General features: G+C 40.3%; 1 protein-coding gene across 3 annotated transcripts; it reads right to left on the bottom strand.

Annotated features, from left to right (window-relative positions):
• Positions 1-23,072: 23,072 nt before the first annotated feature.
• Positions 23,073-129,619, bottom strand: PAPSS1 (3'-phosphoadenosine 5'-phosphosulfate synthase 1). Of its 3 annotated transcripts, XM_082838055.1 has the most exons (12): positions 129,520-129,619; positions 118,756-118,870; positions 113,541-113,776; positions 106,586-106,724; positions 102,403-102,521; positions 76,466-76,579; positions 73,900-74,011; positions 71,303-71,508; positions 68,553-68,688; positions 56,184-56,452; positions 38,818-39,047; positions 23,073-23,735 (listed from the first exon to the last, which is right to left on the bottom strand). In XM_082838055.1, exons 1-12 carry the CDS (start codon positions 129,577-129,579, stop codon positions 23,597-23,599), a joined length of 1,875 nt encoding a protein of 624 aa, XP_082694181.1. In that variant the 5' UTR covers positions 129,580-129,619; the 3' UTR covers positions 23,073-23,596. The 3 variants fall into 3 exon arrangements, with proteins under 3 accessions (XP_082694181.1, XP_082694180.1, XP_082694182.1); XM_082838054.1 differs by lacking the exon at positions 129,520-129,619 and having other exon boundaries at positions 118,756-119,065; XM_082838056.1 differs by lacking the exons at positions 118,756-118,870; positions 129,520-129,619 and adding an exon at positions 118,108-118,198.
• Positions 129,620-144,179: the final 14,560 nt, after the last annotated feature.

Below are 144,179 nucleotides of genomic sequence, written 5' to 3'. Positions count from 1 at the left end.
TGCATGTCTGCAATAAAAAATGACTATCTCTACAGACCGCTCGATGACTGTAAACACCCAGACACCAGAATTGAATCCATTAATGACTGTGCAATTACAATAGAGTCTTGTACAGTCACACCACAAAGAGCATCTCCCTGGATAATGTTTTATGGCGGAATGTCTTTTGGTTTTCAATACCCAACCTTTATGGAACATATGTATCTTTCAGCACAACTTATTTTGGCTGACGTCTACATAAAAAGAATCTATATTTATATCCCTAAAACTCATTGTGTTAATAGGGTTCTCCAGAGAAATAGAATTAATAGGATACGTAATAAGGAAGAACAAATCTGACTCCATGTTGGATCTGTTTCTTTTACTTTAACCTTTGTGCTCTGTTGCCTGTGCTTAGTCATGTTGCCTCTGCACCTTTTGTAAAAGATTGTTGCCTATAGCCTGAAATATACAGGATAGTCCCATTCTCAAGGCTCTGACTTTTAAAGGTATAACACTCTTCCATTCAGATAGAGATAAAAAGCTGCAGAACAGAGAATAACATTTGTTACAGGAACATCATGACCTGACCTATGCTGGACAGCTGCAAGAACAAAGGATTCTGACACCAAGAAGTTTGCAGCAACCAACCACACCCCCTTCCCTTTTAGTATAAAAGCAGCCTGAATTCTAACTCAGGTAAGATCATTATCTAGGACAGGGGTCCCAAACCCCTGGGCCACAGACCAGTACCTGTCCACAGCCTGTTAGGAACCAGTCCACACAGCAGGAGGTGAGCAGTGGTCGAGCGAGCAAAGCTTCATCTGCCGCTCCCCTTCACTCACATTACCGCCTGCGCCATCCCCCCACCCCACCCCCGACCGTGGAAAAACTGTCTTCCACGAAACTGGTCCCTGGTGCTAAAACGTTTGGGGACCGCTGCTCTAGGACATTAGTCTGCCATCTTCTAGGTCTGCTGCCTTTCTTTGCCCCAACAACTCATCTCCCAATTTACTGGCCTGTTGTGTGGCGAGCAGAACAATTTTGGACTTGGTAGCTGATATATACAGATATATATAAGAGGAGATCTATTACAGGAATTAGCTCATGTGATTATGGAAACCAAGGAGTCCCATGATCTGCTATCTGCAAACTGGAGACCCAGGAAATCTGGTGGTGTTCAGTCTGAATATGAAGGCCTGATAACCAGGGAAGATGATGGTATAAGTCCAAGTCCAAAGGCACGAAAATTAGGGTGCTGAGGGTGTAAGCCCTGATATTAGTCCAAAGGCCAGAGAACCAGCAGTGCTGATGTCAGACGGCAGGAGAAGATGGATGTTTCAGCTCAAACAGCAAATTCACCTTTCCTCTGCCTTTTTGTTCTATCGAGGCCCTCAAGAGGTTAGATGATGTCCACTTGCATTGGTACAATGATCATCTTTACTCAGTCTAACAATTCAAATGCTAATCTCTTCCAAAAACATGCTCACAGACACACCCAGAAATCATGTTTTACCAGCCATCTGGGCATCCATTAGTCCACTGAAGTTGACAGATAAAATTAACCATCACACTCATTACAACATATTAAACAAAATGATGTATAGGAAAATTCTACAATTCCAAGTGCAATCACTAAAATGTCAGACTCTACAGACTTTTTTTAAAAGCTGAAGAGTGCTAACAGAGGGGAAGTGCAATGTTACTGTATGCAAAACAACTATTTATAACAACTATTTTTACTGTGTGGCAATCAGGAAGCAATATTGTAAGCATTTTACAATGATTACTTATGTATGTAAGTAATATACATAATAACTGTTTTAGTTCTATTTAAGGAAATTGGTGGTAAGGGAATGGTATATCATACTTATATTTACTACTTAAAGTAATGGGGAACGAGCTGAAAGTCAGCATTTGTTGCACAGAACATCTGAGTTTCAGAAATGAATTTCTGATATTAAGAAGGTTATGTGCAATTTTATTTCAATAACTTAGGTAGCAGCGAGGATCACCCTATCTTAAAAGAATACAAAGTATTCATTTCCTTTCTTACACCCTGGACATCAGGAAGCTTTCATTGCTACCTCATCCTGGGACTTGATTCCCTTGGAATCATGAACATCAATGGATTAACAAAGTCAGCAGATTGTTCGGTTTCCCTCTCCCTGTCAGCAAACACCGTGCACCGTGGTGGCGAGCAAGATTTTTGGTGGCAGGAAGGCCTTTGTGATGTTGCCAAACTCCTGTGGAAGATTGTGGAGCCTGAAACAACTGTTGTCTGCACAGATGCTGACTGCCAGGATTCAGCAGCCTAGAGTAACAACTTTTAAATATTTACTGAGTGATCACTGTACTGGGATTATGTTGATTGTTTAAATACAGGTAATACACAGAAAGTCCTGATTCCTCTTCCCTTGGAATCAAAAATGAACACAAAAAGGAGGACATGGACTGAGGCAGCTTTTCAGAAGTGGATGAAGTCCCTTGATGCAGCCTGCGAGAACTTTATATATTCACCACGTTGTGAATGAGTAAGTTCACTTTTGTGAAATCTGAGCATGGAAATGTGCTTAAAGTTGCTGGGACCTTGCCTGATGACACTCCTAGTTTAGACCTTGATGCTGTCAAAGATACAAAAAAATCCTTCCCCTTAGACAAAGAGAGAATGATGGGGGAGGTGCTACTATTTCTTAAAATCCATCCCATCTTCATTTGCAAACAGATGAGCTAAAGAACAGTCTAACTTTAAAAGAATCAGTACATGAAGATGAATCTGCTTAAGACATGTAGAGGATAAGGAAGGCTTCTGCTTCAAAATCTCTGTACTTTATAAACATGAAAGTTTTGTGTTTCTCTTTTCAAATCAAATATATATAATTTAATGGATTTTATTAAAAAATCTTACCTTCTATTATCTTTGCTCATGGGGAGGAAAGATTACAACTGTTAGTCTAAGTTGGTAACAATGCAAAGTAAACTCCTACTTGTCCTATCAAAACATTGAGATATCTTGGGCTTCCCTGGTGGCGCAGTGGTTGAGAGTCCGCCTGCCGATGCAGGGGACACGGGTTCGTGCCCCAGTCCGGGAAGATCCCACATGCCGCGGAGCGGCTAGGCCCACAAGCCATGGCCACTGAGCCTGCGCGTCCGGAGCCTGTGCTCCGCAACAGGAGAGGCCACAACAGTGAGAGGCCCGCGTACCGCAAAAAAAAAAATTAAGATATCTAAATATGGTAACATTCATCACACTTTAAAAAGGGGCTGACAATCTACTCTCCAAAAGAAATATTTTTTTCTTCCCATGGAAAAAAAAGAAGTTTTCATAGTTATGCAGGCAAACACACACACACACACACACACACGCACACACACATCTGCATGATCTTATATTTTCAAGCTAAGGAGCAACGACATAGAACGTAAATTATCTTCCATATGTTATTTCTCTTATCGAACACTCCACGTATAAAAACTGAAGCACATGCACATAACACACTCGCTTTCTTCTTCCAAAAACATTCAGATTTGTGGTGTCTAAACTAGATACTCTCCAATGTTTGTTTCTTTCCTTTCTTTATAAAGAAATATAAAAACATAAAACCCCTTCAGGTACTGTAATGTGATGAGGGTAGACCACAGCTCATAATTATTACCCAGATTGGGAGACTTTATGGCAAAGAAAATGAACAATTTACCAGTCACACGTAACAACAATAATGACTCTCACAAACATAAAACCAAACATTAGAATCCAGATGAAAGAATACATACTGTATGACGACGTATACATCAAGTTTTAAAGCAGGCAAAACCAAGCTCTGATATTTAGGGATGTACACTTCAATGATAAAACTATAAATAAAAGCAAAGAAACAAAATCCCCAAAAAAGACCGTGGTTTCCTTTGTGGAGACACTAAGAAATAATGACTGAGAGGGGCATGAAGGGTATTTCTGGACCAGTGACAATATAAGTCAACTAGTGTTTGCTTTGCAGTAAATAGGTGAGAAATAAACTGTGCTTATGAGTGTAGGCACTTTTCCATCAGTGTGTTTCACTGCATAATGTAAAGCTGGAAAAGACATAATTTGGGAATCCAATTATATTTCAAGAGTCTTAAGAAAAGGCTAATACTTTCTGGTCCTCAAATTCCACCTTTGGAAATCTACTTTATAGACATAATCTCTTTAAAATGTCTTATTCCTCATGATATTCACTGAAAAATTATTACTACTTTGGAAATTAATATAACCTAAAATCCAACAACAAAGAAAATGGCTTAAATTGTGTTTATAAATGATCTGATCTAACTATAAAGGTAGTATAATTATGACTATGTTTTTAAAAACATTCTATCCATGGAAACAAGACTTGAAAGATACAATAAAATGTTAAAAGTGAGTTTGAGTAGTAGGAGTACAGCTGATTTCTTCTTCATGTTTGATGTGATTTGTCTATTTTCCTCTAATTAGCACTTATGAATTTAAAATATTTAAAAAATAGACTGCTGTCCAGTTTGGGGAGACCTTTTATATGGTTATCACTTAACAAGACTTATTTATATATTTGACTGTGCAATATGCTGGAGTTTCAAGTGTCTTACTTCTTCAAAGCCTCCTGGGAATCTTATAGAGAAGGATTATCATTCTTTGGTCAGCTGAAGAAATAGAGGCACACGGAGCTTAAGTAACTTGGCCTAAGTCACACAATCAGGAAGTAGGAGAGCCAGAATTTGAACCCATTCTTCTTAATTCAAACTTCTGAAATTCATAAAATTATACCATACATACATGTAGGGTTACACATATATGATTAGTTACAAATAAGAATAACAGTAACTAATCCTCTCTAAAAAATAGAGTAGCAATGTCCAACAGTGAGATCCACACTTACCAGACAGATATCATATTAACAGTGATTCTCAACATTTTGGGGGAAGATACAGAGGCCTTTGAGAATCTGCTGAAAGCCAGAAAAAAAAACACACACACAGATAGCGTTTGTTTGTTTTTTTTAACATTTAATTCATAAAATCTATGAAGCCTACCCATATACCCCTGGTTTTAAATCCCTGCCTACATGAACATGAATTCTAGATAGCAACAGACTAGTACTGAGTAGCTAAATGGCTGGAAAAAATACAGCTTAATTATGCAGAAAGGAGTGTTTAGGACAAACATTTTTTTTCTCCTCAAGCTTCAGTAAAATCCCACAAAAAAGGACAAAGACAGTGGAAATAGCACTACTCGTTGTCCACTGTGAAGTTTTCAAGGATGGCAGATCTTATCCTTTCCTTCCCACACCCAGAAAACGTGCAAGGAACTCCTCAAGGTCAATGATAAATCCCTACTGCCTCTGTATATTGTATAAAAGAGAAGCCGAAGGTTTTCTTCACAATTATTCTTCCCCGTACGTAGTCCTGAACCCAGATGGATAAAAATGGAAATATAGCAATACAAAGCTGATGAGACAGCTCCAGGCATGAGACCAACCTTTCTTGCTCAGATCTTCCCTGGCAAGTGCATCTGAGATACTTGAAGGAGAGAACAAAGGAGACCCTCAGGGCCCTGACATGCTCCATGCTGTGCTTGCCAGGAAGCTCCCAGCACATCACACTGGGCCAGATCATCATTCATACGTGTTTAGCCATATTCTCTCATCCTAGCTCCAAATCCCAAAACAGACTCATTGGATTATGACTATGAGCCTATTTATGTTGCCTCCCCCCAGCCCATCATTCTTTCCCCTCCCAACCCCACAAGAATAAAAAACTGACTCAAAGCATGGTGATGTTTAAGGTTATAGATAGAAATATCTGGAATCTCATGTGTTACAGAACAAGCGGACTACCACGTGCTGTAGCACAGAGCTGGAGGACCAGGTTGTAGCACTTAAACTGATGTTTGTTCCCTCTGCAGCCATGGTCTATATCCTCCTTGCCTACCCCAGTGCCACATCAGATGGGGATGCAGGTGCTGACTAGAAAATATGGGACACCTACAATAAAGTTCAGAATGAACATTTATGAACCCCTTACTATGCGCCAGGAACTTTGAGTTAGCGGCTTTCAAATATTTTATCTTACCAAACCCCAAATCCCTGTGAGATCCTCATTTTATAGGCAAGAAAAAACCTAGAGGCTCAGAGAAGTCAAGTGACTTTCCCAGGGTCACACCTGCCCTTGACCCTTGCTCAGAGAAATGGAGCATTTGGCTCACAGTCCTACTGAAATCAGCTTTCTAACCGCAGCCAACCATGACACACAATTAATGACACTATCCGTTTCTAAGCTTCAATTCAGGACCCCTCAACAAAGCTTTACTAAGGGATCTCTCCCAGACCCAGCCTCCACCAACTGTCTTGGGGACGTAAGCATGACAACTGCTTGTCTTAGCTAAGGTTTCTATGCTTCTGTTTTTTATAAAATGGGGAAGGCAATATCAGACTGTTTTCTACTTCCTGAGCTCATATCAAGAGCAAAAGTAAGTTATGTGGATGTGGCTAATTAAACAGAATGTCCATGTAGATGTCTTGTTTGACCCAGGCACAGGGAAATTGTTTTGGAGTATGAATTCTGAGCTGGCACAATGAGAAAAGGAATAGCAACTATGGTTGTATCCTAAGAAAGAAAAGTGTTTCAAGCTCATAAAACATAAATGCTTAGTACAAAATATCTCACCTTCATTTTTTCATTGTCCTCATTCAATTATTATTGTATCATGTTTTCTCATTTGCATCCTCATAATATAGCTTATATCTTTCTGGAAAAAAAAATCAAGATTTTATTTTTTTAATTGTGACAGAGACTAGCTAAATGTTCAATAATTCCTTTAATGCTTCCTGAGAATTCAGGGAAACTACATTTCTCAGTATCCCACACAGTTAGTTTGGAGTTATGTGACCAATCCTGGTCAGTGGAATGAAGATAGGATGAGATAAAGACCACTTTCAAGGCCTGGCCCTAAACCCTTGCATGATTATTTCTGCTCTCTCTGTTCTTCCACAGTGATCAAGGAATCCACAGATTGAAAGTAATGATATCAAAAAATGGAATGATCTACACCTACCTGCAGACTGTGATAAGTGCAAGAAATAAACTGTTTTTGTATTAAACCATCGAGATTTAGATATTATTTTTATAGCAGTTAGCATTGCTTATCCTGATTATATAGTAAGAAAATTTATATTATTCTATCTTGTAAGACTGGGAAACAAAAGGTAGAAAAAAATAATTTTTGAAACCCTAGCAAATTATACAAACTTATAGGTCATTAAGCCCAAGGGAATGTTTCCAGTTCCAGGCAGAATTCCCAACATTGATGCACAATTATCTGAGACCCTGTTTTCAGTTCTTTTGGAGATATACCGAGAAGTTGAGTACTGGATCCTACGGTAATCCTAGGTTTAACTTTTTGAGGAACCACCATACTACTTTCCACAGCTGTTGCACCACTTTGCATTCCCAGGAACAGTGCACCAGGGTGGCAGTTTCTCTACATCCTCACCAACACCTGTTATTTTCTGTTTTTATAATAGCCAACGTAATGTAAGTGATATTTATTTTTATACATGTGTCCACTGTAATTAGTCTTTGTTAATTATGAAAGGTAAGAATAGATTAAATTTGAAAAAGATAATATCTATATTTTTAAATAAATTTCAATTTTTATTAATGTTTCTCAGAACACTGTTTTATACTAAAAATTTAACACTAACACTAATGATTTTAGTGAACACAAAGTGATTTAAGTATACTGTCACAGGCAAAGCCCATTAACAATTCCTGGGGAAAAAAAATAGAATCTGGGTAATAAAGTCTAACCTTTTTTTCCTTTGGCTTAGTCTAGTTTCACTTGCTCACAGGATGCCGCATACAGAGGCCTCGCACCCGACACTTCAGAGCAGAGTCCCTTGGGATAAACGGCGGCATCCACACTTCAGCTCCGCGGGCGTCCTGCAGAAACACTACCGCAAGACACGGCAATTCAAGATGGCGGCAGCAGGCCGTGCGCAGAGACGCTGCGCCTGGCACTTCCAAGCACCCCGCCCCTCCCCCCGCCCAGATTCCTGTAAAGCAGCCCCTCCCATGGCCGGTGCTCTAGAGCTCGGTCTCATACCTCTCCAGTTCTCTGATCAAAGAATAAAGCTTCCTTCCCTTTTCTCCTGAACCGAACTTGGTCTCATTCTATTGGCTCAGATGACACCAGGCAGGAGGACCCTTGTTGGGGACTGTCTGGGGAAGGTCGGTAACAATACTTTGTTATATGTTTAAACCTTAATTCAACATTTTGTGGTGTCACTGAGTTTTAATGGCTGTCATCTGCAAAAAGTTCCTTGCACCGATATTTAGAGCCACATGGGAAAAACTGTATCATTGGTTGTAAATCCTGGAGTTTAATTTTCAATTTCATCTACCAATTTTTCTGTTAAAATACCACTACTAGGGGTATTTTTTCATTTTTTCTGATACATCTGTTTTCTTGTAAATGAATCAGAAAGTATTAAATTTTTTAATTATTATCAAATAGTTTCAAAACTCACTAAAACTCTCAATTTGAAGGATGTTTTTTATCAGTTTAGATATGAGAAAATTTGTATGTGACACATTTATGTTGTTTTTGACAATAAAATAACAATGGAACATTTCCAAACATCCAGGTTCAAAATGCTTTGTTCATAGCAGGAGTTTCTTTTGAAAAGCAATTACTTTCTCTTTCATTGTTAAAACATCACTTTAAACTTGAAGGATAGATTGTGTTTATATTTTCAAAAAATGCCTGCTGTGTAGCATACTACTGACAGCCACTTGTCATCAGTGAAGATACCAAATTTGGAACACTTGCCTTTTTGTTTAAAAAAGGCAAAATACATTTTTAAGTTAAACAACCCTTTAGTACTTTGCCATGAGAAATGTGGTGAAACTGTTATAGTACAGAAGATTTCCACAGTCTCTTCCCATCTCATTACAAAATCCACTGTTTTATTTTGTTTCTGTAAAACTAAGTGCATCAGTACCTTCTGTATCGTGGAAAAGGCAATACTTCAGGATAGGATTGTAGTAAGTGAAAGAGGGAGCGATGTTGTCAAGCCCCGCTGCTTGGTGGGATTCCCATTGGTAACAAAGTACTAAAGTGACCACAAAATACTATCTCCCTCCTTCTGTCCTTTGCGATGTGACCTTGCAATTTGACTTTGCAGCTTCTTCCATTGAGAGATAAGACTATTTCCCCTCCCTTGAATCTGGGCAACCCTGTGACTTGTTTCAGCCAGTGGAATGTGGCAGGAACACCAGGATGCGAGTTTCAAATCTGGGCCTCTAGGCATCTCATGCTCCTACTCTTACACTTGAAATTCAGCCACCAGGTGATCAAGCAGGGGCTTCTTAGAAATACAGATCCTTGAGGCCCTTTCCCCAGAGATTCTGATTTATTGGGTCCGGAGGTCTATATTTTTATCAAGCATCAGAAGCAATTCTGACTCAGGAAATCTTCAGATAACACTTCAGAAACACTGTGAGTCTTGGTTATGAAGCAGCCTCAACTCTAAGCATATTATAAGAATCCGAAAATACGTAAGAACTAGTGTTCACTCATAGTCTAAAATGTGTGTCACCTTTGCAGAATTCCTGGGTTCGACTCTAGTCCCGACTTTGCATTTTACTAGATTTGTGATCTTAATTCCCCTAACCTCTCTGAGTTTCAGTTTACCTAGTTGTAAAATGGGAATTTTACCTAGCTCTTTAGTCTTCTGTAAAAATTAAATAAGTTGTATAAGCATTCAACACAGAACCTGGGTCACAGGAGATGTTCAACTGTTTATTATCCTTGATTCATTATTATATTGTCCTCTTTAAGTAACTACTCCTCCCAAAGGGCTAATGTGCATTTCTGGACAATGCCAAATCCCTCAACAAAAACCCTGTCTCACACCAAGTCAGGCTCTGGAATCAGTCACACTTTGGTTCTTGTCCCCAACTCTACCTCTTATTAGCATGTGACCTTGAGACTTAACATAAGTCTGTTTTTGCATCTGTAAAACAGGGACAAAGGTATTACCTTAGACCATAAGGTTGTGAAGATTAGAAGAGTTAATGTATGTAAAGCCCTTCGCCCAACGCCTGGCACATGGTAACCCACAGTAAGTATTATCTATTAGGATTATTTCCTCAGGGCTCTTTTTTATTTTAATGGCTGTGTCAGCCCTTAGTTGTGGCATGCAGAATCTTTGTTGAGGCATGTGGGATCTTTTGTTGTGGTGTGCGGGCTCTTTGTTGCAGCATGTGGTCTTCTCTCTAGTTGTGGCGTGCAGGCTCCAGAGCACGTGGGCTCTGTAGTTGCGGCACAAGGGCTCTCTAGTCGGGGCACATGGGCTCTGAATTTGTGGCGCACGGGCTCTGTAGTTGTGGCGTGTGGGCTTAGTTGCCCCTCAGCATGTGGGATCTTAGTTCCCCAACCAGGGATCGAACCCGTGTCCCCTGCATTGGAAGACGGATTCTTTACTACTGGACCACCAGGGAAGTCCCAGGGCTCTTTCTCATACATCCTGAAACTCCAGTTAGGAAAAGACACCTGCATTTTTACAAGAAACAATCTAGAAACTCAGTGGTAAGGTCGCATCATCACAGGTGTTCTTAGTATATACAGGGAGTATCCTGTAACATGACAATATTGCTGGAGCGATAAGAGGGAGGGCCACCCGAGAAGAGGGAGAGGCCACGAGAGGTTTTCCTGAGGCACAGAACCTAAAAGCAGACACATCTGGTATTTGCAGCTGCCACAACAGGAATAAATTTGAATGATACTGTCAAAAGCTCACCTGTGAGTGAACAGGTGATGTTAAAGCGTATGTGGCCACCAAAGAACAGGTCAGACAGAGCTGCGAGGCCCAGGAGTCATTTGGGAAGATGTAAAGGCGTCCTCTCTTCTCCACTGTTTCTTCCAACACAGGCCCTCCCAGCCCCTTGTCTGAAAAAACACAGCCCTTTTTAACCGATCCCTCTGCAGTTCCTCCTCTCCACTCAGCACACTGTGGCCAGAGTTATCTACTTGAAACTTGAAACCCTGCTTGCCTCATGTCACACTCCTGGGTAAAAACCTACAGTGGCTGATCCTGTTGGGTTCAACGGAAATGCTTCATTCTTACTGCAATCAGCTTCACCCCTCCACACGCGTGAAATTCTTCTCATTAAGAACATCAGTAATCCCCCAACTGGGGCCTAGTTACGTGGTTTGGAGTCGTCAAAATTCCCCCAGGCCCTCACACCTTATACCTCATTTCAGTGCATCCTAGCCAGGATAAAACAAGACGCTTTCGTTTGTTTTAGTTTGCATTAATAAGAAATCTAAGCAGGGGTATGAAATGTACAGTGTGGGAATACTGTTAGTAATTATGTAGTACCTTTGTATGGTGGCAGATGGAAACTAGACTTATCGTGCTGATCATTCTGAAATGTATAGAAATATCGAATTACTATGTTGTGTAACAGGGGCTAACACAGTGTTGTAGGGCAATTATACTTAAAAAGCAAACAAATTCATAGAAAAAGAGATCAGATTTATAGTTACCAGAGGCAGGGAATAGGGGGAAAGGGAACTAGATGGAGGTGGTCGAAATGTACAAACTTCCAGTTATAAGATGAAATAAGTTCTGGAGATATAATATACAACACGATAAATATAATTAACACTGTTGTATGTTATATATGAAAGTTGTTAAGAGTAAATCCTAAGAGTTCACATCACAAGGAAAAAAAATTATTTTTCTAGTTTTTTAATTTTGTATCTATATGAGATGACGTTCACTAAATTGTGGTAATCATTTCATTATGTATGTAAGTCAAATCATGATGTTGTACACCTTAAACTTACACAGTGCAGTATGTCAACTATATCTCAATAAAACTAGAAGGAACAACTTTTTAAAAAGAAAATCCTAGGGACTTCCTTGGCAGTTCAGTGGTTAGGACTCCACACTTCCACTGAAGGGGGCACGTATTCCATCCCTGGCTGGGGAACTAAGATCCCACATGCTGCGAGGCATGGCCAAAAACAAAACAAACTTCAGGAAGCAATTTAAAAAAATCTAGTATAGCTGAAGATTTTCCCATTTTTGTATTTTTCCACTGGTTATATTTTATTCTTATTTTTTTTTTTGGACAAGTTTTTCTCTAACACTTTTCAATTGATTTCATTTTTAAGTTCCTGGAACTGGAAGCCCTGGTTATCATAAAAAGTCACTTGCTTAGACACATTGTAGGAATCTCCTATAATCATGTCACATAGTAAGTCCTTTCATAAGCCTGTCCTGTGGCTTACTTCAGGACTGGAGGGTGGGAATCTTCCACAAGTGACTCTTGGCAGTTGAAGCAGTAGTGAGATGTCTCTCATGGGAAGGGGATGCCCAGACTGAGTGAGGTGTGAGAGAGTTGCCTTGTATTCCTCAGAGTATTAAGAAAACTTAAAAAACAAAACAAAACCTGTAAATATTAAAGAGCTTGCCTAGAGGACTTTGGTGCTAAGCATTTTTCTGAGACTGAAGTGTTCTTTCTTCTCATATTAAAAACCTTTCCAGTGTGGCAGGATTGTCATGAAGAAAGAGAGGTGGAAATGCTGAGAGACTGGGAGACTAGCTTGGCCCTGAAGAGAAAAAGGCCTGTATTGAGTTCCCGAAAGGGCAATGGGAAGCCTTACACCATGTGGGGCTACATCTGCTTATTTCCCTAGTGTTGGAGGCTCTTCTAAAGCAGGACTGATTTGGAGGAATCTGGAGATGTCTATAGGTACTCCGTATGCCTGTTAACTTTTCCTTCTTAAAAGTTAAAATCCGGGATTTCCTTGGTGGTCCAGTGGTAAAGAATCCTCCTTATAATGCAGGGGACGCGGGTTCCATCCCTGGTCAGGGAACTAAGATCTCACATGCCATGGGGCAACTAAGCCCACGCGTCACAACTACTGAGCTCGCACACCTCAGCTGGAGCCCACGTGTTGCAAACTACAGAGTCTATGCTCCCTGGAACCTGCACGCCACAACTGGGAAAGAGAGAACCTGCATGTCACAACTAGAGAGAAGCCCGCACCCCACAATGAAGAGCCCATGCACCGCGATGACAGATCCCGCATACCTCAACGAAGATCCAGCGTGCCACAACTAAGACCTGACGCAGCCAAAAATAAATAAATAAATAAAAAGTTAAAATTCCATTTAATTGATTATAAGTTTTTCAAGTAAGGACCCTGGGCTATCTAGGGAGTATTTTGTCATTTCCTGGATGGAGTCTTGTTTTTTGTGTGTGTGTGTTTTTTCATTTTTTGTTTTTTTCTTTATTAACTTTTTTTATTTTGAAGCAACCTAAATGTCCATCAACAGAGGAATGGATAAAGAAGATGTGGTACATATATACAATGGGATATTAGCCATTAGAAGGAACGAAATTGGGTCATTTGTAGAGACATGGATGGACCTAGAGACTGTCATACAGAGTGAAATAAGTCAGAAAGAGAAAAACAAATACTGTATATTAACGCATATATGTAGAATCTAAAAAAAATGGGCATAGGCGATCTTATTTACAAAGCAGAAGTAGAGAACAAATGTATGGATACCAAGGGGGAAGGGGGGATGAGATGAACTGGGAGATTGGGATTGACATATATACACTACTATATATAAAACAGATAACTAATGAGAACCTACTGTATAGCACAGGGAACTCTATTCAAGGCTCTGTGGTGACCTAAATGGGAAGGAAATCCGAAAAAGAGGGGATATATGTATACTTATAGCTGATTCACTTTGCTGTACAGTATAAACTAACACAATATTGTAAAGCAACTATACTCCAATAAAATTTTTTTTTAAATTATTCTGGGTGTACAGAAAAGTCGTCCAAATAATTTCCAAATACTCAGAGTCTCTACATGTTAACATTTTACTGCATTTGATTTCTCTGATTCCCCCTCCGCCTTTCCTGGATGGAGTCTTGAACCAAGCAAACCACAATCACCTGAAGAGGTAATCTAGGATCCGAGAAAAAAAGAAAATTTTTTAATGTTCTATTTTTAGCGGTGGTCTCGTTATATTCCTTAAAAAGATTATATGGACTTTTAGTATCAGGAATCCCTGAGAATTATTTATGGGAGAGCAAATAGGTTTTAACCTTTTAGCAAAGGGAAAAAGACTTATCAAAGCCATAGTCAGGTGAGGACCATCCTTGATCCACCTCTGTCTCTAGTTGCAAATTCTCAACATATTTCTCAAAATGTTCGAAGGACCAGGGCTTTACTAAGTGGTTCTCAACAATAACGTCTCCGTAAACCTCACTTTCTGGAGCTGATAGCCAAGACCGAAGCTTATTAAAATCTTTAATTGGAATGTATATGCAAATCAAAACATGTTATAACTTTTAAACAAACCGATTCAAAAGAACTACCTACCTGAGCTTTTATGCCACCAAATATCATACTTTAGGGTGCATAAGAATGACACAAAGCACATATTTAAATGTATATTCCTGGTTTCACCCAGCGATACCAACCCAGGTATCTTTAATAGATGGGTCAAGGCCACAATTTGAAAAACATTTCTTTAGACTTTTTCAAATACAGCAGAAATTGCTAAATACCATGCACCATATCTTGTTACCGAGTTCGCCAATGAAGCATTCTGAAGTCTGCCTACCAGACAGGAAGGAAGGAAATACCATGTGGCTAGCTGTGTCCTCTCTCTTTATAAGAAAAGCAAAGCCCCCACCCTAACAGAATTCCTCTTATGTCTTCTTGGCCCAAATTGGTCCCATGACCAATGATAGTTACGAGAGAGTCTGGAAAACACATAGTGTCTACTTCAAAAGGGGAAGAAACAAACATATGTTGAATACCTATTATATGGAAAGGTCTGGATCAAGTACTTTCACATTTTTTAAAAATCCCAGTTAACATAATACCCCAAAGTCCCTTGCTTTCACATCACCTCTGCTCTCTTTCAGAGTTATCACAGTAGACAGTGTCATCACCCCAGTCCCTTTTCTAAAAAGACGGCCTTTTAAAAGTTTCCATTTAATATATTTTAATCACTCAAAACTGAGTTTCCAAGTTTGTCTCTAAGCTGTATTACATTTTCTTTTCTTGATTGAGGTCCTTTGTTCTCTTTTGTTTATTTCTGGCAGTAAAAGAAAAATTTTTATGCAAGCTTTGAGGACAATACTTTTAATCCATTAGAGATATGAATAAAAGGAATCAAATCCCTTCCCAATGTTCCAAACCTAAGACTCTCGAAGCAGCTATTATGTGGTATATGGTGATTGTCCTGAGAGATTGGGATATTAAAATTTTTCTTTTGTTCTCATTTTTTAAAAGGAAACTAAATGCAAAGAAAAATGTTAATACAATGCACAGGATACAAATTAAAACATGGAAGTCAGGAAATGCAAAGGTGAATGTTCTCATAGGAACCTCAGCTTATATGCCCTGAACACACGCATGATGATCTGTCAGCACTACACATTTTGTGTTTCTGGTGATAAACCTGATGTTCCTGTCACCAATCATTGTGAATCTGTAATTGCCTGGACAGTCATTGTAAGTATAAAAGTGAAAGAACTACTATTGGAACCACTGCTTATTAAAATTTGCATTTATTTTTATTCTCTGCCTTGTATGTATTTTAAAAATAGACCTATTTGGATTCACAAATTTTTAGTTCCCATCACCAGAAGAAATACTGCTGGGGGACTTCCCTGGTGGTCCAGTGGTGAAGACTCTGCACTTCCACTGCAGGGAGCGAGGGTTCTAGTCGGGGAACTAAGACCCCACATGCTGCGCGGTGCGGCAAAAAAGTTAAAAAAAAAAAAAAAAGAAGAAAGAAGAAATGTTTTTGGATCAACATGATGCTAAAAACTCTGTTCTAGTAATCACAGGATTCCTATAAGAGGGAGGCAGGAGAATCAGAGTCAAAGAGAGAGAGAGATCAGAAGATGCTACGCCGCTGGCTTTGAAGAAGGAACAGGAGGCCACTAGCTGAGGAATGCCGGTGGCCTCCAGAAGGTGGAAAAAGCAAGGAAGCATATTCTCACCTAAAGTCTTCAGAAAAAATGCAGCCCTGCCGGATACCCTGATTTTAGCCCATGAGACTAATTTCGGACTTCCAACCTCCAAAACTGTAAGATAATAAATGTGTGTTGTTTTAAGCAAAAAACATATATACACTATTGATACTAGGTATAAAATAAGTAACTAATGAGAACCTACTGTATAGCCCAGGGAACTCTACTCAATGCTCTGTGGTGACCTAAATGGGAAGGAAATCCAAAAAAAGAGGAGATATATGTATACGTAGAGCTGATTCACTTTGCTGTACAGTAGAAACTAACACAACATGGTAAAGCAACTATACTCCAATAAAAATTAATTTTTAAAAGAAGAAATAAGTAAAATAAAATAAACACTGTTTTATTCAGTAAACAGTTCAATCAACATAGCTCCAAATCGAGTCAGACTGCAAGTCTGACACTTAGTTGAATTATTTGGACATGTTACTATCAGAAGCATCCAATCTCACTCCCATGATAGGAGGCAGTTGAGCATGTACCACTCTGATTTCTCTGACTTTGCAGGTTAAACCTGCTGAGGGTCTGGGTCTCTTCCCCGTTGCCATCTCACTCCCATCCAAGATGAAGAAGGGAATAGAAGGCTGAGCTATACAGACTAAATACTGAATGTATTGCTCCATTCCCCAAGTCTGTCCCCTTCTTTTAGTAGGAACCCTGCTGTAGAAGTAATTGTCAGCTTAGAGCAGGGGTCGGCAAACTCTTCCTGTGAAGGGCCAGATGAAAAGCATTTTTAGCTTTTCAGGCCATAGGGTGCCTGTCTCAACTACTCACCTCTGCTGCTGGAGCACAGAACAGCCTCAGACAATACTTAAACGTGGGTAGCTATGTTCCAACACAACTTTATTTACAAAAACGGACAGCAAGCCAGATCACTGTTTGCCAACTCCTGGTCTAGAGAACTCTGCTTCTCTGTTTTTTTCTTATTTTATCAAGGATATATTCTATTTTATAGCTCTGTAACGCAACACTTTTTTTTTATATAGTGTTGCCTAATTCTGTTTTATCTTGCCATTGCTGTTTTAATTGGTTCTACCATTTATCTTTCTAATCATAAAGCTTCTAGGGGCTACTCCAGTTTCCCTTCTTTTTTTTACCTTTACCACAACCCAAATTTCCCCAGCCATCATCAGCTGGTGAGTACAATTGATACATGGGCTGTAATGCCTGTATTAATTAGTTATTGCTATAACAAAGCACCCCAAAACTCAGTGGCTTAAAAACAACTACTATTATTTTTCCTGAGTCTTTGGGTCATATAATTATCTTGCCTTTTTAGTACTTGTTATTCCAAATGAATTGATAAAATTATTGTAATTCCCCCCTAAAAAAATTCATTGAGCTTTTAATTGACTCAAAATCATGAATTTAGGAAAACTGACATTTTTATGCTATTAAGCCTTTTCACCTGGGACCAAGGTATACTGTTCCACTTTTTTAGACCTTGCTTTTATGTCTTTTCATAAAATTTTATAGTTTTACTCAAGTAGACCGTTTCTTTTCTTCTTAATTCTGTTCCTAAGTATTTGACAGGTTGTGTGACTGTCATTGTTGGGACGTTGTTGGTTTACAAACTTAGGAATTTCCCCAGTGAAATCTGAAAACAGCTCCTGAACACAGAGGGCAGGGAGCAAAGAAAGAAGCAGCCACTCCAGATGCCTAGGCGGCAGTTTTAATAAGCAAGGGAAACTTACAAGGCTTGTCTCCTAAGGCTGCAAAATGAGTACATCTCCACACCCACCCGTCAGAATCTTGAGTGTGTATAGCAGCCTTAACAGGGTTCAGCCCCGCGTACCATCCAGATGGTCTCAACAACACATTATCTCTCAAGGCTGCATCCTTGAAATGGCTCTGGCTGTGGGAATGGTGAGCGGAATGTACATTCCAAGGATGGAGAGGGATGAGGAATCTCTGATTGCCTGCGTCCAGTTTGCAGGTCAACTGGCAGTCATGTCCTTTTGATGACCCCTGCAACAGACATTTTCACTTGTAGTCAGTGATTGTTAATACAGATTTTGACTTTGGCACATTTATGTGACTTTGGTTTTTTGCACGTTTCTCTTATACTCAACCTCTATCAAAGTTAACTTTTAATGTTAATTTATCTTCTAACAAAATTATAGTTAATTTCTACTGCAATTCTTTGAAAAAAATTTTTCTTCTCCTTTCTTAATATTTCTTACTATGCCGGTTACTGTTATAAGCATTAACCAAAATAATACATGTAAAGCACTTAGCACAGTGTCTGGCAAATAAAATAGTAAGCACTTAGCAAATGTTAGCTATTATGATGGTTTTGATTATTCAAGATAAATTTAAATTTTATGCTATTCTTTACTCATTATCCTACTCTTAGCTATGAGATCTTTTGACTATATAAACAGGAAAAAAAAAATCCCTGTGTGGAAAACTCTGGGAAACAGTATACTATTTTGTATTTCATATTCCTAATACCTTTAATTCCTGTTATGTCCATAGAAGATACAAATAATTTTCTAGTACATGAAACACCACTTACAGTTCAATTCTAAAAGTTAAATATATTTAAGATTTTATGCTTTGATCAGAGGTGTCAACAAGCTGAACTTTTAAATGAAAAGTGTAACACTTGTAAAATGCAGCCTTAATATAAGTAATGACCACATTAATTAAGGCAGGCCTTCTTCAGTAAACTTGATGTTGAGAATAAACTACCTTTCTAATCTTGATCTTCCTCTCCATGATGCTTTCCCAAAGGACTATCGTTTTTTCACAGGATTAGTCTATGCTTGCTTTAGGCAAATGTGTATATTTTTCTGCTTTTTCTCTTTGCAAAAATGTACTAGTTTTCTTAATCTAGAAAACACAGGAGAAGTTGGACACAGGGAAAAATTGAGGGGAAAGTATGGCTGAAACAGGGATACTGTGTCTGCCTTTAGATTTGTATCTAACATATACCTGTATTTAGTCACTTTGCTCAGTGGGCTAGAGAATGATTTTATGAAGCAAAGATTACGAGGTATAGTCTCATAAATATTGGTATCACTGTGTTTCCTGGCCAAAAGACTACATCTTTAAATAAAATAATAATAATAAAGGAGCAGTGCTTTACAAGCATTACCTCATATAATTCCTGACTATAACCTTTGGTCCACAGATAAGGAAATCAAGGCCTCATGAAGCTGAAGGTCACATAATCAACAAGGAATTGGTCAAGTTTGACTTCAGAGCCTGAATTCTTAACCACAAAACTATACTCTCTCTTTTACGCTTGTGCTTCTGTTTAAGTCTAAATGGCTCCTAAATAAACTTTTTTTATTCAAAACTCTCTGATTGCAAATGCCCACTAGAATTGCCCACAACGTATCAAAAGTCATATTGCTATAACTGCACCTATGTACGACATATAGATCACACAAAATAGCACTAGCCACACACTGAGGTTCAAAGTCATTCGGGGCAGGCTCTGGACAGCCAGGGGGTGAACCAGTCATGGGTCAGACAGAACTCAGCCTCTCCTTCGCTTGGCTTTTTTTTCTTGAGGACCTGATTGTGCAGCAAGGCCCCAGTTTACTTTTAACAGATAATTACTTTCTCTTGGGCAATAGAAGTGGTTATGCTCTCCGAGAGAACAGACACTTTTCAAAGAGGACAAGCCAGAGCTGTTGGAAGAAAAGCAGAGAGGGAGTCGGTGTTCTAATTCATTTCAGTGGAGAGGTTTTCCTGTTCTTTTCCTTTTTTAAATTGAAGTATAGTTGATTTACAATTTTCAGGTGTACAGCAAAGTAATTCAGTTTTACACACCTATATCTGTATATTTTTTTTCAATTTTCCAGATTCTTTCCCATTAGAGAGTATTATAAGATATTGAATGTAGTTCCCTGTGCTATACAGTAGGTCCTTGCTGTTTACCTATTTTATATATAGGAGAGTGTATCTGTTAATCCCAGATTCCCAATTTATTCCCCCCCCTTCCTCTTTGGTAACCGTAATTTCTTTTCCTAACAAAGGCAGATCATTATAGATGCTCAGTGCTGATGCAGGCCTGGGAAATAAAGGTCCATGATGAGATTTTTCATGTTTCTAATTTCAAATCTAGGCCCTAAACTCTAGTGCCATTTTCCTGAGGATCTGTTGAAACAGGAAGTTAGGAAAAAGAGGTTCCAATCTCAACACACCCCGGCTCAATTATAGTCCTCAAGTACTTACCTTTAGGGAGGCCAGCTTTTACCTTAGTCCAGAAAAGACTGACCGAGAGTTAGGAGGGCAGAATGTGTTTTGCACAACTTATATATAATTATATTCAGGACAAGACTGTGTGGAGGAGGAAATGGAATCCGCAGAAATACAAAGAGGCTTATAGGCCCTCTAAGAACTAGAGCCCACACATAAAAGAAGCCCGGTCGGCACATACTTCCTTACTTTGTGAGCCAACTCACCCCTGGATACATATGTGCTAATAAAAATCTACCATATGTGGGAAGCATGACTTCTGAATTTTTCCTGATAAGGTATTTAAATGCTGACTTCCAAGATATGGACATAATTGTTCCCCTCTTGGATGGAAATGAAACTTAAATACGTGGTCTTATCAGAGTGGAATACAGAATTGACAGATTTAAAACATTGTATTTCTGCCAAAACATTTTATTTCTGCACTTACTTTTCCTCCTTCTTTTTTAAAAAATAATTATTTTTCCATTCATTTTTCCAGCTGATGGATAGATAAAAATGGCATTCAGATGTCCAACACCACTTGGCAGTAGAGGTTTGGTGTAAGGGGTGAAGGTTTTAAAGATCGGTTTGGGGTCATTTTTATGAGCTAGGAAAGAAAAATAAAATTTCTACATATTTCCTATTTGTAGATTAAAGACACACATACCAACCTGTGGACTGGTAGAAATCACTGGGTACTTTTATTTTCTTCTCCGTCTCTCTAAAACACACAAGTGGGTGGCCAATCCCAAGAGCAGAGGGGCTTAGAATCATGTTCTTATCATGTCCCACTCCAGTGGGTTGAGGACGAGGGGCACTATGGGACTAAGAAAGGACAATTACGTGACAGAACACAAAGCTCCTTTTTCGATCACATTTCACCCTGATGCTGTTGATTTCTGTTCTAAACGTTCTCAGCTTGATTTTATGAGTATATTTTTGTAATTTTAGAAGGATAAGTTTTCTGAGTGCTAAGTATTCAAATTTTTTCTCTATATTTAAACTTTTAAAATATGCTAACAGGGACTTCCCTGGTGGCACAGTGGTTAAGAATCTGCCTGCCAATGCAGGGGACACGGGTTCGAGCCCCGGTCCGGTAAGATCCCACATGCCGCGGAGCAACTAAGCCCGTGAGCCACAACTACTGAGCCTGCGCTCTAGAGTCTGCGAGCCACAACTACTGAGCCCACGTGCCACAACTACTGAAGCCCACGTGCCTAGAGCCCGTGCTCCACAACAAGAGAAGCCACCGCAATGAGAAGCCCGCGCAATGAAGAGTAGCCCCCGCTCACGGCAACTAGAGAAAGCCCTCGCGCAGCAACGAAGACCCAATGCAGCCAAAAATAAATAAATAAATAAATTTTAAAATAAATAAAATATGCTAACAGTAAAAATCACCTTGAATTTAGCAGTATCATGATTTTAATGTGAAGTATACATTTTTTCACATCACCTGTTACAATCAGGTTCTTGGCAAACAACAGAAACTCTAGATAATTTAGGCAGCAAAGGAATATATGGGGAGGCTGTTGGGTCTCTTACAGAATTGATGGAAAATGCAAAAGAATGAGGCTTGGAAAATGGTCAGGAACGAAAGGAGGTGAGTGGCAGAGGACTCAGCCAAAGTCATGCCCTGGAATATTCAAGATAGGGTACTACTTTTGCACAGGAGACCCCCACTGCCATGAGCACCACCACCACTGCGCCCAGAATCTTGAGTGTAGCTGCCACCATGAAACCACGACTCATTCTGTCCTTACATCTTTGCATCATTCCTACACATTCAACACTTCAGGTTGGAGTTTCTGAATTAGCTGAGCTGAAGCGCTATGTCACACCTTAGCTGTCTGTGGTTGGAGAGCCGCTCTGCAGTCTTTCAACCTCTATATATACATAAAAATTGAAGATTTATACAAGATTTATATAAAGGAGATCTCCCTAAAAGAGATCTAGATAATGTGTAACCAAAAAATTCATATCAACTATCACCTCTAATTCTTCCCATCAACATACGCATTCATATACTTTTTACATTGTCCACTAATGAATATTTTCATTCAGTATCCACTAGTGAATAAATCCATCCACTAGAAACTTTTACTCATATTCTCCATTTTTTTTCTATTTATCAACTTTCTAATTGATTCCCTCAGTGATCTGCTTTTACTTTCTTTTCGTTTTTCCTTCTATTTCTTTTCCTAGTGGTATTTTATTCCCATTTGCATTAATGACAATACACTCTCTCTGTATAATCTGCCATGTCTTTGTAATGCTGAATTTTCAAGGCCAGATCATGCAAGATTATTTCATCATAGGAAATACGACTGCAAATCAAAAATGCTGGCATCTCAACCAAAATTAAATATCCAGCCCCTAAATAAGCATCTCCTCTTGAATATTCTACTTGAGGACATACTACAAAAGCAAACTTGATATGCTGCCCGGCCCCTGCCATGAACAAACCTCCCTCTATCATGTCTCTATTACTAGTACCACCATCTTAGGTATTTAAGAATATTAGAGAGATATTTGGGGAAACAGGTTGAGCTTTTGGATGGAATGAGAATGCATTATTATTTTCCCACTTAAAAATTCACTATGAAACGGTGCTTGGAACTAATTATTATCAATAGATTCCAGTAATGAAAGATGCCTGACGCCTGTATTTTCCCTTCCCCATGAGAAACTTCTTCACAAGAAGGATAAGGTATGTGTAAACAAAACAATATTTTTAAAAAGTCACATAAATAAGCCAAAAAGTTTAATTTTATTGAATAAAGTTCATTCAGGGCTTACATAGATATTAATATACTTTAGATTATAACAGTTGAGAGATCAATAGCTGATGGGAAGGAAGGAAGAAAGCAGTTTGTACTTTCAGTGTAGAAAAAAAAATCTAAATGCTACAGACGTCTTGTAAAATTCCCAAAACAAGGTCTAGCCAAGTTTATTGTTTAGTGGATTTTTTTTCTTTTTTCAAGAGATGAAAAGTGAGATTCAATGTGTATACTATTGGCTACAACTGATATAACAGCTTGAAAAATAATGAGACAGAAGCATAAATATAATACAAAAAGACTGTATTGTAGGAATATTTAACTATAGTAAGTGGAAAAGACACATTAAAACCAGGAGTGTGTTACACTAGTTCAGAACAGAACTCATAAGGCAGACCAAAGCTGATGCTAGTTAGGAAAAGGGTCTGTTTTTAGGAAGCATGTCCATACAGATACCACCACAAAGAAATGCCAACAGTAACTACATGGTCCCCTCTTGTTACTCAGTGAGGTGTCAAAGGTGAAATGACTGGGTTAACAGCTTAAGCTTTCTCCAAGGATTTGTAGTATTCCATCAGCACGGTCCAGGCCTTGGGAGCCATGAAACCTTCAGGAGGTTTCTGGCCTTCTCGGGCAAGTTTGCGCATTCGTGTTCCTGAAATAAATTCAAAGTCTTCATGGCTGAAAGGGAGAGAAAAAAGAAAAATATTTCACATTTTTAAAAACTTAGTTATAGTGAAATTTTAAAAAAACATTCGTTCCTTCTGTTCATGGAAGACAAGCTTAATGAAAAAAATATCTGGATGAAATGTACTACTTATGAATATCAACCTGATTTTAAGTTTGTCATTGAGCAAAAAACACCACACTATCAAAACTTACCAAAAAAAACCAACAAAAAAACAATAATGATCCCTCAGGTTGCCCTTTTATAGACATACCCATTTCCCTCCCTCCTCCCCAACCCCTGGCAACTAATAATTTAGAAATTTTTTTAGAAAAACATCTAATTTAGATGCACATACTGAAAACTTTTTAGGAAGTCTGAATCTGGAAAGCTAAATGCATTTTGGAACATTAAGAGGAAAACTGGAACTTAAAAAATAACAACAGCACGTAAGTAGCAATAATTAATATTATTCCATTGATAAGCTATTACACAAAGGTAGTGTTAGTTCTTTTCACCTTCACACCTACAAAAACACACAAAAGCCCTGAGACCATTAAGCACAGAGCACCTATGGCTATGACACATACTGTCTATTGGTAATTTCAACCTCTTCCCTCAAACAAGGGAACCGACTAGATAGCAGACCCAAGAACAGAGCAAGAGTTCTGGGTCACTCAAGTCACCAGATCACATCCCCTGTTTACTCCTAGTCAGCGACTGTATGTTCCATCCCCACTTTGCTATTTGTGGAGTTAATCTGAGAATTGAGTGAAACCATAAACTGCAAATGCCCCTTGTTTCTAGGGGTATGCCAGGTATGTTTTAACTAATAATCACACTTCTAGGAATCTACGTAAAGGAAATAATCAGAGATGCCAACAAACATTATGCATAAAGGTAGCTGTCTGAAAACTGTTTTATGATAGTTAAAATGTTGTAAATAATCTAACAGTTGATGGTCTAAGTAAATTGTGGTACAGTCCTGAGCAGAATTACATAGTCATTAAAGTATAGTTAAAGATTGGATAAAATGTTCACGATGTAATAATGGGAAGTGAAATAATCAGGACGCAAAACTTTATATACATTACCAATGCAATTCTGTTAAAATAAGGGGGTGCGGGGAGGAGAAGATCGTAAAGAAATACACCCAAACGTTAATAGTGGTTATTTCTATGAAGTGGTATCACAGGTGCTTTTAGTTTTGTCATGAAGTTTTCTGCAGTTTTCTACAATGATGATTTATATTATCAATATCAAAATAAAATTTTAAATAATATATTATTATCAATAAGAGCTTATTTTTAAAATCTCTATCCAAAAGTGATTTAAATAATTTTAAATAATGTGACCTTTAACTGATCTGAAACCGCAATCATTTAGAACACTGCCCTGATGAGAGCAGATAAACAGGATGCTGACATAGCATTACACTCCCTATTCTGGCCCAACAGGAGTTACAACGGCTATTAATTCACCCCTAAATGACAGACATCAGCAGTAAACAGTATATCTGAACAGTGCTGGGACATACAGCATATTCAGTAAATAATGACCAGTGATCAAGTACTTTATTAGCTTTCTAACTAGGAACTCAGTAAATATTTGGTGAAATATGAAAGAATGAAAAGGTATATGTACAGAAAATTTTTATTAAATATAGAACCATTTAGAGTCTTATACAAGTCACTACTCTCCATCCTCTGGCCAAAAAAGGGTAAGATGGGGTTTCTGATTGCTGTGGTTCATCTGAGCTCCTTATATATTCCCTTTCCTCTAAATCTGGACTATTCACACTAGAGGTTTCTACATGCCCTTCATGACCTCTTCAATAGTCATCTTCCGATCTAGCTTCTCTCTTGACCTTGTTCACCTCCACTTTATTTGGGGGAACCTGGTTCACTTAGTCTATCTATGAGCTCTTGGGTTGTCCACTTGGTAGGACTGAGCTCCAGACCAAGGAAGAATTATTGTGATTTCCTCATGATCCAGTGTGCCCCAGTTTCTGGCCTCTCCTGCTTTTCTAATTTGCACTGTCTGTGTGCTCAATGACCCGACTGCTCACTGGTCTTCTGAACGTTGGACTTGGTTATATTATCACCAGCCTCTACGTATCTTGCATCTGGCCTGTCCTTAGGCCTGCCCACTACTGTTAGTTCCTAAGATCAACTTGACTCTTGGTCCTGGATCTAGGTTTCCCTCTCATATTTGCTGCTGTCCCTAATTCTGGCCTTTCCAACTCCCCAGTGAGGTACCCAGACTTTAATGAATGTCCTACCCCACTCTGAAACACCTAAGAGTCTGAGAGTTTTATTCTGGAATGCTACACATACAGGATAAGAATATTAAAAAGTGGGCTTCCGTGGTGGCACAGTGGTTGGGAGTCTGCCTGCCGATGCAGGGGACACGAGTTCGTGCCCCAGTCAGGGAAGATCCCACATGCCGCGGAGCGGCTGGGCCCGTGAGCCATGGCCGCTGAGCCTGCACATCCGGAGCCTGTGCTCCACAATGGGAGACGCCATAACAGTGGGAGGCCCGCGTACAGCAAAAAAAAAAAAAAAAAAAAAAAAAAGTGTAACTCATTTAATCAGCCACAGGAAAATCAACGTTAATGCTTTATAATCCCATCTCTTGCTATTAAGCAGAAGTCAGTACTTCTTTAACTCAAGCATGTGACACCTTCCCCTAGTCACCTGTCCGCTCTTCTATTCCCTGCACTACCAGAAAGACAGGAAGATATACATTCAACTCGATATTTCAACAGCTCTCATCTTCTTAGGTAAAACATCTTTTAAATGTCTGCTCACATTTTCAAAGATGACCGAAGAAAAGGAAAGTTTAACAGATATTGCTCCAAAGCAAGATGGATTCAAGTAGTTTAAATCTAGGGAGTATCTCCCACTTCTATCATGTGTTCAATGTGCAAGGAAAGTCAAATCTACTATAATAAACTGGCCCATGCAGATGTGTTGGTTACAACAGTTCAAATATGAAGTAAGCTATCATCTTTCTCTTACATAAATGACTACAAACTTAGGGGGAGAAAAAGAATTGACTGCATGTGAGATGGGCCTAGGAAAAAAGCAAGACTATAAGACGAGATTTCCAAAAAATTCAGGAAAGGTTGATAAATTTTTAAATTTATCAACACTAAAATGAAAACCCAGTTTGAGAAAATGGATAAGCTCTCCAAGAAAGAAGACTTGCCAAAAGGGAAAGCATTTGTCGAAAGAGTAAGAAGAAAATCAAGATGATTATATGCAGGTCATGGAAAAAGAAAACATTTTAATGTGAAGGCCACAGAGGGGCTAAGGAAGATGACCACGGGGGGGCGGAAAAATCCACTGGATAAACGCGTCAGAATTTAAATTTTCTTTAATCAAGGAGTTTCAGTAGATGATGAAGGAAAGAGATGGAGTGGTGAAGTGGCGGAGACACACAGTGGAGAAAAGATTTTCTTTTTTTTTTACAAGAAAAGGGAGGCCTTAGCATGTGTACAGGCAGAAGAAAATAGCGGCATAGAATGAGAAAAGGGAGGAGGATGAAAGCCAGGAGAGGGTAACAGGAAAGAAATGAAAGAAGGAGAAGTCTGGGATGAAGAACACACAGAAAGGAGCTCTGACAAGGAGGGTGAAAAGTGAAGAAAAGAAGAAATAGTGATGACGTGGAGTTAGAAAAAGATGAGGGGTTTAATGCAAGATGGTCTCAGCCTTCTCAATAAAAATGTAAGGTTGTCTCCTGTGGGTAAACAGAACCTGTGTGGGAATGAACTGATAACAGGATCCATCAACACAGTTTGGTGACTATCTCTAGGCTAGAGAGGTTACCCCTCAGGGCAGGGCTCGGCAAACCAGCATCTGGAGAGGAAGTCAAGGGTGTGGAGGGGTCCAGATCTCTCCAATTGCATCTAAAAAACCCTCATTCCAACCTGATGTAAAACTGGTTAGTTCAGCTGAGAACCATTTGACAAATATTGCTTGAATGTTTTAGTTCCTTAGGAGGGTCACTTATCAGTTCCCTAAATAAGTGTCATTAAGGAAAATTGTGACCGTAGATCTTTCTGGCCATGTCAATTTAAAATTTTGAATTCAGAAAGGAAACCCTGTGTCCCATGCATAAAGTACCTGTTCCTGATGGGGCAATGAAAAAGAAATGAGGGAGTAGCTTGTAGAATGACTCTGTCCTGACTTTGTGATTAAAAGGAAAAAGCCAGACCAATTAAAGTCCTTTCTTTCCTCACAATGCCAAACAGTCTGAAATCCAGAAGTCGGCTTGCATTCCTTCTGAAATTGAATTTTAAAACCAAAGTCCCTGGGTACCTCTTTTCCTGATGCTATTTCACACTCTATCTGCCCCGCATGCCACAAGCATTTCTTCATCACATGAAACGGGAGTTTCTGCTGCCACATGCTGGTGGTTCCACTCCACCCTGGCTACGGAAAACATTTATTTCCCTCTGCCTCAGACTTGTATTTCTATCCCTCACATGAGGATTTTATTTTTTTATCAGAAGTCAGGTGCAAGGACTTGACACTAGAGTCACTATCTGTAATCTAATCACAGTTTTCACAATTACATCTTTAAATGGACAGCATTTTACAGAAAAAAATAAATCAAGTAAAAACTGAGGCATTTGGGGAATGCTCTAAAACGAGCTCTGAACTTCTTTACCTGTGAGTAATCGGGAATCTGGCAGAAGCAGAAAAGGCTACTAAACCTTAGGCTTTCACTACAAAGCAATTCTAGCTAGTCCATCAATTACACTCGTTAACCCATCCCCACGGCACCTGAAAAAGGAAATGCAAGTCTGCTTTTTTTTTCTTCCCTTTTCAAAACCACCTGGTCACAGATTCTTACAATCCACAGCTGACAGAACACCCCCTCTTAAAACACACACACACCCCAAAAAACAAAACAAAAACAACTGAAGGGGAAGGGGTTAGAACGCAAGGACAGAAAAAGCACACCCCTGTGGGTCCAGCATCTTGTCCCATGTGGGACACACAACTACATATGGCCAGCATCTTGACCAACTGCAAAGTACAACAGCTCTTGGCCACTTGTTGAAGATTTTAATTCTTTACAAATATCTGCTGTCTCTCGGTTCACATATGTGGCCATCAGGGCCACCAGCACAAGCTGTCAGACAAGAAGCTGGGGTCAGCCCAGGGGCCTTCAATTTTATCTTTCAAAAGTTCATATTCAATTAGACCAGCTTTTTAAAAACTACTAATTAGATGATAAGCAATCAGAGACGCAAAGGGGAGCTTCTCTGATAGAACTAAAAATAATGGTAGTAACTTATAAGTGAATCTAATTAACTATTTGGGGGCCAACTACCTTTCATTTAACTCGAAAGAAACTCATATATAATACAGTATACATAAAAACACTAAGAATTCTCTTCAAATACAAATCATCTGTTCAAAACCAGATAATTAGTTATTTATGGCTTTCTTTCCAGGAGCCAAAAAGCATGGCATCATGCATGACAAATTTAACAATTTTTGTTTCCAAACCAAAGACCAACTGAAATACATGAAAAATTTAATTGTCTCGAACTAATTTATCAAAATCCTTAATTCATCATGTTTTCCTCCCCTCAAAAATCTTATAAATAAAAGCTAGAGAACAGCTCCTATCAGACATTCAGTCAAACAAGAAGTTTCCAGGGAAGCCTACTCATCTTTCTTCCAATCCCCCTGTTGCAAGCTACCTAAACCTAAACCATCATTTCATTCATTCTTGCCTGCACTACTGCACACCTTCACGCTGACTTCCCTCCCATCTTCCTCTTTTCTATACTGCTAGGTCATTTCTATACTTTTATGTGCCGTGTAGTAGTTTCAAACTTGTTTTTGTTTTAATAAACACAGCAAGTATAGTTACTTTGTAATCCATGTCTGGTAATTCTAGTATGTGAAGTCTCTGCAGGTCTGCTTGTGCCAACTGTAGTTTCCCTTTTTTTTTTTTTCCTTGCTTTGGTGCTATGTTTCCTTGTATACTTTATCATTTTTTACTTAAGCTGTTCATTATGCTTGTATAATTATTTGTGGGAATAAATTGAGGTCTAGGACACAGGAGTAATGCTCTAGCGACAGTCTACATTTGCTTCTGCTGAATATTTAGAAGCATGCCCAGTTAAGAACCACCAAAAACTAATTTCATGGCTTGAGGGCTTTTTGGTTGTTTATCTGTTTTGTTTTGATACAACCCGGGTAGTATGAGTTTGGCCCATGTGAACAGTTCTGAGCTTTGAAGCCTAAAGCTCAGGGCTGTGCTCAGTCTCCTGGGGTAGGGGAGTGCGTGGGGTTCACTTCAGATTCTCTCTTAACTACCTAAGGTGGGAGGGAGCATCAGCTTAATGGGAGTGTCTCCTGTTGGGACTCCCCACCTCAGTCAAGACCATGGAAATCAACACTCAAATTTGCTCGGTCAACCAGGACAAGAGCAGCTTCAACACTCAACTTACCTGAGGTTCTAACCTTCATTTAGTGGCTTCCCTCACAGTTCTTATCATCTTATCTGCACCACAATACTTTCATGAAAACGTTTTCCTTTATCCAGAATTTTTAGTTAATTTCTCAGGAGAATCAACCTGTATAATCCAACTTACCTAATTACCAAAAACCTGAACTTCCCAATATTTAATGTACATGGTAACAACACACTATCTTTTCAAAATCTATTCCAGTGTGTACCTTTCAAAGAACTGCCTTATCTAGTCCCCGTCTCATCCTCCTCCTTTCACTCTCTTTTCCAGCCCACCCACCCTGGCCTTCTTCCCAAACCCTCTGAGTCTATCTCACCTCAGCACCTTTGCATGCACTTATCCCTCTGTCCAGAATGCTATTACCTCCTTCTTCACCAAGGGAATGCCTAACTCATCTTTTGGAGCTCAGCTCAAATGTCTCTTGCTCCAGGAACCCATCCCTGATAACCCAGACTTGGTCACACAAGTGCTAGCAGAGCTTCCCACCAGTCTTCTGCAAAGCACATGCCATCCTTAAGTGGTTTACTGTCTGTCTTCTCTAGAATGTAAGTCCTATGAAGGCAACAACAATATCTGCTTGTTTCCCACCACAGTGCCCACATTTAGCAATGACAGGTACGTAGTAAAGACTCAACAAATAGTTAATAAATGAATAAAGCATAGCAAAGTTGGAAAGTTTTATACTAATTTCAATGTAACATGTTGACTTTAAAACAAGACACAGCATATATAATTTGACTTTCAAAAATATACATAGTATTATGTCCCTAATTATGATTAAAATGTATAGTAAGAAAAGACAATGCAATAGATTTTAAATTAGACCTTATCAGTTAATGGTTATGCAATAACCCCCTGCAATAAAATATGTGCAAAATCTACAAACACAGGACAAGATTCATTGGCAAGTTCATGCAGTTACAGTCAGACTTCTACAAGTTTTTAAAAGAAACATCAAAATTAATAAAAACAAAGCATGTTATAAATGAATGGAAAAGACAGTTCCCCAGTACTCTAACAGAAATATTTATGTATGGCAAAGACTACATAGCAAGAAAGAAAAAGAAAAGAATTCACACAAGAAATATTTCAGGGGTCAATATGACAAGACCTGGATGTGAAGAGTGAGGTGGAAGGATAAAGGACTTCAAGATTCTACACAACGGGGAGAACAAGTAACTAAGGAAATTTAGGACTTGGAGATATATGAGGGGAAAGGTAAAGTTGCTTCTGGGCATTTTAAATAATAACAAGAAATCTAAGCAGAAAACACCATTAGCGCGGTAGATAGAATTCTAAGATGGCCTTCATGACCTTTACCCCATGGTGTTACTACCATGATATGTCCTTATATGGCAAAAGGAATTTTGCAGATGCCATTAAAGTTGCTAATCAATTGATCTAAAATAGTGAAATTATCTGAGTGGGCCTAACCTAATCACTAAAGCTCTCTAAAAGCAAATATTCTCAGATGACAGCAGTAGTCAGAGATTTGAAGCCTGAGAGGGATTTGACCTGAGGGAGGTTCTACTGCTGAGATGAGGGGGCCCACAAGGAAGACTCTCAACGTGGCTTCTAGCTGCAGAGAGCAATTCCCCCGCACTGTGATAGCCAGTAAGAAGATGGGGAGCTCAGTCCTAAACCCGTAAGGAACTGAATTCTGCCAACAAGGGTCATCTTGGAAGTTGATTCTTTTCAGAGCCTTCAGATAAGAGCCCAGCCTGGCCAGAGTCCAGCTTGGCCCACCCAGACTTCTGACCTAAGGAACTGTGAGGTAAGAAATGAGTAATGTTTTAAGCCACTAAATTTGTGTCAATTTGTTACACAGCAATAGAAAACTAACATAATTAGCAACTTGGAAACACTGAGGAATAGCTTTAAGAGTCACCACACAGAAACCACTAGAACAGATGAGCTTTCCTGTAGAAAGTAAATAAAAGAAGTTAAGAATACATGAGAAAAGCCTTGAAGGATGCCTCTAAGTAGAATGCTTTTAAAAAATGACACTAATAGGGCTTCCCTGGTGGCGCAGTGGTTGACAGTCCGCCTGCCGATGCAGGGAACACGGGTTCGTGCCCCGGTCCGGGAAGATCCCACATGCCACGGAGCGGCTGGGCCCGTAAGCCGTGGCCGCTGAGCCTGTGCGTCCGGAGCCTCTGCTCCGCAACGGGAGAGGCCACAACAGTGAGAGGCCCACACGACACAAAAAAAAAAAACAAAAAAAAGACACTAATAGTACATGATTTAAGGTATACTCTAGCATTAAAAAGTATGAAAGAAGTACTCTACTGATAACATGGAAATAATCAGACAGCAAACATTTATGTCCACCTGTCCCTTCACTGACCCATTTCCACCAGGCACTCTCACTCATGTGCACTCTCTTTTTGGTGAGTTGCTATTTCAATAATCTCAACCTAAATTTTGCATTTATCTATCCAAATACAAAGAAGATTTACTGCATAAAGGAGAAAAAAATAGAAATAGCTGAATTATCTCTAAAAGTTTGTAATATCTGAAAGAATGGGCTTTAATCTTGCACTCCTAAAACTATATTTCCTTGAGTCATTATTACAGCTAATATGAACCTACTTAACTTCCTAAGTATAAACAGATGATTTTTATCATAATTCTTATCAATAATATCTTGCTTGTAATCTTGATGAAGTTTGTTTCTTTCTCCCTAAGCCTTGCCTTACACTGCTATTTAATCAAATCAAAAGCTACAAAATCATTAATTACATAAAATCTGGCATTGAATAACATCCATTAATCAAACATAAGACAACCTCATATGTGCATAATTAATAACTGTGTTTTCTCACTACATCAAAGACTATCGCCTTTCCACAAAATTTTAATCACTTTCCAACACACCCCATCAACTTAATTATATTTGAACATAAATATAAAAAAATTAGAAAACTAAGGCAGTTTTAAAGCTTCCCAAGTTACAATTTATAAAGATTTGGTAACTCAAAAAAAATTCCAAGAAAATGAGCCAGTTATGCAACTAATATAGAATTCATCACTGGAAAATCTTATGAGAACTGATGTAATTATTTAGCTTTTGAATGATTAAAAGAGAGACTTAAAGAAATATTACACAGATTTAACAAAACATGAAAGTTATCAAGGGTTTCCCAGCACATCATTCAGCTACATACAGATGGGTTCTAGGATCCTGTGTGCAATTAAATCAGCTGATCACGCAAAGAAACCACAGGAAGGAAACACAGCGGCACAAGAAGTGTAAAAGAAAAGCTCAACTCTATTTAGTTTTGCTTCCTTAACTCATCAAAATGGAAACTCACCTAAGTTTTAAGCATTTGGCCACTAGCAGAACAATTCTATTTCTCACCCCTCACTCTATAAGTGATTAATTGTTACTTTCAGAACAAGGTTATGCTCAAACATCTTGCACACAAAGTATACAAATAAATTGCATGCTGGGTGAGAAGTGAAGGGTTGCCCTGCCCAGGATTCCATCTCTGACACTATACAGTCTACAGATTTGTAGGAAGGCAAGGTTACCCTCTGTGGGGTGGGGGGTGGGGGGTGGGGCTTTCAAAAGAACTGTCAACGGGTAATCCTCTCTCCAGACTAAGGAAATTAAAATCTCTGATGGTGGCCCTACATATTTTGAACCACAGAAGGACAGACCTATATTTGAAACTTCTTTATTTTCCTTAACATTTAATTTGTACTTTCAATCACCTTTTGCAGTAATATAGTTCAAGGTTTACTCTAATTGCTTTTTCTTTAAAGAAATTTTCTTTAAGCTTGTAAGGCATCTCTTTGGTCCACTTACAGCTCTCAGCACATCACTTTTATAGCTGCACTTTTTTTTAGACAGTGAAATTGTAGAATGTGTGTATGTATGTATATAAGTATATATATATAGACATACATAAACACATTTATTTTTAGGGCAAAACAAAACACGCCACGATTTAGAGCTATTTCTAGGTATTGGCAAACCCTGATTTTGTACAAGGGTAAAAACATTCTGGTTTATTGCAAATTCTTCTCATGGTGTGGTTCTGAAGTATACTATAACCTGGGCCACAACTTGGACCTTCAGAAAATAATAGTCTCGAGTGGCCACACCAAGGCTATTGGGAACAGTCAGGAGTTCTTTCATATTTCCCCAAACCAGCTATCCAATAAGCCTTTTCTGTTCATTGACTCATAAGGTTTTCCTGTATATTGCTACAGTCCATCACTCAGAGAAGACTGCTATCATCTAAAATTATGCATTTTCTCCAGAATTATTATCCTTAAACGAGAAGCCAACAAATCCCTCAAACTCCATTGTTAACAGTAGTATTTCTTTATCCAGGTAACTTATCATTTAATTAAATGACACCAAATTTTATGTCCCTTTCAGAAGCAAGAGAATGTGTTGATTTTTAAAAAGTTTCTTTTTCCTTCTTGTCTGCACCATTACAGAAAAGGCTACAACAAATGAGGACACAGGGTTAGGATCAGCGTTATTCCTGAATCGCAGTCAACTGCACAGTATCAAGGGAAAAAGGATGAGTGCTCTCAGATTAGAAGTTATTAGACTCAGTCAGTTTTTAATTAGCACCTGCCAGTAGAGGTGAACTGATAAAACATAAATTAAAAATAGAGCCAACCCTCTATATCCATGGTTTCCACATCCAAGGATTCAAACAACCTCTGATTGAAAACATCTGGAGGTAAGGGGAGAATTCCAGAAAGTTCCAAAATATAAACCCGTAAAACCAAGAGCGGGTTTTTTGAAAGGGTAAACGAAATCAACAAACCTCTAGCCGGGCTCACCAAGAAGAAAAGAGAGAGGACCCAAATAAACAAAATAAGAAATGAATGAGGAGAAATAACAACTGATGCCACAAAAACACAAAAGGCCAAAAATAAAACTTGAATTTATCATGGGCAGGCAACTACTTACATAGCATTCACAACTATTTACACAGCATTTATACTGTATTAGATACTATAAGTACTCTAGAGGTAATTTAAAGTAGAGAGGAGGATGTGTGTAGGTTACATACAAATACTATACACCATTTTATATAAGGGACTTGAGCATCTGCAGATTTTGTTACCTGTGGGGGGTCCTGGAACCGATCCCCCCCCCCCACCCGATACTGAGAGACAACTACTTACTGAACATGAATTGCAATTTATACTAAAAAAGCAGGGGTACTAAATAAGCAGATGTAATTTGTACTAAATAAGCATCAATCAACAAAGCATGAAGCACCTACTAATGTAAAAATAACTAGGAGCTACGATTCCCGGAAATGACTACAGGTTTTGAGCTAGAAGGGAATCAGCTCATCCACTGCCATCACTGTAGAGAGGAAGAAACAAGGCCAGAGGTGACACAGGAATCTCAAGTCACGCAGGAAGCACAGGGCTAGCACTCACACCTTCTGATTCTAGAGCCTCGCACTGCCACTCTAAATTTACAGAGTGTACTACCTGCAGGCCTATCTCATTTATTGCACTTCATTTTGTAGCGCTTTTCACATATTGAAGGTTTGTGGCAACCCTGCATCAAGCAAGTCTGTTAGCGTCATTTTTCCAACAGCATTTGCTCACTTCGTGTCTCTGTGTCACAGTTTGGTAATTCTCACAATATTTCGAACTTTTTCATTATTATTATATTTGGTGATCTATAATCTTGGATGTTACTACTGCAATGGTTTTGGAGCACCGTGAACCACGCCCGTATAAGATGGTGAACTTGATCAATAAACGTGTGTGTTCTGACTGCTCCACCAACTGGCCGTTCCCCAGTCTCTCGCCCTCTCCTTGGGCCTCCCTATTCTATTCCCTGAGACACAACAATATTGAAACTAGGTCTGTGAATAACCCTACAATGGCCTCTAAGGTTTCAAGTCAAAGGAAGAATTGCACGTGTCTCACTTTAAATCAAAAGCTAGAAATGATTAAGCTTATTAGTGAGGAAGGCATGTTGAAAAGCAAGACAGGCTGAAAGCTAGGCTTCTTGTGCCAAACAGCCGAGCTGTGAGTGCAAAGGAGAAGTTCTTGAAGGAAATTAAAAGTGCTGCTCCAGTGAACGCATGAATGACAGGAAAGCAAAACAAGCCTTATTGCTGATATGGAGAAAGTTTTACTGGTCTGCACAGATGATCAAACCAGCTACGACATTCCTTTAAGCCAAAGCCTAACCCAGAGCAAGGCCCTAACTCTCTTCAATTCTATGAAGGCTGAGAGACGTGAGGAAGTTTAAGAAGAAAAGTCTGAAGCCAGCAGAGGCTGGTTCATGAGATTTAAGGGAAAGCCACCTCCATAGCATACAAGTGCAAGGTGAAGCAGCAAGTGCTGGGGTAGAAGTTGCAGTAAATTATCCAGAAGAACCAGTTCAGATCATTAATGAAGGTGGCTACACTAAACAACGGATTTTCCATGTAGATGAACAGCCTTCTCTTGGAAGATGATGCCACCTAGGACTTTCACAGCTAAAGAGAAGTCAATGCCTGGCTTCAAAGCTTCAAAGGACAGGCTCTCTTGTCCTTTGGCCTCTCTAATGCAGCTGGTGACTTTAAGTTGAAGCCAATGTTCATTTACCATTCCAAAAATCCTACTGTCTTCAAGAATGATGCTAAATCTACTCTGCCTGTGCTCTATAAATGGAACAGCAAAGCCTGGATGACAGCACATCTGTTTACAACATGGTTTACTGAATATTTTAAGCCCACTGTTGAGACATACTGCTCAGAAAAAAAGATTCTTTTCAAAATGTGACGACTCACTGACAATGCACCTGGTCACCAAAGAGCTCTGATTAAGATGTACAACGAGAGTAATGCTATTTTCATGCCTGCTACCACAACATCCATTCTGTAGCCTGTGGATAAAGGACTAATTTCCACTTTCAAGTCTTCTTATTTAAGAAATACATTTCATAAGGCTATAGCTGCCATCGATAGTGATTCCTCTGATGGACATGGGCAAAGTCAACTGAAAACCTTCTAAAAAGGATTCGTCAGTCTAGATGCCATTAAGAACATTTGTGACTCCTGGGAAGAGGTCAAAATACCAACATTCACAGGAGTTTGGAAGAAGCTGATTCCAACACACATGGATGACTGGAGGGGTTCAAGGCTTCAGTGGAGGAAAAAACTGTAGATATGGTGGAAATAGCAAGAGAACTAGAATCAGAAGTGGAGCCTGAAGATGTGACTGAATTGCTGCAATCTCACAATAAAACTTAAACAGATGAAGAGTTGCTTCTAACGGATGAGCAAAGAAAGTGGTCTCCTGAGGTGGAATCTACTCCCAGTAAGATGCTGTACAGATTTTTAAATGACAACAAAGAATTTAGAATATTACATAAACTTTAGTTGATAAAAAGCAGCGGCAGGGTCTGCGAGGACTGACTCCAATTTTGAAAGAAGCTCTCCTGTGGTCAAATGCTATTAAGCAGCGTTGTGCGCTATCGAGAGACCATTTGTGGAAGGAAGAAAGTTCACTGCTGTTCTGCTTTAAGAAATCACCACAGCCCCCCACACTTCAGCAGCCACCATCCGATCAGTCAGCAGCCCTCAACACCTAAGCAAGACTCTCCACCAGCAAAAACATTACAACTCACTGAAGGCTCAGATAATAAAGTTTATTTTTTAGCAATAAATTATTTTTTAATTGAGGTATGTAAATTGCTTTTTTAGAAATACGGCTATTGCGCACTTAATATACTACAGTATAGTGTAAACACAACTTGTATATGTACTAGGAAATCAATATATTTGTCTGACTTGCTTGCTTGAGATACTTGCTTTAATTACAGTGGTCTGAAACCGAACCCACAGTATCTCTGAGGTATGTCCGTACCGATATTATCTATAGACAGCAATAAAAGTGTGTCAAAGGAAGATAGATGCATGCTCAATACTACCAATAATTTGTATTAAAAGGTTGTTATTTTTTTGCTCCTTCTAAGATCTTTGAAGAAAGAAGTTGCACTCTCAGTGGTCAAGAGCACAGGCTCTGGAGCCATACTGCTTGAGTTCAAGTGCTGAGCTGCCATTTACTGGCTCTGTGACCTTATGCAAGTTATTTGAACTTTGTAGCCCTCAGCTTACTACCAACCTACAAAAGGGGGATAATAATTGCACCTACTGCACAGGATTATTATGGGGTATTAATTACAGTTATTAATACCTGTAAAGCAATTATGACAGTGCCTGTTCACCCAACGATTACACAAACATTAGTTAAACTCACTCTCATTACATAGCTCCCCTGGGCTTACCAGCAAAATCATCACTAGGCCTTGGTACTAAGTCCTAAGCACTTCTATATGCTCAGTAATATGGCAGACAGAAATGTCATTACTGCTCTTCAACACTTCACAACAAAATTCCTGAGATCATGAACCATGAAACCAGATTCAATTTTTATTTCTACTTCTAACTTCTGAAATATTGAGAAATTCGTTTCCCTGGTTTGCCTTTCTCTGAAATGGGTACAACAAAGCTTGTCACTGATAAGTTATAGTAAAGATGAGACAATGCGTTAAAGCCCTCGGAGCAGCATAGAGCACAAAGTGGTTCACAGATTCGTGCAGAGACTGTAAAGCTTACTGCTCAGAGTCATAGTAGTCCATCCGCTTCTTTTTCTTGTTATAAGCCGCGACTCGAAAGGGAACTATTTCCAAGGTGATTAGGCCAGGGGCCATGGTCAGCACTTTGGCGCCATGAGTTGGCTCATAGAGACCCTTCCCTGTTTCTGGATGAGGCATGCCAGCAGGGTCTCGTCCAACGATGTAAAAGTTGGCTCCTGCAACCATCCGTGCTCTGCAATGCCACTGGACCTAGAACAAAAATTTTCCTATTAGATAACCATGATTTTATGACCAGCACTTAGGAGTAATAAGTGGATAATAAATGCATATACTTCTTATACAGTCAGTATCAGTAGGAAATCTCAACAGATTAAAATGTTCACTTTGGGAAGCGAGAAACAAAACTGGCAACCCCTCGCCTTCCAAAAAATCTAAAAGTATATGTGGTATGGATGTTTATGTATACGTATCTATATATTTGTTTTACTGGTAAGAGATATGTGAATGTACATCTGTGTCTATGTGTAGGATTTCATACAACTACTGGATGTCATTTATATATAGTTCAAAATCTAATATGTTGGTTAGAAATCAGGCTAGTGGTTGATCCTCTGAGACAGGCAACTGAAAGGGGCTTCTGGGGTAACGATAATGTTCTTTTTTTCTCCGCAGCTTTATTGAGTATAATTGACAAATAAACCTGTTTATATTTAAAGCCTACAACGCAATGATTAGATATACATATACATCGTGAAATACCACAATCAAGTTAATGAACACATTCACTACGGCACAGTTACCTTTTTGTGCCTACGGTGAGAGCACTTAAGATCTACTCTCTTAGCAAATCTCAAGTATGCAATACAGTATTATTAACCGCAAACACCATGCTGTACAACAGATCCTCAGAACTTACTCATCTTATAACTGAAAGTTTGACTACTTTGACCAACCTTGGAAATAAAAGCTTGTACCTAAACCACTTCGATGTTAGTTCTAGGAGTCCCTGGTAATGTTGTTTCTTGACCCAGGATCCAATCCGGGTGCTGGTAATCAGAGTCTGCTCACTGTAAGAGTTCACTGAGCTGTGTGTACACTGCGATGTACGTACTTTTCTCTATGTTATACTTTAATAGGTTAAAAAAAATTGGATGAAAAATATTTAAGTTATATGAATATTTACATAAACCGGTACTGAGAAAATCCTGTCACCTAAATGATTACTACCTAAGATACTAGGTAAGAATAAAACAAGGTGTTGGTTGTGACTATATAGCCATGCTGCATCCAGAGCTACCTCTGTAGCCTATACTTTCACATTAATACTGTTTAAAAACAAAAATTAGTCAATCTAACACCTAGAACTATAGAACTTTAGAAGTTAAAGTAACTAAGAGACCGTCGTTCTCATTAAAACTCCAAGGAAGTAAACCCTCAAAGGTTAAGTGACTCGGCCAATAGAGTGTAGGACAAACCCAGGTCTACAAACTTGGTCTTAGCTCCCTTTCAGTGTGTGGCTCCATTATTTAGTGATTTACAAAACCATCTCAGTTCTGTGTGAAAAGAGGTATAAATGATGACCACTACACGTCACTTTCATTTTATCTCTCTTGATAGTTTCTCTTATACCAAGTACTTTATTTTTATTAACATAGTTCAGAAAGTGCAAGAGCACAGGGGCAATCCCATACCCTACGCTTGAACTGGTCACCCTGAGGAGTTTCAACTTTTTTAGTTGTTTCTACAGATATTTACCTCTGTATTTCTTTATCTTTTAAATATTTATTTATTTATTTGGGTGCACCGGGTCTTAGCTGCAGCACACGGGATCTTCAGTTGGGGCACGCAGGCTCTAGTTCCCCGACCAGGGATTGAACCCAGGCCCCATGCATTGAGAGTGCGGAGTCTTAACCACAGGACCACCAGGGAAGTCCTTACCTCTATATTTCTAAGCAGCATGTGTACACTGCTGCATCTTGACTGTTTAATTTTAGATATTATATACTGTCATCCTCGATATCTGTGGATGCTCATGTCTCACAGTCAGCCCTCTGCACCCAAGGTTCTGCATTCACAGATTCAATCAACCCAAAACTATGTAGTACCGCAGGTCTTTACTGAAAAAAACATGCGTATCAGTGGACCCGCACAGTTCAAATTTGTGTTGTTCAAGGATCAACTGTAACATAGCCATTATTCCCACATGACTTATATTTCCTACTGTAAAAGAAGATATGGGACTTCCCTGATGGCGCAGTGGTTAAGAATCCGCCTGCCAATGCAGGGGACGTGGGTTCAAGCCCTGGTCCGGAAAGATCCCACATGCCATGGAGCAACTATGCCCGTGCGTCACAACTACTGAGGCCTGTGCTCTAGAGCCCACGAGCCACAACTACTGAGGCCGGCATACCTAGAGCCCGTTCTCTGCAACAAGAGAAGCCACTGCAATGAGAAGCACACGCACTGCAAAGAAGAGTAGCCCCTGCTTGCCACAACTAGAGAAAGCCTGCGGGCAGCAATGAAGACCCAACATAGCCATAAATAAAAAAATAAATACATTTTTTAAAAAAAGAGAAGAAGATATTTGGCTCTTACTCCATTGTCTCATTCCCTATCCAATTTATCCAAGAAATACAGTGATACCAATACTTTGGTGAAATAAACATTCATCTGTAAAATGGGAATTACAATAATATTTATCGCATTCAATTTTTAAGAAAATTAACACGTGAAACATGTGAGGACTTTGAACAGTACCTGGTATCAAGTAAGTACACAACAAACGTTAGCTGTTAGCATCTCTATTTTATTCTTCTCCTTGTACAACTGTTTGCTTTTCCTAGAGTTAATAATTGTCTTGATTTTCTTCCACTTGCTTAGTTTTCCGTATACCTGTGTTTCTATGTACCTTGTACCATCCTTCTTCTTCCTGAACACACAGTTTAATACAATTCTCAGTCTCCCTTGCAGTGTGGCCATATGGCTGAGTTCTGGCGGAAGGAATGAGAGCCCAAGTGATGTGTGCCACTTCCAAACACAGACCATTAAAGAGCCTCCAGAGCGCTATCCTAGTTTGCTTTCCCCATAAGCCAACTAAATAGAAAGGACCCTAAGGCCCTATAATAAACTACCTATTTTCCTACTACAGTATTACTTCTGCTTGCATTGAGCTGCAGCAGTTCTGTATGAACAAGATGGCAAAGCATGATGCTCTGTTCCCCACATACACCCACCCATCCCAGATTCAGCTCTTCGTGAAATTTCGGCTCATTCCCCTCTGCCCCTTCACAATAGACCCACAGAAGACCTTTGCTAGTTCACACTCAGGATTTTTATCAAGGGGTCAGTCAGAACCAAATCATCAACTAACTAACTCTGCAACTCCACTTAAATGGAAAATCTTTTCTGCCTCAGGAAAAATAGCTACTGCTTGCAGAGTTAAATTAAAAGGGCAGTCTAAGTTTTCTGAATTTAGGTGAACTTACTTTTCTCATTAAGTATTTATGTCTGGATGCTTAAATCATTCAAGGGCCAAATGGCCATTAAACTAGGAATATTTTTCAAAAGCATATTGGTGACAGGGGCCAGTGCTAATTCTGTCTTGTAAAATTGCCAGAAATTTAAACTGCTTCTCTGACTTCTTTTAGAAGGTATATGAGTAAATTAAATGTAAACACAACAAACATGGAGTCAGCATTCTCCTGCAGGTGACCTGAATGATTTCAATATACATTTTAGTGAATGGTTCCCTTATGAGAATACTTTTTAAATTTTAACAGCCATGAACAGGCAAATCACACGTAACTCTTCCAAGAATGCCTAGTGTGAGTCAAGTTACAACCTACTGAACAGGTAATATGTTTTCATCCAGAGAATGCAAGTCAGCCCACAGCCATCAGTATCTGGTTAAGAATACAGGCTTTAGAGTCAGGTTGTCCTAGATTTGAATCCTAGCTTTGCCCCTTGGTGATGGAATGCCCTTGGGCAACTTCCTTATATAAGCCTCAGTTTCCCAGTTTATAAAAATGAGAATGATAATACTTAATGCAAAAGATTGCTGGGAGTTTTGAAAATATTCAGGACACCACCCGGCCCTCAATAGAGGACAGTCACAAATATTGCTGCTGTTAGTATTATTCTGTAAAGTATTTTCTGACAATCACAGTTGAATTAATTGCTTCCTAACCAGTGTTTCTAAAGAAAATTCATTCACTCTCTAAAGGTGACATACTACCCAGAAGACGGCTGCTAAAAATCAGTAAGAGCTATCTATCTACCCAGCAGACTGAGGTCAAGATGTATTATTTATCTTTTCATGCCCAGTGGCTAGCATCATTATCGGGAAACTGAATGCACAGTGAAGAAGGAACACAAGATGATACCTATAAGTTTCCTATAAGCCCCTCTAAGAATCTGTAAATGGCCAACTGAACAACAAATGACTTATTTTTGGCTTTACTTGCACCTGTGTAGCAAATAACAAATAGCTTTGTCATTCTTTTTCTGATTATAAAAGTAATTTAATTCAAAGGTGGCAAAGACTGCTAGTTGCCTCCACAACAACTGATTTCTCTTTGCCCTGATCTCCCTATTCCCTGATGACAGAAACAGCATCCTAAATGATGAAAATGTCGGGTCCTTGCTTTTTCAGCCTTCCCTGACATACAGCCCTACAGCATGAGCATCTAAGCAAATAATAGAATCTCTTGGGAAGTCTGCTGGAGGGTTCTGAAAAACTTTTCCTCCCTAGTAAAATTCTCAACTTTCACTTATCTGAAATGTCTTTACTTCACCTTTATTTTTGCTTGAATACAGAATTCTAGATTACAGACTTGTTTTTACTTCTTTTCTCGCTTAAAAATGTTACTCCGTTGCTTCTAGTTCATAATGCTCTTGAGAAGTCAGCCATCACTCCTATTATTTCCCTATTGTTCCCTCTTCCTCTCACCTTCCCCATCCCTCTACTTTTAAGGTTCCTCTCTTTATCATAAACTTTCAGCAGATTGACTACTATGTGCTTAATTGTGCTTTCCTTTGAATTTTTTTTTTTTTTTTTTTTTGCGGTTCGCGGGTCTCCCACTGTTGTGGCCTCTCCCGTTGCGGAGCACAGGCTCCGGACGCGCAGACTCAGCGGCCATGGCTCACGGGCCCAGCCGCTCCGCGGCATGTGGGATCTTCCCGGACCGGGGCACGAACCCGTGTCCCCTGCATCGGCAGGCGGACTCTCAACCACTGCGCCGCCAGGGAAGCCCGAATGACTTGTTTTAAGGAGTCTGAATGGTGCTTTTTTCCTTTAGAATGTTAAGCGCCTGATTCCAGCAGGCCGGTAATTTACTGGCGCCTCGCCTTATCTTTTTGAGGCTCAGTTTTAAACCTTGTTGGGCAGGTCCAGTCTAGCTTTTTGGGCCAATTATCAACCCACTGCCTTTCAAATCCAAATTCACCCTCAGTATTTGCTCTGAGATAACGGATTGAAAACTAAGCATTTCCCCTTCACAGTGAGCAAAATGTTAAGTTTTATCAGTAGAGGGACATTGTAGAAGGAAGGGTGTGTAGTGGTACCTGAGTATGGGGATAGTTGGCGGCAGTCTGGTCCAGCAGCAAACTCAAAGTGCACAATCCTTCAACAACCTCAGAGCCCTAGCCTGAGTCCAGTGACCACCTTGCTGCAGCCCTCCTAATGCAAACACCAGTGCGCTCCAAGCCTACCACCAGCAGCTCCCAGACTCCCTCTGCTCATTCACTCACCACCCTGTGCTCACCTGTGCCTCAGAGGGTTGTTTCCTGCATTAATTCCAACATGGGTATCACACTGTGCACCAATCTGGCAGCAAGCCAGCTCCCAATGCCGTGACCCCCACTGAGCCCAGTCTATTAGCCCCAGCTAGCTTGTGAACCAGAGGATTGTTCCCTGCTATGTGGCATCTGTGAACCAGTGCGGTCCAGGCAATCCACTGAACTCCACCATCCAGTGGGATGAAACCATACCTTTTCCAATGAGATCTGAAGCCCAGCTTTGGGGAGAGGATCCCTTTTCCAAGTGTATCTATTTTTCCTTTGGTAATCTCCCTCAGCCCCAGGACACCCTTTAGAGTTCACTCTGCATTTTTATAGTTACTTCTCTATTAAAGCTTAACAATTCTTTAAACTTCCCCTGTCCAATTCTGTGTGATTTCCCACCTCCTGACTGTACCCAAATTGATACACTGTTTCTCTAGGGTGTGGTCTTTGTTCCTAAAGCATGTGTTTCTGATGTCTTAGTTGAATGCCAAGGGTGTTAGCAAGGTTTCTCCACTCTAGCTGAGCTGGAATGTCATCTTCCAACAATGAATAACCTCTGGTGTCTTCAATCCACTGTCAAACTTACTGCAGCCACTCTCTACCAGGCCTCAGAGTCTTGCCCTGCACGATTGCAGTCCAAGGAACCATGGGGAACACCCTCACAGTCTTCTGCTGCCTTAGCTCTATACTGCAAGTCTCAGCTGCTCCAGCAGCCCTAAAAGCCAATCTCTGCCTTCTCAGCTCAACAGGTATATTTATACAATGGAATATTACTCAGTGACAAAAAAACGAAATACTGCCATTTGTAGCAACATGGATGGACTTAGAGATTATCATACTAAGTGAAGTCAGAGAAAGACAAATATTTTATATCACTTATATGTGGAACCTAAAAAAATGATACAAATAAACTTATTTACAAAACAGAAACAGACTCACAGACACAGAAAATAAACTTATGGTTACCAAAGAGGAAAAGGGAGGGGGAGGGATAAATTAGGAGTACTGTATGGGATTAACAGATACACATGACTACGTACAAAATAAACAACAAGGATTTACGGCATAGCACAGGGAACTATATTCAATATCTTGTAATAACCTATAATGGAAAAGAATCTGAAGCTGAACACCTGAAATTAACACAATATTGTAAATCAACTATAGTAAAATAAAATAAAATGGATGCCAGAATAACGACTACTCAGAATAAGTCATAGAAATAAATCAATATTTGTTTCAGAATTTCCTTCCCAAATACATTTTTGCAGCTAATGTTTACTTGACTCTTTACTTAACTTCCACAATGTAACAGAAGTAAGAATTAAGTTCTGCTACCCAGTAGTGCTAACAGGGGAGTAGTTCATGATTAAAATTATAATCAACTGTTAAAGAAATGAGATTGATCTATGCAAATCCTATAATGGCTTCTCCCTGCCAGCCATCATAGATTAAGATATTGTGCAGGACTCCCCTGGTGGCGCAGTGGTTAAGAATCCACCTGCCAGTGCAGGGCACACGGGTTCAAGCCCTGGTCCGGGAAGATCCCACATGTCGCGGAGCAACTAAGCCCGTGCGCCACAACTACTGAGCCTGCACTCTAGAGCCCACGAGCCACAACTACTGAGCCTATGTGCCACAACTACTGAAGCCCGCGTGCCTAGAGCCCACGAGCCACAACTACTGAGCCTATGTGCCACAACTACTGAAGCCCGCGTGCCTAGAGCCCGTGCTCCACAAGAGAAGCCACCGCAATGAGAAGCCTGCGCACCGTAATGGAGAGTAGCCCCCACTCGCTGCAACTAGAGAAAAGCCCGCGCACAGCAACGAAGACCCAACGCAGCCAAAAATAAATAAATAAAATTAATTAAAAATAAATATTCTTAAAAAAAAGATATTGTGCTACTAACAAACCAAAAATCATTGATATATAGAAACCTAAATTACCCATCTCCATACACATAATATTTATAATGTAATTTCTTTAGAATTAGAACTGTTCCTGAATCATCCCACTATGGCATATTACCTCGGAGTGTGTCTCTCCCCCATTTTTAATTCACGCCCCTTTTTATAAACATAAAAGTCTCATTTGTTCCCTGACTCCATTAGAAAATAGTACCTATCATTTACCTCTCTACTTGCAAACCTAGCAAGGATTTTGGTAAATTTTATTTTCAGTAGTTTCTGAGAGAAAAATAAACAAATTACTTTCCAAATTTAAAATATTACATTATAAAATTATAAAACTGGACTATACACTTACATACAACACCACTAGTACTACACCATCTTCTTCGTACCCCACAATGGAAAAATTCCACCGTCCTAGAAGCCTGGTTAAGTATGTAATATTTTCAATTCTGTTTAATTAAAAATACTGAAGATAATAAATAGAACAGTTATTTAAGTCCCCACTTAAATAACCTATTTCTTTATACATTTCACATCAAAATTTTCTTCAAGTGTTATGAATTTTATTAAAGTCAACATTCCATAAACCCAAACTCATATACTCAACTGGTTTATGAAAGAACTTCAGGCACAGGGACTTTTTTTTTTTGTAAATGTGCAAATTTATTTTTTCTAAATCATCAAAAATGTACTTGTTTTAATGTATGAAAATTCTTTAGAAGGTCAAATCAATTATCTATTTTTGTTGGGTAAAAAAATCTATATCTTCATCTCATGAATTTCACATTAAAATACTTGGTTGTACATTATCACATCACTTTAGTATTAACCTATTTTCTTGAAATTCCCAAATCTTAATGGTCTGCCTCTTGATTTCTCAATGGTAGGAACCATTTTAAACTCTTCAAGTTGACTGGGAAAATCAAGAGAGGCAAATGAAAGACAAGGTTCATCCTTCCCATCATGTAGATTCTGGGTACTTATGACTTTCAATCTTTGTACAACTAAGTATTCTAAATGCTTCTAGAATTTCCATCCCTCTGTACAGGCACTGAACAGTATTCAGTCGTCATGAGAGTCACATTTCTGATTTGCAAAAATTATGCAATCTACTTAGACATTCCATTCTCCAGCTTGCAGGAGAGAATTAGACACACCTTATAATTACTCCCATCAGAGAATCTGAAGAGTTGAAAGGGAATTTAGATTGTGGAATCCAAACCCTTCAGTCTGCACGCCAGGAATCTGAGGCCTGATTCCTCACAAAATACACTTTCCCAAAGATTTCCTTTACCTTCAAGGATAAACCTCAGCTGTCTCAGGATTCAAAATAACACAATTCAAATGTAAGAGAAGTATTTGCTCAGAACCATCAGCAACCAAACTGATTTTATTCTTGTAAATTACCTTGCCCTGGCTGAGCCCAGGCCCCCAGCAGGTGTGAAGAGAGAGGGTCATGGGATAGAGAGCAAATCCAGTATCCTCCTCCCTCTTCCTGCCTCCCAAGCACAGGGACCACAAAATTTGCTTCTGATAAAAGCCAAGGGGCTTCCCTGATGGTGCAGTGGTTGAGAGTCCACCTGCCAATGCAGGGGACACGTGTTCGAGCCCTGGTCCGGGAAGATCCCACATGCCCCAGAGCAACTAAGCCTGTGCGCCACAATTACTGAGCCTGCACTCTAGAGCCATCGAGCCACAACTACTGAGCCTGCGTGCCACAACTACTGAAGCCCGCGTGCCTAGAGCCTGTGCTCTGCAACAAGAGAAGCCACCACAATGAGAAGCCTGTGCACTGCAATGAAGAGTAGCCCTCGCTCGCCGTAACTAGAGAAAGCCCGTGAGAAGCAACGAAGACCCAACGCGGCCAAAAATAAACAAAATAAATTAAAAAAAAAAAAAAAAAAGCCAGGGCTGCCCTGGTGGCACAGTGGTTGAGCCGATGCAGGGGACGCAGGTTCGTGTCCCGGTCCGGGAAGATCCCACATGCCGCGGAATGGCTGGGCCCGTGAGCCATGGCCGCTGAGCCTGCATGTCCAGAGCCTGTGCTCTGCAACGGGAGAGGCCACAACAGTGAGAGGCCCGCGTACCGCAAAAAAAAAAAAAAAAAAAAAAGCCAAAAGTCCTTGATAATCTTCTGTCTCTCCACCCCCTCACTGATTATTAAGGAAGCAAAGGAAGGCAACCATGATGCTGTGTCATTGGAAAGCATTTCATGATATCCCTTACAGGGGTGAGAGAAGAAAAAAATAGGTACCAGTTATTGAGTTCTTCCTAATATGAAAACAAAGTGTTTTATAAATACCTCATTTAATGTTTAGAGCAAATCAGTAAGATAATATTTCTGTTTCACAAATAAGAAAACTTTCAATAACACATTCAAAGCTGCAAAACGAACGACTAAGAGACGGAATATTTGAACTGGGTCTTTCCGACCCCAAAGTCCATGCATACCTACTCTTATTGAGCTACTTACACTGCATCACGCCCTACAACACAGGACATCAGAGCAGGACAGGAAACACAAGTTAGTACTACATTTAAGGAAGAAACAGCATAGCTTACAATTGCAGAAACAAAGTGAAAAGCCAAACTAAAACACAGTATCTGAACTTGATGCTGCCTGAGTAAGAAACAGGCAGAAAGAGATTCTGAGTTGGAAATCTACAGAAAAGTCAGGAGAAAAACAGGGTTTCCCACTCCCCCAGGAAAAGCATCCTAAAACACCTGTAAAATCTAATGTTTCTGAATTAAGTTAGTAATTTCAGTTCTTAAGACACATATAAGCTAAAAGTATATAAAACAGACTATAGGAATCCCCAAATTATTTTTTAAATAAATCAACAGACTCTAAATGTTTTGGTGATAAAGATCCGCAACTGCTTACCAGAAAATCTCAAGTTCAATTTTTTTCCAGCTTTGTTGAGATATAATTGACATACAACTTTACGTAAGTGTAAAGTATACAACATGATGATTTGATATAGGTACATACTACCAAGTGGTTACCATAAGAAGACTACTTAACACATCCATCTGAAATCCAAAGGCCCAGTTTTTTAACTAACTTAGCAGAACCTGATCAAAACTGACATGAAGTTATCTATGGCCTTTCCTGATTCCAGTGACTGTGGAAAGTCATTCACTTCGCTACAGAAATATTAATGTGTTTTATGTCTCAGAACCATCAGGAGAATTAAGTAGTAATACATGACCCCAAGTATTTTGGATAAGAGACTGTGAATCTGTGTTACGCTATTCCAGATACATCAATAAAATAAATGAGCAGAAGACAAAATTATCAAAGACCTCAAAGAGAGTCAAAGGTTACAATTAAAACTTGGGAGTTTATGGCTCCTATAATTAGGCTCAGACCCTAAGAGTGTCCCTTTAGGTTGTTAAAGCTCTTGGAAGTGTTTAAGGGGAAGAACAGGGTTTATACTCTAACAGACATCCTATTTACTACTCTAAATACTGGTGTAAAGCAGGAACTAATTAAATATACTGGCATCATGTGGCAATATGTTCCTACTGTAGCTGTTTAAGGGCATCTGCTCACTTAAATACAATCAGTTGCAATTAAGGAGTCATTTACCAAGTGCATGGATAACTTTCATGGCAAAGAAAAATCCCAGCTTCTAACAATGTATTTTCTCCAAAATTCAGCTCGTAATTTTCACTCAAGTGCCTTAAGCCCAAGACAGAACTTATTATTTGTACATATCCACATTCCAAGATATATCTTACTTTCAGCACTTTCACGTAACATGTCTTAGAAAGTATTATTTGTCCTTTACAGAAATGGATTTAGCATTTAGTGAGATGGGACAATTTTCTACATAGTAGATTAATGCCTCAAAAAAAAAGTACATGTATGACACATTTTTAGCATTAGAAAAGTAGCTCTCCCACATGCTGCCCTGCACCCCACCTATCCAATTCCTAAAACGGAATTTAGGAATCGAGCCATTAAATCTTTACAGTCTGAAAAATCAGGGACATCCTGTTGATAACCAAACAGACTAACAGCTGCTCGTTGTTCTGAGAAGCATTTGTGCTGCGGAAGCAAATCTAGTACCAATGCCTTCTAAATGACCTACAGAAAACGATTAAAGGAAGAGTCACTGTTTTTTATTTTATTATTATTAGTTGGCAAATGAGCATTACTGGCAGACTTTTTCCTGATGTCACTGGGTCAGCTACAAAATGAGTGTTGTGTTTTGGTTTTTTTTTTTTTTTGGAACTATAAAAAAATTCTTCACTTGAGGCTGTGAATAAGCCAAATAAGTCAAACACACAAGTGAGGCACTTGAGAAAAAGAAATGGATAGTTTTCAAAATCCACTCAATCTAACAGTTTAAATCCTGCCAGTTCATAAACATTAATATATTTAATGGTTTAAAAATATGAAGCCGTGGGCTTCCCTGGTGGCGCAGTGGTTGAGAGTCTGCCTGCCCATGCAGGGGACACGGGTTCGTGCCCCGGTCCGGGAAGATCCCACATGCCGCGGAGCGGCTGGGCCCGTGAGCCATGGCCGCTGAGCCTGTGCGTCCGGAGCCTGTGCTCCGCAACGGGAGAGACCACAACAGTGAGAAGCCCGCATACCGTAAAAAAAAAAAAAAAAAAAAAAAAAAAGGAAGCCATTTATCAGAATTTCTAAAGTTTGTCCTATAAAAGTTCAGAAGTTAAAAATGGCCTTTGCTCAAGCACCAGACGCGGTGCTTCCTGAGAAGAGCTACACCTCTTAGCATGTAACTGACACTCCAAACAGAGATCTACGGACAGAAACTACTCTAACACGCCTTTATACCCTTCTAGGAAACCTGGGAGCTCTGTGTAGGCTCAGGGGATCCTTAACTTCTTTGCCCTCCCACTGACGGCTAAGGCCCCTTGGAGGCTTCCAGGCAGCAAGGAGCCTTGTGCAAAGAACACACAGGCCTTGGAGTCAGAAAGGCTTGAGTTTCAGTTCCAGCCCTGTGTCTTGCTGGCTGTAAGATCTGACCAAGACTCTCTCCCTGACCTAACTCTGGTCAGGTTCCTCCAAGCCCTCTATGCCTCGACCTTCAGTGTCCATCCTTGTAGGGCCTGTACCACCCAGTTGCAGCAAAAATCTAAGTCAGTCTTGAAACCCTCCATCCTCGATATCTGATCAAATTCTTCATCCTCACCACCCGCCAAGTGATATCTGATGAGGCTGTCCTGCCTTCCGCAAGGATCCTGCTAGGTCTGTTTAACTAGAATTATCCCATGCCCATTGTTTCTGATGTTTCCTCTTAGTAATTTTCCATCCACTGACTCCCACTCTGCTCCTTGCCTATAAATCCCCACTTGACCATGATGTATTCAACTGAGCCCAGTTCTCTGCTGAGGTCTCTTTTCCCCTGCTCAGTAGTTCCTGAATGAAAATCTGTTTTTATTGCTTTAACTACTATCCAGCTCTGGTTTTCTTGGACAGACCAAAGTTATGTTACTTGGTCTCTCTGAGCTTCAGTAACCTCAGCTATAAAACTGAAATAAAACCTATCTCACTGAGCTGTTGTGGGGATGAATACAGGCTAAACAAAGATCACAACCCACAACTCTAGGCTATGATAAACAAAAAGTACGTTTGAAAGGCCCTGTACTAGAGATTCCACCTCTAATGAAAGTCAGCCAAGGCCATCCTAATTCAGCGTTCTGGAACTCCTACAGGATATTTTAAGAATTTATTTCCAGTCTGTTTTCCAAAAATCTGCGGCCACATATTTTAATATTATATGATAAGATAAAAAATATTCTGTGGCAGTTATAGTACCTGGCTCTGGAGCCAGACTATCTCGACACTACTGTGTGATCCTGAACAGGTTATTTAACCCCTCTACCTCCGTTTCCTCATCTCTGAAGTGAGAATAATAATAATAGTACCTATTCTCTTGGTGTCGTCCTAAGGATGAAGTTAGCTAATACATGTAAAGCACTTGGAACATTGCCTGGCAAATACAGTAAGAGCGCAATAAAAATAGGCTATTCTTATATTCTCAATCATGGTATATAATTTACTTCTCCATTTCCTCTTCAGTGAAACTGTTTCAATGAAAAAAATTTTGAGGTTCGTTAAGAAATAGTAAAAGTATTACAGAACGTTTGGTTAAATAGGGCTAGAGGGCCCAAATGGCTAAAATGAAAACAGTCATCAAGTTTAGATGAAGAAATACACTGCTGACGAGAATATAAAATGGTTCAACCACATTGGAAAATTGACTGGCAACATCTACTAAAGGTGAACAAAGGCATACCCCTAAATTGTCTAGAATTCCTAGGTATATAACCAACATAAATGCCCACAAAAAGTCATGCATTAAAATCTTCGTACCAGCACTATTCTTAATAGCAAACAACTGAAAACTGCACAAATGCCCATCAACAGCACTGGGTGCAGTCACACAATGGGGCACTCCACAGTACTGAGTGACCAATTACAACTAACTACACACAACGCTAAGGGTGAGTTTCACCAACATAATGTAAAGCGAAAGAAGCCGGACACCAAAGAGTATATACACTGTATAATTTCGGTTATGAAAAGCACTAGGACAGGCTGGACTAGATGCTGTGATGCAACGCCCTGGTCCCCCCAGGAAGGAAGGATTATTCCCCCAGCTTTAGGAGTTGCCAACACAACACCCAGCAGCTGTCAGCCCTCCTTAGAAACTGCCTCTGTGGAAAAGAGCAGCAGTGCCCAAAGGCATCATGCCCTTCTTGTGCAACTCAGAACATCTCTGAAGGGCCTTTCCAGAATTCCACATGGGGTCAACTGAGGCTTCCACTGAGACTGAACTGCAGCTCAACTTCTCCCCCTGCCCAATCTTGCTCCCTTCCTATCTCTTCTCTTCCACAAGCGTTGATCCCAAGAGCCATCCCTGATACATTTCCTGAACGCTAATCTCTCACTCTTAGAGTCTGCCTCCCAAAGTATCCAACAAGCAGATGAGATCTATGATGTGAGAAGCGAGAACAGTGACGACTACCGTGGGGAGAGCAGGTAATGACAGGAGGCGGCAGGAAGGAGACCATCTAGGGTGCTGGTAAAAGGCTTTTTACCTATCTGGGTGCTGGTCCTGTGGCTGTTCAAATGGGAAAAATTCATTCAATTGTAAACCTATGAAATATGCACTTCTTCCTACGTATACTATACTTCAATACAAAGTTAAAAGAAAATAAGGCAAATAAGAAAATGATGAGAAAGGGACAGAACCTTAAAGAATATTTAGTCTCACCTCCTTGTACATCCCTTAAATAACCCTTTTCTGTGCACTTAAACATAGCTCAGCAAAGTCTAACCTGCTATTACAGACCAGCTGGTGACAAATCAGGCCAAGAACAGGCCCAGGCTTCGACAACAGCCTGTGTTGTCTTGACCAGACCACACTCTTGTGGGTAGCAACAGGAGTCAAATCCGAGGCCAGGGAAGGGCCTGCTGCAGCCGGCTCACCTCGCTGTCAACTTTGCCTTGCAAGGAGGGAGACTCTGAGGTTAGCCGAAATGCAAGCACCCCAAAGGCACCTTTAGGTACCTTCACCTTTGAATCTTGAGAAACACACCTGGCTCTGAAATCAAAACGCTTAAAAATGTTTCTAGTGTAGACAAAACAGCATGCTTGACCCTTTGTGGTGTTATCTCAAGAAAGGCCTTTCTCTCTTACCACAGCTGTCTGTTTTGTTTTGTTTTATAATTAATTAATTAATTTTTGGCTGCGTTGGGTCTTTGTTGCTGCGCTCAGACTTTCTCCAGTTGCGGCAAGCGGGGGCTAGTCTTCGTTGTGGGCACGGGCTTCTCGTTGTGGTGGCTTCTCTTGTTGCGGAACACGGGCTCTAGGCGTGCGGGCTTCAGTAGTTTGCGGCACAGGGGCTCGTAGTTGTGGCTCGCAGGCTCTAGAGTGCAGACTCAGTAGTTGTGGCACATGGGCTTAGTTGCTCCGCGGCATGTGGGATCTTCCCAGACCAGGGCTCGAACCCATGTCCCCTGCATTGGCAGGCGGATTCTTAACCACTGAGCCACCAGGGAAGTCCCATCTGGCTGCTTTTATTATTTATCTATCCCTTCATTGCCTCCTTCTCAAAAGCAGCTTTTAGTTTATTTAGGTAATAAAATGTCACATCTTCCCCTTTTACATAGGGAATAAAAAACACAAATAGGACAAAATATGTCCTCAATAGGGAAGATAAATTCCTTCATTTTCTTCACTGGCTGTTAATGAGATTATTGATAAACTCATTCCTGACCCGAAATTCACCTACATCATTCCCACAGTGAAAAGCACTCACCCTATAATTCTGGAAAACTTCAGTCCAAATGATTCCCTTAAAATGATGATGATGAAGACAGCACCAAAAAAGTTGAGAAACTATTGGAACAAAATTGTTACTTTATTTCCAAAATAATTTAGTTCATTGAGATGTAACAACTAAAGACCATGGTGGTCTCTGGGAAACTAAAAGGGCTTTTGGTGCCCAATTCTTATGAACATTTTATACCAACAACCAGGGAAGAATATGAGGAGTTTTACCTCATATGGAAGTTCTAATGCATTATTTAGGCTGGATCCAAGAGAAGAGTCAAATACATTGTAATCTTTTAGCTTGTTGTTATTGTAGTTTTCTGTCAGTATTTCTTAAAGAGTTGCACAGCCCCACAACTAAGGTCAAATAAAAATTTTTAGGCTTGCATAGCACAGGGAGATCAGCTCCGTGCTTTGTGACCACCTAGAAGGGTGGGATAGGGAGGGTGGGAGGGAGATGCAACAGGGAGGGGATATGGGGATATATGTATACGTATAGCTGATTCACTTTGTTATACAGCAGAAACTAACACAACAATGTAAAGCAATTATACTTCAATAAAGATGTTAAAAAAACCACAAAATTTTAGGCTTGATCCCAAAGAATAGCCAAACACACTTGTATTTCCTTTTAAACTTTTTTTTTTGAAGGAAGATATCTCAGAGTATATACAACTAAATTATTTAATTCTTTCTAAAAGGGTTTGCCTCTCAGATAAATCTAAGTAAATTCATCTCCCTTCAAGGCAGGGATGAAAAAGAATGCAATAATAACATGCATTCCATTCTCTATCTTAAACACTCAACAAGAAGCTGGCTAGGAATTTCCCACACACTGTTTTTTAGGTCATTTATTCATTTATTCATTTATTCAAACAAATATTTTTGGAAAGCCAACTCTACTTTGAAGCAAAAACCTAATTAACTCCTCTTCCTTACATATGGTTATAAAAAGATCTCAAAACCACCCTTTTGACCACTAAGTAGAACTCGAAAACTCTCTTCCACCCCATAACAAGAAGCAATTTTACTTCCTAACCCTATTAGTCCTTCAATAAAGAACAGATGAAAAATGTCTTCTGTTTTTTTGAAAAGATACCATGCTTTCCTTCCCACTGAAATACGAGAAGCAAAAGTCAGACCAAATCTGTCCCCTGGGAAGAGTTACTCTGGACTTTGCTAAAGGGATAAGATGAGTGTTATCAGATCTGCATAACATGGTCAGACAAGAGCCTGTGTCACACCTTCCCAAGCTCGCCCGTGCGAGCATGCCCTGTGTTTAGAATAGACCTACAGATGAGAGAAAAATCAAGTCAGGTCTGTTGTTGACACTTGCTGTGTCAGTAACAGTGGTTCAGCACTGCTGCCGTGAATACCTCAGTTGGTCCAGCATACATCATGGGAGATGGGAAGATGGCCACCACTGTGGTTTCAGGATTCAGGACTCCTTCCTCCAGCACTGCAGCATGCTGCTTCATACGCCACATCAGAGGAACATCATCGTCCTTTGTCCAGCCACCAAGAGGGTGAAGGAGAAGGACAGGGCGCCGGTAGCCCCTCTCTAGAAGTTGCTTATGGGTATCCTGCATTAATAGAGCGTGGCCATTGTGCACCGGGTTGCGTAACTGAAATGCAAAGACAGCATCTGAAAGAGAATATTCAGAGTTAATAATAGTCCTTTTCTAACAGATTACCTTCCAAAGGATAAGCAATGCTTCTTGAAGCTCGATGCTTAGGATTAAGCAAACACGCATGCCTCAGAATCAGAAACTGGTGAAAAACATGTACCGCGCTGACCATTTACTCCAAGGCAACACGATACAGTAATTATTACTTTACAAATCTTACAAGTCTGAGCATGTGTCACATAGTAGTGATGGATTTATAACAATTACTTTCTGAATTCATGGGCAACCTGAGAATGATAATCAGACTTTCTGGCCCCAACATCTCGGTTCAACTGCTTGCAGTGGATATAAATTCTTGGTCTAAGCCTTAATTACCCATCAAGTCAATCCTGCCGTTGGATCTAAGATACTCCTTTATTGAAGGAAGACAGAAAGACAGAGATATGTAGAGTTTAAAAAATTTACTTACTACCCAAATAAGCTCATTTATACTGATTACTCTGCTTGACTGGAACCCAATGTTGTTTTGTGATGCCAGGTCTCGATTTTGGATTATAGTTTAGCAACAACAATATCCCTTACAAGGACCATTGCTATTACTCAAATGTTGAAAACTGATGGATTAATTAAACTGGTTAACTACGTAACATCTGATTACAACCCTGGCTCCGCTCCTACATGGGGCTCTTGCTATCAGAAGACCTTTCTTAGAAGGCATGGTTCCTTGGAGTCAGAGTAATTTCACAGAACAGAGTTAACAACGCAGTTAGAGGAGCTCTGTATTTGATGCCCTCACAATATCTGATACATCATCACGCCGTGTTGACCCAATCTTGACTCAGAGAGGAACAACTTCCTCTTCCTGCATAATTTTAAGCCGAACAGTACAACATCCCCAATCTAGTCTCAGTTCTGACCCTCTTCTATCACCGTGACAAAAGGCACAGAAAGAAAACTACGCCGCCCTACCTGACCAGGAGAGTTTTGGGGACACATCCTGTGATATTCCAAGATTTAGAGCATTTTTACTATGCTTTGAAGTTCTCAAGTTACCTTTTCTTGAGAAACAAGGCTGGTTTTCACCAAAGAAATAGCTGCTAGCTTTTATCTGCTAGTTTTAGCATGCTGCAAATACTGTCAAATGATGATTTTTTTCTAATTCCATCATTCCATCCACATTTATTAGTTGAATTTCTACTATAAGTCAGAGTTTCCACTTCTCCTCCTTATATGACATAAGGTACAAAAAAGAAGTCTTGATACAAATATGTGAGTATTTAAAATTATGCTGCTTTAAGGAAATGGGAGGAGGGGTACAGACCGGAAAGTTTTTCTATCCTTCTGAAATCATTTCAAATTTTGGATATAGTATATGGATTTCAAAAGATTTCAAAACATCCCTTTTAGCCATTAAGTAGAACTCCAGAACTCCCCTTCCCCAAGACCAAGAAGGAATTTTACTTCCTGACTCTATTATACTCCAGTCCTTCCAAAAAAGAACAGACGAAGACTGTCTCCTGCATATGAGCACTAAGGCTGCTCCATTCGGGGGCGATTACTGCCTGAACTGAACCTGCATTCTGATTCCGGCCTAAGTCTCATCAGCAAGTTTAGTGCTCTCCCCTCTCTTCCCTTCCCTTTGTACTGCCCATTCTTTGTAAACAGCCTTAAAGCACAACAGAGACACTTACTAAGCATTAATAAATCCTACTACTGGGCTAATGTGAGTTACTGCACTGATGGAGAGGTTGGGGGCGAGTGGCTCCAGGCTCGCACCACGGGGAGGAAAGAGAGTAAGAGGACTCTGGCCCAGCACAAGCCTGTAGCACCAGGGCCGAGGAGATGCCTGCGTGGTAGGGGCAAACAGGGCCAGGGCTGAGAAGACAGCTCATTTGCCTGGGAGCGTAAACAGAGCAAATAAGTAAATAGATTGAGTAGAATGGCAGCCAGGATTCTCACTGTAGGAGAGGAGGCAAAAATACCAAAAAGAAGAGAAAGGCTAGAAAAGACCGCGTGGTATTGGATTAGGGTTGAAAATGGCAGCGTGACCTCATGGTTTTCAGCTACATAGACAGATATATACAGGAACAGATATAAATGTGTGTGAGTGTACGTGCTTATGCACATTTCTTGGTTCTGTCTGCTGAAAGGTCCTACGAGCAATGACTACCCAGTGGCAATGAGCAAAACTAAAGCCCAAATCTTACCTTCTAAATACTATTCCTCACTTAAAGCAGGGTTCCTTGGCAAAATGGCCAATTCTAGGGCTAGGGCACGGAAAGTACAACATGAGCTGGAACGTCTTTTGTGTCATAAGGAAAGGAAGTGCTCAGAGAATAACGAGGACTTGTCAAAAGGATACAGCAACCAGTCTGACACGGTCCCAAAGGCCAACCTAGGACAAGCTAAATATCAAGTAAATAATAATATTAATGGATTGTAAATCACCGAGTAAAATAGGAACGTGTAAATCCTGAAAGAATCAAATAAATGAAAAAAACAAATGGAGGAGAAGTGGAAACTCTAACTTACAGTAGAAAGTCAACTAATAAACGTAGATGGAATGATGGAATTAGAAAAATCACCGTTTGGTAGCATGTGCAGCATGCTAAAACTAGCGGATAAAAGTTTGATGACAAGGGGATATTTATGGAGTCTCAAGATCTCTCCCCCAAAACACCTGTTAGTACATACAAAATAATTTGTCAACTTTACAGCACAAAAACCTGGTAAACGTGATCTTAAATGATAAAAGTTAACTTTGAAAAAGTTAGCCTCATCTGTAATAGGACAAAATCAAAATTGTGAGCCACCAAATATGATGCCCCAAGAATCCAGCATTGTTTCCTGCAGGATTCCTGACAAAAACGTGTAACCGGAACCTAATCATGAGGAAACAGCAGACAAACCCAAACTGAGAGACAGTCAAGAAAGTAAACGACATGACTATTCAAAAATGCCAAAGTTGTAAAAGACACGACAAAGACTCAGCGACTGTTCCGAATGAAGTAGACGAAAGAGACATGACTGACATCCTGAACCAGGAAGGAAAGGTGGCAAAGAGAAGATTTTAGTTGTCATTGTTGGTTTTGTGATAAAAGACATTATTGGGACAGTGGCATGATGTGAGTGAAGTGCACAGATTAGACAGTATTTTATCAATGGTATTCTCCTGAGTTTGATGAGCACACTGAGGTTAGGTAGGAGACTGTCCTTATCTTCAGGAAATACATATGGAAATAACTAAGGAGTAATGAGGCATCATGTCTGCAACTTTCAAAGAAAGTGAGAATGAGAAAGCAAAGAAATATAGTGTTAATTATGGAAACTGGGTGAAGAATATATAGGAGTTCTTGGTACTATTCTTGTAATTTTTCTGTAAATTTAAAATTATTTCAAAATAAAAAGTAAAAAACAAAGTAAAAAATTATGACAGGAGACATATGAACTGGTTATAACATGTAGATTTTATTTAGATCCTGATTCAAACAAACTATAAAAAAAGAAATGTGACTACTATGAAAATATCAGAAATATAAACACTGACTAGATATTTGATAGTATTAAGAAACTATTGATATTATTATTATTTAGGTGCAACAGTGATATCATGGTTGTATTTTTTAAAGTCCTTACCTTTAAGAAATACTTTCTGAAATATTTAGATGGTAATGACATAGGGTTTGAGATTTGCTTCAGAATAATATGCAGAGATGCAGTGGGGTAGGTAGGGGTACAGGTGAAACAAGAGTAGCCAAGAGTTGGTACCACTGAATTTGGGTTAGAGGTATATAGGGATTCATTCACACTATTGTATCTACTTACAGATTAAGTATCATATGTTTCAAATTTTCCCTAATAATTTTTAAAAGAGAAGATACATGTAGAAGCAGCACTGCTTTGGAACATGATATTTACGGGTTCAAATTACAGGTCTAACAATTTTTAACCATGGACTGTGGTCTTTAAGGACTTAATTTCACTTTTGACATCTTCGTAGTGGGGATGATACTAAGGTTACTGTTATGAAGATAAAATAATATAAAGTACCCAGCACGGTGAGATGTACAGTGCAGTCACTTAAAAATCTAAGACAATTCATTAAAAAAAACCAAAAGAACACCATATCTAAAAGTTCCTGGCAGGAAATTGAACCCACTGTTCTACTGGTGACTCAAGGTCTACTCTAGTACGAACCAACACTCCAGTCAGTGTTTCCAAGAGGAGGGTGCATTAGCTCTGTGCTGCAATATGCAGCCTTCGCCTTCCTTAATCAGGAACAGGTGCCTAACTGTGAATAGGACCCCCGGGTAATACATCTCAGGTGTATGATGACTACATTCCTAGACTCCAATCAGGTCAAACCTGATTTTGTAAAACTGCCATTTAGCAAGATTATTTATATGAACAGCATGTGCAAAAGGAAACATAAATAAATTCTGTCTCAAATATACGTATTTCACAGATTCTAATAATTCATCTACCTAGGTTTCCTTTCCAAAAAGAATTAATCTAGCTCCACACTGGACATTTAACAGATAAAGTTAAGATGAATGACTTATTAAAAGTTTACATTAGCAGCATATAAAGGATTTTGCTGCCAAAATTTCTTCCAGGTAGAATTATTTCCTTATTATCAGTTCCATTCAGAAATCCAATGATCATTTGCTCTGTCTGCCCATTTTTTCTTGCCAATATTACCAGGTCTTTCCTAAACTTCCAGCCTTTTCAATCACTTGTAACTATTTATCAATGAATTACACAAATGGCTTTAACTGTCTGTAGCTCCAGACTGCATTTTCATCCCTACCATCTGGTTTCCCCACTAGAGAACTTATGTGGATGAACAATGTAATGGAAGCACCTGATCCACTGGAAGCTTACATTCCCAAGGTATTGTCCCAACTAACATAACCCAGTATGCACCACCATTATATTTTCCTCTAACAATTTTCCATCAAGGATGGAAAAAGAATAATGGGCCACTATGGACCTGGGGCCACTGATACTTAGAGCAACTTTCAGTAATTCCTCACATTCTCATCCCCATTTTCTAAAGGACAAGTGAATTCCCCGTTGTCACACCATAACTGGTAGAAAATACTTGTCTTTTCGCTTATAACTCTTTATGGATTAGTATAAGACTGCTTTACCTAAGATCAGGGTTTCAACCGTGTTTGAAAATGGGACATTATCTTCAAAATGACTGGAATTTAATATTAACATTTATGATTTCCATTTCTTTCTAGCCTTCTGCCGCCATCCCTGGGAAAGGACCAGGAATTCCATAATTGTGATTTACAGAAATTACACTGTGAAGCTGCTGGTGCCGTGCACAAAAACAAACTTTTTCCTTCAAGAGCTAGAGTGAATAGTTTAAGCTTTGCAGGCTATGGGGCTTCTGCTGCAACTACTCAACCCTGCCGTGCAGTGCAAAACCAGCCACACACGATGCATAAGTGACTGTGGATATTTCCCAGTAAAACTTTATTTACAAGAACTGGCAGCGGGCCAGATTTGGCGTGCAGGCTGTGGTTTACCAACCTCTGAAAGACAAATGAAATTCGGGTGATGGAAGTAAGAGCACTGCGACCAAGACACCTGGTGTGAGCAGAAGTGTGGAGGCAGCAAGGCAGATGCGTCTGAGGACACAGAATCGTCCATCTTGTCAAACATGGATACAAAGCCTAGCACGTGATATCACGCAGAATTTTGAATGATAGGTTAGGAAGGATACTGTGTTCCAAACAGAGGTTGTGAGTTAATCAGTAATGTTGCCCAGAAAATTAGGCTAGTAGACTGTGTGGGACTGAGGTGGGGGAGGGTCAGTGGGTGGAGTGGGGAGACAGCAAAATCAGAAGACTGTGGCGCAGAAACGTGCTCCCATATTTTCCATATAAAATAAACCATCCACCAACTCTTCCATTCTCCCCACTCACTCAATCTATTCCTCCCCCAGGATACAGACAGGCTCGTCTGACCAATGACAACCTACACAGTGGGAATGGGGCCACAAAGGCAGAGACTGGCGCTGCCCGCTCCCTCAAACCCCTCCCTGGTGCTGAGGTCACTGAGCAGCGCTCTACGTGTTACTGACTCACAGATCTACGTCATCTGACCGAAACTCCCCTAAGCTCCAGACCGTCTCTCCACCTGCCTCACAGCACTCCACGGGCAGCTCAAATCACCTCCCGCCAGCCTCCTCCTGCACCTCTGGTCCTCCTCCACGACCTCTGAGAGCAGGCACCACCACCCACTGCACAGCCTCAGACTCTGGAGGACCACTGCCATCCTCCACACGCACTGCATCGCTCTGCTTCCTAAACCTCACTAAACCCTGCTTTCTTCACTCCCCGTGCCCACATCAGCCCTTCATCCCTGCTTCATGAGACAACTGGTCCCCCCTGCAACCCCATCTAGCCTCCATCCAGCAGCCAAAGCAGGCAGGGGGGCAGGGAAGAAAGGAGTTGGGACAGGATGAAAATTCTGTTTTAGATACACTGTCCTGGGGGGACAGTGAAACTGGTCCTGCCCCCAGGAGCTTACAATCTAGTCAGCGGAGGAGAAGCAAACATTCACTTATCAGAGAATAAATCCATGTTAGAAGGAATATACTTCCTTCAGCTCCAAGAGGACATGATTAGATCTTTGTTTTCAGAAGCTAAGTCTGGTGACAATGTGAAGGATAAAGTGATGGAAGAAAAGAACGGGAATGGAGTCACTCCTTCAACTAATTCCTTCCTGCTCTGCCACACGGTGAGTATGAAACCCCTGGCAAACCCAAAAGGTACTTTCCTGTTTTAAAGTCCTGACCTCTCTGCTGCCTCTGACATAAAAAAAAAAAAAAAAAAGGCTATGCCACTGTCTTCATAGCCTCAAGGCCTGTTAACCGTGGCACCAACCTTTTCTATTTCATCTGCCTCTTTATGCTTTTTCTTTAGTAAAAACCATGAAACACTGAAGAAAACTTGGAGGGGAAAAACCACCCCAAATGCACTATCTTAATATAGCTGTTTTTGGGGTTTTGCATAGTCTCCTAGTTTTTCTCCTGATGCACACGTTTTTACATAGATGTGATCAAATGTGCATGACATTTTATATTCTGCCTGGCCCATTTTGGTCTAGTCACCTGTTTCTGACATCCCGTAGTCCTCTCAGAGCCACAGAGTTCATTGCTGGGTCCTAGGAAATTCTTTCTTTACGTACTCATTCAGGAAACTTACGCCACTTCGCCTGGATCCAATTACCACGTGCATACAGATGGCTTCTGTTAGCTGCATCCCTAAGTCCTGAGCTTCCAACTCATCCGTTACAGAGACTTATTACTAACAATGTTTCAATAGACGCTGCTCATTACCACCCCACCCCTCAATTCCTTCACCTTCACTTACCACCCTCACATCTCAAGCCAAAAGCAGGTCCAGCTGCTGAAACCTGCACCTTCTCCTATACCTCATGTCTAAGTAAAGGAAGAGCCCCGGACTACAGTTTCTCTCCCTCTCCTCCGGATTCGACACCATCCAGTCCAGGAGCCAACACACCATGTTAACAAGTACGGTCTGATCCCTTTCCCTCCAGCAGACGGAAGGGGAAGAAGACAGTGAAGAAGGTTCTTCTCAGGATGCGCTGATTTCTGACAGGGGAAGGAACGGCAACTGTGAGTGTTTTCTGGTGTTGGGAGGAGGCTGGGCCCTGACCCCCAGAATACGTGCAGGACACAGGCTGCCTAATCTAGCGCCACGGCCACGGAACCTTGATGTGGCACAGTACAAACACCTGGGCTGGACCCCTGTGCTGCACTTTCTCAGCGAGGGGTCCGGGGACAACTGCAGCTCCCCAGCAGGGCAGCTGTGGGCAACGAATGAGCTGGTCAGCAGGGGAGTGCTGCTAACTCCTTCCCCCAGATTTCTCAGACCTGTGCTTCGCTGCCCAGCCCACAGGCAGAGCCCCGGCCTGCAACCCAACCACTAGACCCAGAATTACAACATCCGCCTGCTGTCTTCCTTTCAACTTCTCTGAAAATTGGCCTGCATACAGCAGTAATTAATAAGTCTTCTCTTGCAGTCCTACGCAAGCTCTATTATCTGCCACTTTACCCCAAAGCTCTAAGTACAGGCATTTCTGATTTTCCCCAAATCAATACAGTAGCTGAACAAGAGGGTCCTGACAATCACTCCAGCGTTGCTGGGAGGCAGGCTGGGGTGCACGCACGCTATGTTTCTGTGGGAGTTTTTTGAAGAGAGCTGGAAATGAGAAAGAGTTTGATCCCCCTCCTCCCTCGGGACTGTCATTTCTTTTACTTAAATTGCTCATGAGGGGGGAAAAGAAATCAACAAGACAGGGCTAGGCTACTTGAGTAAATATGAATAGACTAGAATTTTTCACCAACAGGCACTCTCATACCCCATAATACGGCAGCAAGTTGTTTCTCTTTCTCAGAACTAGAAATGCTTTCAAATTAAAGTGAAAAATAATGTTGGAAATAAAGCTTTTTTGCCAGCTGGACACTGTACTGCCTGTTCTCCACTCCCCTTCCTGTCCAGTCCTGTCTCGTGCCTCCGTGCGCGTGTGCACATGTGCATGTGCGTACATGTGCATGTGTGTGCGTGTTTGGGGGTGGGAGTGCTGTACTCCTGCCTCCATACAGGAGACACCAATAGGCAACCAGAGGACGGAGGACAGAAGTCTCGCCCCAGTAGCATCCTGCTTCAGCGCTGGGATCCCAGCGGGGTCTACACCCCGGACAACTAGCTCCTGCCCGGCAGCCCCTTGCCACAGCTCCAGCTCCTCTTATCCCACTTCAGAAACAATGCTGCCTTCCAATGCCCTGCAGGAATGGTCATACTACCCCAAATTGCTAGTCCCCGGATGCCTCATCATTCTTTGGCGGTTCCCTCAGCCCTGACCGCCCACCTTTAAACACTCACGTTGTCAGATAATGTTCACAGCCTCATCTGAGTGGGCCTTGACCTGACTGACAAGAGGCCCTGTCACCCAATCTCAGATTACAGCATCTCCAGCCCACTGCCACATACAGGCAAGAAAGCCCAGTGCCTTCAGAGGCAAACTATCTGCTTCCACCTCAGCTTTCTCAGGCATCTGTTGTTCCCCACTTAGCCTAATATATCCATCTACCGTCTCTATCCATTCATTTAAAATACAGTCTGTGGTTCAACAACTTGACAAAGCTTTCTCAGATGTATTCAACACTGTGCTACCACATACTAGCTTGAGAGAAATGATGTCAGCGTTTCCCTTCGTAACCCAGCAGGACACCAGTACCCTGTGTGTAATAAACACGGACTGGCTCTTACTTGGCTTAAGTGAAATTCAGTCTTTCTTTCCAGGATAGTGGTCAATCATCGGTGGTTCAAAGAACGTGCCATCTGGAACCGTGTCACCTTGCAATCACTGACGTGGGTATTAAAGACCTCTCAATCCTTCCAGCTACAGAATGGTCTAGAAACAGCAAAACTGATCATATCAATGTGCACAGGACAACAACCCACACAGGGTAATCAAAGATTACCTAATATTCCCTAAGACGAGGGAAGGAGAAGGAGGGAGAGGTAAGAATAGAAACCCTAAGTAAAAGAAAAAAAAATGTTCCCTGTTTTCCCTCCCTTGAACTATGATTTGTACACAAGAGTAGATGACTTGTTACTGGCTTCCAGAAAGAGTTGAATAAGAACTATAAAGGGACCTCCTCAGTCTGTTGCTTATTTGCCTTAGTCTAAAATGGAAAAGTAAACAAAATAACACTCCATCATCTTTTTTGCTGGATTTAAGGCTAATAACCAGCTCTCAGCTACTTTAAACAAAGTTGCAATCACTCATTATGCAACAAATCCTCTAAATGATTTAAAATGTTTGGTACACAAGGAAGAATGTAAAACAGACGTAATATAAAGTCTTGGATTATGAATGATAATTTCTTGATAAGACCCCTCAACAGTGCTAAAAATTTATTTAGTAACACGACTTCCAGATATAAATTATTTTGAAAACAAATTAAAGTAAGCAAGGCGGTCTCAGCAAGTCCTCAGTGAAACATGTCCTGTTCACCAGAAAAAAAGAGAGAAGTCTACACATATTAAACTATCAGATGCTTCTGGATGGAAATCAACAAAGACCCAACTAGAAGCATCTTATACAACTCAAACATGCATTAGGTCTTTGAATAACAAATCTGGATACAGAGGACCCAAGGGCTGGATCAGAAACTCAAACAGTATAAGATTCTTATGGATTCTCACGGTACAAAATGGCTACCAGAGCTCCAAACACTGCACCCTTACATGACAGCATCCAAAGCAGGAGGAAGAGGAAGGAAGGGAAAGGATAACTTTTTGTCCTAAGCCAGTTTCTTTTCAGGAAGGAAAACCTTTCCCAGAAGCCCCACTTGCTTACATCTCAAAGGTCAAAACTGACTTACACACGGACCTTTAAGTCACACAGTGACAAGAGAATGCAGCACCATCACTGACTTACAGCAGTCATGATACAGTTCATGACACAGTCCTATACGACTGGGCCCAAAACGTGTTAGCAAGAAAGAAGAAAACAAGCTGCTGCTGTATAAGCAAGCGCCGAGTGTAATATTCGGAGAAATACCTGCACGAGTAGTTTAAGCCAAATATGTGCTTCAAATTCAGAGGAGAGGAATAAAATTCGGAAGGAGGAATGGGGCACCACACGATCAAATACCGTAAGGGGGCCAAGCAAAAGGTGTGCATGAACGAGGCAGGCTGGTGGGGACTGTGGAGCTCTGAAGAGTGTGTGTCCATCTCGGGCCTCCAGTGCTTGATCCCTTTCACATCATTTCAAGTGTCAGCTAATTACAACACAGCTTAAGAAAAAACAGATACTCTTTCTCTTCCCTTTACTTGTATACCCTTTACTTACTGGTAAAACTAGCTTCCAACTCACGTAACAGAAATAATGACACCTTAACCTCTTGCTGTGTGCCAGGTACCGTTACGGTGCCTAAGCATCTTAGCTCATTTCACTTTTTAAAAATAAAAACCTATGTGTCGGGTACCATCACTGTCCTCATTTGTACAACTAGGGAACTGAGCCGTAGAGAGGAAACCCCTTTCCCCACAACCACGTAACTTCTAAGTGGTAGGGGGCAGTGTGCACACAGGACTCTGAATGACTACCAAGGATCTGAGAGGTCACAGGACCTAAACACAACTGATGAAATGGGAGCTCTTGCCCAGATCCTGGAGTCACTTGGGAAGGCGGGCTTCTGCTTAATAAATACGGCTGGGTGGCCAGGTAGTCCCTGAAAAGGCATCCATACCCACCTGACTTTTCTCGGCCACATCTCCTCGATTTGTACACAGAAGATATTTTAAAAAGCAGCACCAATGCTTAGTGTTTAGCCATTTCTGTAGTGGGTGAGAATTCACTAGCAGCATGATTGCAGGAGGCTTCAAATTCTTCAGACCTTAAAAAACAGCCTCCTAAAATCTACAGCGAATGCTGTGGCAGGCCCCCGGAATTTGCAAGTGTGAGCGCACCCGTGTAAACACATCATTTACCTACTTCTGTGTGAAAGATCTGCTAATCACACATGTCTAATATAAAAATCCCTGTCCTGGGGCACTTTCTAAGACAGTATTATAAAGAACAGTTTCCACAAACTCTCTGTATTTACTGCTCCACTTCCTCCTAATCCAGAACTCTGAAATCATGATTAACCTACTCTTCAACAACTTTTTCTGTTATTTGTTGACAGTGTCTCTCTTCTACACCATAAACTCCTGTCTTATTTATTTATGAATCCTCAGCACTTGGTACTCTGGCATATCAAGATGCAAAACAAACACTTGCTCAATGAATAGCAAATGTGATACTGTTGTTCTATTATTTTCTGCAGTGGTACATTCCATTCCAATAAGACATTCTGGGATATAAAGCACATTGATATGAGTGAACTACATAGGGTGATTCAGATTGACTACCTTTCCTTACATATTCCATTGCTAAATTTATCTTCACTCCTCATTCTGTCTTACATTTTAGCAAGCATTGGAAAAAATCTTCAAGAACCTCCCCATCAAGGAGAAACTCCAAGTAATCCCATGTTAGATAATTAGGTCCATGTCTTACCTGCATTCATATCTTTAAACTTCTGCTTTAGCTCAGTAGGAGTAAGACGGTACTGATCAAGACCATCATTCCAATAAATGCGGTCCAAGACTTGAAGATCTCCTCCAATCAGCCAATCTCCTTGTTCCATAACCATCTAATGGCAAGAGAAAGGAGATAATTTTTTTTTAACAGGAACCAATATCAAAATAAGTAAGAACATTTCTCTCATGCAAGCTAAATATACCTGTAAACTACTCTCATCTTAAGGTCAATGGTAAATCTGTTTGGTTTATCAACTGAACTGGCATTAGAGATGCTGTAGAATTAGAATATATTTTATAATTCTGCAAAGGATTTGTGACGCAGCTATTATATTTGCATATGAAACGCAAACAAAATCAAAATGAATAATTACGACTTTTTTAAGCAACCAAAACATTCTTTTCATTGCTGTTGTATGTTGATTAACAGAAAAGTGTGTGAGCCTGGGTCACCCCGCCCTCTTGTGTTCTCCAATCCTAAACTTTTGAGCAATTAAAGTATTGATGACGGAGCTGAACACAAATTCTTGCCTTCCAATCTCCACACCACCTCAAATTTCTTTCGGCTCCACTCGTGTCCTTTCTCTGCATCTGAGAGGAGAAGATATACCCTCTAGGACCCATCCATTTTTGCTATGCAGCTCAAGCTCTTCCCCCACGGCTTCAACTTACCTGCTAACAATGCACCTCAACTGCGTAGTCACTTCCTGCCTGGTCTCCCTCACTAGTAGGTCTCTACCCATCCACCAAACCACTCATTCAACAAATATTCACTGAGCACTGGTATGTGTCAGGGCCTGTGCTAGGCACTGGGAAATACAGCAGAAAACGAGAGAGAAAGATCTTACTCCAATGGAGCTTATATTTTAGTGGGCAAGACAGAGGAGAAACCAGAGAACTATCAGCTAGTGATCAATAAACGTTGCAGAGAAAACAAACAGGGCACTGGAACACAGTGTCCAGGGAGTAGAGTGAACGGCATTTAAGAGAAAGGAGTTAGTAAATGCCTCTCTGAGGAAGGTGACATTTAACCGGAGATGATGAAAAGGAACTCGTCACAGAGGTAAAGTAGTTCATGCAGAGGGACACCAACTGCAAAGTCCTGGCGTAGAAACACATTTCTGTCTTTGAGGAACAGAAAGAAAGCTAATGTGGCTAGAAGGTCAGAAAGGCCAAAGCAAGGAGAGGGGCAGCGGTAGTGGAAGAGATGGTGGAAGAAGGCCAGGGCCGGATCCCACAGGGCCTCACAGGTTTTATTCTGATTACAATGAGCAGCCACTGGAGAGTTTTAAAGGGAGCAGTGATATGTTCAGATCTGTATTTTTAAAAGACTCACTCTGGCTGCACTAAGGAGAATGGATTTCAATGGGTATGACAGGAAGCTGGACTCCAGCCAGGAGACCGGGAGGGCATGGCTGGTACCGGGGGGCATGGGGCTGGAAGAGGGACACCCTGCTCTAGACCACCCAGCTGGCTTCCCAAATCACCACGTCGTTTGTGACCCTGTCAAATCTGCCTGCCACCTCTCTGTTCCTAGGAAGGCAGAGCAGCATAGGGGAAAGAGCACAGAAGACCTAAGACAGACTCTAATCCTGACACCTCACAGGTACCTCTGCAGCTCTGGGCAAGTTGAACCCACTCTAAGACTCCTCAGAATAAAGAAAATAACCCTGTCTACTTCTAAGGGTCACTGTAAGGACTGAAAAGCAGAAACGTGGCTGAAAAGCATAAATACATGTAAATTGTTATTATGACTGAACAAAATTTTAACACCTTGGAGTAGAAACTGAAGCCCAAGGTCCTCTCTCCCACTCGAACCACCAACTCTCTCTCAAACGCACCGAGTCTTTGCTCCCCCTGCCGCAGAAACCTGGGAAGCCGTTTCTTACAGCTCCCTCCTATCCAAATCCTATTGGTTCCTCAAGGCTGCACACCAAGTACTAACTAACCTGAGAAGTCTTACAGACTGCTCTAAATAAAAGTGGCACACAATATAAACAGCATTCACATACGTTCAGTGATTAAAAAATGTCTCCTCCAATGAATTCATACGAAAAGTACTCTCTAGTGGTAGGGATTACAGAGTACGGGAAGCTCTACATAAGCCAATAATGACTTTCTGCTAAGGATTATGGAAGATGGCTTTAAAGCCCAAGGTCCTGGATTCAAATCAGACCCTCATCCCAACCATAAGCTGCCTAACTTTGGCCAAGAACATATATCCCCCATAAAGTCTCAATTTCTCCATGTGTAAGATGGAAATGCCACCCATCCTATAGGTCTGCTATGTGGTTCAAAAAATTTACATAAGCATGGTTTGTAAACTATGTTATTTGTTATTCATAACTGTAGAATTTTAATGCTGAAGGAATGTCTGACACCGTTAGTTCAACCTCTTTATTTTATAAAACAATATATTTGCCTGTTTTTTAAGTTTATCACTTTTTTGTCCTACATAAGACAATGAAATGAAATTGAACACACTTCCATGATCTAAACAGCTGCTATATAATCAGGGTTCTGGCAGTGAAAGCGCTGAGTCTAACTACTGGACTGCCAGGGAACTCCTTCGCTTAGTTTCTTTAAAAGTTCACACTAAGTTCCAGCCTTGATTCTGCAAAATATTACCAGTTCCAATGGCATAGTTGATGTACAGGTAATGCCTCACATTTCAGCACAAACATTATTGGCAAATCAAGATAAAATGCGGCAAGGTTTACTCAGGACCTTGATGTAGGGGTGGTTCTTGCATGTTGTTCCCCACTGCCTGGCACAGCGCTCCTCCTTCCTGTGCTCAAAAAACTCTGGATTGCGAAGAATAGCCACGCGGCGGCCCTCGTACATCAGAGCAAAAGCCGTGCAGCCGTCCAGCCTCTCTTTATCTTCCTGAGTAGCTGTCAGAACTATCGGTACTGACAAGTTAATGACACCCCCTGCAGGGCACAAAAGAACATAAAGCACACAGCTTGCATTACTCAGCGGGCCTGACATCTACCTTTCACACTTCAGTAGACACTCTTCAAATAATAAAAGATTTATTGCTCCAGTGACAGTGTTCCACTGGTACCTGGCACAGAAAAGCAGGGAGAGAACAAGCAACAAACCCAGAGTTGAAAACAAAACAAACAGCAAAAATTAAGAACATCAACACTGTGTGCAGCAATACTCCTCACAACCACTCATGAAACTGTCTTTAGGGGGAAGAAGCGCAAAAGTTTAAGCAACTGTTGAATAAGGAAGAATCAGCGGGTTAAGCCTAACATCACCAAAAATATATGAGTAAGACAAAGAATTATACTTCAGGGCCTTTACAGGAAAAATATTATAACTGATACCGCTGACAACTACATTTTGAGTGGCAAGTTGGTTAAGTAACTTGAGTATACTTGGTATACCTGGATATCCTTGAGAGAGGAAGACGAAAACACTCAAAAAGTTTTTTGTTTTTTAATCAGAATGGAACTGATGCCAGCTATCACTGGTCAGGAAACAAAGGTAGTAAATAATCAGTGGCTCCATTTAAACCAAAATATGTTGCCAGTGAGACCAAAAGCACATTCTCAGTTCCCAACCTTTCAAGCTCTGAAAGTGTTTTTTTCTTTCCTATTCGTCATGTGCAAGTTAGAAAAATAAAATACACTCTCAGATTCATATGTGGATATTATTTACGTTATCAAAGAGAAACCACACTTTTTGGGAAATCATGGCATGCCTTCTTTGGGCAAAAGACGTCAACAAAATCAATGCTAACAGTTTGGTTGTTTTAAAATTACCACCGTAAGGTGGAGTTCAAAATGGAAAATTAATAGGTAGATTTACACCACACCCAAGACTAAGTCATAACTAAGGAGGCAGTCCACAAAGACTTTACCATTATTTCCAAGGAAGAAAATCAAGAAGTATAATTTAATTCTTATGTTAAAGGTTCTTGAGAACAATGAGTAGGAATTACATTTTCTAGTATCTATTTTACTCCCCAGTCAAAAGAAGTTATAACACAGAAGAACGTGGTCGCAACTTTGCAGGGTTCTATTCCTTTTTTTTTTAAAGTTAAGTATTATAGTGGACGTATAATATTATGTTCGGATGTACAGCATAGTGATTCAACATTTAAACATATTAAGAAATGATCACCATGATAAGTCTAGTAACCATCTGTCACCATACAAAATTATTACCATATTATTCCTTATGCTGTATATTATATACCTGTGACTTATTTATTTTATAACTGGAAGTTTATACACCTCTTAATCCCCTTCACCTATTTAGCCTACCCCCACCCCCTTCTGGCAACCACCAGTTTGTTCCCTGTATCTACAAGTCTGTTTTTGTTTTGTTTGTTCTTTTGTTTTGTTTTTTAAATTCCACATATAAGTGAAATCATATGGTATCTATCTTTCTCTGTTTGACTTATTCCACTTAGCATAATACCCTTCAGGTCCATCCATGTTGCAGCAAATGGCAAAAGTTCATTGTTTTTTATGGCTGCATAGTATTCCATTGTGTGTGTGTGTGTGTGTGTGTGTGTGTGTGTGTGTGTGTATATATGTATACATATATATACACCACATCTTCTTTATCCATTCACCTACTGATGGGCACTTAGGTTGCTTCCATATCTTGGCAATTCTAAATAATGTTGCAATGAACACATGTGAACATACTTCTTCTCTAGTTAGTGTTTTTGTTTTCTTCACATAAATACCCAGAAGTGGAATTGCTGGATCATACAGCATAGTTCTTTAACATTTAGCAATATTTTCTTTATTGTAGTACATTAATCTTACCAACAATATACAAAGTTTAAGGTAGCTGGAATGTAATTACAATACCCTAAATATCAATTTCTTTGGCAATTTTTTTTTTTTAGTGTTTTAAAAGAGTACGAAGAACCATCCTTTTAACCACCTATTTCAGGACTCCTTAACTTGGGACTCCCTGATTCCTTGTTAGAACACCCGGCTTAAGCAAGCATGGGCTTCAGCACAGCACAATTAGTAAGTATGTACACTTCCTGGGGAGAGGCTTTTTACCGTGATCAGGTAGATATGGCATAGGGAAACTGTATTTGTTTTTTAAATCCATTTTCAGCCTTAATCCCCAGGTTGTCCTTCTCCCCCTGCAATAAGTCACAATCAAGAAAACTAAAAATGGAAAGATCTCATGATACGTTTAAAATATTCAGTACTGATATAATTTAGTCTTTAAGTGCTATCTCCGTTAAGATGTTACCAGTACTCTCTATAAATAGTGACGAATCCCTGCAACTGTGTGCTTTCTTTTCCATACTCAATGTACTTGAATATTTTAAAATGTCTTACCATCCAGAAGACAATCGAAATGAAGACACTGCAAGTACTCCCTCTCTCTCATAAAGCCATTCAGCGGGGTTGCCCAACCTTCTGCCAAAACCTGCACCCACTGCATATCCACCTAGTAAATGAGACAGTAAAGAAAAATGCTTTATTTCATGTACTTATGAACGAAAGCATTAATGGCTTTTTGGAGTTTAATTTTGAAAGCAATGGAAACGAACTTCTCAAGAATGTTTATAGATTTTACAAATCTAATAAACAATAAGGTCACTAGGAAAGTATGTATTTTTCTTAATAAATCTGAATAACATTAGGCTTCCCATAAGAATAGCATCTCCTAAACCAGTGGTCCTCAAACTTTAATATGTATTAAGAAACCTCTGAAAGGCCTGTTAAATGAAGACTGCTCCACCCCCCAGTTTCTGATTTAGCTAGTTTGCTGTGGCACAAGGATTTGTATTTTTAACAGGTGCCCAGAAAATGCTAACAATGATGGTCTGGAAACTACACTCTGACAACCACTGTCCTGAACTAAAACAAACTTTAGATAAAATATTTACCAAAAAAGAATCCCTCACCAATGACAGAGTACCCTTCATTTTACAAACACTATATTATTTCTTGAACTTTAAGATTTCTAGTAGATCCCATCAGAATATTAAAGAATTGATGAATTAACGCAAGCTGGATATGCTCATTTTTTAACTGTGTGTGTGTGTGTGTGTGTGTGTGTGTGTGTGTATGTGTATATATATATATATATATACACATACACACAGAGCAGTGATTCTCATATGAGAAAAGATAAAGCACCTGGCCAAGAGGTGTGCATTATGATGTGACTTACCATGTATACCCAAAGTATTAGGTTGGCATGTTCCACTGAAAAATCAAATAATGGTAAAGCATTCCCCTCCTTCAATTCACAGGAAAAAATTATATTCGTGCACCAAATTGTTTCACTTTCAAGTTCTCCTCTTACTAATTTTTCCTAAACCTTTGACAATGGCCACTATTCTTCTCTATTGGAATCTAATTCTAGATGGTATCTATTATGGACTGAATGTTTATGTCCCCCTGAAAATATGTTGAAGCCCTAACCCCCAATGTGAATGTATTTGAAGATAGGGCCCTGAAGAGGTGATAAAGAATAAATGAGGTCTAAAGAGTGGGTCCCAACCCAACAGGTCTGGTGCCCTCATAAGAGAAAGAGACACCAGAGCTCCCACGGACACCCTGTGAGGATAAGGTGAGAAGGCGTCTGACAGCAAGTCAGCAAGGGAGCCTCGCCAGGAAACAAATCAGCCAGCACCTGGATCTTGGACTTTCTAATTACTTAACTATGGGAAAATAAATTTCTGTTGTTTAAGCCATCCAGGGTATGGTATTTGTTATGGCAGCCTAGCATACATTATATGATGTAACCTAATTTTTTTAATTAATTACTTTGCATACTGCTGTGCAAAGAACAAACTACCGTATTGAAAAAAAGATCACATTTAGAAAAGGCAGCTGTTTTTCCGGGTTATTGAGTCTAACTGACCTGGATTCATATGCATTCATTCTCAGTTTCGTTCTCTCTCTCTCTCCCCTTCCCTCCTCCCTGCCCTGTGTGTGTGTGTGTGTGTGTGTGTGTGTGTGTGTGTGTGTGTGTCTGTGTGTGTGTGTGTTCGTTCATTTGATGCACAGTCTGTCAGTGACAAAATCTATTGTGCCTTTGCAAAGTCAGCTTTGAGTGCCTCTGCTCTCCAACTCTCCCTCTCTCTGCTCCCCTGCAGCATGTCTTAGCTTCTGGTCAGAAACCCAATCACACAAATCACCTAGATAATATACTCCTATCAGGAATGTGAGTAAGTCTTTGAAGAGTCTTCCTCCGACCTCAGAAGGCTTGGGGGGTTATTTTTCTTTCTCCTTACTTGCACATTTGGCACCTCCCTGGGTGTCCGGGATTTTAACTATATTAAAAGAAAGGCTGGGAAATTCTAGTCCCGGTCCACGTTCTTATTCCTAAATCTCTCCATTTTTAAATTATATCTGAATGACACAATTTAAAATTCTCTAAGATTTGAAAGTGACAAATTATAGTCACCATTGTCATATCTAGTTTAACTAAGCAGTTTTTTATTGGGAAAAACACCTAATGCTATTATTAGAGCTAACATACACAGCAGAATTATTCTTCACGATATAAGAAAGGGAAAGTCAGGGTTTTGACAAGGGATTAGGAAACATGTTTAAAGGGAAAAAATGTTCATTTTAATTATTTAATTATTAAAGGTTTTTAACCTTTTAGAACCCATTCCTTCTGATGAGCCTAAAAATCTTACATAATCTTTGTTCTTTGATATTTCATAATAAATAAATGTTATGACTAAAATGAAATCAAAGCCATGGTAATTTGGAAATATGGTTTTACAAATTAAACATATTTCCCATCCCTGGGGAATTGTGATATACACAACTACCACTATCACCCACACCCTCAAACACAAAAATAAAATCACAAATTCTATAGACTAACCACTATACATAAGGTTAAATCACTCAGTAGGAAAAGGAACAAAGCACTCACTTTATTAATTTTCAATGCTGGTAATGTTTCTGCATCTGTTTTTGCCAAATGAAGTTTATTTTCTGGCACATACAGTTCTTTCACTTCATAAGAGGCATCCACAGGTACAATATCCTATACATACACAAAAGTACAGTTAAATGTTTGATTCAACAATTTAGCTTTCCCCAAAGGGTATCTTAATGAAGAAAATTAACATTTCAAAATGAGACTTAAAAAATGACGTGTAAGACAGGGATTTAATGCTGTACCTCCCAATCAATTTTCCTAGTGACAGTTGGTCTACTTGCAAGCAGGTAACATCCCACATGCAAGACTTCATTAATCATAATCTCCCACTATCTAGTGAGACAGAAATTCCTGGAATATGCCATATAAGTCAAGATCATGCAACGGCAAAGAATAGGTAACCTCAAGTAAGGGGTAATGATAAAAATAATTTGGAAACAAAGAAATAAACAAAAAAAGCACTCTAAACATAATCATTATTTTCTGTAACATATTATAAAACCATTTCATTCCAGCTTCCACATGCATCTTTGTCACCACTGTCACTAAAGCCACCTTCTTAGTCATGTAACACAGTATTCCAGAGCATATCAGCTCTACTCCCACCACTGCAGTTTGAGAAACAGCACTCTCTGATGTCTTACGAAATGTAGTCCGGAAATTTTAACCAAACGTCCTAGTATTCATTTATATCACATTGGGACAGTGCTCTATCTCATTTGTCCCACAAGTATCTGTCTGTAACTACCACAAACTTATATACTGCTCTTATACACGGCTCATCCAGTGATCCTTACAAGGCCTATTCACACTTGTCATATACCTAGGAATAATTAGTAAATGTGTTTTTGGGGGTTTTCCTTTTTTTTCCTTTTTTCTTTTTTGGCCACACTGCACAGCATGCAGGATCTTAGTTCCCTGACCAGGAATCAAAGCGGCGCCCCCTGCAGTGAAGAGCAGAGTCTTTTCTTTTTTCTTCTTTTTTTAACATCTCTATTGGGGTATAATTGCTTTACAATGGTGTGTTAGTTTCTGCTGTATAACAAAGTGAAGCAGCTATACATATGAAGGGCAGAGTCTTAACCACTGGACCACCTGGGAAATCCTACCAAATGTGTTTAATTACTTTAAAACTTTCCAGTCAAATCAATCAAGTAATCTCTATAAGCATACAAAACTGGCACTGATTAAGGGTTTTCCATATGTACCCAAGCAATAATTTCTTATGCAAAATAAATTAATTCTCAAGAGAATGAGAAGACAAGCCACAGACTGAGACAAAATAGCTGGAAAAGGCATATCTGAAAAAGGACTGTTACCCAAAATATACAAAGAACTCTTAAAACTCAACAGTAAGAAAAGAATCCTATTAGAAAATGGGCCAGAGACCTGAACAGACAACTCACGGAAAAGATATACAGATGACAAATAAGTATATGAAACGATACTCTACATCATATATCATCAAGGAAATGCAATTTAAAACAACAATGAGATACCACTGTTAGAATATACTTATCAGAATGACCAAAATCCAAAACACTGACCACATCGAATGCTGACAAGGATGCGGAGCAACAGGAACTCTCATTCCCTGGTGGTGTGAATGCACAATGGTACAGCTGCTTTAGAAGACAATCTGGTGACTTCTTACAAAGCTAAACATACTCTCACCAAATAATCCAGCCATCATGCCCCTTGGTATTTATCCAAATGAGGTGAAAACTTACATCCACCTGCACACAGATGTTTATAGCAGCCTTACTCATAACTGCCAAAACTTGAAAACAACCAAGAAGTCCTTTAGCAGATGAATGGATAAACTGTGGTACATCCAGACAATGGAATATTAATTATTCAGCACTAAGAAGAAATGAGCTATCAAGCCATGAAAAGACATGGAGAAAACTTAAATGCAGACTACTAAGTAAAAAAAGCCCGTTTGAAAAGGCTACATATTGTATGATTTCAACTATGTGACATTCTGAAAAGGCAAAACTGTGGAGACAGTAAAAACATCAGTGGTTGCCCAGGGTTACAGGGGAGGGGAGAAGGGACGAATAGGAAGAACACGGGGGATTTTCTAGGGCAGTGCAACTATTCTCTACGATACTACAATGGTGTATAAATGTCATTACACATTTGTCAAAACCCACAGAAGGTTCAATGCTAATGTAAACTATGAACTATGGATGATAACAATGTGTCAATGTAGGTTCTTCAATTATAACAAAGGTACCACTCTGGTGAGGGATACTGGTAGCAGGGTAAGCTGTGTGTGGCAGGGAGGGGAGCCATGGGAGTTCATTCTCTATACTTTCCACTCAAGTTCTGCTGTGAACCTGAAACTGCTCTAAAAAATAAAACCCATTTTAAAAAATGCATAACAACAGAAAAAGTAATTCAAAATGAATATTAATGGAAGAACCAGGTGTTTAAGGACAATACCTACTACTTTTAGAAAGAAAATGTTTGGGAAGAAACTTCAACTTACATTTGGACTTTCATTAATATCTTCAGTAGTGGAAAAAAGCAGAGTCAGATATGTGTCTCAAAGCTAGACAATCTCATGAAAGCCTGAGTGCTACCACTCAAGCAGTCCGTATGGGTTCTGAGAATCTAGAAAGAATTATTCTACTACATTTTTCTGATATTCTGTTCCCTCAAAGATGGAAGAGCACTGGCTAAATCATGTACCAAAATCAAGCTCCTCCTACCAGTAAATTCAAGGCCGCTGATCTTTCTCATGAAAAACCCAAGAATGAATAAGAAGAGTAAACATGAAGGAAAAAAGAAAGAAAGAATAAAATTAAAAGACATAAATAAAGAAGCACTGCTTACTACCACACCACGTTCAGCTAGGTCTCTGGAGGCCCTGTGGAGGCCCTGTGTCCTTTGAGCATCCCACCACTCACGGGAAAGTAGAAAGTGTGTGTTAAGCACAAACTCCGCACAGCACAGGGCACTTCATAAACCTTCCAGACCGCCTTCTGCAATTAAGCCTGCAGTAGGTACCCACAGCAGACGGCTACTTATTGTATTTACTAACGGTAAACATGACATGAGGGCATCAAAGAATAATGATGAAGAAGAGAGACAGCTTCCACTGGCTGCCTCAATTTTCTCTTTGTAGATGTAAATACCGTACAACCTTGTAAAGACTCTTTTTTAAATCTAGCGAGAGAAATAGCTTAAGGTAGTCCATTCTGTACCTTCTAACTCCAGGAATTATTTTTAATACATTTATTTTAAATTATAAAACAGCAATAAAGAGAATGTGGAAAGGAGAAAAACCCATCACCCTATATATGTTCCCCTCCAAGCGTTTTTCACCCATGGGCATTACAGGGCAACTGGTAGTTTCAGCATTTTCTACAAAGGCTATTACTCCCTCAACCAGAAAACAAAAATTCAGAATCAACTTTTCCCAGAACAGTATGATGTGCATTAAGGGAACTGCACACACTCCCTATATGTTCAATTAGCTTCTTGGACATGTAAAGCTCTGAAAGGTACCTTGAGGAACACACATTTTTGTAAAATAAAGAATTTAAGTCCTCCACACTAGGAACAAATGCTAAATTAAATTACACAAAAAGTCAGGCATTCATTAGGGGCTTTTGTGAGAAAGAGTATGGTAGTTTCACAAAACACACTTGAAATTAAATATCTGCATTAATCACAAAACATTAGACACACAACATTTTCAAAACCAAAAAGAGCTACAAGAACGCAACACAGGTCTATAGGTCAGTTATTTCTTATTTTTGTACTTAAGATCTGAGTTCAGATTCTAACAGTGCAACCTTGAGCAGGTTATCTAACATTTTTCACCTTGTCTCCGTGTCTCCGTCTCAGCTGTTTAACAACACTGCCACCAAAAAGTGTGTGTGTGTGTGTGTGGTTACAGGGCTGCTGTGACAAATGACTTAAAGTATGTAAACTGCGGGGCTCACATTTACTGGATGCTAACAACAATACCAGCAATGTTCTAAGGGCTTCACGTGAATTAATTCATTTAATTTTCATGCAATCCTACCTATGAAAATAGAAGAAGCTATTGCTATCCTCCTTTTACAGATGAGGAAATTAAGGCTCAGGAGACGTTAATAACGTGCCCCAAATCCCTGTTGTACTGTGTTCCAACGTGCTTACCACACAAATAAATACTCAATAAATAATAGTTATAGTGTGCTTGCTACATGCCAGGAACTGTCCTAAGCACTCTACATTTATTAATAGAATCCTCAGTACAATTCTGAGACAGGTACTATTTTTATTTCCCATTTCACAGATGAGAGAATTGAAGCCAGAGAAATCAGGTTATTTTTTCCAAGGTCGTACAGTTAATTGATAAGTGTTGGAACTGGGATTCCAACTCAGGTCCCAACACTATTCTCCTCCAAATAAGAAAACAAATTTTAAAAAATAAAAATTGAAAGAAAAACCTTTACTGTTTTTCCCATAAAACTAAGTTATGAAACATTCTGCCACATAAATTGTTCTTAGTTTACTTTCATGATTTTATTAAACATTTACAGTTCCCAGGGTTTCTGGTCAGTGTGTGATCTTTCTGTGTTAATAAAGTCCTAGACAAAAAGTAAAGATATTCAACATTTCAGTTACATCTAAACATTTCTATTAATAACAAGTGAACGATGTTCAACCAACTTTCTCAAACTCCATCACTGTGAATAAATTGAAAACCTCCACTTCCACCACTTGAGACCCCTTAGAACTTTGAAAACCAGAATCACAGTCTGGGAATAAATGACACAGGAACTCCAGGGAAGAGAGAATTTCACTGATACAAACAACTCTACGCAAAGCTTTCTTTGCCATCTCTGAAGCCTATATTATTTTGTAAGGATGAGATGCCTTTTTTGCGATGTGTGTTGACTACTCTCCCCCACCCCCCATTTACCACTAATAGCTGTCAACAATCTTGGAGGGTCAGAGGAGTGCATCCAACAGACTAAATCTTTTCATCTCTGTTGGACGCAACAGGGCATTTTTAGCTGGTTTCCTAAGCCATCATCACTAGAGTCAGCTCACAAATACTAATGAATAGCAGCAGTGCACACTGCCCACTGTAATGCTCCCAGCACAAGGCTGGGTGTGTCTCTGCCTTGCCTCCACCCTGGAATCCCCCCTTCTGTAGAACGCCAGGACACTGGAGTGTACACTCAGGTATGTGAATCTGCTCCCTCTGAAGAGACTCTGTTCAAAGTAAGAACGGAGAACCAACAAATGCTTCTTTCTATACATCGTGTCTATTTCCTTCCAACCACACCCTAAGTTAAAAAACAAATTACAGTTTGTGAGCAAATCCAAGAGAACTAGTTTGAACATGAAAGAGTGGTATCTATATTATAAATCCAACCAAATTATTTTTTTATGTTCTGTACACTAACAATGCCACAGCTTTAGTAATGCATGTTAGTAATGTGCTGCTTTGTAGGCATGAACTTAGAGGCTATAATCACTTTTCTTTTTTTTTTAATTTTTATTGGCCATGCCACATGGCTTGCAGGATCTTTGTTCCCCATCCAGGGTTCAAACCCGTGCCCCCTGCAGTGGAAGTGTGGAGTCCAAACAACTGGACTGCCAGGGAATTCCCCTATAATCACTTTCTTTTCAAAAAGGAGGGAAGTCGTTCGAGAAAATAATTTTAAATTACATAAAATTTTATTGTTTAATATTTATAATTAAAATTTTATTAAAATTATTTAAAGGGCTTCCCTGGTGGCGCAGTGGTTGAGAGTCCGCCTGCCGATGCAGGGGACACGGGTTCGTAACCCCGGTCCGGGAAGATCCCACATGCCGCGGAGCAGCTGGGCCCGTGAGCCATGGCCGCTGAGCCTGTGCGTTTGGAGCCTGTGCTCCGCAACGGGAGAGGCCACAACAGTGAGAAGCCCGCGTACCGCAAAAAAAAAAAAAATTTAAGTATAAAACTGTTTTCATTACAAGCATGTCACAAAATTCTTCCCTTTTTAAAACTCACACCCTGCAATTATTTTAAACTGAATTTTAACCTCACAACTTAGATATAAAATTCTTCTGATATCTAACCAATGGCAAAATAAAGGTTCAAGAGGTTGCTACTGTTTTTCTCTTCTAAAAAGGTACATGAAGTGAGCACTTTTGGAATTAACACAAACATAGCAGGAGCCAACAGGAACATGGAACACATACATACTCAGAGGAAGCGAGTTCTCTGTGGACTGGACAACTATCAGGAAGACAAAAAGGTTTTAAAATGCAGACACAGTCAGTTCCTAGCACATTCTACTGACAGATAGTTTTCGTTTCCAAAACCACTGCTGAACATCTAAAAGAGTCAAAACCACCTCAAAGTGAGACAAGAGATCTGGACAACAGAACATGAAGTCCCTGCCACATGAGCTGCCCATTTTAGTTGGGATTCATTCAGATTCCCAGAGACACAGTCAGCTGTTAGAAAATCATGTGTTCTTATGAAACCTGTACAAATGAAACCCTTTATTTCAGGAAATTTCCTTTAAAACAGAAATAGATCACAAGCCAGGTCAGGAACAAGTGTTCATGTACCTAACCCCTTACTTCCAGTTTTAAGAACGCCAGAGTCGCCAAGTATTCAGGGGTAGAGAGGAAACAGGGGTGCTCCTAGGAGTTCTCCTGAGTAGGGGGTCAGTAAACGATTCACATGCTACCGTTAATGAGGGAGGTCTAGAAATATTTTAAAATTTAATTTTAAAATGTAACATGGATACTCAAAACTTTTTTTTTTTTTGCGTGACTGACTAAATACAATCTAAGACCTAACATATGTTGTATCCATATCTTTGTTCAAAGAGAAAATTTTTTTTTTCCTGGAAACTGGCCAGCAGAACAAACAACATTCACTACCTGAAAATAGCAGTTCTTGCCTTCTCTTTTTAATCTTCCTAAAGAACTGTGAATAAGTTAATAAAGACAGTGACTTCACATTTAAAATTTTTCCTTTAAGTATTTTCTGAACTTTTTCTTGAGCCAAATCTCAACAGATTTGAACACTAGAGCTCAATCATCTTTTTATGAAACTATTAACTCCAAAGCATGAACACCAACGACATACTGGCATCACTTTAAAACTGAGCTGCAAAGTCTGGTTTTACATGCAGTATAAAACCCATTTAGAGCACTAAACCACCATTTCATAAGAAGATAAACCCTTAAAGAATTTATAGCACTACTAAATCTAGAGTTCCTAGTAGATTTAAAAACAGTATGTAAAATATCACTTTAGATTAAAACCATCAGCAAGAAGCCTACTTCTTTATGTCATAACCCGCCAAGTTAAAATGCAATACCAGCAGGCCATCTAGTGACCATTCAAGGGTTAGGAAAAAACTTAAATAAAAAACCCTCAGTATTTTCCAGTGTCTTCTATCTTCTTGGATAAAGATGTGCCAACTGAAGCATACTGAGAAAATAAAGATGCTCTGACAAAATCCTGAGAAATTAGGTATTTATTTAAATGACCACGCTGCCTATACCAATTATACTACGTAAGCCAGATCGAAAGAGAAATAAGACAATCCAGAGAGGACAGAACCAAAATACCCACCATCCGAAAATACCCACTGTAGACCACACTAAAAATATTTTTTCTTGGGCTTCCCTGGTGGCGCAGTGGTTGAGAGTCCGCCTGCCGATGCAGGGGACGCGGGTTCGTGCTCCGGTCCGGGAAGATCCCACATGCCGCGGAGCGGCTGGGCCCGTGAGCCATGGCCGCTGAGCCTGCGCGTCCGGAGCCTGTGCTCCGCAACGGGAGAGGCCACAGCAGTGACAGGCTCGTGTACCGCAAAAAAAAAAAAATTTTTTTCTTGGACAGTGAAAATCAATTCCATATCTTAATAATGATAAAATTTCATATTCTAAGGCAAATCAAGGTAAATTTAAACATGAAAATTTTTCACTGCCCTTTGACCTCTCTCCCCTCTACTGTGCATTGTGTATCCACATTATGCATTGGCCTAACCTTCCCCACTGGCAGAAATTCATGTTCAATCATAAAGAGCAATGTTCTCCTAGCACCAACAAGACAACTCCTTAAAAGATAATATTCCTTCCTGGGGACTTCCCTGGTTGGCGCAGTGGTTAAGAATCCGCCTGCAATGCAGGGGACACGGGTTCGAGCCCTGGTCTGGGAAGATCCCACATGCCACAGAGCAACTAAGCCCATGTGCCACAACTACTGAGCCTGCGCTCTAGAGCCCGCGAGCCACAACTGCTAAAGCCCGCGCGCCTATAGCCTGTGCTCCGCAACAAGAAAAGCCACCACAATGAGAAGTCTGTGCATCACAACGAAGAGTAGCCCCCACTCACCGCAACTAGAGAAAGCCCACGCGCAGCAACGAAGACCCAACGCAGCCAAAAATAAATATATTAATTAATTAATTTCAAAAAGAAGATGACATTCCTTCATGATCTTGTAAGGGGCCACAATGACCCCCACTTTGTACTCACAGATCTGGATTGTGCAAACTATCTACGTCATTTAATGTACAGCCCTCTGTTTCAAAAACCTATATAACTGTGCTTTGACCTTTAAGGGCAGAACAGTCCTCAGCTTGCTGAGGGCCTGTTCCTGGGTTAAAATCCTCTATTTGACTCGAATAAAGCCTTCCATTTCTTTCTTAGATGGATTAATTTCTTCTCGACAGTAAAGAATGTTAAAGAAACAATACCTGGTAGAATTCATTTCAGAAGAGTCTCTCCAAAGTAATACGGAGCATCAGACAGAAAAAATTCCACTTATCACCAGAGGAGGCAGCACTTGTCAAACACCTGAATGATCCTGAGACAAACAACTTCACCTCCCTGAAGCTGTTTCCTCATCAGTAAAATGAGGAAAATTATTACTTCTCAGAGTTTTAACAAAAATTAAATGCAATAATGCTACTGAAGGGACTACCAAAGGCTTTGCACACGCTAAGAGTTCTGCTCTTCCATCTCTACCTGTGCCATTCCCTGCCAGCACTCACAATTATATTCTTAGACATAATGCTAGTCAATGAAGAACCTCTAATGTTCACATCCCCACTCAAAGCACACACTAGAAAGCTATGGAGATTTAGTTACTATTCCCTGAAAACACCATTGCACTCGACATCTTCATCCCCTCCACCCGCAATCTGTATTTGTGATATTAGCTCTACCATGTGAGCTCACATAACCCACCCTCGGAAAACCTAACAGATATCTTTGAGGAACTTCCCTGGTGGTGCAGTGGTTAGGACTCCAAGCTCCCAATGCAGGGGGCCCGGGTTCAATCCCTGCTCAGGGAGCTAGATGCCCCATGCATGCCACAACCAAGAGTTCGCATGCCGCAACTAAGGAGCCTACGAGCCGCAACTAAACGAGCCTGCCTGCCACAACTAAGAGCCGGCACAACCAAAATAAATAAACAAATAAATAAATAAAATATTTTTTTAATGTCTTTGTGATGACAATGAAGTTGAATTGCACTGCCTACCCCTGGACCACCCGGGAGAAGGAGCTTGTTAGGAAAAGCACATTACGCTAAGTCACCTCGCGATAAGGGTGCAGCAGGCAAAGAAACTCCTTGTATCACCAACTGACCATAAAGTCTGAGCTGAACGTCAGGTATGAACCGGTTTCTCCATGTATCCTAATGTTCATCTGAGATTCAACTTTGTGAGAAAATCAAAGGAGAATATGCCAGAACAGAAGTAGTTGGTATGTGTGCATATTTCTTCCTTCAATTGTACTTTTAAATTCTATATCATGGTATAAAAGAAAAAAAGAATTTATATAGTCATTCTAGTTTATAAATAATGGTAGCAAGGACCAAAAATTAAGGTCCATGGGGCAGGAATCTGTACTGTCTAATTCACTGCCACATCCACAGTGGTTTACAACAGTGCCTAGCATGTATGGCACTAGGTATTTGTTAAATTAACTCACAGGATCAACCAGTACAAACAGAAATACATACTTTCAATGGGAAGTGAAGTCATTTACTTAGGAAAGCACACAACCGAAATCTTTTCCCCAAAAGAAGGTGGTTCCCAAAAAAGCAATTGCATTAAGGAGGCATTTACATTTATTCTTTTGTCACCACCCAGCTTTAGAATAAAAATGAGTAATTTTCAAAAGAAAATTTCCCTGTCTTAAACTAATATAACCAGAATACCTTTCTGGCTGTAAATTTAATTATATTGTACTTGAGTTGTAATAAGAACACTCTTGAAAGTAAAAGCCAGAGGCATATGAAAATGAATTCTAGGAATTCATGTACCTGGAATCCTAGGTATGGAGTCTAATAAGTTCATGAACAAGTTAGTTAATATCTCTGAAATACTTCATAGGTTTACTCTGTGAATAAAATTAGACAACATACACAAAGTACTCAGTGCAAAGACCAAGTAGGAAAGCACCAAAGTAATTCAAGGGAGAGGTGGTTAGAAGCTAAAGTAGGACAAAAGACCACTTCCCCTGAGATTCTAACAATCAAAGCAAATATTTTAAAAGACACAAAGCCCCACATACATGTCCCTTACAATAAGTATTCACTAGATGTTAGTTTATCTACTCCTCTTTTTCAAAACCTTGAGTGAAACTGTCCAATTATCAGATTGTCTAGCAAGAATAATATAGACTAATATCTGTATAAAAGGAAGAATAATAGGTATAATCATTAATTAGGAACAAACAAATTGGGAGCAAGGCATTAAGGCCACAGAGACTAAGGCAAGCAATGGCATCAAAAAAAGAAAAAAAGTAAACACTGTGGTGAAAGGCATAAGGACAATAATTTTTAAAAAAGCAGCTTGGAACCAAACTATGGAGAAGCTTGAACACAAATTACCTTAATTCTATAAACAATGGGGGAAAAAATCAATATATACTTTAGAGTAAAAAACGGAAGGGATTAGACTACACTTTAGAAAGATGATTCTGCCAACAATATAAAATGGAATAAAAGGCAGACAGGACTGGAGGTGGGGTGACCAATTGTACAGTGGCAGTCAACACTCAATTTTTTACCGTTACAGGTGGAAAAAAAAGGGAAAGTCCTGTGCATAACAGACACCACATGAGCCTGCATTTTCATTTTACAGAATCATGGTTAAAAATAATTTAAGTCTAAATACAGTGAGGGATCTTGGATTAAATCCAAGGATAGGAAAGGATAATAGTGGAAAAGCTTGTGAAATCCAAATAAGTTTGTGCTTTAGTACAAAGTACCAAGCTTAATTTCTCAGTTTTGAGAAATGGTCTATGATCATGTAAGTTATTAACCTAAGAGGAAGCTGGGTGAAGGATATACAAGAACGCTCTGTAATATTTTTAGATTTATAGAAGAACTGCCAAATTTTCTCAAGATAAATTTTTCTTGAAAAACAGCAAATCACCTTCCCACTACAAAAAAAGAAAGAAAGAAAAAAGTCTCTATGTAGGTAAAAGTGTCAAACTCAAAGGACACAACTCTGAGTAGGGCCCCAAAGAAGTATTCAGGAATTGAAGGAAAGAAAGAATGGAAGGAGGGTAGCCATCACACTCTAAGTTTAATAATCCCTTAAGTGTCTGAACTATCTGGAATTATCTATAGCCCGTAAAATGGCTTCTGAGATGCATGAGCCCCCTAAAATTTTATGAGAATATCTATGTGTATTTTTCTGAAGTTTTGTAGAACACTTAAGAATCAGTAATTAGATCTAAAAAACAGACAATCCAAACTAACAGAAAATAGAACTATCGGGAATTCCCTGGCAGTCCAGTGGTTGGGACTCTGCACTTTCACTGCCATGGGCCAGGGTTTGATCCCTGGTCAGGGAACTAAGATCCTGCAAGCTGCATGGCGTGGCCAAAAGTAAAAAAATAAAAAAGAAAATAGAACTAAGTATAACTTTCTAACATTGATATGGCAAATCTCAAGTTAAAAAGAAAGATAGGTTCAACATATAAAAAATGCAAGCAAAACTACAATCTAAATATAAAGGAAAAATACTGAAAACATAGTTTCAATGAAAATGGCATAGAATTAATATTTATTGATTTCATACAAATTTATAAGAAAACTATAAACAACCCCAACAGAGTAAAAGTAGAGTAAGGATAGACAATTCACTGAAAACGAAACAGAGATTACACAATAGACCACCACCTAACAAGCAGAAAGGCCAGCTAATCTATAAAATCAAACTTTCTTGAGCCCATCACAGAGCTGAGGTCCTAAAGCAGTAACATGAGCTGCTTCCCAAGAGTGACAAGTCCCACCAAGAAAAGTCAAGACACGTGAATTATCTCCCTTTAGTAAAGCCTGGGAGGAAGAGATGGCTGCAAGAAAAGCAGGAAGGAGAAAACAGCTTTAAAATTTTGAAAATTCTTCAAGGCTGAGTGTGGACTAGTGTGACAGGTGAGTATCCCTGGGAACCCAGGCGTGAGGAGCTCTGCGCTCACTCACAAGCAGGCCTACGGGAGGTATGCAGAAGGAACGTGAAGAGCAGGTCTGGAGACCAGAGCACGCTCCCTCAGTGGCGCACAGCACAAAGCTCTGCCCACTCCCTGCAGCACTGTCTCATCCAAGACAAAAGCCTTAGGCTGATGGGGGAGGGCAGGAAACCGCTCCCCACCCGACCCCTAGCCTCCCAGGGTCTGCTGTTTTGGGGGAGGGGTAGAAGCAAGTATGGTCTGCCAAAAGGAGGTGGAAGAAACTCTCTTGGCCCAGGATCCTGAACCGATACAAATCAGGGATCTGCACGTGAGGAGCAGAAAACTCACCCTCCAAGACCTCCCAGGTTCAAAGAGAGGCTGGCTACCATGCAGAGAGGGGAAGCAACACTGAGGAAGACCCACTCCAAGATCCAGAAGCATGGGTCCTGCTTAAGGCTGAACCTGGACCAGCAGAACTGAAAACCACCACTGCTCCTCCAGCATGAGCTTAGCACTAAGTAATAAGCAAGAGTAGTTTACTGCTGTGAGAGAGGAGCGAGAGCCTGGAAGGGGACCCCTTCTGTGGTACAGGCATATAGGGAATGCTAAAAGCTGAGGACGGAGCAGAAACACTGGGGAAAACCCTCCAGCAGGCCAGATCCCACACTAAGCACAAGGAAAACAGCTCACCCCTGGAGAAATGTGAAGCGGGCGCTGCATGAAGAATAACTATAGAATAAGGAAACTCTAACCCAGCTGAACTACTTACTAAACTAACTCAACTCACTACACTAACAGTGTGACAGAAGAAGCATAAATGCCCAAAGCATAAATACCACTTACCTCAATCTCTACTGTTCTTCCAGACACAACACCCAGCATTCAATAAAAAACTAGGACACATCAAAAAGAGCAAGAAAAAACACCCACTGTTAAGAAATACAGCAAGATCCAGAAATGACCCAGAGGTTAGAACCATCAGGCAGGACTTTAAAATAATTAAAATTACTATGTTAAAAGATCTAGTGCAAAAGTGGACAGCATGCCTAAAAAGATAAAGGATTTCAACAGAGAGATGTACACTATACTAAAAACAAAAAAGATAGCCAAATGATGATAGAATTTTTTAATAATCAGAGTTTAAAAATTCCTCCTATGGGCAAATCAATATATTGGATACAGCTAAGGAATCAGTAACCTTGAAAATAAGTGAATAGAAATTAATAAAGCTGAAAAGTTAAGACAAAAAAGGGTGAAAGAACAGAGCATCTTTAGGCTGCGGGAAAATATTATATTGTCTAACATATGCGTAACTGGAGTCCCAGAAGGAGGAGAGAGAATAGGACAAGAGAAATATTTGAAGACATAATGGCCAAGAGTTTTCAAAAACCAATAAAAGAATAAACTACCAACCCAAGAAAGTAAAAGAACTCTGAACTGAGAGAAATCGACCTAAATATACTGAAAGACCTATAAACTTCATACTAAAACTGCTGTAAACCAAAAAGATTAAGAGCAACTGTTGAATTTAGGCAGAAAAAAAAAGAAACATTATAAAGAGAGGGGGAAAAAGAAAAGAATCACAGCAGACTTTCATCAGAAACAATGCAAACAAGAGGACCATGGAACAACATCTTTAAAGTACTAAAAGAAAAACACCTGTCAACCCAGAACTCTGCCCAACAAACACATGAAAAGATGTTCATCATCACTAATTATTAGAAAAATACAAATCAAAACTACAGTGAGGTACCACCTCACACCAGATGGAATGCCCTTTATTAAAAAGTCTACAAATAATAAAACGCTGGAGAGGGTGTGGAGGAAAAGGAACCCTCTTATGCTGTTGGTGGGAATGTAAACTGGTGCAACCACTATGGAAAATAGTATAGAGGTGCCTCCAAAAACTAAAAATAGAGTTGCCATATGATCCAGCAATCCCACTCCTGGGCATACACCCAGACAAAACTATAATTCAAAAAGATATATGCAGCCCAATGTTCACAGCACCACTATCTGCAATAGCCAAGACATGGAAACAACCTAAATGTCCATCGACAGATGAACGGATAAACAAGATATGGTATATACATACAATGGAATATTACTCAGCCATAAAAAGGAATAGAATAATGCCACCTGCAGCAACATGGATGGACCTAGAGATTATCATACTAAGCAAAGTTAAGTCCAAAAGAGAAAGACAAATACCAACTTACATCACTTATATGTGGAATCTAAAATACGACACAAATGAACATATCTACGAAACAAAAACAGATTTACAGATATAGAGAACAGAGTTGTGGTTGCCAAGGGGGAGGGGGGTGGGGGAGGAAAGGACTGGGAGTTTGGGATTAGCAAATGCAAATTATTATATATAGGATGGATAAATAACAAGGTCCTATTGTATAGCACAGGGAACTATATTCAATATCCTGTGATAAACCATAATGGAAAAGAATATGAAAAAGAACATATATATGTATAACTGAGTCACTTTGCTGCACAGCAGAAATTAAACACAACATTGTAAATCAACTATACTTCAATAAAATTTTTTAAAATGTATCCTATGCCCTCCCCCAAACATCTTTTTAAAATGAACAAACAGATGAGAAAGATCTGATATAAAGCCTTTCCAAACTCAGTCCTCTGTGCCTCCCAGCATGCTATGTATACATTAAAACTATGGTTTCTAGGACACTTTCTAGGAGTTATATACTCTAATTTCTATCACCTACAATGTAAATTCCTCAAGGACAGAAACACAGCTGGTTAAGCTCTGTAGTGCCAGTGCCCTAGAAGGTGACTAACTACAGTAGCGGGCTTTTAACAGATATCGGATTGATGATGGATAATGAAAGAATGAATAATGAAGGGATGAGAGGGAAGCCAGAAGCAGAGCAATAGGACTAGCTCAAGAGCTCAGAAGTTGGTTAACCAACAGAAAAATGAAGAAGAGCAGAAAGATGAAGTACGAAACCTTCTGGGATTAGGTCTCATTGACCTGCAGAGAGTACACCAATACATATGAAGAAAAACATCAGAGCTGGGCAGTTAGCAATTCATTTTATTTCTATCTATTCAGCTAAAATGCTTATGTAAGGGAAATAAATTAGGAAAGCAAGTCCCAGACTAATCATCTGGTAAACATTTTATAATATGGAAAAATTCAAAGGCTAAACATTCATAGTATATTCAGATATAGGTAATTTTTATTTAAAAGTTGTATGCCTAGCATATCCAGTAAGAAATACTAGATGAAAGAGTTTTATGGTAATAGAATTTTAAAAGTCAATTGTGGGTTGAGAAATCACAAGCCACAGTTAGCACAGAATGAGGAGCAATGATACAACGCCGACTGTGTACCACCATATCAGGAGCTCCTGTGCAGCACTGAACAGCAAAGGCAGGAACCCCATGACTGGGGAGAAAGGAACTACTGACCCCCACATGAAGGCCAGATCCTCTTCAGCTAAATAAACTGTGACCCTCCACTAGGAAAGGGGAAGTATGGAGAAAGGAGCAGAGAAGGGAAGAAAAATAACTTCTAAAAACTGAGATTAAACTAAACTCAGAGAATCACGCACCTAGTGGGCCTGATAACATCAAACCTCTTTACGTTTCCATATGTTCAGGAACGAGACAAAGGTCGTTATGTCCTGGAACCTTCACCTACCTAAAATTCAACCATAAGATGTCATCAAGTTATCACAGGGGAAATCTGGACTCTCTAAATGTTCAGGAAAAGTTAAATACATTATGTAACTCAACTTAAAAATATACTGATGCCAAGTTGTAGAGCTGAATAACCAAGGCTGAATTTCCTCTATAAGGCATTTGTGTGTTAAAATTACAGGTAAAATAAAAGATTGTTTGTCTCTCAAGCCTCCTGTGGTTTAGACTGACTGGAATACTTCACATGTGATACATATATGGTGCCCCCCACAGCACCTAACACAGTGACACACGTGCACAGAAAACCGTCAGTGCTATAAAGAATTTAAAATGCACGTATTCAGCACTTAATGTATTCAACAACACATTAAAAGGATCATAAACCTTGATCAACTGGGATTAATCCCAGGGATGCAAGGATGGTTCGATATCCACAAATCAATCGATGTGATATGCCACATTACCAAGATGAACAATAAAAATTACATGATCATCTGGATAGAGGCAGAAAAAGCTTCTGACGAAGTTCAACATCCATTTACGGTAAAAACTCTCAACAAAGTGGTTATAGAGAGAACACACCTCAATATGATAAAGGCCATATATGATAAGCCCACAGCTAACAGCATACTCAATGGTTAAAGCATTTCCTCTAAGATCAGGAACAAGACAAAGTTGTCTACTTTCACCATTTTTATTCAACATAGTAATGGAAGTCTTAGTTACAGCAATCAGACAAGAAAAATATATAAAAGGCAACCAAACTGGAAAGGAAGAAGTAACACTGTCACTGCAGATAACACGATACTTTACACAGAAAATCCTCAAGACACTACCAAAAACTACTATAGCTAATCAACGAATCTCGTAAAGGTGGAGGACACAAAATTAATATATAGAAATCTGTTGCATTTCTATACAGTAAAAATGAGCTATAAGAAAGAGGAATTAAGAAGATAATTCCATTTACGATCACATCAAAAAGAATAAAATAGGAATAAATCTAACTAAGGAAGTAAAAGACTTCTCAGAAAACTATAAGACACTGATGAAAGAAACTGAAGATGACACGAACATGCAAAGATATACCTTGGTCATGGACTAGAAGAATTAATATTGTTAAAATGACCACACTACCCAAGGCAATCTACAAATTCACTTCAATTCCTAACAAAATACTAATGGCATTTTTTACAGAACTGGAAAAAATAATTGTAAAATTTGTATGGAAACACAAAAGACCCCAAACACCCAAAACAACCTTGAGAAGGAAGAACAAAGCTGGAGGTATCATACTCCCTGATTTCAAACTACACTATAAAGCTACTGTCATCAAAACAGTATGGTACTGGTACAAAAACAGACATAGATCAAAGGAACAGAACAGAGAGCCCAGAAATGAACCCACACTTATATGGGCAATTAATAAATGACAAAGGAGCCAAGAATATACAATGGGAAAAAAGACAGCCTCTTCTATAAATGATTTTGGGAAAAGTGGACAGCTACTTGCAAAAGAATCAAACAGGAGCAGAAGCAAGAACTACAATCCTGCAGCCTGTGGAACAAAAACCACATTCACAGAAAGACAGACAAGATGAAAAGGCAGAGGGCTATATACCAGATGAAGGAACAAGATAAAACCCCAGAAAAACAACTAAATGAAGTGGAGAGAGGGAACCTTCCAGAAAAAGAATTCAGAATAATGATAGTGATGATCCAGGACCTTGGAAAAAGAATGGAGGCAAAGATCAAGAAGATGCAATAAATGTTTAACGAAGAACTAGAAGAATTAAAGAACAAACAAACAGAGATGAACAATACAATAACTGAAATAAAAACTACACCAGAAGGAAGCAATAGCAGAATAACTGAGGCAGAAGAACGGATAAGTGACCTGGAAGACAGAATGGTAGAATCCACTGCTGCGGAACAGACTAAAGAAAAAAGAATAAAAAGAAATGAAGACAGACTAAGAGACCTCTGGGACAAGGTTAAACACAACAACATTCGCATTATAGGGGTCCCAGAAGGGGAACAGAGAGAGAAAGGACCCGAGAAAATATTTGAAGAGACTATAGTAAAAAACTTCCCTAACATGGGAAAAATAGCCACCCAAGTCCAGGAAGCGCAGCAAGTCCCATACAGGATAAACCCAAGGAGAAACACGCCGAGACACACAGTAATCAAATGGGCAAAAATTAAAGAAAAATTATTGAAAGCAGCAAGGGAAAAAAGACAAATAATACACAAGGGAACTCCCATAAGGTTAACAGCTGATTTCTCAGCAGAAACTGTACAAGCCAGAAGGGAGTGGCATGATATACTTAAAGTGATGAAAGGGAAGAACCTACAACCAAGATTACGCTACCCAGCAAGGATCTCGTTCAGATTCGATGGAGAAATCAAAAGCTTTACAGACAAGCTAAAGCTAAGAGAATTCAGCACCACCACACCAGCTCTAAAACAAATGCTAAAAGAACTTCTCTAAGTGGGAAACACAAGAGAATAAAACAACCTACAAACCCAAAACAATTAAGAAAATGGTCATAGGAACATACATATCGATAATTACCTTAAACATGAATGGATTAAATGCTAAAACCAAAAGACACAGGCTTGATGGATGCATACAAAAACAAGACCCATATATATGCTGTCTACAAGAGACCCACTTCAGACCTAGGGACACATACAGACTGAAAGTGAGGGGATGAAAAAAGATATTTGATGCAAATGGAAATCAAAAGAAAGCTGGAGTAGCAATACTCATATAAGATAAAATAGACTTTAACATAAAGAATGTTACAAGAGACAAGGAAGGACACTACATAATGATCAAGGGATCAATCCAAGAAGAAGATATAACAATTATAAATATATGTGCACCCAACATAGGAGCACCTCAATACATAAGGCAACTGCTAACAGTTATAAAAGAGGAAATCGACAGTAACACAATAATAGTGAGGGATTTTAACACCTCACTTACACCAATGGACAGATCATCCAAAATGAAAATAAATAAGTAAACAGAAGCTTTAAATGACACAATAGACCAGATAGATTTAACTGATATTTATAGGACATTCCATCCAAAAACAGCAGATTACATTTTCTTCTCAAGTGCGCACGGATTATTCTCCAGGATAGATCACATCTTGGGTCACAAATAAAGCCTCAGTAAATTTAAGAAAATTGGAATCATATCAAGCATCTTTTTGGACCACAATGCTATGAGATTAGAAATGAATTACCGGGAAAAAAATGTAAAAAACACAAAGACATGGAGGCTAAACAATACGTTACTAACTAACCAAGAGATCACTGAAGAAATCAAAGAGGAAATCAAAAAATACCTAGAGACAAATGACAATGAAAACACGATGATCCAAAACCTATGGGATGCAATAAAAGCAGTTCTAAGAGGAAAGTTTATAGCTATACAAGCCTACCTCAAGAAACAAGAAAAATCTCAAGTAAACAATCTAACATTACACCTAAAGCAACTAGAGAAAGAAGAACAAACAAAACCCAAAGTTAGCAGAAGGAAAGAAATCATAAAGATCAGAGCAGAAATAAATGAAATAGAAACAAAGAAAACAATAGCAAAGTTCAATAAAACTAAAAGCTGGTTCTTTGAGAAGACAAACAAAATTGATAAACCATTAGCCAGAATCATCAAGAAAAAGAGGGAGAGGACTCAAATCAATAAATTTAGAAATGAAAAAGGAGAAGTTACAACAGACACCACAGAAATACAAAGCATCCTAAGAGACTACTACAAGCAACTCTATGCCAATAAAATGGACAACCTGGAAGAAATGGACAAATTCTTAGAAAGGTATAACCTTCCAAGACTGAACCTGGAAGAAACAGAAAATATGAACAGACCAATCACAAGTAATGAAATTGAGACTGTGATTAAAAATCTTCCAACAGGGCTTCCCTGGTGGTGCAGTGGTTGAGAGTCCGCCTGCCGATGCAGCGGACATGGGATCGTGCCCCGGTTCAGGAAGATCCCACATGCCGCGGAGCAGCTAGGCCCGTGAGCCATGGCCACTGAGCCTGCGCATCTGGAGCCTGTGCTCTGCAACGGGAGAGGCCACAACAGTGAGAGGCCCGCGTACCAAAAAAAAAAATCTTCCAACAAACAAAAGTCCGGGACCAGATGGCTTCACAGGTGAATTCTATAAAACATTTAGAGAAGAGCTAACACCCATCCTTCTCAAACTCTTCCAAAAAGTTGCAGAGGAAGGAACACTCCCAAACTCATTCGATGAGGCCACCATCACCCTGATACCAAAACCAGACAAAGATACTACAAAAAAAGAAAATTACATACCAATATCACTGATGAATATAGATGCAAAAATCCTCAGCAAAATACTAGCAAACAGAATCCAACAACACATTAAAAGGATCATACACCATGATCAAGTGGGAATTATCCCAGGGATGCAAGGATTCTTCAATATATGCAAATCAATCAATGTGATACACCATATTAACAAATTGAAGAATAAAAACCACATGATCATCTCAATAGATGCAGAAAAAGGTTCTGACAAAATTCAACACCCATTTATGATAAAAACTCTCCAGAAGTGGGCATACAGGGAAGCTACCTCAACATAATAAAGGCCATATATGACAAACCCACAGCAAACATCATTCTCAATGGTGAAAAATTAAAAGCATTTTCTCTAAGATCAGGAATGAGACAAAGATGTCCACTCTCACCACTATTATTCAACACAGTTTTGGAAGTCCTAGCCACAGCAATCAGAGAAGAAAAAGAAATAAAAGGAATACAAATTGGAAAAGAATAAGTAAAACTGTCACTGTTTGCAGATGACATGTTACTATACATAGAGAATCCTATATATGCCACCAGAAAACTACTAGAGCTAATCAATGAATTTGGTAAACTTGCAGGATACAAAATGCACAGAAATCTCTTGCAGTCCTATACACTAATGATGAAAAATCTGAAGGAGAAATTATGGAAACACTCCCATTTACCATTGCAACAAAAAGAATAAAATACCTAGGAATAAACCTACCTAGGGAGACAAAAGATCTGTATGCAGAAAACTATAAGACACTGATGAAAGAAATTAAAGATGATACCAACAGATGGAGAGATATACCATGTAATTGGATTGGAAGAATCAATATTGTGAAAATGACTGTACTACCCAAAGCAATCTACAGATTCAATGCAATCCCTATCAAATTACCAATGGCATTTTTTATGGAACTAGAACAAATCATCTTAAAATTTGTATGGAGACACAGAAGACCCCGAATAGCCAAAGCAGTCTTGAGGGAAAAAAACAGAGCTGGAGGAATCAGACTCCCTGACTTCAGACTATACTACAAAGCTACAGTAATCAAGACAATATGGTACTGGCACAAAAACAGAAACAGAGATCAATGGAACAAGATAGAAAGCCCAGAGATAAACCCACACACCTATGGTCAACTAATCTATGACAAAGGAGGCAAAGACATACAGTGGAGAAAAGACAGTCTGTTCAGTAAGTGGTGCTGGGAAAACTGGACAGCTACATGTAAAAGAATGAAATTAGAACACTCCCTAACACCATACACAAAAATAAAGTCAAAATGGATTCGAGACCTAAATGTAATACCAGACACAATAAAACTCTTAGAGGAAAACATAGCAAGAACACTCTTTGCCATAAATTACAGGAAGATCTTTTTTGATCCACCTCCTAGAGTAATGGAAATAAAAACAAAAATAAACAAATGGGACCTAATGAAACTTCAAAGCTTTTGCACAGCAAAGGAAACCATAAACAAGACCAAAAGACAACCCTCAGAATGGGAGAAAATAGTTGCAAACGAATCAACGGACAAAGGATTAATCTCCAAAATATATAAACAGCTCATGCAGCTCAATATTAAAGAAACAAACAACCCAATCGAAAAATGGGCAGAAGACCTAAATAGACATTTCTCCAAAGAAGACATACAGATGGCAAAGAAGCACATGAAAAGCTGCTCAACATCACTAATTATTAGAGAAATGCAAATCAAAACTACAATGAGGGGCTTCCCTGGTGGCGCAGTGGTTGAGAGTCCACCTGCCGATGCAGGGGACGTGGGTTCGTGCCCTGGTCCGGGAAGATCCCACATGCCATGGTGCGGCTAGGCCCATGAACCATGGCAGCTGAGCCTGCGCGTCCAGAGCCTGTGCCCTGCAGCGGGAGAGGCCACAACAGTGAGAGGCCCGCGTACCACAAAAAAAAAAAAAAAAAAAAACTACAATGAGGTATCACCTCACACCAGTTAGAATGAGCATCATCAGAAAATGTACAAACAACAAGTGCTGGAGAGGGTGTGGAGAAAAGGGAACCCTCTTGCACTGTTGGTGGGAATGTAAACTGATACGGCCACTATGGAGAACAGTAGGGAGGTTCCTTAAAAAACTAAAAACAGATTTACCATATGATCCAGCATCCAACTACTGGGCATATACCCAGAGAAAACCATATTTCAAAAAGACACATGCACCCCAATGTTCATGGCAGCACTATTTACAATAGCCAGGTCATGGAAGCAACCTAAATGCCCAATGACAGACGAATGGATAAAAGTTGTGGTATATATATACAATGGAATATTACTCAGACATAAAAAGGAACGAAATTGAGTCATTTGTTGAGACATGGATGGATCTACAGACTGTCATACAGAGTGAAGTAAGTCAGGAAGAGCAAAACAAATATCATATATTAACACATGTAGGTGGAACCTAGAAAAATGGTACAGATGAGCTGGTTTGCAGGGCAGAAGTTGAGACACAGATATAGAGAAGAGACATATGGACACCAATGGGGGAAAACTGCATTGGGGTGGGGATGGTGGTGTGCTGAATTGGGCGATTGGGATTGACATGTATATACTGATGTGTATAAAATTGATGATTAATAAGAACCTGCAGTATAAAAAAACAAACAAAACAACTAATACTAAACTTTCATTGGGTTATTTGTATGGAAATATGTTAATATAAATGTTTCAGACATTACATGAAATTTCTAAAAATCTTATATGTTCTGGTATAATGTTATAAGTCATAATTCTAGTTATTACTTTAAAATGTATACCTCAGAAATAACTAAATTTCCTTGTCAATTGCATTATTATGAACTTTCATCAAATCTTTAACCGTGGTCATTTTTAAGTCTTTTGTCATTCACAGACAGTTCTGGGTGTACTCTGAGGCTTTTGCAAAAATGTTCCATAAGGGTTTCATCTTCAAGGAATTCATGGAAAAGACTCTGACAAGTACAGGTTTCTGGTAACTGCTGAACTGAATGAATAAGCATTTTCAGAACTCTAATGGAAAACTGATGAACTCATAAAAGTGCTAACAAAAGATCAACATGAAAAAAAATTAATTACATGGGACTAAGTGAACTGATGAGGATGATTATAATTTTTGTGACTTTCTGTCTGAATTAAAAAAAAAAAATCCCACAAGGACTTAGAGGCAAAAAATATACAAATCAATTTTCACTGCAAAGTAAAGGAGCTGTTACAGTGGATTATTACTGGACTGAATGTCAATATTATGACATAGTATGAGTGTGCTTCGTGTTTGGTAATTACATTCATTGTTGCCTTTGTTGTGGTCATCCATTTACAATGCTTGGTGTCAGTCTATCTCTTGTAAAAATAAAATACATCATGTGTGTGTCTGTGTGTGTGTGGGTGGGTGTGTGTGTGAAAAAATAATTATTTTTAAAAAAGAATCACACCGGGACTACTTTCTCACACCATACACAAAAATAAATTCAAAATGGGTTAAAGACTTAAATGTAAGGCCTGAAACCATAAAACTTCTACAAGAAAACATGGGCAGTATGCTCTTTGGTCTTAATAGTATTTTTTTTTTTTGGCTATGTCTGCTCAGGCAAGGGAAACAAATGCAAAAGTAAACAAATGGGACTACATCAAACTAAAAAGCTTTTGCACAGCAAAGGAAACTATCAACAAAACAAAAAGGCCACCTACTGAATGGGAGAAGATATTCGCAAATGATATAGCTGGTAAGGGGTTTCTATCCAAAATATACAAAGAACTCACACAACTAAGATCAAAAAAACCAAACAGGGCTTCCCTGGTGGCACAGTGGTTGAGAGTCCGCCTGCCGATGCAGGGCACACGGGTTCATGCCCCGGTCAGGGAGGATCCCACATGCCGCGGAGCGGCTAGGCCCATGAGCCATGGCCGCTGAGCCTGCGCGTCCGGAGCCTGTGCTCCACAATGGGAGAGGCCACAGCAGTGAGAGGCCCACGTACCGCAAAAAGAAAAACAAAAACCAAACAATCCGATTAAAAAATGGGCAGAGGATCTGAGGATCTGTTTTTCTAAAGAAGACATGCAGTTGGTGAACAAGCACATGAAAAGATGCTCAACATCACTAATGATCAGGGAAACACAAATCAAAACCACTATAGAGATAACACCTCACACCTGACAGAATGGCTATTAACAAAAACACAACAAATGACAAGTATCGTCGATGATGTGTGGAAAAGGGAACCCTCATACACTATTGGTGGAAATATAAATTGGTGCAGCCACTATGGAAAACAGTATGGAGATTCCTCAAAAACTTACAAATAGAACTATCATATGATCCAGCAATACCTCTCCTAGGTATTTATCCAAAGAAAATAAAAACACTAATTAGAAAAGCTATACACACCCCTATGCAGCATTATTTACAACAGCCAAGAAATGGATGCAACCCAAGTACCCATCAATAGATGAATGGATAAAGTTGTGGTATATGTATATAATGAAATATTACTCAGCCATAAAAGAGAATGAAATCTTGCCATTTATGACAATATGGATGGACCCATAGGATACTATACTAAGTGAAATAAGTCAGACAGAGAAAGACAAATATTGTATGATTTCACTTTTATGTGGAATCTAAAGAACAAAACAAATGAACAAACTTAACAAAACAGAAACAGAGTTATTGATAGAGAGCAAAAAGATTACCAGAAGAGAGGGGACTGGGGGAGGAAGAAAGAAATAGGTGAGGGTGATTAAGAGGTACAACCTTACAGTTGCAAAATAAATGAGTCATGAGTATGAAATATACAGTGTGGGAAATACAGTTAATAACTAAGTAATATCTTTGTGGCAACGTAACTAGACTTATTATGGTTATCATTTTGAAATGTATAGAAAACATCAGTATGTTGTGTAACAGAAACTAACACAGTGTTATAAATTATACTTCAAAAACAAATGGACATACAAACAAACTCACAAAAAAAGAGATCAGATTTGTAGTTACCAGAGGCAGGGGGTGGGGGGAGAGGGAACTGGATGAAGGCAGTCAAAAGGTACAATCTTCCAGTTATAAGGTAAATAAGTACTAGGGATGTAAGGTACAACATTATAAATATAATTAACACCGCTGTATGTCATATATGAAAGTTTCTAAGAAAGTAAATCCTAAGAGTTCTTATCACACACACAAAAAAAATTTTTCTATTTCTTAAATTCTGTACCTACGTGAGATGATGGATGTTCACTAAACTTACTGTGATTATCATTTCGTGATGTACATAAGTCAAATCATTATGCTGTACACTGTAAACTTATACAATGCTGTATGTCAATTATATCTCAATAAAATTGGAAGAAAAAAAAGAATATAAAATACAAATGTTACTCCATATTACCATCACCCTTTTTTTGGAGGGGGAATGTTATGAGATGGATATAATTATTCTCTGGGGATTCCCTCTTGGACCTCCTCTTACCCGTTCCTGTAGAAGTTCCACAACCTGCTGGACACAGTCATTTACATCACAGGAGTCTGTTTTCAGCACCAATTCCGGGGCCTCTGGTTTTTCATATTCAGAATCAATCCCAGTGAAACCTATAAAAGGTAAAAGATAATAGAGGGAGTGGAAATTAAAATAGGTTTGTTTCCTCAGTGCAAGTCTCTGCTATGCTGAAGTTCATATTTATGCTGCCCCTTCTAAGTTACGGGGTTATAATATTGAAACTTCTTTCCTGGGAGAAGATTTCTAATTAAACTTTTGTTTCTTCTTTGAACACAAACAGTCGATCCTTCTTATTCGCAGTAGTTCTCTTCAATAAGTTGCCACACACACAAAATTAGTGAATACTGAACCACTGCTTCTAGCAGAAATGTGGGTTTGGTTTCCTGTGGGCCTCTAGTCACCAAATTTTTGTCAACCAATTAATATATTTGTTTTATGAGTGTTTCTGTTTAAAGACACCTTATTTCATATATAGCGCTGATTCATTAACACCGAACTCATGGCCAACAGCACCAGAACTCATGTCTGAACAAAGCTTATCTAACACATGTATTTTCTCCACAAGGCAGGTCAGCCTTCCTGCCCTTGGGAACACTGGACAGTACTTCAGCACTGTGCCGGGGGGTCATTTTAAACAGCAAAATCACCAACAAAAAGAAAAAAAAAAGTAAAACACATGGCACTAAACAGGCCATCAAAAGGACACTTCTTGGGCTTCCCTCGTGGCGCAGTTGTTGAGAGTCCGCCTGCCCATGCAGGGGACATGGGTTCGTGCCCCGGTCCGGGAAGATCCCACATGCCGCGGAGCGGCTGGGCCCGTGAGCCATGGCCGCTGAGCCTGCGCGTCCGGAGCCTGTGCTCCGCAACGGGAGAGGCCACAACAGTGAGAGGCCTGTGTACCAAAAAAACAAAACAGAACAGAAAAGGACACTTCTTTACAGTATGAGAGCTGATACACAAAAGCTTTGTTCAACTTCAGCTGGGAATGTATATTCCGGGTGACTAAAATTCTGCTGCCCTGTGTGTGTCTACAAGTGACAGCCAAAGTACTGTGGGTATATGGGTAACAAATTTTAGTGAGTAGGCACGCTTGCAAATCTGGAATCTTCCAATAATGAAGATTGATGATATTTCTATCACCCTTCCTTTTTTCTGTTAAGTAAATGCCTACATTGCCTGTGAAGAAAACAGGAATGAATACCAAGTAATCCAGAGCATCCCATTTCTCCACGGGAACACAGGATATAGTGCCGAAACCCTGGGCAGAAAACCAAACTCGACAAGATTTTTTTCCCTCTCAGTGCAAAAACCAACGCCAAGCCAATGTGTCCATTATATTCACCAGGATTATCTACAGCCGAATTGAAGCTCTGCAGGGTTCTTCTGCCATCACATGAAGTGTTCAGGCAAGACAGGTTAACTACTATTAGCTTAAGCAGAACATAAGTAAGGAATCCTGTTATATCACCAAAAATGTTCCACAATCAAATGTAACCCATTTAGATATTAACCACTATTTAGATTTTCCCTATCTGTACATGTGCTACCGTGTAACTGCCTAGAAGAGAAAGAACACATGATGTTAACCACAGAATGGGCTGGCTGAGCTGAAGATATGCTATTCCTATCTTTCATATTATTCCATACCTAAGTCATTCGAGATCTGTCTGCCTTGGAATGCCAAGTCATTCTTGGGTTAGAATGGTCAACATGAACTTAAAATCATTACTAAAAAGCTTTAAAATAAACACTACAAGTCTATAGCCCATCTATTTCATTTTTTTTTCTATTTCATATTTTTAAGTATCACATGAAGTTCTGAACCCAAGAAGAAATTTTTGCATTACCAATATTCCCAACAGTATTAGTGGTGAGTCACAGTAAAATACGTGGGGAAAAAACAAACCTGGTTAAAACACTAGTTCTTAAGCTCTGATTCTCAAATGTGGCTACATGCTGGAATCACTGGGTCCCACCCTTAAGAGATTCTGATTTCAATGGTCTGCGGTACAGCCTTGGCACTAGATTTTTTAAGTCCCACCAGATAATGCTTATGTGCAGCAAAGCTTTGAGGATCATTGTGTTAGAAGACTTGGTTTAACATTTTAAAAGCCCAGGAAGTCTCTTCCTAGTTAATTTAGCCCATAAGTGATTACAGTAAATGTATACTGTGAGAAAAACGTTTATATTTAAGTAAATAATAACTACTTGAGCATTACTCATGAAAATAATCTAGGTATTTAAGAGTAGCTGACACAGGCATATATTTACAGTTTAGTAAATGTCATATAAAGGCCTATAAAAGCCTGAAGTCTGCTGAATGTATGCAATCTCACCTGTCCCTGAAATGTTTACCATCAAGGCTCTGAAATAGCATTGGTAGGAAACTTTTTAAGCACCATTCTTACGATGAGTAAATGATTTTGAAAACTGTCCAGTCAGGAACTCTAGAACCATGGCAAAACTAAAATAAATAAACGTGTGTACACACATGCACACAAGTATACATTAACCTAAGAACATTTTAACAATGTCTATTCAAAGGAGTTATGAAACACCTGGTAAACAAGTAAAACATAGAAAACTGAACTAATACAAGCACATTCCCAGATACAGAATGCAAACTGTAAGTGACTCAGGTATTTTGGATTCAGTCTTATTATTCATCTTTGCATCCCCAGCACCAGATATAAACCTTGCAAATAGAAAGCACTGATCAAAGTGTTGAACATCCAATTTCCACTCCACCTTCTAATCCATTCGAGAAGCATTTACTGTGTGTGTGTACCACGTATTAAGCTTTGGGCCACGCTCTGTGCTAAATTCTAAAAATACAAAAATGGTAAAGATGTTGTCCTGGCTCACAGGGTGCTTACTCCAGCTGAGCAAACAAATCTACCTCCCTCACCAATCCATCCTTGCAAAAACAACAAAAGCAACTACAGTTAAAATAAGTAAAAGATTCAGACTTCAGGATCCTGGACACACTGTTCTGCTTCTCTTTGCAGAAGTGCACACTGGCCGTCAACAGAGAGAGGGTGACCTAGAAATTAAATGGATAAACTGTTTTCCCTCCTGTTGTCATATATTATTCAGGTCAGGCAGCCTATTCTCACTGAGTCAAGAAAGTACAGGCTTAATGGGTGAAACTTGAGTCTCCATGATGGCAAGACTGGATACGAGCCCTGCCCAAGGAACCAGATTCACCACGGCCAGTGGAACTTGCCCCAACTGCTAATGGGCTCCCAGGTCCAAACAGAAGAGCCCAGAATAACAAGCATTTTCCTTCCTGTTCCACCTTTTCCTTTCTAGGGCCAGAAGCTGGTGCTAAAATCTACACTTCCTAGAGCTCCTGGGAGCTCCTGGAGTCTGAGGCTATCACACTCCCTGCTGGGAAGGCAAACAAAAGTTAGGGGCATGAATTGATCCCAAACAATGCTGAACCTACGTGCCCTCTGTTACTGTTAATAATAATACCGGTAATAGACCAGGGCTAATGTCAAAGGATATCTAAAAGATAAACAGAATGACTGGTATCAAGGGCGACAGCAGAACGGGTTCTAAATGTCTCTTTCTATGTCCAAATTTTCACCATAGTTGAAACTCTGGGAGCAGACCATAAAATCGAAAATACAAGCTGTATGTATTTTGATAAAATCACAGATATGTTAATTTAATCTAATGCAACAATCATACATAGAATGAATTTCAGACCATTCCAGGCACTATGATATAAATAAGAATGAGACATTTTCCTTGCTCTCAAGTTGCTTATAATTCAGGCATTTTTCCCAGCAGCTATGGAATGTCCTACATCTTCACTGGAACAAAGAGAACAGAAGTGGCAGCAACTATCCAACTAATAGCCAATCTAATGCTAGGTACCTAATTATACCAAATAGGCTTCCCGAAGTCCCAATCCTCTAAAACTGCCTTGTGAGTAGGATTTCAACCTGATCGATGATACTGAGTGTACACAGTGCCAGGTACTACTGGTAGGCCTGAGAGATACAACAGTGTAACAAGACCTGCTTTCTCTTCTCAAGTAGCTCCAAGTTGTTTGAAAACTTCCATCTCTTAGAAAAGATTATCAGTCTCAGATATGGTAAGATGAAACATCTAAGGAAAGACAAACTGGGAAAAAAATATTACTTACCTTTAATTTCTCCAGCCCGTGCTTTTTTGTAGAGTCCTTTGACATCCCTCTGTTCACAAACATGCAGGGGAGCATCAACAAACACTTCAAAAAAAGGTAAACTTGCACCCTCGTGAATTTGCCTTGCATTGTTGCGATCCTTAGAAAAAAGGCACATACAGAAACGTAATGAAGAGTGCTCATACGAATCAAGGGTACTGTATTAATGTCAAGGACAAGTAAAAGTGCTTTTCAGCTGTGTTAGTGGAAAACAGACAAAGTTTAATTTATATTTTGAAAATATAAACTGAAAAAAAATAAACCCAAGAAATTATTAGATTAACACACCCATTCTCCATTAAGGATTTTTTTTAATTTATTTTTTTAACATCTTTATTGGAGTATAATTGCTTTACAATGGTGTGTTAGTTTCTGCTTTATAACAAAGTGAATCAGTTATACATATACGTATGTACCCATATCCCCTCCCTCTTGCGTCTCCCTCCCACCCTCCCTATCCCACCCCTCTAGGGGGTCACAAAGCACCAAGCTGATCTCCCTGTGCTATGCAGCTGCTTCCCACTAGCTATCTATTTTACGTTTGGAAGTGTATATATGTCCATGCCACTCTCTCACTTTGTCACAGCTTACCCTTCCCCCTCCCCGGATCCTCAAAAGGCCTGCTATTCTGAGATACTGGCAAGTTCCAGGAGGGAGAACAATGGATGCCCCATTAAAACTTTCACCTAAATTTTACGAGGAAGCTGAGCCAAAGTCCAGCTTAAATGCAGATGTCAGTCATCAGGCCCCTCTCTTAACAACAGGCTCCACCTCAGCCTGAGCTAGCGTGAAAGTAACTTCACAAGGGATCCATTCATAACCCTGAGGCTAGTTTATTCACTTGCCAAACACAAACCCCTGCAGGCGCTACACATCTCTAGCATTCCCAAAACTTTACTTTTCTGCATGGCTCCTAACCCCCAGCTCTGCTAACACCTTCACTGCTCGGCCTCAACTCTCTCTGGAACACTGCTTCCTTTGTAAGTGAAACTCTTCTTCTTTCTGGTCTTAACTGAAACCAAGTTCTCCCTTGAGGATTCACTCATCTTCCTGTTCTCAAACGCAGGCTCCACGTTCGTATTCTATAGACAAGGCAGCGCCACCATTTTCAAAGCCAGCCCCTGCACCTTCCTCCATCCTATCCCCACATGGCTCATGTTATCATTTACCACCTTTCTTACGGCCCCTCAACCCATGCCTACTTCCACTCTTATCAGATGGCCACACTTCTAATTTCAAAAAGAAAATCCCCAGGGACTTCCCTGACCGTCCAGTGGTTAGGAGTCCGTGCTTCCAATGCAGGGGGCGTGGGTTCAATCCCTGGTCGGGGAACTAAGATCCCACATGCTGTGTAGCATGGCCAAAAAAAAGAAAGAAAGAAAAGAAAAGGAAATCCCCAGACACGAACACTCTCAATCTCCCCTCTGCCATATAATTTACCTATATCCCCCACCTTTATCTCCTTCCCTCCTGCCGCTCCTCCCTTCACGGATTCAAAATCCCCTACTCTGCAATGGAATACTATTCAGCCATAAAAAAAGAATGAGATTTTGCCATTTGTAGTAACACAGATGGGCTTGGAGGGCATTATGCTAAGTGAAGTAAGTTTGACAGAGAAAGACAAATACTGTATGATATCACTTGTATGTGGAATCTAAACAAATACAACAGGACTTCCCTGGTGGTGCAGTGGTTAAGAATCCGCCTGCCAATGCAGGGTACACAGGTTCGAGCCCTGGTCCGGGAAGATCCCACATGCCGTGGAGCAACTAAGCCCGTGCGCCACTACTACTGAGCCTGCGTTCTAGAGCCCGCAAGCCACAAGTAATGAAGCTTGCGTGCCTAGAGCTCGTGCTCTGCAACAAGAGAAGCCACTGCAATGAGAAGCCCGCACACAGTAACAAAGAGTAGCCCCTGCTCGCCGCAACTAGAGAAAGCCCACGCACGGCAATGAAGACCCAATGCAGCCAAAAATAATAAATAAATAAATTTTAAAAAGTACAACAAACTAGTGAATATAACAAAAAAGAAGCAGACTCACAGAGATGGAGAACAAACTAGTGGTTACCAGTAGGAGAGGGGGAAGGGGCAACATAGGGGTGGGGAGTCAGAGGTACAAACTATTAGGTGTAAGATAAGCTAAAGGATGTAGTGTACAACATGGGGAGTAGAGCCAATATTTTGTAATAACTGTAAATGGAAATTAACTTTTAAAAATTGTACATAAGAAAAAAAAATCCCCTTCCTGCTAATGAACCTTGCTCAATCCATTATTGCTGCTGCATCTGGAATTTTCAACCTCCCCCTTCTCCACTGGCAACAAACAAGTAAAAGTCACTCTCTTCCATTAAAAAGAGATGAGCTAACAAATCATACAAAAATTCCCTCAATCCTGGCACTTTCCAAGCCATTCTGCCACATTTCATACTACTAACCCTGTGTACTGCAGTCATGCTACTCCCCGGTCGTTCCTATGCTCCCCTGCGGCACTGGTGTTGCCCACATTCTACCAGGAGACCACTGCTCACACTGCACAGTCCCTGAGCACTTTTCTCAACTGCTTTCACTGTGTAAACTACAGCATATAAACCAACACTCAAGCCTGAACTCTGACCTCTCCCGAAATTAAACACACCTTTCCAACTTCCTCCAAAATACACCCACCTGGAGATCTCCCAGGTACCTCAAACTTAACACGTCCAAAACTGAACCCAGTCTCTTTTCTCCCAAGCTTGCATTCCCACCTATACTGCCCAAATCAAGGGATGACGACACTACTCACCCAGAATCCCCAGAGTTGTTCTGGTTTCTTCCCTTTGCCGTCCCACCCCCTGCATTTTGTCACAAAGTCCTTCAGATTTTACCTCTAGACATTACACTAACCCAGTCTGCACTTCTTCCCTAGCTCCTGGTTCAACCTCATTTTTCCTGCCTGGACAACACCCTTTTAATACGTCTGCTAGCTTCCAGCTTTGACCTGCTCAAAGCCACACTCTACACTGTCCCCAGGATGACAGAGGATGCAAATTCAACCACGTCACTAAACTCTTCAGAGACTGCCCAGCACCATCAGGGTAAAACCCAAGCTTCTCAGGCCTTCTCCAAGAAGCGACAGGCCTTCTCCACCTGGCCCCACCATTCTCAGTCTTGCACCTGATGTTCTATTGATAATTAACACCTGCCTGGTCTACCAGGCTGTTTGGGCCTAATGCCTTTGCCATCCCCCCTGCCAAAAACACTCCACCTCTCTCCTCTGGCTACAGCAATGTGTCCCCTCACAGCACAGCTCCATGCTAAGTCCTCCAGGAAGCCTACCCTCATGTCCAGGCTGACTGAGGCCTCACTTCTGCTGGGTTCTCAGAGTACCCACCATATACCTCTGTCACAGATCTCATCCCAATATACTGAAATAATTTCAGTAGCTTTATAGCCTTAGTATCTGGCAGAGTGATTAAGTCGTGATCCTACTATTCCAACTGTCCTTTTAAATGAAGGTGTTCCCCAAGTTTCCATCTGTGACTCGCTTCTCATTCTATATACTCTTTTGTACACTCAACTTCATCAAGGTTTCAACAATAAAGTTAATGATTCCCCAATTTTTTTTTTTTTAATTTATTTTTGGCTGCACTGGGTCTTTGTTGCTGTGCGTGGGCTTTCTCTAGTTGGGGCGAGCGAGGGCTACTCTTCGTTGCGGTGCTCGGGCTTGTCATTGTGGTGGCTTCTCTTGTTGCAGAGCGTGGGCTCTAGGGGCACAGGCTTCAGCAGTTGTGGCACATGGGCTCAGTAGTTGTGGCTTGCAGGCTCTAGAGCACAGGCTCAGTAGTTGTGGCGCATGGGCTTACTTGCTCCATGGCATGTGGGCTCTTCCCCGACCAGGGCTCGAACCCGTGTCCTCTGCACTGGCAGGCGGATTCTTTAACCACTGCACCACCAGGGAAGCCCGATTCCCAAATCTTTATCTCAATTCTACACAACGTTCCTGAGCTCCAGAACCAATTTCCCAATGACCCAGTGGTCATCTTCACCTAGATACGCCACCAGCATTTCAAACCTAACCCAGCTAAAATCAAACAGTCATCTTCTCCCTTCCTACCCTATATTTTCTAACTCAATCATACCATCTTCTCTTCTGAAAGCACCATCCTTCATGTTCACCCCCAAATTCAGCAATCAACCCGGGCACCACGTTCCACTGATGCAGGCTCAAGAGCCCTCAAATATGCCCCACCTTTTCTATTCCCATGGCCGATACCTCAATTCACTCCAAAAGCCTCCTGACTAGTCTCCTACCTCCAGACCCTTCCCATTCCAGGCCTTAAGGGTGACCTCGCTAAAATACAAAGGCACCAGAGACACTATTCCCCAGTACAATCTCAAACTCTCGACCACCTGTGTGTGGGGCTAAGTCCCGAGCAGTCCGGAGTTCACCGTCAGACCTCTGCAAATCGCTGGAGCTTCATCTCCCCTCACGTTCATCCGGCAGAGCAGCCAAAACAACCTACAGTCCCCCAAAGACCTAAGTCCCTCACATTTCCATGCTTTTGCAAATCCTGTAGCATCTCCTCTGTGAAACAGTTTTCTCCTGCGAGAAAACTGACTCATCTTTCACGACGCATTTCAAGCAGCACTTCCTCTGCGAATCTTCCACAGCACCTTTATATATATGTACCTAAACACTTGCCTCACGATACTGCAACTGTTCGCATCTCTATGCTCCCACTACCTACTAACTCTTCAAGGATAAGAACTATCAGGTTTATTTTTACAACCAAGATGCCCAAGGTTAGTGGTGACAGAGAATACACATATCCTATAATATATGATTTGGTCCAAATATTATCATGAATTTTTTTTTTTTTTTTTGCGGTACGCAGGCCTCTCACTGTTGTGGCCTCTCCCGTTGCGGAGCACAGGCTCCGGACGCGCAGGCTCAGCGGCCATGGCTCACGAGCCCAGCCGCTCTGTGGCATGTGGGATCTTCCCAGACCGGGGCACGAACCCGTGTCCCCTGCATCGGCAGGCAGACTCTCAACCACTGCGCCACCAGGGAAGCCCTATCACGAATTTTGACATGACCTAAGCATAGTCCGAACCTCATTTTCATTCTTACTGCTTTTGGGGGTGAGATCAAGAAAAGTGTTGCTCCGTGTTATGGAAACAAGGGAGCCAAAAAAACAGATCAGCGTATACTTTTCGATACCCAGGTCTCAGCTGCTCGCTCTCCAAATTAGGTGTTACTAACTTTCTCTTTTTCCAAGAGTTGCAGAGCTTCCCAGAAAGTGCAAGAAAATCACTGTTACTGTATTACTATGAAAACTGTTTATATCCTAGAATTCAGGAACTCTAACAACTCTCATACACTTCATTATTCAGGATACCTTAAACTGACATATTGACACCGATCCCAGTGTTTCAGGAAAATGAAAAGTACCTAGTCCTCAAAGAACCTTTTAGGACTCCTGCCATGAGTGAACCTGTATGATTAACACGCAGTCTCACACTTATCTATAACCCTTACCGCTCAAATTTAGTTTTTGTTTTAAAAAAAAGTCTAAGTAACCAGATAGATTTATGATACAGTACTAGAATTGCACTATTATTTACTACACTTACTGAATATTTATTACACATCAGGCACTATGCTGAAAGCTGTGAATGCAGGATTTACCTAATCCTCAGAGCAACCCTACGAGGTAGGTATTATCTGAGCTTGGAAGGTTAAGCAAATCGGCCAAGGTCCTAACAGTAACTGGCAGAGCCGAGATTTCAGTCTCTTGTTTCTGGCTTCAAAGCCGCTGTGTTTAACTACTACACTAACTCACCTGTTCTTTCATATCTGGGCTTCCTAAGGGCTATGCTATCATTTAACAAACACTAAATATCTACTGCGTTCCAGGATCTGGGCTTGGCATCAAGATTATAAAGATAAATCAGATGTAGTCCCAGCCTTCAAAGAGCCAGTGGGGTTTAGAGACAGCAGAGCACAGTGGGCAAGAGCACAGGTTCCACTGACACTGTCTGGGTGCAAATCCTTGCTCTGCCACGTAGAGTGTGTGAGGTGGGGTGATTGACACCTGTTTCCCCACCTCCACCCTCCTCACTGGGTGATGAGAACTAAGTGAGCTAATTCACATAAAAGCAGTTTAAAACCGTTACCAGTACACAGTAAGTGTTCAATCAACGTTAGCTGCTATTATTATCATTATTATTATTATTACTGCTGCTATCAGCACCACCAACCAAAGAACTGGTATTTATAATAAAACAGTGTGCTATGGTACAATAACAAGGGCACCAAAGACAGGTACCCAACAAAGCCTGAGAGACTCAGGAGGAAGAAATACCCAACCTGAGTCTCAGAGCATGAACAGGTGTCAGCTGATGCTGAGGGGAGGCTAAGAGGAAGGAGAAGAGGGCCTTCGAGGCAGAGGGAAACAAAATTCTCGTGGTAAGAAACAATGTGATTTTTTTCAGAGAAATACAAAAAAGTGAATTAGTGCTCTATGGTCTCTAAAATAAGACAGAGTGTGATGAAAGATGAAACTCAAGGATTGTGAGCAAAGAAGCCACGACAGGACACATGTTAAGAAACCTAAGATTCTCCCTGGTGTTTGATACATGTTGAGTATTTATTAGAGGATTTTTGAACTGAAAAGTCAAACTTGAAATAATTTGGCCATTGACTTGTTCAACAACTTTGATTATACTTTTGAGGGGGGCGGTGGGTGTGTGGGTTATAGCAAGCTTTCCAAAAATGAATTTACTCAGGAAGTTGCGGCACAAAAATGTTGTAGGTTAATTGTTTTAATTTGGACTTAGCCTCAAAGTACATGTCAGTGTTTAAATTATTCACTTTGCCTGACACCATATTCTCAATACATGTAATTAGAACAGCAATGGCGCAAAAGCCACATACCTGAGTATAAGGTGATATAAAACTTGTGATGCATACTAAGCCAGCATCTGCAAACAGCTTAGCAACTTCTGCGATGCGTCGAACATTCTCTTCTCTGTCTTCAGGACTAAAGCCAAGATTTTTGTTGAGACCTTGACGAATGTTGTCACCATCCAAAGTGTAGCATGGAATACCATGGCAAACCAAGTACTCCTCCAAAGCCATGCTTACTGTGGTCTTTCCTGCTCCCGATAAGCCTAGAAGTGAACAGTCCAAACAGATTCCATACATAAAGTTAGGGGGATAAGTAATAAAGAATTTTAACCACAGGCTTAATTATATTCGTTATTCAGAGCAGTCTCTTAGCAACATTCTTGTCTAATATTTCTCTGTAAAATTTTACTACATCTTAGCTAGAAAAAACATCTGTAGTTTAAATATAATAAGCATTTATCTTTTTAGTAACTTCTGTCTAACCCCAAAGGTATCCTAGAAATCACTGAGCTACAAAGGCTTAACCAATTTTAATATTACACGTGGCTGGGTAGATACTCACTTTGTCCTCTTGTTACCACTATTCTAAAGCTGCATGCCAATTTTAAAAGAAAGTTATATGACTAAATTATTTCTGGTGAGGGAAGAAAAAGAAAGGACAAAAGTAAGTGAAATAAATACTAAAAAGTTACCTCTATATCCCAGGATCAACACCTCCCAAAGGCAACCATGATAAAAGCACCTGGGAATCCAATTTATAATATAATTAACCTTGAAAGAATATCCTCATTTCACCTTCCTCTACCAATGTTTAGTCACTAAACGATGAGGAATAAAGGAAAAGGGAAGAGTACATTTATGCACTAATACTTGCCACCTTGGTAGTGTATCAGAATTCACAACTAAGACAGGTACTTTCCTGGTGGTCCAGTGGCTAAAACTCTGCGCTCCCAATGCAGGGGGCCCAGGTTCAATCCCTGGTCAGGGAACTAGATCCCACATGCCACAACTAAGAGTCTGCATGCCGCAACTAAAGATCCCACATGCCACAACGAAGATCCCGCGTGCCGCAACCTAGACCCAACGCAGCCAAATATATAAATACACAGATAGATATTTCAAAAAGAAAAATTAAGATAGTTATGAGACAAGAGATAAAACACTGAAACCTAATGTACTGATACTTTGACATGCTAGTATAGAAGGCTAACTGAAAAATCAATTTTAAAAAGGATGATATGTTAAGAGGATCAATATAGTGTTATATGGTTTCTACATTAAAAATGTATATTAACGTGAGTACAGCAGGTAGTATTTTCCAAAGATTGACTGAAAGCTTGTTTACAATGTGACACTGCCACTGTCACACCCAGAGGCAGAGTATTTCTCAGCCCTTGAATCTGGGCTGGACTTAGGAGTCGCCTGTAGCCAAAACAATATAGTGAAAATGATGAGCATGACTTCCAAGACTGGGTCAGAAAAGGCCATTCAGCTTCTCTTTGGCTACTTAATTGGGGAGAAGCCAGCTGTCAAATACTCTGAGACCACCGTGCTAGAGAAATCACAAGTAGGTGTTCCTGTCGATAGCCTTAGCCAGCTAAGCTCCCAGCTGACCAGCAGCGTCCACTGGGGAGTCATTGCAGACACCCAGCCAGTTGTGGCTTTAGATGACTGGAGCCCAAGCCAGCGTGACTGCAACCAAGCAAGACCCAGGGGGGAACCGCCCAGCAGAGCGCTCCTGAATTCCTTACCCACAAAACAGTGAGCAAGTTAAAATGGTTGCTTCACACCACTAGGGTTTGGGTAATTTGTTACATAGCAACAATGACTGAACAAAGAGATGGATGTTGGGGGGACTAGGTTTTTCTGTTCTTTGTTATTGTTGTTTTTAACTACCAGTTGAACACTAGGAATCAGGGGGAAAAAAACCTGAAAACATCAACTTCTTATACAACAAAGACAACCTAATCAACTACACTCCAATATAAAATAAAAATGTAAAAAAACACAAAGATAACCTAAACTACAATTAAAGTGTCTGTTTATACATACATGTGTACGTGTACGTATACGTATTTTATGTATATATTTAATTTGAAACAAAGAACGGACACTGCTGAAAACTGAACTAATGACACAAAATTTCACTGAGATGATTATAGTGAACGTGGACAAAAAGGCTAGGATATCAAAGTGGTTAGAGAAAATTAATAGATAATGCAAGACAGATAATCCAAAACTAAGGTAAAGAAAACTGGTACACCAAAGAGAAACCAAATGTACTAGGTTGAAGAGCGTCCTCCCCAAAATTCACATACAGCTGGAACCTCAGAATGTGACCTTATTTGGAAACAGGGTCTCTGTGCATGTAATTAGTTCAATTAAAATGAGGTCACACAGGACTACGGTGGGCACTAAATCCAGTGACTGAAATCTTTATAACAAGGCCACCTGAAGGCGAAAGCAGAGACTGGAGTGGTACCTCTACAAGCCAGGGAACGCTAAGGATTGCCAGCAGAACCAGACGCTAGGAGAGAGGCATGGAACAGATTCTCCCCCAGAGCCGACAGAAGGAACCATCCTTGATTTCAGGTTCCCAAACTGTGAGAGAATAAACTTCTGTTGTTTGAAGCCACTCGGTTTGTAGTGATTTGTTACAGTGGCCCTGGGAAACTCATATACCAATCAATGTAAAAATACAAAACCAGAAAGTTTATCCGAAATAAGATGTAAGAAAAAACAGTGTTCCAAGAAAATGACATACAAACCACTCCATACCTGGACAGATCTGGTTAAGCTACTGAATTGCAAGAAAAAGAAAGAAATCATGACTTCCGTTTCCAACAATACCAAAAAAAAAAAGTGAAGGCTATAAATTTGACAACATAATTAACAACCTTGATCTGATGAACGTATATAGAATATTGCCCACATCAGGGGAACACATTTTCTTTACAAATACACATTTATGAAACCGATTACATCCTACACTGTAAAGCAAGTACCAAAAAAATCTGATAAAAGTATTTATAAGCATCATTAGTGGTAAAACAAATGGAATATACCATGTTTAAGAAAAGGAGTACCCAATATTCTAAAGATCAATTTCCTCCCAAATTGACCTTTAGATACAATGTAATCCCAAATCAAATCCCAACTGGATTTTGGTGGAATTAGTTAAACCTATCACAAAATTTATACAATACAAAGAGCCAAAAAAAAAAAAAAACAGTCAAGACATTCCTAATGAAGAAGGTAAGAGGATTTACTCCACTAGATTTCAAGACTCTACAAATATATAGTAATTAAGACAGTGTGGCAGTAATAGAGCAATAGACAAGTATACCAGCGGAATAGATCAGAGCTCCCAGAAACAAATTCACACATAAGTGGAAACCTGATCTATGACAGCTGGCACAGCAGATCAGAGAAAAGGGTACCCTCATCTTGGGACAACTGATTATCCATATGGAAAGAAAAGAAAATGGATCCGCCCCTCACACTACACACAAAAATCAATTGCAGAAGGAAAAGGGCCTAAACGAGAAAAGCAAAACTTCCGAAAGAAAATATACGAAAAGAAGTAATTCTTCAGGCATGCAGATGAAAAAAGGGAGGCTCCTTAGAAGAAGAAAAAAAAAATTGGATTAGTCACAACATTTAATAGAAGAAATGTCTGCCTCTTATGACAACTTGGCTGGGTAAAATATATATTTGGTTCATACTTTCTTTGTCCTGGAATTCTTAAAACATTACTCCAACATAAAAACCCAGGGAATTCAGAATCCAACGGAAAGCCATCTTATAAAAACCACTGAACAAAAAAATACAGACCATAAAAACCTGACTCAAAGAAAGAGCTCATGAGTGGGCATGCCATAATAAAAGAACTGATGGGAAGGTGATAAGGTTGAATCAATTTACTTACAGAACTCAAATACAAACACCTATGGAAATTTAAGATTTGGAACAGAATGTGTCACAAGCCTAGACAATATAAATATAACAATTTAACATCAATCTAGACTTAAGAATGAGGAGATGGGAAGAACTCAAAAATGCTCTCTTCTTTCATACAGAAACACACAGACCTATCTACAGTTGAAATTCTCAATTTATAAAAACAGAAAATGGGAATGCTGTTTTTTTGGCAATCAGCAAAAGTTTTAAGGATGGGTAATATCCATGTTGACAAAGACATTGGAAAATGGACCCTCATCCACCTTTGGAAAATAAATAGGTATAAATTTTAGTGGGTTGTATGGCTGTCGGTGTAACTGATGCCAACTTGGCGCTTCTCTGTCATCAAGGCTTTGTAGTTAACAGATTAATGTTCATTAGGTCCAGGTGGCCTCTATGCTCTGTTAGTCCCCAAACAATGATGAAGACCTTTGCTAATATATTCCTGGTGCCCAGAAGACTAGTTACCCATTCATAAATCCTGACTTAGGAATACACTTCCTGTTTCCGAGCACGTACCCCCGTACCCTAGGTTAACTATGAAATTGTCCCAGTGGCCCCTCAGCAGCGCAGAGTGCAGCGGTGAATGTTTCCAGATCACTGTTTGCCAGATCCCACCCTGTGAATAAGTTACCCTGTAACATAAACTGATCCACTGATTATACGGAGCTGCCTGCCTTGCTTTTCAGTCTCAAGATTCCTCCTCAATTCAGTGGGCACTTTTCATTCCCTCTGTCCTCCAGCATGGGTAAATTGGCGAGATGCAACAAAATTTTATTTAAAACTCCTAGAAGTGAAAAAAGATCCATCATTTTTAAAACCACCTCCAAAACCTGGATCAATTTACCCTCTCAAAGAGAGATTCTGGGAAAATCAACACAAGAATCAATCAGAAGCCAAAGCAAAAGAAGAATCATTAGAAACTGATTGTGTGAAATTCTTTACCACTCATTCTTTCTCTTCATATGGTCTACATTATTAGCATTTTGAAGGCAGAATCCAGGTCCTATTTGCATGCAGAATTTTATAGAATGTACGGTAGTTACCAACTAGAAAGTAGTTTTAAGCTGCATTCTGATTTTTCCTCTTTAACAGCAATTTTGTAAAGAACAAAAGGAATCACCAAAAGAAAATATGTTATTATTAAGCAACTTTGTCAGTTACATATTATGGTGCTCCAGATAAAAGAACAGAGCTCAAAATGTAAGTATCCTTACTCCTGGCTCAAGGCTGTCTATACCACTGCTTTCAAAACAGACTGGCTTGTCTCTCCAGACCATACCTGTTAGCCAAACCGTGCAACCACGAAAGCCACCTCTGGTCCCCACCACCTGACCTCTCTTGTTCCTGCTGACGTGGTGAGCTTGATAGGTGACATTAGTGGCCCTCTGCATCCCCTGGAAAAAAGAAAAAAAAAGAAAGAATTCTGGTTTACCTGAGTCCCTTAAAAGGTAAACATATATTCCTTGCAAACATACAGTAACTGCCCTATGTAACATGCCAAAAGAAAGGAAAAAGATGAAAACTAACAGCTTTTCTTTCTTTAGAGTACCTGGCACGGTGTTCAGTTCTTTACAAACACCAATTAATTAGTCTGCAAAGCCCCTCAAGGATGCACAAACTCCTACTACTGTGGTTTTCCAGATGAAGGTGTTAAACCTGAGAAAAGTTAAATAATTTGCCCCAGTTCCCCTAACTGGTAAGTGGCAGACTCCAGAGCCCAGTCTTCTCACTCATTCCTTCGTTCAACCATTGTTTCCTGAGGCCCTACTAGTACACCAAGTGAACAAAACAGGGTCCCTACTCTCACTGAGCTCATGCCACTGGCAGGAGACAGACCAATAACACTTAATTATTAAATCAGAGAGTGACAAGTGCACTCTGAAAATAAAACAGGGTAAGAATGGAAAGAGAGATAGGGGATGAGTGCCTCTTTAGGCAGGATGATCAGGAAAAACCTCTGAGAAGGTGGCATCTGAGCAGATTCCTGAATGAAGTGTGGAAGGGATGTCTGCAGGTATCATGAAATGCATGATGAAAAAAATGGAAGGTAACTGTTGTTCTCTCAAATTTTCTTCTCCTTAAACAAAAAGGGCATAAAATTACATAGTTCTCAAAGGATCTTAATAGACGTTTCTCCAAAGAAAACAATACAAATGGTGAATAAGCACATTAAAAGATGCTCGACATCATTAGCCATCCAAGAAATGCAAATCAAAACCATGAGATACCACTGCACACTCACTCGATGGCTATAATCAAAAAGACAGGAAGTAACAAGTGCTAGTGAGGATATGGAGAAATTAGAATCCTCATACGTTTGCTGATGGGAGTGTACAGTCACTCTGGAAAAGAGAAGTTCTACAAAACATTAATTATAATTATCATATGTCCAAATGATTCCCCCTCCTAGATTGATGCTCACAAGAAATGAAAACATGTCCACACAAAACCTGTACACATATGTTCTAGCAGCATGATTCATAAAAGCCGAAAGGTGAAAACAACCCATCTGTCCATCAATTAATAATGAGATAAACAAAACTGTTTAATTGTATGGTATATGCATACAGTGGAATATTATTTGGTAATAAAAAGGGATGAAGTACTAATACAACCTACAATACAGACAAACCTCAAAAACATTATGCTGGGCTTCCCTGGTGGCACAGTGGTTGAGAGTCCGCCTGCTACAAAATGCTGAGGCTGTGGTTGAGAGCAAATATAGGATAAGAGATTGTTTTAATCACTAGAAAAGTATGCTCCCTCCGGGCTTCCTGCCTCCTACATTTAAAAAAATTCTGGCAGTAAATATGGCAGTCTGGGTACAAGGAGGCTTACTGTTTATGTATGCTTGATATTTTCCATATTAAAACACAAACTTAAAAAAAGATCTGCCACAATCTCCTACCTCCTGGTTTTTCAGAATAAATCAAAGAGCACTTTTTAAAACTCTTAGAATTGCAAGGTGGTGGGTGTATGCCTGAATTTTACTAAAAATCTAAAGTTCACTTCCATACGTAATCTTCTAGTTCCCCTTCCCCTCTTTTCCTTTTCTACCCACTCTAGCCAAAGCCTTCCTATAATCCCGCCAGGAAATCATGACATTAGTGGGTGCATCAGTGAGTTATTTCCTTCCAACTCTCCATTCCTGTTCTCAGAGTCTTCAATGCCCTAGTTTCTATTCACAGAACAATGAAATCAGGCTTGTTCTTTTCTAAGAGTCTGGGTGGTTGATAGTAATATTTGGCTTGTTGTACATATACCCAAGGCAGTCCCTGTAACATTTACTGCCCATAGGATTTGTCTGTTATTTATGGACCGTTTTATACGGTGTCTTTTTGTATATAATTTTTACTTCCTTGGGAGAACAGGTCAAGCACTATGAGTTATAGTTCTTTGTGTTTCTCACAACACCCAACCTCTTTTCTTGTGCCTTGTCAGTGCTCAGTAAAAGTTAGATATAAGGCATTTATTTTAAAGCGTGATTTGTGTTCTCTGTATAACCTGCAAATGAAATGATGATTGACATTCAGAAGTCTTAAGAATAGCGGAACTGGGACAATTCATTTCAAAAGAATTCCTTCTCTTTCTACGATTGGGACTAAATGACCAGCAGTCCTGTTACTAAGCTAACGTCAGGTGGCCTCTCATTATGTGTGGTGTACATTTCCTACACATTCTACAAACTGCTGTCCTCAACACCCACACGAGTGGCCCTGTGTCCCTTTCTGACCCACCTTAACTTCCACATGGGCTGTTCTGTTATCTTATCCGCTTCCGTATGGGACAAATTAACTTCTCCTATGATGCTACTTAGAGAATTTCATGGTCTGTGAGTTTATGATGATTTTATGAAGAACTCTGCATTTTTCAGTGAAATTTGTAAAGGCACAGAAAATATATCAAATATCAAGCATAATTCTGGACTTCAACATCTATCACTCAACCCACCACCCATCTTAAACTGACTGCCAAACAGTATATTCTTCCAAAGAGAATACCTGAAATGGTAACACGGATGTGTCTTTTATATCCCAAGACATACTGTGAGTAAACTGGAGAGATGGTAGAGTACCATGTGGATAAAATTGAAAAGAATACAGTGAGAAGAAGGCTTTAGTTCACTGAGTTATTGATAACTGAAGTTAATCTTTTGAACATTAACGTTAACAAGCCAAAGACAAACAGCAAAACTGAGGCTCATACATTCCTGGAGGTTCAGAAAACAACTTGAAAAGGCTACACTTAAAACCTTGCTGCTACAAAGCATGGGGCACAGCAACACTGGCAATGACCCAGTTGCTTCTCAGAAAGTGAATCTCAGGCCCTACCCCAGATCTCCCGAATCAGAGCTAAGATACTGGCATGCCTATTCGATCACCGATTGTCACGCATACACTCCGCATATACCTTATGGCTCTCCGACTATTCTGTTTTAAAGATGAAAGAACACTTAAATATTTACTTAATGGATATTTTAAACTGTCAATACTTTTCATGGAAGGGGCCCTGAATGGCCTCCAGTTGGGAAGTCCAGCCAGAAGAGATTCTTAGAAGTCAGAAATGAGCCTGAGACTACCTGTTCATTCATCCTTTGTTGATGGATCCCTCCTAGATACGGGGAGTAAAACGGATCAAAAACATTTCAGGGAAGGAGACAAACAATAAAGAGAGAAAGACACCTTTACACTGTGACAGGCCCCTGCCTCCCACTACAGTGACAGCGGGGCTTTCCCTACATACATGATGGGGATGTGTCCTCTACAGGTGGTTGTGCTTTCGTGTACTTTACTGTACAATACTGTATAGAGTACAGTAGTACAGTATCTTTATTTCAAGCCCAGGATGTCCAGAAGCAAGCGTAAAAGCAGCAGTGATGTAGCCAGTACTGTACTGTACTTTTCAAGGTATGTACTGTAAGATTAAAAATGTTTTATTTTTTGTGTTTGTTTGTTTTTTATTTATTATTTTTGTGAAAAGTATATAAACCTATTATGGTACAGTACCATATAGCCGGCTGTGTTAGTTGAGTACCTAGGCTAACTTTGTTGGACTTACGAACAAATTGGACTTATAAATGCGCTCTCAGAACGGAACTCATTCATATGTAGGAGACTTACTGTACCTGAATGTTCACAGCAGCCTTATTCATAGCAACTGAAGAGGAGAAACAACTCAAATGTTCATCAACTAATGAAAGGAAAAGCAAAATGTGATACATCCATAAAACATAATATTATTCAAGCATATAAAGGAATGAAGTATTGATACATGCTACAACATGGAGGAACCTTGAAAACATTATTCTAAGTTAAAGAAGTTAGACACTAAAGGCCATATACTATATCATTACATTTATAGGAGAGTCTAGAATAAAGAAATCCAAAGACAAAAAGTAGATTATTGGTTGGCAGGTGCTACAGAGGGGGAAAGGGGAAGGATAGGGAATGACTGCTAATGGGTACAGGGTTTCTTTTTGGGGTGATGAAAATGTTAAAAGTAGATATTGGTGATGGTTATAAAACTGTAAATATACTAAAAATAACAATGAACTGAACACTTAAACATATGAGAGATAAAGACAGAGGGAAGGGATGCAACCATCAAAGAAACTACAGAGAAGAATAAGAACAATGGCTGCAGTCATCTAACTGGATTTCTATATGTACTGTCCAATTTTTCCACTGTTTACTCAGCTAAAACTTACTTGGTAGAGAACTGTGTCCTTAGGAAAGGATATTTCACAGAAATAATTACCACTTAGGTAAATACCAAAATAAAAACAACAAGCAAAAAAAAAAACCCAGTCTCTTCATTTGAACTAATTACTTAGTAATTCGCTTTCAAAACAATTCAGGGTTGGATTTTACTGTTTTGTTGTTGGTATGCTATGAGTAATTGATCCATCTCAGAGCAAAAGATGGTAACATCCTAGCTGGTGGAGGAGAAAATGCTAGGATCGGATTTTATTTTAAATTACTAGTTTTGCATTTCAGAGTTACCTAATTTATTTCCCCTTTTTCTTACTCAAAGCGAAGAATAGAACAGAGTTTCTCAACCTCAGCATTAGTGACTTTTGGGCCTCAGCATTAACGATAATGCTTTGCTGTGGGGACTGTCCTGTGCACTGCAGGGTTTGTAGCAGCATCCCTGGCCTCTACCCAACAGATGTCAGAAGCAACACCCCCCCTACACACACACACAAATATAACAACCAAAAATGTCTCCAGATATTTTCCAAACACCCCCCCTGGGGGAAGTAAATTTTTACCTGGTTGAAAATCACTGGAGAAGAAAACTACTCCTCAAAGGTCAATGTAATAGAGCCAAGCTGGGGAAGCTTATTTCATATTTCAACTTTAGAGAAGCCACTATGCTAAAGGGGAGGCTAACTGACAGCTGGGTACCCTGCTGGAGCCAGGACTACAGAATTGCCCAAAACCCTGATTCCAAAGTTGCTACCATCTCTCGAAACTTCCTTCCCTGGGGAAGAAAGTAAGAACAAATACACGAGTACAGAAATACACACATAAGTAGGAAAAACTGTCAGCAGCCATCCCAAAGTTACTATCTAGACCTGTCCAGTATAACTTTCTGAGATGATGCAAATGTTCTACACGGCACAGTCCAATACAGTGGCCACGAGCTTCCTATGGATATGTAGCACTTGAAACATGGAACGTTTCATCTTAGTTTAACTAAATTTAAGTTGCCACAGGTGGCTAGTGGCTACCAGATTGGACCATGCGGCTCCAGACCCTGCTGTCATTCTTCCCGTTCTTGTTTTCAGTCAACACGGAGGGCATTCTTGGTAAAGTCCAGTTCTCCTTCTCCTTTAGGCCACTTTTCCAGCAGTATCTCCCTAGCTTCCGGGGAAGGAAACTCAGTAGCTGCCCCTGCACACAGCCAGGCCAATGCTCTGAAGGAGGAATATATGGCTTTCCATATGCTGTGTGTTCCATTTCCATGCTCGCTTCATTTTTGGACCACCTCAGTCTTCCCCCAAATCCAGAACGGGCTGCTGGCCTTCTATGAAAGGCATCGAACAGTATGAGGGACAAATTGTTCAGAAAAGGTAGAACTGATAAAAAGGAAAAATATCTCATTCATTTATTTGCTTTTCGATTAACCCTCTCCCAGGTAGAATGTAATATCCATGAGAGCAGGACCGTTGGCTGTCTTTTTACCACTGCATCCCCAGCACCTGGAACACAGGCACACACAAAGCAGGTGTCAAGTATTCGATGACTTAATAAATAAGAACACCTTAAACAGTGCCCATGTGCCAGCACTAGAGCGCTCTAAATGTATTAAATAACTGAAACCTCGTTATAACCCTATGAGATACGCCCTATTAGCTCCACTACAAGCTGTGTTTCATTATCCACATTATTACATTTGAAGACAGTGAGGCACAGAGGAGTTAGGCAACATGCCCAAGATCACACAGGTAGTAAGTGACAAAACTATAATTTTAATTCTACCACGTATGGAGTTTATTCTCTTACTTAAGCTGTGCTAAGTTACTAGTAAGTTATCTAAGACTTTTAATAACAGAAGTACCGAGGCCTACTCAGCACCCTAACCCTTATCCCCATCCTATTATATAAGGAAAAGCTCCGTGTAGACGCAAAACCTCTATAACGAAATATGATTACATGATACACGATAATTGCAGACTGCAACATAACACAGAGGTGCACAAAGAATTCAGCCTATGTGCAACAGTGTGTGGACACAGGAGGCCACAGTTTCAGTACAGGAGCCCGAGGCTCTTAAGATTTCCACAAGTGATAAAGGTCAACAGGCATCAGGGCTGAAGGAAAGGCTTGTGTAAAACCCTGAGGATGCAAGGTATAGAAAGAGAGTTGGGGTTTCCCTGGTGGCACAGTGGTTGAGAGTCCGCCTGCCAATGCAGGGGACACGGGTTCGTGCCCCGGTCCAGGAAGATCCCACATGCCGCGGAGTGGCTGGGCTCGTGAGCCATGACCGCTGAGCCTGTGCGTCCGGAGCCTGTGCTCTGCAACGGGAGAGGCCACAACAGTGAGAGGCCCGCGTACTGCAAAAAAAAAAAAAAAAGAGAAAGAAAGAAAGAGAGTTGGTGCGGGAGATATGGAGCTATGGGAATTTGGGGCATGGAGGAGAACAAGATTGTCGTATGTGCTTCCGAACAGCAATGCTATATCTCAGACTACTCTGTGGGTAGTAGGGTCCAGCTCCACTGTAAAGCAGGTCCAAGCAAGGGATTTGGCCCAACATGAGTCTACAAAATAGTAGTGACACCTGGGTCTGGGTCTGAACTGAGGGCCAGCTAACACACAGTTTGAAATGCTTTATGGAAGGCAGATGAAAACCGGTCCCAATAGAGAAAGGTTCAATCAGATGTTAAATGATACTCATTACACATGATGCTTCGTCAGATTGAGATAAGAGGAGGCTAAAGGGGCATGCTCATTCTTGATTTTCTTTACTATTCTTGTAGGTACATGGAGACACCTCCCTTCTCTCTAGTATATTCTCTAACTCGAATTTAACCATCAAATCTTTATTTTCGACCTTAACCTAACTCAATCCCTATAGTTGTGCTGTCCACAGGTCCCGACTGAGTTTTTAAAATGTGGTTAGTAAATGTAAAATAGATAGCTAGTGGGAAGCAGCTGCATAGCACAAGGAGATCAGCTCGGTGCTTTGTGACCACCTAGAGGGGTGGCATAGGGAGGGTGGGAGGGAGACGCAAGAGGGAGGGGACATGGGGATATATGTATACATACAGCTGATTCGCTGTTATACAGCAGAAACACAACATTTAAAGCAATTATACTACAATAAAGTTGTTAATTAAAAATAAATAAATAAAATGTGGTTAGTCTGAAGTGAGATGTGTACTAAGTTAAAAGATACACTTATGTATATCTTTTAATAATTTTATATTGATTATGATAGTATTAAACTCATTTTTATATTGAGATGACAGTACTTTAGCTATACTGGGTTAAATAAATACTAAAATTTATTTCAACCTGTTCCTTTTACTTTTTTTTTTTACTATGACCTCTAGAAAAATTTAAATTGCATTATGTGGCTCACGTTATATTTCTACTGGATAGCCTTGTTCTACAGACTATCTCTACTAAGGCCATCTGTCCCTTACATGCAGCATACTTAATATTGGGTCCACCTTTTACAAGCTCTATGACATCTCTGTGCCTCAGCTTCTTCATCAATAAAATGGAGATACTAATTGGAATAAACAGGATAACTAACAATAACAGCTAACACACATAATACTCAGACTGTAACAGCTAACACACACACAACACTTACAATATGCCAGACACTGTTCTAAGCATTTTTCATATATTAACTCCTTTAATCTTCACAATATCCCTGTGAGGCCATCACCCCCATTTTACAGATGAGCAAACTGGCACAGAGAAATTAAGTGACTACCTAAAGGTTACACGGTTAGTAAATAGTGAAGCCCAGGTTCGAGTCCAGGCAGTCAGTTCCAGGGTCCTTGCTTTAAACCACTGTCTCTCATGATACCCACCTCAAAAATGGTACAGAAATTCAATAAGTTAATTTAGGTAAAAAATTTCAAACTGTCTCCAGCACATAGTAAACTTTCCTTCAGTGTTTAACTATTATCACCATCACTCCAGCCCTCAACCTACTTCCCAAATTCCCTGCATGCCGCGACTTTTCTCCTCATTTCCCAGGATTAAAACCTCAGGATCCTCCTTTAATACGTCTCCCTCTTTCATTTCCTAACTCTTGTCAGGTCCTTCTTACTCAACCTTGAACGCTCTTAACGGATCTATGCTGCTTTTCCACTACCACCTTAGCCCAGTACTCTGCACCCTCACAACTGTATGAATTAATAGCAGTAACAAGACAAAGACCTTAACTGGTGCTCACGTACCAGGCATTCCTCAAGTCTATTAATTCATTTAAACCTTACTATAACCCTGTTTGTTCTCCAGGACTTCTATATCTGGGCTCTAACAGTGTCTAATTTCTTTAGCAGACCTGTCTTCCTGGAATACCAATTTCATCATGTGATGGGAACTTTAAAGGTGTCTGGATTCGCTACATGTGTCCCTATCAGTTGATGTATGTGAGAAGAAAAGATGATGGGTGTTCCCTACTGGGGCAAAGAAAGATTTACAAGGCCCTGAAAATTAAAAATTCTAGCTTCATCCAAAATCTCTCACAGAATCTAGTCTCAACTCAGCAAACAAACATTAACAACTATGCAACCTAGCCCCATCCTGCTCATTCAATCTTATCTCCAGTCAACAAAAGCCCTCCAGAGTGGTTAAACAGGTCTCTTCATTGTTCCTGGAGTAAATAATGGTAATTATTATTATTATTTATATTATTTATAATAATATTATTATATATTATTATAAATAATATAAATTATTATTAATATTAGACCTTATTCATACAGTTCCCCTCTGCCTCAAAACTCTGAGCACACTTCACCTCCATCACGCCCAGACTAAACTAATCTCCCCTCTAAACTGTGATAAAACAGCTGTCTTACCCCACTCACTGGGGTCTATAATGATATATTCATCATCCAGCAAATGCCAATCACAACCCCAACCAGGCCCTGAGCAACTGGAAGGCAAGCACTGAGTCCCTCATTTCTCACCTTCCCCGTGAGTAGCACATGCCTCTACAAAGAACACGCACTTATTTGGCAAATGGAACAGTAAATGAGTTACAGTGTAGCTGAAATGACATGTAAATACCCTAATTCAGCCAACCGTATTTCCCTAACCAGGAAACACCTCAAGGTAACAGGAGCAGTATCAATAGTTTCATAGCAGTGTTATCACTGCACCCTCCAAGTCATTATCTTCTTTACTCCTCAAAACTCTCCAGTGAAGTACCACTACTATACCTTTAAGTCAGCTGAGGTTTAAAGAAGTCAAGGGTTTTTACTCAGGATCACACAACTACTATACGGCAAAGCTGGAACCAGAGACCAGGCCGCTAGTTCAGCGCTCTTTCCAATGGTCTAATTCCCCTTTTATCTCTTCTCCGTCCTTATCACCTAAGGAAGAGTTAAATAACTAAGAGGGGAAAGGAATCGGGTGAGAATACTTGGTAACAACAGATGTGGTAAATTAATGACTTGAACATTTGTCTGAAATGGCTTTTTTTTCTTTGACTCACCAAGGGTAATGACGATTTACAAGGCTGCATTTAAACCTCATGATCTTGCTGTACTGTGAAATAAAAATTTCCACCCAAACTTAAAACCAGTATCTTTCCGGCCTCCAGAGCTGGACATCACCTGCTCCACCCCACCCCCTCTACACTTATAAAATCTTAGCTTAAGGCTGTTTCTTACCAAGAATAATTAAGGAAGCAAGCAACCTTCCGAGGTTGCTTAACCATCAAAGCAAACTGGCAGTCCTTGCTAAACGTTATAAACCATTAGTTTCCCCACACTTCACTGTTTCCATGTTATTTGCTGGATATTCCGATTTAGCACCGAATCACAAAGAACCTCAGTTCAGGGCAGTCTCAGCTCATGAATGGCCGCATTGTTGAGTACTCTCCCTTCACGCTGAAAGTCAGAAATGGAAAGACGTGGAGATGGACCCAAACCTGGGCTCACTGCACTGGCAAAGACAAGAAAAACCAGGAAACGTACCAAAGACGCCTGCCTCTGCCTCCTCCGCAGACCTTCAGGCCACTGGAGGGGGATGCGGGCAGCTCCCCCTCGAGGGATGCAGGTTTCAGCAGCCGCCAGCTCACTGCCGAAAGAGCGTCCTCAAGGTCTCCTCTGAGGCGAGGAGCTGGAGAAGGGGGAGTTCTTCCCACGGACCCTGGATCGGACCCCCGCCCCCGCCGCGCCACTCCACCCGGCACAACCCACCGCCCCAGGTGGAAGGCGCCGCGGCCTCGGGTGCCACCCCCAATTCTCCAGGGAGGATACAGAGGAGGCGGAAGGGAGGTAGCGGCTACGAAACAAGCTGCAGCCGGAGCCTCCCAGAGCCTCCTCCGCACCTCTACTCCGACTCACCCAGTTCTGCGCGTTATTGCTCAGCTTGACTTTCTTGCACAGGCTACCGGGAACCTCCATGGCTGCTCAGCGCGCGGGTGCCCGCGTTCTCAGCGCCCAGTGAGTAGTCGGAGGACTGGAGGCCGGCGTGGGCGGGACGGGAAGGCGGGGTCTCCTCGCGACCGGGCTGGCACGCGCTGTCGTAGGCACGCGCTCGTGCTCGCGGCTCCGACTGAGCGGCGCCTCGGCCCCGCCTCCTAAATGGGTCCCGGACAGAGGTGTGTGGGGTGGGGCGAAGCACCGGACGAGAACCGGACGCAGGGGGTGGGAGCGGGCCTTCAGGGCGCGCACCGACGCGAGCGCGCACGACGCTCCTCCTTCTTGATTCTGAAGTAGGGGCGGGGCCTGAGAAGGTAGTCGTGGAACTTCCAGGGTCCCTCCCCCGCTCGCCGCCTTGCGCTGCGCATGCGCAGAGGCTGGAAACGCGTCCCAGGCCTCGACCTGGAAGGACAAGGAAGATACCAGCTCCCCACCTCTTTGCGGGTTTGGGTGCGTGCTGCTGTTTACTAGATGGCAGAAGACATTGATGTGGTCTCCCGACCCTCTGGTTTTCACTCCGTAAACCCGGCCACCAGTTTCCTATCCTCCATATCTGTGCCCTCCTCTCCCTGGCCACATTTAAAAAGGAATTTTCCAGCTTCGCGGAGGGAAGATTTGCTAAACAGCTCATTCTCCACACGTTCCACTTAGCTTTAAACTTCTGCTCAACGCACAGTTTCAAAAAAAAAAAAAGTCAATACCCCATCCCTGGACATCAGTAATTAATATCTCTCAGGTTTTAGTGGTTATCTGCAAGGTGCCTCCTTCCCCACTTGCAGATGTCTCTTCAGGAGATTTCTGTCGGATACATCTCACCCGGTAAGCCAGAAAGAGACCTCTATTGTATTAGCTTCTCAGGAAATCCTTAGAGGAATGAAATCCAGGCTGCAGGAGGGCCCTTGGTTACCACAGAGTAGAATGTCCATGTGTGAAGGACATTTTCAAATTCACCGAAGTATACCACAGCTACTTCACGGGAGGATGGGCTGGGGATGGAGGGGAGCCTGCTCTAGGAGTTATCTCCCCTTCCACCCCCAGTACCCTAAGGGACTTACCATAGCTTGTCCCTGGCACCAAGATAGTTGTTTGAAGTGCTTCTCCTCCATAACCCAATGCCCTACCCTACAAATACACACCAATCCCAAAGACCTGACATTACTGCCTCTTTGCGGGAGGACAAGAGGGAATGAAAAATGCCCACCAAACTAAGAAGGTATCTCGAGACTGAGAAAATGAAGCAGGTGGCTCCATGTAATCAATGGATCCGTTTATTATACAGTAACTTACAGGGTGAGATCATGGAGGACTGTGATCCAGAAGCATTTACAGCTGCATCCACACCGCTGAGGGGACATTGGGACAGTTTTATAGCTAACCTAGGGTATTGGAGTAGTGCTTAGAAACAGGAAGTGCATTCCTAAGTCAAGGTTTATGGATGGGTAAGTAGTCTCCTGGGCACTGGGAATATGTCCGCAAAGGTCTTCATCGTTGTCTGGGGACTAAGATAGCATAGAAGCCACTGGGTCCTAATGATTATTAAACAATATCTATTAACTTCAAAGCCCTTGTCGACAAGAGAAGTGATTTACTGCAGAGTACAGTCCTGGGTAGGGCCAGTGGAAGGACAGGAGGAACTTCTACAGGCCCAAGTTGCCATCAGTTACGCTGACAGTCATACATTCTTTTTTTTTTTTTTAATTTTTATTTTTGGCTGCATTGGGTCTTCGTTGCTGCGCATGGGCTTTCTCTAGTTGTGGCGAGCGGGGGCTACTCTTTGTTAAGGTGCACGGGCTTCTCATTGCGGTGGCTTGTTGCGGAACATGGGCTCTAGGTGTGCGGGCTTCAGTAGTTGTGGCTCGCGGGCTCTAGAGCACAGGCTTCAGTAGTTGTGATGCACGGGCTTAGTTGTTCTGCGGCATGTGGGATCTTCCCGGACCAGGGCTCAAACCCCTGTCCCAACAGTCATACATTCTTAATAGCTAGCAAATCAGTTCCCTGTTTATTTACCCCACTGCTACTGTGTTAATATTAGGCCTTTCCTATATCCAGGATGAATCACAACTAATCCCCGTATCTGGGCATCCTGTGCATCTGCTGCCCACACACTCCATTCTTAACATTGCTGTCAGAGTGTTATTTCTAAAACTTCAATCTTGTTACTTGACCTCAAACTGTCAATGGTTTCCTTGTAGCTTTTTCTTTGGGGACTCTTCATTTGCAGTCTGTATATAGAACTTAATTTCAATATATTTCTGAACTCTGCCAATAACGGAATGAGCTTAGAAGAGGATCCAAAGCTTCAAATGAAAACACAGCACCACATTTGGAATCAGCCATTTCTCTAAGGAGTCCCAGGATTCCTGGTTTTCAGAAGGGAGTGGTATTTAGATATCACAATCTGGGCTTCTAAAACTGTTTAGTGCTTCTGAGTCAGTCCATATTTCTGGACTTTTTCAGTGAAAGACTTTTTTCAGGTAAAATATATCATAAGTTTACCTTGATACTATCAATTCAAATGTATTATTTCAGACATCATTCATGCAAATGAGCCTGAAACATCCTGTCAAATCCAAAACAAGAAATTATCAAAAACCACTAGGATTATGTCAAAAGGACTCAGAAGCCAAACTGAAGCTTTCCCCTGTCAAAATTACACAATTAGAGCACTAAAGGGATAATATCTATAAGGTATTGAAACAAATCAAATATGTTGAAATCTAAATGTTCATAATGATGACAATTTAAAAAGAACTAATTGTCACACTTGGAGGATGCTAACAAACCAACTCATTGTTTTGAAAACTTATAAATAAAAGGAAAGAATTAAGCATTTACCCTGGCTTCCATCACTAACTATAAGTCAGGTAATGAAAAAGCTGATTGTAAGGAACGGCACCAAAAACGGAGGAGAGCTTAAACAAGCTTTATTTGGGTACGCTCCCGGGCGAGGGTTTGGGCAGAATTTATAGGGGAAGAAGGGAAAGGGGTGTGGTGAATCCGGGAGGGCGCTGGGTATTCCTTCTTTGGTGGTCTTTTCAGGTATCGTGGGGGACCGTTAGTCCCGCCCCTCGAAAGGCGGGAAGGCTGGGCCGGGTGGAAAGTCCCCAGGTCAGTTCCTGGAACTGGGTGGTCCGGAAAGTCTTCAGGTCATTTTCAACCTGTGAGTCTGATTGCGTTCCCCTGCCTCGGGCCAGTTGGCCTTACACTGATGAGAGGAAGTTTTTCTTTGTAGACATACAGCTAATAAATTAGGAAGGAAAGGTAGATTTTATAATGTCACCATTTTACAACTTTAAATGAAATAAATGGATAAAGACAATGGTCCTCAATGGCTGCTAAATCATGAAAATAAAGAACATTAGAACTTTCCTGCTTCCTGATGAAGTATTAATGCCCCCCAAAAAGTTAAAACTGATCTTAAGTCTTCAGGTTTCATTATCAATTTATAGCTAATGCGGAGGAAAGAGGAAGATGAAAATCACCATAAATGCAATCAGTCAAGTCCAAACTGTGAAAAACTACATCATAAATGACCTGACTCTTCAATAATTCAATTATAGGAAAAACTAAAGAAGAACTAAATTAAAAGGTAACTTATGAGAACTATCAAGCAGTTGAAATACATGAACTTATCTGAACACTGCTTCAAACAAAAAAATAGTTTTAAATACAGGAAATTTAGAGAGTCCCTAGACTCTTGATATTAAAGACATTCTTTTGGCATTATAATAACATTGTTATTATATCTTTAAAGGAGTAATTTTAGAGATAGGTATTGAAAGATTTACCAATGAAATGGCAATGCCATTGGTATTCAGGAAACAAAATTCGTCTCCTGGAAATTAAAAACAAGATAGCAGGAGTGGAAGAAAAGGTGAAGATATCTTTCAGAATGCAGAGCAAAACCCCCAAAAGATAAGAAATAGAGGAGAATTTTTAAAAAGAAAGAACAGTCTAGGAAATTTAAGATTCAAATATTAAGAGTTCCAAAAAGAGAAAACCCACCAGAGGAAATAACCAAGGAAATTATTCAACAAAATTTCCTATAACTGAAGGATTTTAGACATTCGTTGAATGTCCAGCTTAACAGATAAAAATCAAAGCACAGCACTATGAAATTTCCAAACCGTGTTCTCCAGTGTTCTGAAATTGTTTGGAAATCCTACAAGCTTCCAAGGAGAAGATGGAGAGTTCACAAAGAAAGAATCAGGAGTATAAATGAATTGAAGCTATCAAGAAACACACCAAGAGCTAGAAGACAAATGGAACAATAGCTTCAGAGCTCTAAAAAAAAGGTATTTCCGCAAAAGAAAATAAAAGGGAAAAAGAAAAATATTTCCAATTTAGAATCTAGAATTATCATACACCCTCTCTTAAAGAAATATTAGAGGATATGCTTCACCTAAATAGGAAGAGAAAAACATGGCATCCAGAGAATAGGAGTTCCCACACAGGAAACAACTGGAGGGAATTCTAGTGAAGGGAGATCCCAGGATGACGGCAGTGTACCAGGTCTAGAAGATAATCATTCAGAAGCCTCTCCAAGAAGTCAGGAAGCCCTTGGAGAGCCCTGTTTAGGAAGATGAAATTGATAGAGCATTTGACGGGAATGACCATACTGAAAATAATTTAGATAGGTGACAGAGTTTGGGATTAAATTAGTGATAACTACTTAGAAAACTAAGTCATCAAAAAGGATACATTGGGACTTCCCTAGTGGCACAGTGGATAAACTCCACACTCCCAATGCAGGGCGCCTGGGTTCGATCCCTGGTCAGGGAACTAGATCCCACATGCATGCCGCAACTAAGAGTTCGCATGCCACAACTAAGGAGCCTGCAAACTGCAACTAAGGAGCCCGACTACCGCAACTAAGGAGCCCACGTACTGCAACAAAGGAGCCCGCCTGCCGTAAATAAGACCCCATGCAACCAAGACCCCATGCAACCAAATAAATAAACAAATATTTTTCTTTAAAAAAAGGATATATTTATCACACCCTTTCTGTACAAACTGTATTTCAGGGTAATCAAATAGTTGATAAGGGAAAGTTCAGACTGATAGAATTTTAGCTAATAAATGCAGAAGGAATGTTGGCATTTAAAAATCACCATTTTAAACAACTGACAAGGGAATTCCCTGGCGGTCCAGTGGTTAGGACTTGGAGCTTCCACTGCAGGGGTCATGGGTTCGATCCCTGGTTTGGGAAATGAGATCCCGCGCTGTGTGGCACGGCCAAAAATACACCTGAGGGGGTAGTTGATATAGGCAATAACCATTAGCGACTGATAAAAGTATTAGGTGAAAGGTAGTGTGATGGCTAATTTTGTGTCAACTTGACTGGGTCATGGGGTGACCAGAAATTGGTTAAACATTATTGTGGGTGTGTCTGTGTTTCTGGATGAGGTTAACATTTGAATCAGTAGACTGAGTAGCTTGCCCCTCTAATGTGGTGGTCTTCATCCAATCAGCTGAAGGTCTGAGTAGAGCAAAAAAGACGACTCTTCCACAAGTAAGAGGGAGCTCCTCCTACCTTACCTCCTGGAGCTGAGGCATTGGTCTTTTCCTGCCTTCAGACCTGAACTGAAATGTTGGCTCCTGGGTCTCCAGCTTGCTGACTGCAGATCTTAGGACTTCTCAGCATCCACGATCACATGAGCCAATTCCTATCTATCTGTTTATCTATCCTATTGGTTCTGTTTCTCTAGAGAACCCTGACTAATACAGGTAGGAAAGGGAATTTTATAATGGACACATAAGGCTGACACCACCTGCGTCCACTTGTTAATCTTAGCATCTCTAAAACTGGGACAGCAGATATCTTGTACCTTAAAATGTGAAGTAACAGGAAATACTCAGCACTATTGTTTTAGTTTGGGTTGTTGAAGAAGCAGGCATGGAAAGAAGGATTCGAGTACAAGTCATTTATTTGGGAGGTGATCCCAGGAAACACCATTAGTGGAGTTATACAGGAACAAGAAGGAAGTCAATAAAGAGTGTGCTATCAGGCTACCCTGGCGGCGCAGTGGTTGAGAGTCCACCTGCCGATGCAGGGGACGCGGGTTCATGCCCCGGTCCGGGAAGATCCCACATGCCGCAGAGCAGCTGGGCCCGTGGGCCATGGCCGCTGAGTCTGCGCGTCCAGAGCCTGTGCTCCGCAACAGGAGAGGCCACGACAGTGAGAGGTCCGCGTACCGCAAAAAAAAAAAAAAAAAGATTGTGCTATCAAGCAGCCATGGTGGGTAACTGGAGCTAAATCCCACCAGGGAACTCTGAGAAACAGTGTAGAGCATGTCCTTCAGAGTATCTCACCTGAGGGAGAGAACTAGGGCATTGATACAACTCCCTTCAGTCATTATTCAAGGACTACTCCCAGGGAGTGTTCATTCTCTGGTACTTTTGGATTGCAATGCACATCTATAGAGAGGGCACTAGTCCCAAAGAAAGCCCTCATGCAAAGAAATGGCAGTAAGGGCAAAGTGGATGTGGATGGGCACCAGAAGTGTTTGCCAGAGCCACTAATGAAGTATTCTGTTTTTTAAAAAAAGCATATTTCTATACTATTTCTTTTTTATGTAAGAGTACTTTTTTTAAGATCAGAAAAGACAAAGAATTTTTCAAAGAAAACCACACAAGCCCACTTGAAAGAAAAAAAAAAGAAAAGAAAAAGAAAAGAAGCTGTCTCCAGAGGAAAAATATCATGCTGGAAAGGAGGGCTAATAATAGTTTTACTACATGGCTCCGCTCTAAATCACACATATTTAGTCATAATAATGTAAACTGTGAATATAAACATTAACAAAATTGCAGTATGACTAGCTGGAGAGTTTGAGGGGATACAATGCGTGTGTCTGTGTTGGTGTGTGTGTGTGATGATAATAGGAGAGGAAACAGATAAATCCTCATTTTCCATAGTGAGAGAACAAGAGATATTGTCTAAAACATAAAGACCAAGAATAGCAATACACCCATTGTTTCAAGATGTGGAGATATATACCAAGGGAATTTGCTAAAAGACTTAAGAGTGGTTGCCTCCAGGGAAGGAAAATTGCTCTGTTTTAAAATTCCTTATTGAATTACTTGACTCTAAACTATTTGGATATTATCATTTTGACACACATACAAAAAAACTTTTTTTGGAAAGAGTGAATTAGAAGTCAAATGAAGTTATCATGTGAGAACAACCCTGAAGATGTTTGGCTTGAAAAAAGGAGCAGAGATATGGAACATAGTTGAAGGATAATACAGAATCAAGATAGGATAGTTTAAAAAGAAAGGAGAAAAACTAGAGTAAATTGTATGCTGATGAGAATGATCCAACAGAGAGAGAGGGTAACTGATGGATGGAGGTCCTTGCGGCTGAGAATCCAGAGAATAAGTAAAGACAGGCCTTTAATGCGCAGTAAGTAATTCCTGCAAAACAAAGTAAAAGGAGAGGATGTGCACAGATGCCAGTCCATTTGTAGAGGTAGTGGAATGATGAGGGAATTTCCATTGAAGGTTTTTATTTTCTCGTTTAGTACGAAGCAAGGCCATTAGGGAGAGAGGACCATACTTTGAGAACTATTGCTGTAAATAATGGATGGGCATTCCTAAATATCTATAACTAAGTAATTAACCTTAGGCATTAAGATCTCTCTCGTAATTTAACTGTATATTTCAAACATCATAAAAATTGAAAAGAAAAAATTAAATATTTTAAGCTAAACTGAGGAGCTATAAAAATTAGGAAACCCAGAGCAACGTGTATTTTAACCCTTTGGGTACGCAGGTATTCTCAGTAAGAGAATAATAGTTAGGTAAGTAAACTTGGTAATATTGTAAGTCATTTACCTTGGTAATATTGGAGCATCAGTCTCAGAAGTTCACCTGGGAGAATTAAGAAGATGCCACACAAGCCAGAGATAAATGGTCATTAGGATCTCATTCACCTCCGTACTCCCTCATTAAATCGCCACCAGCTGAGAAACTGGTGTGATGGTTTGGAAGCAGTCACGGATATTTGGTTTCCACCTGGAAGCAATCACCATAGATTCAGGAAAGTTCCCCTCAAGTCTCTGGGACTTGCCAGATGATTTCTAAGTCAGTCTGTAGAGAAAATGACCCCTCTAGCCAAGGTGGTTCCATTTTCTCCACATTTTATGTGTGAAGATATATGAAGATACGTAAAGGCATATCTTCTCCACTAGGGGGATTTGACTGAATGAAGAAAGGACTGAAAGAATTCTTGAAACATCACTCAATTTCATCTGAAGCATTTCCTTCTGGTTAACATTGTCCTTTTTTTCCTTAGAAAACCCCCCCAGATAGTGAATTGCATAAGACCAGTTACTAAAAAAAAAAGATTATATTTTAAAATTATGGCTCATTCAAAATTCAAAGGAGATCTTCAGAGTGACTGGAAATAACTTGCTAGAAATCTACGTTTTCTACTTTGCCATATGACCTTGGGGAAATCACATAACTTCTGGCGGGGACAGTTGGATACATTTATCTCAAAGGATTCTTCCTCTAAAATTATTCTAGGTTCTTAATTTGTGTCATCTATACATGTAAATAATAATTTAATCAAAACCACAAACTGTCTTTAAGTACCTTACTATATGTAAAGCACTGTGTTAATAATTTCTGTGTGTTAAAGTAGCTAAGTAGTAAGTAATAGGATACATCACCAAACACAGCACATATTCTTCTCCCTACATTCTTTCACCGTAATTATTGAGATTCATCCATGTTGCTCTGTGTATCAATAGTTCATTCCATTTTATTGATGGTTAATATTTCATTGTATGTTGTTATGACTTGATCAAATCACATTTGTGAAGTGGAGCATAGGGTGCTGGATGGTGAGCTGTGGCTCCACTACCGACAAGAGAAATTGAGGCTGCTTAAAGGAGCTCCAGAGACGGGCACGAGCTGTGGCTAACAGCGCGGACCCCAAAGACGGGCATGAGACGCTAAGGCTGCTGCTGCCGCCACCAAGAAGCCTGTGTGCGAGCACAGGTCACTCTCCACACCTCCCTTCCGGGGAGCCTGTGCAGCCCGCCACTGCCAGGGTTCCGGGATCCAGGGACAACTTCCCCGGGAGAACACACGGCGCGCCTCAGGCTGGTGCAACGTCACGTCGGCCTCTGCCGCAGCAGGCTCGCCCCGCACTCCATACCCCTCCCTCCCCTGGGCCTGAGTGAGCCAGAGCCCCCCCAATTAGCGGCTCCTTTAACCCCGTCCTGTCTGAGCGAAGAACAGACGCCCTCCGGCGACCTACACGCAGAGGCGGGGCCAAATCCAAAGCTGAGTCCCTGGGAGCTGTGAGAACAAAGAAGAGAAAGGGAAACCTCTCCCAGCAGCCTCAGGAGCAGCGGATTAAAGCTCCACAATCAACTTGATGTCCCCTGCATCTGTGAATACATGAATAGACAATGAATCATCCCAAATTAAGAAGGTGGACTTTGAGAGCAAGATTTGTGGTTTTTGCCCCTTTTCCTCTTTTTGTGAGTGTGTATGTGTATGCTTCTGTGTGAGATTTTGTCTGTATAGCTTTGCTTTCACCATTTGTCCTAGGATTCTATCCGTCCGTTTTTCTTTTTTTTAATTTTTTAAAAAATTTTTTTCTCAAAAATAATTTTTTATTTTAATAACTTTATTTTCTTTTATCCTCTTTCTTTCTACTTTTTCTCCCTTTTATTCTGAGCCGTGTGGATGAAAGGCTCTTAGTGCTGCAGCCAGGAGTCAGTGCTGTGCCTCTGAGGTGGGAGAGCCAACTTCAGGACACTGGTCCACAAGAGACCTCCCAGCTCCACATAATATCAAACGGCGAAAATCTCCCAGAGATCTGCATCTCAACACCAGCACCCAGCTTCACTCAACGACCAGCAAGCTACAAGGCTGTACACCCTATGCCAAACAACTAGTAAGACAGGAACACAACCCCACCCATTAGCAGACAGGCTGCCTAAAATCATAATAAGTCCACAGACACCCCAAAACACACCACCAGACATGGACCTGCCCACCAGAAAGACGAGATCCAGCCTCATCCACCAGAACACAGGCACTAGTCTCCTCCACTAGGAAGCCTACACAACCCACTAAACCAACTTTAGCCACTGGGGACAGACACCAAAAACAAAGGGAACTATGAACCTGCAGCCTGCAAACCCCAAACACAGTAAGATAAGCAAAATGAGAAGACAGAAAAACACACAGCTGATGAAGGAGCAAGATAAAAACCCACCAAACCTAACAAATGAAGAGGAAATAGGCAGTCTACCTGAAAAAGAATTCAGAATAATGATAGTAAAGGTGATCCAAAATCTTGGAAATAAAATAGACAAAATGCAAGAAACATTTAACAAGGACCTAGAAGAACTAAAGATGAAACAAGCAATGATGAACAACACAATAAATGAAATTAAAAATACTCTAGAAGGGATCAATAGCAGAATAACTGAGGCAGGAGAAGGGATAAGTGACCTGCAAGATAAAATAGTGGAAATAACTACTGCAGAGCAGAGTAAAGAAAAAAGAATGAAAAGAACTGAGGACAGTCTTAGAGACCTCTGGGACAACATTAAACACACCAACATTCGAATTATAGGGGTTCCAGAAGAAGAAGAGAAAAAGAAAGGGACTGAGAAAATATTTGAAGAGATTATAGTTGAAAACTTCCCTAATATGGGAAAGGAAATAGTAAATCAAGTCCAGGAAGCACAGAGCGTCCCATACAGGATAAATCCACGGAGAAATATGCCAAGACACATATTAATCAGACTGTCAATAATTAAATACAAAGAAAACATATTAAAAGCAGCAAGGGAAAAACAACAAATAACACACAAGGGAATCCCCATAAGGTTAACAGCTGATCTTTCAGCAGAAACTCTGCAAGCCAGAAGGGACTGGCAGGACATATTTAAAGTGATGAAGGAGAAAAACCTACAACCAAGATTACTCTACCCAGCAAGGATCTCATTCAGATTTGATGGAGAAATTAAAACCTTTACAGACAAGCAAAAGCTGAGAGAGTTCAGCACCACCAAACCAGCTTTACAACAACTGCTAAAGGATCTTCTCTAGGCAAGAAACACAAGAGAAGGAAAAGACCTACAACAACAAACCCAGGGGCTTCCCTGGTGGCGCAGTGGTTGAGAGTCCGCCTGCTGATGCAGGGGACACGGGTTCGTGCCCCGGTCCGGGAAGATTCCACATGCCGCGGAGCGGCTGGGGCCCGTGAGCCATGGCCGCTGAGCCTGCGCGTCCGGAGCCTGTGTTCCGCAACGGGAGAGGCAACAACAGTAAGAGGCCCACGTATTGCAAAAAAAAAAAAAAAAAAAAACCAAATGGGACCTAATGAAACTTCAAAGCTTTTGCACAGCAAAGGAAACCATAAACAAGACCAAAAGACAACCCTCAGAATGGGAGAAAATATTTGCAAATGAAGCGACTGACAAAGGATTAATCTACAAAATTTACAAGCAGCTCATGCAGCTCAATAACAAGAAAACAAAAAATCCAATCCAAAAATGGGCACAAGACCTAAACAGACATTTCTCCAAAGAAAATATACAGAGTGCCAACAAACACATGAAAGAATGCTCAACTTCATTAATCATTACAGAAATGCAAATCAAAACTACAATGAGATATCATCTCACACCGGTCAGAATGGCCAGCATCAAAAAATCTAGAAACAATAAACGCTGGAGTGGGTGTGGAGAAAAGGGAACACTCTTGCACTGCTGGTGGGAATGTGAATTGGTACAGCCACTGTGGAGAACAGTATGGAGGTTCCTTAAAAAACTAAAAATAGAACTACCATATGACCCAGCAATCCCACTACTGGGCATATACCCTGAGAAAACCATAACTCAAAAAGAGTCATGTACCAAAATGTTCATTGCAGCTCTATTTACAATAGCCAGGAGATGGAAACAACCTAAATGTCCATCATTGGATGAATGGATAAAGAAGATGTGGCACATATACACAATGGAATATTACTCAGCCATAAAAGGAAACGAAATTGAGTTATTTGTAGTGAGGTGGATGGACCTAGAGTCTGTCATACAGAGCGAAGTAAGTCAGAAAGAGAAAGACAAATATGGTATGCTAACACATATATATGGAATCTAAGGGGGAAAAAATGTCATGAAGAACCTAAGGGTAAGACAGGAATAAAGACACAGACCTACTAGAGAATGGACTTGAGGATATGGGGAGGGGGAATGGTAAGCTGGGAAGAAGTGAGAGAGTGTCGTGGACATATATACACTACCAAACGTGAAATAGATAGCTAGTGGGAAGCAGCTGTATAGCACAAGGAGATCAGCTTGGTGCTTTGTGACCACCTAGAGGGGTGGGATAGGGAGGGTGGGAGGGAGGGAGACACAAGAGGGAAGAGATATGGGAACATATGTATATGTATAACTGATTCACTTTGTTATAAAGCAGAAACTAACACACCATTGTAAAGCAATTATACTCCAATAAAGATATAAAAAAAAAGAGAAATTGAAATAGAGAAGTTTATTACTCGCAGATCCTGAACAAAGTACATGGCACACCTTGAGGGGCCACATTGGTAGATCAAAGCAGGGTGCAGGCAGAGAGAGGCAGGACCTGGGGCACATGCCTTTATTAGGGTCTGTGGGTGAGTGCTTTGGGGCTAACACGGTATTGTATTGGTTAATTCAAACCAAAATTAATGCGGCTTGGTAAGCCCTGTGAGGGGGTCTTATTTAAGAGGCACACAAGGAAAGGTCTTGGGAGGCCGGGAAGACTTGATCACAGGGACTGTTGGGGGAGTCGCCTCAGGAATGTTCACTTGCTTGTGACTCTGCAGGCTATTTTCTAGGGCATATACTTGCGTGATGGAGCTAGTGTCAGTTTAAGTCCCCTCTCCCCCCAAAGCCTCTTAGCCACACAAAATAATGCTGAAACAGCAATACCATTGAGTAGCTTAGCTAAACTCTCAACACATGGATACACTATGATTTGTTTATTCGTCTGTTGATGAATGGTTAGGTAATTTCAGTTTGGGGCTTTTGCAAATAAAGCTGCCATGAACCTTCAGATACAAGTCTTTGTGGGGGCATATGCCTTCTTTCCCCCTGGGTAACTACTTAGGAGAGGAACGGCTGAGCCATATGGTAGGTATATGTTTAATTTTTTGAAAACCTGCCAAAACCATTTTCCAAAGTGGATGTACAATTTCACATTCCTGCCAACAGTGTACAAGAAATGTAGTTGTTCCACATCTTTGCCAACACGTGGTATGGCTGGTCTTTTCAATTTTAGTCATGATTGTAGTACGCAATGGTGTCTCATTGTGGTTTTAATTCCACTTCCCTAATGTCTACTGATGTTGAATGTCTTTTCATGTGCTTACTTGCTATTTGTATATCTTCCTTGCTTAAGGGTTTGATCAGATCTTTTTCCCATTTTCTAACTGAATTGCTTGTTCTCTTGTTACTAAGAATAATATATATATATTCCATCTGAAACATTTTACTTTTCATCTCTAGAAGTTCAACACGGGTCTTTGTAAAAAAAATATGTCTTCCATGCCTCCATTTAACATGAGAAGTCTTTCCTCTACCTGTTTGAATGTATGTAATGTAACTGTTTAATATCCTTATATACTAATTCTATTATTTGTGTTTACATCTTTTGTGTATTGATCCATTTTTTTCTCATGATGTGTCATAGCTTCCTCCTTTCCCCCACTTCTTCCCTCCTCCTTATTAGACCCCTGATAGTGTGAATTTTACCTTGTTGAATGCTGCATATTTTTGTATTCCTATAAATATTCTTGAGTTTTATCCTGGGTCACAGTTAAGTTACTTGGAAACAGTTCGATACTTTCAAGTCTTGCTTTTAGCATCATTAGGTGGTACCCAAGCAGCCTTTAGTCTATGACTAAGTGTGCCCTACCACTCAGAACATGATTTTGAATACTTTGCCCAAAGCCAAGTTTTTCTACTCTAGTCAGTGGGAACGCTATCTATTTCTGCTGGTGTGAGCTCCCGTCATTTTCCCCGGTGCTCCTTTTGGGTGGTGTTTTTCTCTGTCCTACATTAGTTTCCTCACTTGCCTCTGCTCAGGTGGACATTCTGCCATCTCTGGAGCTTTCTCTGTGGTAGCTGTCTCCTCTCCTGCACTCCACTGTGTCTCTCTGATACCCAGCTCTATCTCCTAAACCCAGGGGGACTCCTGGTCTCTGCTTGGGTTCCCCCTTCCTTCCACGGTAAGGTAAATGTTAACAATAGGGAAAACTGGGTGTGGGGTGTTTGTGAATTCTCTGTACCATCTCCTTAGTTTTTCTGTAAATATAAAATTGTTCTGAAAATAGAGACTATTTTTTTAAAATTAAAAGAATCCTGACACCCTAGAGCAAACATGTTTCTCTCGTGCACTAAATACCCAAATGCTCACCATCCACTGAGCCTGTTCAGACAACAACAGTAAAATTTCGTTTGCTCCTGGGGTCTCGACTTAATTTCTTCTCCCTCATGTAAGTTGCACTGTAGCCTCAAAACTCTTTCCAGGTAGTAAGCTGAGGCAATTGTAGGGCTTACCTTGTT

Source organism: Leucopleurus acutus (genome assembly GCF_964270905.1).
Source record: "Leucopleurus acutus genome assembly, chromosome: 4".
NCBI lineage: Eukaryota > Metazoa > Chordata > Mammalia > Artiodactyla > Delphinidae > Leucopleurus > Leucopleurus acutus.
This window is presented reverse-complemented; position numbering and strand designations above follow the sequence as displayed.

Coding starts and splice junctions, on each gene's coding strand:
- PAPSS1 (XM_082838054.1), bottom strand. CDS start 118,972: ATGTTACATAGGGCAGTTACTGTATGTTTGCAAGGAATATATGTTTAC. Junction 102,522..106,585: donor ACGGGCTGGAGAAATTAAAG/GTAAGTAATATT, acceptor TACCTTTTATAG/GTTTCACTGGGATTGATTCT. Junction 76,580..102,402: donor TGGAACTTCTACAGGAACGG/GTAAGAGGAGGT, acceptor GTGTATGTATAG/GATATTGTACCTGTGGATGC.